This window comes from Myxocyprinus asiaticus, chromosome 44, assembly GCF_019703515.2.
Source record: "Myxocyprinus asiaticus isolate MX2 ecotype Aquarium Trade chromosome 44, UBuf_Myxa_2, whole genome shotgun sequence".
NCBI classification, from domain to species: Eukaryota; Metazoa; Chordata; class Actinopteri; order Cypriniformes; family Catostomidae; genus Myxocyprinus; species Myxocyprinus asiaticus.
The window spans coordinates 11,350,928-11,473,973 of record NC_059387.1 but is presented as its reverse complement, the minus strand read 5'-3'; the positions used below and the strand labels follow the sequence as shown (position 1 = coordinate 11,473,973).

At 39.2% G+C, this 123,046-nt stretch overlaps 1 protein-coding gene across 4 annotated transcripts; it reads right to left on the bottom strand.

Annotated features, from left to right (window-relative positions):
* Positions 1–1,960: 1,960 nt before the first annotated feature.
* On the bottom strand, positions 1,961–92,591 carry nrp1a (neuropilin 1a). Of its 4 annotated transcripts, XM_051687662.1 has the most exons (18): positions 92,117–92,591; positions 90,722–90,805; positions 88,681–88,855; positions 65,141–65,322; positions 49,393–49,620; positions 46,237–46,392; positions 38,197–38,363; positions 24,927–25,082; positions 19,844–19,988; positions 16,205–16,536; positions 14,909–15,053; positions 9,905–10,015; positions 8,558–8,614; positions 5,975–6,118; positions 5,609–5,886; positions 4,954–5,050; positions 4,731–4,784; positions 1,961–4,551 (listed from the first exon to the last, which is right to left on the bottom strand). In XM_051687662.1, the coding sequence occupies exons 2-18, from the start codon at positions 90,786–90,788 to the stop codon at positions 4,265–4,267; spliced, it is 2,781 nt and encodes a 926-aa protein (XP_051543622.1). In that variant the 5' UTR covers positions 90,789–90,805; positions 92,117–92,591; the 3' UTR covers positions 1,961–4,264. The 4 variants fall into 4 exon arrangements, with proteins under 4 accessions (XP_051543622.1, XP_051543623.1, XP_051543624.1 ...); XM_051687663.1 differs by having other exon boundaries at positions 8,567–8,614; positions 90,722–92,590; XM_051687664.1 differs by having other exon boundaries at positions 9,926–10,015; positions 90,722–92,590.
* Between the last annotated feature and the right edge of the window lie 30,455 nt (positions 92,592–123,046).

Sequence of the window (123,046 nt, the reverse complement as noted above, 5' to 3'; positions counted from 1 at the left end):
ATTTGAGAACTTGTCCAGTTGATGCCTTGTAGGAGAAGTTGTCAGCAAAGGACCAGATGGGCCGGACACCTCCGGGGGCGAACGACTGGATGAAGATCCCCACAAAGGCCATTGGCCTGTATTTGTCTACTACAGAGAGAGTGAGCTACCAGTACTGATGCCCTCAGGGGAGACAACCCTGGTCCAGCTGAATCCATGGAAGAGACAGGGCCCGTCAGACACCAGGAGGCCACCACTCCTGCTGGTCATGTAAAATGGCCCAACATCCCAGAGTTGCATAGATTGCAAAGGTTACCAGGGGAATGCAACCTGTAATGTACAGGACAGAGTCCTAGTTAGTTGGGATGACAAAGTTTAAAGCCAGTCTCCTCGCCAAAAATGTCCTGCGATCTATTGGACATAAACTAATTCCCCCCAGCTGGGACTAATGACTCTGACTGTGATTTATCAGAGCAGACTGGATAAAAGGGGCACCAGCATTCTCTGTGGAAGCCTATTCGAGGTGGCATGAGGGAATGACGTCTCTGTTGTATGAATGACATTCGCTCCATATGTAATGGTAGCCAGCTGGTAAGTAGCTGTGCACTGTGTAAACTTCACTCCCTTTAGCCTGTAGCCTTTAGCCTCCTCGTTAGCGCACTTGCCTCCCATGCTGAAGACACTGGTTTAAATCCGGCTTGGAGTGGGTCGGGCAGGACTGGTTACACATACAAAGCAACGCAAGTATTAATTGAAGGGAAGCTGGCTTTCTGGAGAAAGGGTTTTTGTTTGTGCTCCTTTTTAAAGCACATTCCATAATTGGATTGCTTTCTTCTTGAGGTGCAGTGTCGGAACAGGCGGCGAGAATGCAGGGAAGACTGAACAGAGGATGGTTCAGAGTTATTCAGCACACTCTAATCGCGCCTTTTTGGAGTGAGTGAAGTTGTAACTGTTCCACGGACGCTAATTATTTTCTCTTTTCTGACACTGATGGAGATTGCTGTTCGACCAGGGAGATGCTGAGCTTTTACTCTAAGGAGATGAATTATTTTTAGACTGAAATGGATTGGTTTTATTTATTTTGGGTTCCAGACATGGAATGTTGAATGTGTGTTGATTTACAACTGTTTTCCTTTTTATTTATTTATTTATTTATTTTTATATTGGGTATATTGTATGAATTTTAAAGATTGTACTTAAAAGTTATGTTTTAAACTGTATCCCCTGGATACTGTATTTCAATGTTGGCTACCTTTGGGCCACTTCTATTTAAATGAATGGGAGAAAGTGGAACACCCAATGCTCAACGAATGTAGAAAGGAAGTCCCGCCTTAAAGGTAGAAGAGCCAATCACCTTTTAGATACAGACATCACCTGTCAATCATCTCGCTAATGCGCATGCTCATTAGTTTTAAAAGACGAGAAAATTGCGTGTTTTAGCGTAATATGAGGTAAAGAAGCATAATTTATGATTCCAATGTTATCACATTTTATTGCTGATTTAAAATATGTTCTTTGAACGCAATCTTGACCAACTGCTTTTGAGATTTTGGTGTTCCCTCATTCAAGTAGATAGGAGCTGCACTGGCATGACTGAAAATGACCTCCTGAGAGCATACCAAAGATGGCCGACAGTGGACTGACATGCTAGAAAGACTTTGATTGCACACTGCTTATGCCAATGCATTCCTTCTAACTCAATAGTGCCCTCTGCTGTTTCCACAAGTCTTTACACATGTATGCTGACATTGCACTCTTGATTAAAGCTCATTGCTGCTCATAGATGGTTTCTGCTTAAAGTCTAAAATGATTGAAAAATTATAAAATAAAAATTATAAAAGGAGAAAATTTGTTTCAGAAAACATTTATTGGAGCTGAATCTTTGGAATGTCAGTTGATCTGATTTGACCAGAGACAGAGTAGATGCAGAGGATTGGTTTTCTCTTTGTGATGCATGATGTTAAAATACAAAACATTGATATCCATTTTTAAGGCCTTGCTGTTTTCTCTTTTTATTAATTTATTCCTTCCTACAACAGCAAATTACAGAGGCAGTATTGAAAATAAAAGATTTTCTTCCTCATCTTCTCGTAAAAAAAATCAGCACAAAATTTGAACGACAGTACAAAAACGAAAAGATAATTGGTCAGATAAATGGGAACTTTACTATAGGAAATCTGTATACCTTTTTCGATAATGAAAACATCTCGATAATTGACCATTTCAGAATCATATTACATATTCTGAAACTATATTAAAAAAATCAACACTGTCTTTTTTATTTCAATTATCTTTTTTACAAATGAATGCTATAAACACAAACTTCATCAAATATATTGATCAGTGCAACATTGTTTCTTTTTAGTTAACGCTACAGTATGCTTTCTCACAGGACCCGACTGAAGTCAGTCACCTTTACAGCTTCAGCTGACACATGTAGCATCGACACGTGGATTCATGTATTCAGAAACTACCGGAAAGAAACAGAAAATGTGTTTGCCACAGTATACAACACAGTACATGAACATACCAAGAAACTAGAAGAAAACATTAGTATTGTCAGCAACGAAGCCCTGTTGTTGGTTAAACTACATGTAAGTCATTGCTAAAGTACAGATTTATCAGTCCTCTAACTTCTGAATCAAAACAGTGATAGAATGATAATGAGTGATAAAACCAGTATAAGTATTTAATGTCTTTCTTTAATCTGATCCCTTTCCAAAAGCCAATGCCCCATCTTGCGATGCCCGATGATGACAAAAGGTTGTGATTGGACCCTGCGGTTTGAGGCAACACTCCTTTGGTACAGACACAAGGCCAATGACAGAACTCCACTATGACATCACTCAGCCAGCAACCATGATGTGATGTCCAAAGCTTGTGAATAGGCAGTGCATGATGTGCTAAAACATTTTCAGCACATCTGAATTAAATAGCACCACTCTTAAAATGACAGTTCCCTCTGATAAGAGAGTTTTAGTCAAGGCGGTTGACGGACGGCATGCATTCAAGCTCAACGGATGGTAAAATAAGCAGTTTGAAAAGGCAGATGAAATATTTGTGGGGTGATAAACATGTATTTTCTTCTTTTTTGGTATGTTGGATTGACAGACATTCTGAAATGTGATTATCATTATATCTTTGTGCATGAGAGGCTTGCATGTCAGGATATGATGCTAAAATGATATCCAGCCTTATGTCTGAATTACAGGTTAATAAAACATAAAAAAGCAACCGAGCCATTGCAGAGTTCTATTAAACGCGCTCTGTTTGAGTATAGGATGCCATTCCCATTTTGAAATGGGATGTGAATGTGCATTGCATTTGTATTAACACCTGTTTTGAACAAAGGCTGCATCTTTTGGGAGGGTAGCAAAATAACCAAACAGGACGGAAATAAAGCACACGTTTTTCACTTTCACAAAACAGTCGATTGTATTTACAACATACAACCCAGGAAAAAAGGGATACTGCAGCTTTCTTTTTTGACCTTTTACTCGTTTCTTTGAAAAGGGCATTAAAATATATTAAACTTATGTACAATATGTAGGATTTTAACATTAAAGCGCTGACTTTACTGGATTTTGTTTTGCAGATTCGACCAACAGCCTATTTTGAGAACGAAAGGGTTGAAAACATTAAATATCAACAGAGGAGGCCAAAAAAGATGTACCAAAGGCACTGACTGAACCATAGCCAGAATGCGACAGGATTGGATGATATTTCACCCGTTTGATCCACGTTTTACCATGGGGTAATTACCTTCCCTTAGCATTTATGGTTCTATTTTTTTTTATTTTTTTTTTACACATCTCCTTAAAGCACAAAACAATCTTTTAAAATAAAAAATAAATGATTTTTTTTTCCTCCTAGAAAAAAAGATAAATATTTTATAACATTATTATATATTGGTCTCAACACCAGCATCCGATTGTAAAAATGATCAACTAAAAATAATACAAATCAATAAAATAAAAAATTAAAATAATAATTTCAATCAGCTGTACATATTTCTCATGTGTCATTTTTGTGTTTTTTCTTCTTTTAAATCCTTGTATTCAATGTTTTTGTACACAGTGTCCCCTACAGGTAGGTTCCATTCACTGTGTCCCCTACAGGTAGGTTCCATTCACTGCAGGTCCTGAGAAAAGCATGGCTCAGTCCCAGACCTCCTCCCACTGGTTCACTGAACCACAGAGCCTTATCCTCCTCCAATCGGATGGCATCGGCAGTCCATTTTAGCCCGCCCTCCCTGAGGAGAGATTCCCTCTCATTGGCTGGCGCTTCACGCTTCTGAATACGAGTTCTGTGAGTTGAGCTTGTCCTTCTTTAACTTGACACCATCCACCAGCTCAAAGTTATAGTTCTCCAGGGCGGATAAGTTCCTATCGGACATGCTGCTGTGGGAGCAGGCGCAGTAGAGAACCACGCCGCATATGGCACCGAGGAAGACTCCCAGGGCACTCATAGCGATGATGGTGATGAGGATGGGGTCCAGTGTCTTCAACATGTTCCCCGCTCCACTGATATCATTGTTCTCTACAATCTCAGGAAAGTCTGTGATGTCCACAACTAAAGAGAGAACAGGAGAGATATGAATTTCATGACCCTTCTCATCTTATTCAGTGTGATTCACACTCCCTCCCATACTGTAACATAAGCCGTTTTTAGGGCTCATTTTGATACTGAGTCAACATTTATTCAATGTTTGTAATCAATTTGTGTGCAGCACATTTGAGAATGTGACTTACTGATTTCATTGAAGTTGTCCTCAGGTAGAATTGGCTCAGCAGGGACATCTGGGTCTATAGAAGGATAATATAAAACAGTCAGGAAACGTGCACAGTCCAACTAGTCATGTTCATGGTATGCTCTTAAACTAAAGAACACCAATGGATCTGAAATCTAGCAAATATAAGACTTACGACAGCACAGTCCTGTTTGTCTCAGTGCAGTTTGAGCTGGTTGACTTACCCTTGCAGTCGGCCATGTTTAGATTGTCTAAGATTTTGATGTCGTCCACAGCGATGTCTCCCCAGCTTTTTCTCTCCACTACACTTTCAATTACAACCTGAAACAAAGGCAAATATTGAGGCATTTTCAATTTGAAATGGTAATCTATTGGGCCAAAAGCAAGGTCAGGTATCTGAACCCTAAACAAAGTACACAGTATATACTGAGTACATGTTAATATTTATTTAGTGACCCTCTCTTGAACTTTAATGAACTCTAACCTAAGACCTAACCAGACACTACATAACAAGTTTATATCATCACGTAATTTTTTCTGTCTACTCTAAAAGTGAAAATGCTATGACTTTATATTTTGCATAAAGAAAATGAAGCCTACATTTAGGACCATTATTATTATTATTATTATTATTATTGCATTGTGACATTATTTTCAGGACACTTAAGCACATTTTACACCAAAATTTTCATTACCAGAACATCTACAGATAATATTGTACTTTTACTATTCCCATTGTTTTTAATGATGATTCTCATTACCGTAACAGTAAAAATGCTGTTTTGTAATGATTTTTTGAATTAAAATCAGCGAAAATGCCAAGTACTTCTATGATGTATAGATACTTTACAACTTTCGTGAGAATCTGTTGTGTCATACCTGGTAGGGTTTATTGGAGTGTGGTATTAGCACACGCCCCTCCCTCCATCTGTTGCCTTGGTGACCGCTGACCGTCCAGAGCAGTACATCAGCTGTGACCTGACCGCTTTCTCTCCGCTGCTTGATGTGCAGTGTGCCAATGTGGGAGCCAAACATATGGTACCAGAAGGAGAGGCAGAGGTCTGAGTCCTGCCCTGACACTGACGGACTCACTAACCGTGCCACCTCTGTCTCCTGTGCACCTGTTGCAAGCGTGTAGATGAAGTTGCCTGATCCACCTTGGAGGAAAACAGAGAGTGTGAAGTTTAGAAGTTTCACAAGTTTTCAAAGCATTCACACTTGGAGTTGGTGTTGTTTTTCTCTTACCTGTGTGATCCATATTGGGGCCGGTGTTTAGAGTAGGGGTGCCACTGGACTGGATCTGCCATCTGAAACCACTGTCCTCTGATATCCAGCCACAGAACGAAGGATCATTCGCCCAGCCGAAGTCACAGGCGAACCACAGGAATGCTACAGAGAGAGATCACACAGGTCAGGACATGAGAATGGCTTATTTTATATATATATATATATTAGTAAACCATCAACATATAAGTAGTTCTTGTACATTTAAATAAATGCGATTTATTTAATGCATTTTTTGCGCAATCTGTTCAGCTTTATTTCACGTAACCCAACTGTCTTTTGGTGCCCCATATTAAAGACTTCATAATTACAACACTAATGTTTTTTGTCAGCTATCTTAGAGACTTCAAAAACACACAAGACTAGTCTTTTGCCAACTATCTTAAAGTTTAAATAATTTGGGGGGTTAATAATGGGGGGCTAATAATTTGGGGGGGGTCAAATTATTAAGCCCCCATGATTTGCACATCATTCAACTCCATGGAAGGCCAGAGCGACACTGTTTTACACACACTTCCCACTGGATGGCAGTAGAGTTATTTGTAAATTGTAAATAAAACCCCAGCATGAACGTTTTAAAGACATTCCAAATTGAGAAGTATTCACCATATACAGTATATCTAAGATCTTGAAAGAGAATGCAAAAAATAAGAAACAGTGCAGCTTTGAAATTGAGACCGACAAAAAAAAAAAAAAAAATGGGAGGAATTTAACGATGATAGATTGAGTGAGAGACAGAAAGCCATAGAAAGAGAGAATGAGAAGCAGAGAGAATTGAGACAGACAGAAAAGCAGAGGCACGTCTAGGATGTCAGGTATGCCAGTGCTTGCACAGCCCCAACACTGCTTTTCCAGACAGTTTAATAAAGCAGAGCACTGTGCTCCTTTAATAATGCTAGGATTCTCCTGGAGTTTCGGATGGTATTTGCTCACTGAATGCGAAGGAAAGAATTTCCCATTAAAAACCGCAGCACAGGCACTCTGCCACTGCCGCTAGAAAAAAAAAAATGCCAGCTTCCAATTAAAAGTTATTTCTTCTTTTCCATCTTTAAATGAATTGGGGCTGTAGAACTGGAAGAGGGCAAGTGCAAGGGTAATGTTTACCACAGTTCAGAATGTTCTACCAGTTTTGAATTCTTGTCATAGCAAATAAACCACATCCAATAATAAAAAGAGCACACATCTACTCATGGTCATTGGTTGGTTACCCAAGCACGACCACACACACATACAAGGACATTTGCTTATTAGAACCTCCATTCTATTCAGTTGTTCTGTTATTTTGTGCACAGACAGGGCCAAACGCACACACATACACACAGGCTAATTACGCAAGGTCAGTTAAGGGGCATCTCTCATTTGCCAATTAGTAAGCACTCTTGAATGGCTAATTAGTCATTATGCTGAATGAGCAAATCAGAACTCCTCTTCATAGACGTTTACAAGAACACTTCAAGATGAGATTGCAGGCTCATATTTGAATTGACACACAATCAGATGTCTGCTACAACCCAAAACATCCAAATAGAAGACAAAACAAAACATAAATAAGAAATTTGTTTCTTAAAGGTAAAGCTTGTAATTTTGGAACTAGTGGCACCAAATGGACTTGCAACTAGGCTAAGTGATTGGCTATGCAAAACTCACTGCCTTTATGCTAGTTGTGGATGGCTGCCATGGCATTGCTAGGTGTTTCAAAGATGTTTTGAGTGTTTTTCAGTGTGTTGAAATGCCATTGATGTTTTACGGCCCCTTCGGTTCAATCCCCTGCTTTGACAAACAGGTAGCCCTGCCCCAAACTTACTCCATTGGTTAAGCCTGTGCTATGCTCAAACAAAGTAATGTTTTGAAAGTGCCGCATTGTTTATGGGAAGTCAGCCTATGAATCACTTACTAATAGTTATCACGTTAAACTGGGATAGGAGAAAGTATTTTAACATCTCAAACGTGGCATCCGAATATCCATACTTCCCTACTATGTAGTATGCCAATGGAGTAGTATGTCCAAATCCTCAATATAAATGAAGCAGTAAGTGAGAAATACCCGGATGACCTATTCTTTCCGGCAAAATTCTTGAAGTGCAGATTGACTGGACACTTTACGATCCCATAACCCATCTGGAAGCTGAGGAGACGTCAAGTACAAAATGCTGGATTTAAAAGAGCAGTGGTGAACCGCACTGTAAGTGATATATATACCAAGAAAGATGTTCCTTGTGCTTAAATGGTGTTTGTCGAGCAAAACCAGAGCCTATTATTTCTGCAGTTGTTGTTCTTACTTCATATATTCGGGTCACGTGACAATGCCCACGTCCCTGAATTAAGCATGTCCGAATTCTATTCATACTACTCGCATGCATACCTAAAAGACCGTGCTGTTTTACCGGCCGAGAAGTGCGTCCCTCATCAAATACATTGCATTATGTGACAGTATGCAGTTTCGGGTACAGGGAAAAATTACACACTTCACTTTTCAGGGAGTTTTCAGGGGCTAATATTGCAGATTATGAGTGCAAAGAGAAGGTAAATAGTGCAAGGAAATACCTTTCTCACCTGGAACAGTGCTCAGCTCTGTGGTCATCTCTGGCACAGTGGTCCCACCTGTGAAGGCCATTAGACGAGAAGTTGAAATTCGATGCTGGGTAATGTTTTATTTGGGTAATTATCAAGAGGCACAGATCTAACTGAGCTAATTCCCCTCCTCGTATTTGCTTAGCATTTTTAAAATGAGCACTGCGGAATGAGGCATGCAGATACAATTTTCTTCATGTGGAACATTTACTTTTAGAATTAGCAGAGGGGAGTGTAATTCTGTGTAACACACTCTGTGAGACTGCACTGGAGTGAACACAGATGATTTTAGGCAGAATTTTTAATGTAGTGTTAGTAGCAGCTGGAGAACAGAAGAGAATTTAGTAGTCAAATAGTTGCAAGATGAAGACAAAAGGTAAGTGTAGATGCTATGAAAACGTTTGGAATAGAATACTACAGTAGCATACTGTTTACTGCATACTGTGCAGTTTTTACTGTTTACTGCCTACTATTTAAGAAAAAAGAGTGAAGCAGTATGCAAAAATACAATAGTATGCTACATAGTTGTCACATGGCCCCATGCAAATTTAATTTGGTGAGTAAAATTTAATTTCAAGAAAAGTTCAGAAAATTTGCATACTGTATACTGCAGAAATATAGTATCGTTGTATACTATTGTAAACATGGCCTATGCTTTGTAAATATAACATACTGTGTACTGCATACTACACAGTGAATACTGCAAACATAAAAAAAGCTGTATGGAAAAAACAATGATAAACATTTTAAACTATAGTATACTACACTATTGTCAAAAGACCTCGCGATGTTGGATATTTACTTGAGAGGTCCAATTATCATCTCAGAAACTAATATGGTAATTTAGCATTTTTAAATGCAATTTAGTATAAAACTGTCCTAACTTTTGAAGGTCGTATCGAATAATGAGTTACACAGTAGATGTTAAGATTGCATTTGATATAAGTTCATTAGTTACTTTTTAATAAAATAGGTAGCAGGTTAAGTCAGGTGCACTTGGCAAATGTACTAGGTTATGCAGGTATTGGTTGCATGCAGAAAATTGGCACTATATTCATTTTGCATTCAAGTAGTAGTACTGGATGTTAGTATGCCATTCCAAACATAGCCAAAGGTTTAGGTGAGTGTGGTTATGGGGGAATAGATGACCAAGGTTTCAGATGCGAAGCATGATCAGCTTTGCGAGGGTAGCATAGCAAGAATAGACTAGAAGAGCTGTTATTTAAAGAAGCAAGGGGACAATTGGTCTGGTGGGGATTAAGATTGTGATTAGCATAGCAGAAGGTGCAGGGTGCAGTCTCTGCAGGCGAGTGTTAGCACCTGTCTGGTCGTAGTCATCACCTGTTCCACTGTGGCAGTTGGCCTGGTCATCATCACACTCGTCTGACGGAGTAGTGGAGGGAGCGGGTGTGGTAGGGGGCACAGTGGGTGCTAAAGAGAGCGAGAGTGAGAGAGAGAAGTAATTATTCACATTAAATATAAAACTGCACTTTTTAAAAGCGGGCTTCATTTAAGCACCTCTTTACAAAAGAAAAGTACTGTGGTTGTACCATGGTACAGGGATGAATGAATGAATGTTACATTTATATAGCGCTTTTCTGACGCTACACTCAAAGGGCTTTACACAGTGAACAGAGGACTCTCCTCAACCACCACCAGTGTGCAGCATCCACCTGGATAATGTGACAGCAGCCACAGTGCACCCGTACTCTCACCATACTCCAGCTATTGGTGGAGAGGAGAGAGTGGAGTGATACAGCCAATTAATGGATGGTATCGGATGGTAGTACTTTGATATATACCATGGCACTGAATGATCTCAATATTCATATGCCATGCTATTTACATGGTACTTCAAGGTACTTCAAAGAATACCATGATATTGAGATGGTTCATGTAAAAAACATGGTAATACCATAGTACGTGTCCAAATAACCATAGCATTTACATGGTGCTCAAAGTTATTTAAAAAACAAACCACTCTGTTTCTACCATGGTACTGTTAGATTTAGTCTCCTATTAGATCTCTCTCTTTGCCAGAAGATATTCAAATATCAGAGTCTGTCCATAACCAGTCAACACAAACAGCTTTCTTTGTTAACTCTTGTACCAGCCCAAGTGGCAGACAGAGGCAGCAGGGGAAGAGCAGGAGGCAGAGAAAAAGTGATGGTAAAAATTAGCAGTTTACTGAATAATCTTAGTTGAGTCTGACTCTATGTCTCAGTGCTCAGACTTCTGACTTTGTCTGACCAGCAAAAAATTAAACAAATGTTATTATACAAAGCAAAGACAATGGAAAATTACAGCTTCACAACATCATCCCATAGCAGACTTTGAATTGGAGATAATTCCTTATCTCTTGTGAAGCCAATACAGCACACAGCCTAAGATTAAACGGAAATAGCAAAGCATAGTAAAAGAAAAAAAAAAAAAAGAATATAAAAAAGAATGTAATAAGTAAAAATGAATATATAAATTGAATACAAAGAAATTAGAAAATACAGTAGAAAATATGACAGAATGAAAGAAACAACATAAAGTACAACACAAATATATGTTTACTCTCTTTAAGCCATACAAACATACTTACATCATTAGATACTTCAGTACATGTGCAGAAACATGGTATATACATGGTATTCCACTGTTCTTCATTGAAAACCATGGAATTATCAGTGCATTTCCAAAAAAAAAAAAAAAAAAAAAAATCCCATAGAATTTACACTACATTCCAAGGTACTTCAAATAATACTATGTTATTGCCGTGGCACATGTCCAAGAATCACGGTATTTACAATGCATGGCATTCCAAGTTATCCGAAAGAATGTCATGGTATTATCATGGTATCTAAAAACATAATACTACTGTGGTACATGTCCAAATAACCATAATGTTTACATAGTACTCAAAGGTACCTTTAGTTTTACCATACTACATGTCCAAAACAAGGTTTAGTATGGTACAAGTAAAAAAAAAAAAAAATAGTATCTGCATTGCATTCCAAGGTACTTTAAAGCTGCACTATGGAAGATTTTTTTGGTAAAAAAACAACAAAATGCCATAACTGATTGAGTACAAAAAAAACAAAAATTATTTGTATTTTGAGCTGTTTGATCGGATTTAGCACAAAATCACAGGCTTATGTCATCCATCTTTGCGTCATTACGTCATGTTTGTAAACACAGAAAAGAAGTACTGGCTGTCATGTGATCTAGCTGGGGAAACTACACTGTTCAGATCAGTCACTGTCACAAAGTTCAGGACGTCATCGCTGCAGTCTGGATGGATGTTTATCTGTTAACTGTTTGGCGAAGTTCTTTACTTGCTAAAATGCTTGGATATGTTATCTGGTAGGGTTGTTGAAGCTTATATTGCTTGTCATGCTTTAATGATTCGAACAATACTCGCATTTTAGCTGATCATGATGTTTCTACTTTGTTCGGTGAAGTTACTGAAACATGTTTAATAATATTCATGACTTCTGAGTATTTTATACCCTTGATGTAGTTTCCAGGTTCCCTAAGAGTGTGTGTGCCGCTGTTTTCTCATTTCTTTTACCCCAGTCGCAGAAATGCACAAGCTATCGCTGTTGTCCTTTTAGTAGATTGTCTGTTTACAAGTCTATTTAAAAGTCACTATAGGTACAAGTTACTACAAGGTTGTTCCCCATGAAATGTATAATTATCTCAAGTTGTTTAAAATGTACCGATTTCATAGCACAGCAATGTACATATTCATTTGTTTAGTGTGTAACCATCTGTCTATTATAACTTTACTGCTAAAGAAATTATTCATTAAACGTATTATTATCATTTTTAAATAGCATATTTCTGCATATTATTTTCATGTTTTATAAAGGATATTTCATCCTTATCATTTTTAAATCATTTTATGTATTTAGTTTACAGTGTTATTGTGTGCAATGCATAGACATACTATTGTAGTATTACGGTTTTACTTGCATTAACAACTGAGGTTGTACAATATAATATAAAATAATTCCATTGAACTCATATCAGCCATATCAGAAGTTTCACCTCTTAAATTAATTAGGGTAGTACAATACCAACATTAATAGTAGATAAAACACTTGAATATTCATAATTATATACAGTATACTGGTAACTGGTGGTGGCTGAGGAGTTTTCCCTGTTCTCAATGTAAAAGCGCTTTGAGTGTAGTGTCAAAAAAGCATTATAAGTGTAAAATTCATTCATTCAAAATATGTAAATAAGAGTGTTGTTGATCTGTATCAAATCAAGTAATATTTCTGTTTTAAATATTTAATAGAATTACATAATATCAACATGAAAATAGAACAAATGACTGTCCAGGTAAGCTCGAACCATGAGTTCATCCACGCAGAAGAGCAGTGCCAAAACACAACTCGCATAAAGTGTTCTCCCGTAAATTGCTTGTAATTTTAAGCTTCAACCACAGATGTCGCTAGAGAGCACAAAGTTCTGTAGTGCAGCTTTAAAGAATACCATGGTGTTATCAAAACATGGTATTACCATGGTACTATCTTTTTCTGCCACATATCATCTTAATGATTGTACTCTATCTAAACTCATTCCAAAGGCGTAGCTCTTTGATATGGGTCTATGCGTGACTCTGGGCGCTGAGGTTTTGGCTGCAGGGTTCTGGATGTTATGATCCACCCTGGGCCTGCACAGCTTGCTGAAACTGTGGTGGCCTCTCATTATGGCTGCCCGTGCCCCTTTGGATGTGGCCTTTGCCTGCATCTGCCTAAAGCCCTGTGTTTACTCTCAGCTTGTAATGAGCTGCCCCTAAGCCTGGAGGGCTTTCCCGGGATAGAGGAAGCAAAAAAATGAGCGGTGGACAGGGAAAGGGTGGGGAAGGGGGAAACAGGAGCTGTTGTGGAAATTATGCGGGTGCACTGAGGGCAGTTTAAAGAGAGTCTCTAAAGCCGAGGGGTTGTAGAAAGGTCACTGTGCGGACTTTGGCCGGGTGTGTTCACTGGACAGCATTGTGTGTGCTTGTGTATGTTGGATCACTTGCTTGATTGTGAGTGGCTATGTTTGGAATAGCATTTGGACTGCTAAATGTTAAGACCTTTTTATACAAAATTGGAATTAAAATGCAAAATAACCACTTTTGTTTAAAAGAGATTATAACTGGACAACGCTCACTGAAATGCACACACAATGTGTTGAGGTCATGTGGCATCAATGTATTGTACAGTTTTAAACATTATGGAATAATGCCCACTGTTTCGCTGACTGATTTTCAAAAAAGTGTATGCATAATGTAGAATATGCTGTGCAGTATTTATATTGAATGTTTTAGCTGAAACAGAGAAAGAAACTGGGTGCATTTGTATATACAATGCTGGAATGTGTTCACATATGTTGCCATTAAAAGTGAAAACAAGCATTATCATCTAACTAAAGCTCCCGGTGGGATGCTGTGGCTTACACATTCAAGTCTCGCAGTCTCTCAGAAATCCAATATGTAAATCCACTTAACGCTGTCTCTACAAAGCACACACACACACACACACACACACACACCCCATCAGAGCTAAACTAATTCCGAAATAAAGAGAGAGAGAAGGAAAGATAGAGAGGGGAAGACATCAAGGACCTTTCTGTAATCCTTCAAGGCAGGTGGACCTAAGATTATTTCCAGCTGTAAGGGGTACTGTTATATAGGAGTGTCACAGGCCCCTGCTTCTCTGGGTTGGAGACATCCTTTGATGCTACATCTGCAGGACAACTAATTATGAAGAAAGCTAAGCCATGCCCTATGCCGTTCTCTTGAGTGGATAAGTCCAAATTCAATCAAATAGCATCTGTACCCTAAGACCACACACTTGAAAAACCTCAAGTGCTGCCTTTTAGATCGAAGGACTATAATTTTGTTTGTCTTTTGTTTACTTGGCAAGGGCAATACAGTAGCCCAAATATATTACACACTTAAGCTCCATTTAATAATGTATGAATGTCATTGCATGAAATTCATACCAAGTGGCATTTAATTTAAATAAGGATAGCACAAGAACAACTTCTAATCAAAACATTTCACAAAAATTATTTTTTTAAGTTTTAAATGATGAAACAAAGATATAGCTTACTCTTCAAAATGACAAAGTATTTAGACATTTTCTAGTTGTCAAACGTTGTGGATCGTGTTCTTAGCTAATCTGATGAACTCCACCTGTGATTATTCTGCTAGGACACTTGTGTGCTTGATGGCAACTCACTTCATATATCCACTAAAAGTCACCTTGAGACCAGATGCTTCTAATGATTCAGAAGAAAAGTGAAATTGAAAAATGTGTGTATGAATTTTCATCTTACCTTCCATTTCACAGCCCAGGAGTTCCAGTCTAAGTCCCATTCCAGCAGGAGTTGCTCTTTCTGGGTACACCCTAACAAAGCGTGTTAATTCGGGCTCCACCGTCCTCAATGCTGGTGTGTCATAATTCAAATTCCCTTCAAAAATCTGCCAAGAACAACGACAGTAGAGAGGCAGTAGTTAGCAGTCAAGCAGAGAGAGAGAGAGAGAGAGAGAGAACTGAGAGAGAATGGTAAAATATAAAGGGGAAAACTTTATTAAGAGTATTCCAAAGTTACTTTGACAGAGAAAGAAAAGAATCAAGCTTTAATGAAAGAGAGCGAGCGAGAATGTGAAGAGCATATACCTCTCTTAACTAGGATGCTACTCTATTTCTAATTCAACAAAGCACTAGAGACAAGAAAAGACAATTTTATTTCTGACAGCATACAGCTGAACTAGTGCAAAAAGAAAGGCTGCAGGCATACACCGCAGTCTACAATGGCAGGATACCCAGCCCTTCAAAAGCATCTGGCTTTAACTTCACACTTCTAAAATATTCCTACTCAGACACAAGGTACCACAGGAGACAGAGACCCAAAAAAGATGAAAAGACACTTGCCAGAGGTAACAAAGGTACAGAACAAGACAAGACAGGGCAGTCATGAAAGAACGTTTATGACCATCAGCGCTAATGTCTCTTCTTGTCCTTTAAGTTCAGGATGTTAAGAAGAGAATATAAGGGTTTTGAAATCAGGCATTGGGCCATCTGGAATTGATATCTAGTTTTTGATAAGAGACAAGGTACATATGCTCTGTGCTCCAGTAAAAGATTAGTAATTTTATGTGGTGTCTCTAATTTCTCGAGAGATGTGCCTGATTTTATGTAGGATGGATTTGGGTAAATCGGTCAAATTTTTTTTTTTTTTTAAAAAGCCACATTTACCTTAATTAATCCTTCATCATATTCACCATCAATAATCAAACATCAAATTAAAAAGTTAGTAAGTGGGATAATACATAGTCAGGTGGTAATTATTGCAAAATAAACCCCCAAGACGATCCCTCCGCTTTGCAGCACAGGCTGACTGAGGTTAGTGGCAGTATTGTTTAATGTATTTGGGATGTTTCACTAATGTGACGCACACAGCATTAGCGTAATTACTATTGTTCTCTAAAAGCTTGGGGAAGAATACATTATGTCCATTTTTAGCTTCCTTAAACTCATGTTTTAAGCATCAGGCTAAAGAAACCAGAGCTGATCTGGTCATACATACCAGGTTAATGTCCAACCGATTTTCAGCTTCCCTATATCCTACCTTGGGCTTGTTGCCTGTGGCGTCCATCTCCATTTTCCACTCGACTCCATTGCTGCTGTAACCCAGCCGAAACTTTTTCATGAAGACTTTATTATCACGATGTTTGCCTCCCTGGATGATCAAGCCTTTAACCAGCTTCTCCTCACCCAGATCGACCTGCAACCACTCGTCCACGTAGGGTTGCGGCTGTGGCAACAATGTCCATCCTGAGCGGCTGGTCAGAAGACGGGCATTTTCCGACACCCAGGTACGCTCAGTATGGGAGGAAACTGTGATCTGGGCATCTGTGATGAGGCCTGAGACCATTCCCAACATTCCTAAACATGGGTATTCTGATGAGAGACAACGAGAGAGGGTAAAGATTAGACTGTTGTCTAACAGATTTACCATTATTTGTCACACAAATTTAACAGTATCAGCTTAATATGGTGTGGCCACATTATGTTCGATGCATAAACAATGAGTGCTTTAGAGTATTAAATAATTTTTGAGTATTGTTTGAGGCACTTAAGGCTTAGTCACATTCACCCTTAAACTGTGAAATTCCGTGGACGAAATACAGTCATCTCAAATCATTTGCAGTACTGTCCAATAGCAAGTTGCTTGGTTTGGCAGTGACCTCTGTATGGGCGGTCCTTCATACATAGCACATGTGGGTTTTACACATGCTTCTCATACGCTCAACCCTGCAAAATTTCGCCATGCAATTGTGAATGTGATGAGCATTTAGTAGCAAGTTTACGAGACATCAATGAGCAGAACTCTTGGAGATTTCCTGTCTAAGTGGACGGTTCTGAACAAAAATAAGCTATATTGTGAACCAGAACTATGCTGTTTAGACAAGGGTCTAGCTATGCAATACTAGTCACATGGAAACAAAGAATGAGGAAGACTTGAACAATAATTGTTGAGGGAATTGTCTGTGAGAGATTAGATCAGATGTGCAAGGATAAGACTGAGGGTGAAAAGAGAAGATAAAAATTATGTTAAAAGGTAACCGTGGTAAAAACAGTCACGTCTCAGTAAGCTGGGAAGCCTTCTTACCAACAACCTTAAAGAGGCCACAGGCCATAAAGAAGCTGAACAAAGAGAAAGGGAAAGACATTCATTGCACAGGAAAAACAGATGAAGTGGACAGAAAAGATAAGAACCCTCTTGTTCTCTTTCTTTCTTTTTTTTTCTCTCTCTCTCCATCTTCATTTCACCATTGACCTTAACTTTTCTACCTGTTTTTTCCTCAAGCTTGTGCATCTAATTAAAACCCCTCTCAAGTGCACTTCCTTTCATTTCTGAACAGTGTCTCATTTTTATTCTTCATCCTTTTCCTCTCCTACCTTTCTTTTCTTTTGTTTTGTTTCTGACTGCTTTTTTATTCATCTCTTTCAGACCTACCATTCCCACCCTTTCATTCACCTTGTAATCTGTCTTCCTCACTCCAAGCCCCCTTTCTTTTTCCAGCATTGATAACATGATTTTCCACGCTTTGCTTCTTTTCTGCAAATGCAGGTTGAGTTTGAGGGAAATGATCAGATGTGTAGCACCAATCGAATGACTGCCTATGTGTTGCCTGTCATGACACTCGTACCTTCTTCAGCTTTGGAACTTTGGAATTCGTGACCTGCCAGTGGTACCGTAATCTACGATCAGCACCCGTGGAGCAGGAAAGCGTCAGAGACAATCTTGGACCTGTCACAGATGGACCTAATGTCCCTTGAAATACCAACAAAACAAAGTTTTCATTGACATCACTTCTTTTGTACTGATGGAGGGAACTTCCTCTGCAGTTTTGGAACGGAAAGTGTACTTGTCTGTGACCCCTTAAATGGTCAAAATGTGAGTTCCAGGCTCCTAAAACAACAAACTTGTGTGTCTTTGATTTTTCCATTGTTTGTTTGTGGGTGTACGGACTCGGTTGTGTTTCTCTTACCCTGCCCAATTTGGAAGATTGTGCATCATTTCTGATAAAAACCTGAAGTTGTTTCAGGAATGGCCTTGATGAAAAAGATCTGCACCAAGGTGGTTGGATTTCAAAGTGTGGAAGTAAATCAAGTTTTATTTTTAATCCATTGGCAGCCACTGTCATCAGGGCCTGTTAATGGATATCAGATGGCATTTGGGGATGCTTGGCAGAAGCTCCGGGTGTGGTAGACCCTAGAGACAAACCCTTAGGGTGGACCGGATTGCTTGCATTGCATGTTTTGTCTGTTGAGTTGGTCTGCACACAGAGGCTGGATGGCCACACACACAGATGTTTTTATTTACAAACATCGAAAGGAAGTTTATTAATGGCTGTGTGGTTGTGGAAAGCCTATCAGACCTGAACTGTGTTGAAGACCACCTCCTAACTGCCAGCTGGCATCCTCTACTGTAGGCAGTGTCACTGTCTGGTACAGTGCTAAAAACTTTGTACCCAGGAATAGTATTATATGGGGTACTTTGATATATATCATGGTACATTGATTATTCATATACTGTGGTATTTATGGGTGTTTCTTCAGCTGGGCACTTTTAGTACACTTTTTTAATTTGTCTACTAACAGTGTCTGACAGTATATATACAGTACAGATATATACAGTATATAATAATAATTATTATTATTATACTTTTTATTGTTTTTATCTATTAGCTTTAATAAAAATCAATGCTTGGGACATGCTTGGCCACATCATCATAAGAGAGCCCGATACACACTGATGATGTCACTACAAGGCCTCTGCTCTTGTGATGTGTTTAGAATGCGGTCTGTTCACCCATTCAAAACATGACTGCAACAGCTGCGCTCTAGAGCTGTGGTGAACCGCGCGCACACACTCGCACACAGATATACAACCAGTGCTAAATCTGTGTATACACTGACACTAAAAATAAGCCTCTTATGCATGTTGAACATAAAGCTGATAGACGACGCATGATGGCAAACAGGCATGCCCTCATCCTACACATACAAGGAAATGTACTCTGGTGATATGAAAGCCTGTGCAATCAAAGCTCAGTGGAGGGTGGAGCATGCCAGAACATGCAGATGAGTATGCAAATTAGGCCTTGGCCAGCTGGGGCTGACTGCGGCTGGAGGGTGTACATCTCGGCATGTGCAATAGTGGGTGCAATATGTGCATCTGTGTGTGTGTGTGAGAGGTGGAGAGGTTAATGCTCAAGGGAGGAGGGTATAGAGGCAGAATTGGAGTGGAAGTAGAGGTCGAAGAACAGCCTCGCCTGCTGTGCATGGCATTCATTTTGAATTAAGTACATCCAAACATGGTGTAACATGAATACACAGTCTTATTCGTTAACGTGAACACTTGTCTATAATGCGATAGCTCCTCGACTCTCGAAAAGAAAAAGAAAATGAACACACACAGCTCGCACAAGGCTTTCAGCAGCATGAATAAACACTTCTCTGTATGCCTGCCTCCAAAGTACGCGAAACGTAAACCATCTAATTGAGAGATCATGATGAAGTGGTGTGTTGACAAAACAAGGCTTCCGCGTGGAACGTTTTAACAAATCTGAATTAAATCTCCACTTCTAAACAACATTTTTGACAAATCCCAGTTGTGCCAGAAAACACCAAGCCAAAAAAGTTTGTATGATTTAAGGCCTAGAATGACAGAAAAGAAACAGATTTCTTAGGAACCAACCTGAGATTTTACATCCATACACCTCAAAGCGGAGAGCAATGCCGGTCTCCCAGGTGTATGGTCTGATCCGGAGGTATCGTGTCAACGTGGGCTTGGGGAGCATGGCTTTTGCCATGTCTGTAGGGTTGGTGTTCCCTTGGAAAATCTGGCGAGTGAAGAACAAACACATAAATTATTCACACTGTTTGTTTAGAGGAACCAGAGGACAGACCTTTGAAGCCTGAGACTCACCTAATGCTCTGCCCCAGAAACAAAGGTAAATGACAGGAATGCATTAGATCAGCATCTTTTAAAGTGACAACATCATTTTTAATTTAATTATCTTTGGAGTCAGCTGTGCAGCAACACAAAAGCCACTTTGTGATGTTAGTGTCTGGGTTAAAACTAGCACTGAATGTTTTGGACGCTTCTATTACACAATGGTCCTTGTTGTTGCTGTATGAAAACATGGCAGGCATAGCCATGAATGACATAGTGTTATGTTCATGGGTGCAGATTATTGATGACATCTAGCACATGTTTTCTCTGAAGGGAGGATACAGTTGTGTCAAAGTAACAAGAACTAGAAACAAGATTGACCTCAAAACTCCCTCTTGTTTTTCGTAGCAAATCTAGTTTCACAGGCCACTATATAAAGGTCAACTCTGGCATTTTAAGATCACATTGAAGGTTCTCTCTTTCAGCTCTCTCTTCTTCATCTCCCTTTTTTTCTCTCACTGGGGTAAATTCACCTAGAACAAATTGCACCTGCTGGCACCATCATTTATTTGAATGCATTGTCTGCATTGCTTTAAAATGGTCAAATGCAAATCCATCAGATTCCCAACCGTCAGTTAGAGTGCATCCATCAATTTCCAAAACTTTTGACCTGGTAATAGACACTCATATGTCTTGTTCTTATTTGACAATAAACTGATTTTTATAAAATTGACAGTTCCGGCTGAAAATTTGGATTGGATTAGCTGCTTTAGCTGCAGTACATTTAGCATGATTCCACACTAGACGAAGTCAGACTGTAAGCTGTACAGGAAATCAAAGTGTTACTAAGCTCCAGACAGGGCATACAGCCATCCGTCTATCCCGAATCCATACAGCTAACCGTGTCCTTGGGCACTTCTTGTCAAACATGAGTGTCTGGGAGGGAGACACACCATGAGCCATCCACTATCTTTAAATGTCACGCCAGTGCTTTGCTCTACTGCTCTAAGTAGTAAAAAGGCTTTCCTTTGTGCAACAACCACGCAGCCGAACTGCTGTTTCAGCAGTCTGCAAATGGGCCCTTACCTCACAAAAGCACTTTAGAGCCGAACAGACAGAAACAAGGCACCGCACCTTTAAAATGCAAGCTCTAAAAAGAGAACAGTGTACTTTAGTCGAGGGTCGGCAGAGAAATTGGGCCTCTGGGTATATTTAAGCTCACATTCCCTCTCAGGCATGAATATGTGTATGGTCATACATGCCCACACACACATAAGAGTCTAATTGGCTTGCTTAGCTTGACAGATCTATTTCAAAACTTGCATTGTTAGAGTGTGCGCAGCAGACATAGTGTACATCTAAACACACATATGAATGTCTTTGCTTGCACTCACAAAATAGTAAAATCATAAACTTCACACACTGGTTGTGTATTGAAACCTAGTGAGCTGCCTACCTAAACAGCATTGTATGACATCATTGGAACGTTCAGCATCATTAGAAGATGAATCTCACAAAAAAGAAAATGCCATTTTAGGGTCATTATAACAATTAAGAACATTTTCCTCCCAAAATTCTCATGTGTCTGGATATTTTACTTATTATTTAGCTTTTTTTTCTTTTCTTTTTTTTTTCTTTTTTATTCTCAATGATTTTCATTACTCTATTGCAGTAGTTTAATGTATATAATGTATAATGCACTACAATTACTTTTTTGCTATATATAGTTACTGTACGTGTATACAGTATATACAGTGGCGATTTCTCAGGGCCAGCAAAGCCTTCTCTGCTGGCATAACATGCCTTATAAATAAATATTTTTTCATCCTTTCAGTCTCATTGACCTTTTTGCCTATGTATTTTCAATTGCTTTCCACTCCTAATTCATCTACAAACGAATAGCAAAAAAAAAAAAGTTTATCCAGTCAGAATTTATTCCTCGATGCTTACAAGCAAAGTGTGACAACTGTTTCACAAATTGCCTGCCCGAAGCAGTGCGTAAGTCTGAGCTCCACCCCATCAGGCCTTCAGAATTTCCATAGAATCCCTAAAGAATAGGCATTTAAAGTCAGACTGTCCGATTCATCAGCCAATCAGATTGATTTATTTGTTCTTGGTGGGTGTGGTCTTTAGGATATGTCCCAGTCCAGGCCTTCTAGTTGACACTGAGTGATACAAACATGCTTTAAGTGATGTACGTAATCTGAAAGCTAAGAGCGCGAGATCTTGCTGACGAGTCAGCTGTCACTGCCACATCACCATTGAGAAACATCCTTATGGATTTAAAAACTTGAGATGTTCTGCATGATCGTGCAATTGATTAATTAAACAGGAAAGGAGGACTGATTTTCACTTCAAGTAAATTGTTAAGTGCTTTTTGCATTGTTATAGCAACATCAGGAGTTTTCTAAGTGTAAATTAAGCTGCTTGAGCATTCAGTGTCGGTTCAAGTTTTGAAAAGTAACCGTGTATATATATATATATATATATATATATATATATATATATATATATATATATATATATATATATGCTTTATATATATATATGCTTTATATAGACTGATGGCCAAAAGTTTGGAATAATGTACAGGTTTTGCTGTTTCAGAAGGAAATTGGTACTTTAATTCGCCAAAGTGGCATTCTGATGTAAAAAAACAGCACCATCACTATTTGAAATAAGTCATTTTTGATCAAATCTAGACAGGCCCCATTTCCAGCAGCCATCACTCCAACACCTTATCCTTGAGTAATCATGCTAAATTGCTAATTTGGTACTAGAAAATCACTTGCCATTATATCAAACACAGTTGAAAGCTATTTGGCTCGTTAAATGAAGCTTAACATTGTGTTTGTTTTTGAGTTGCCACAGTATGCAATAGACTGGCATGTCTTAAGGTCAATATTAGGTCAAAAATGGCAAAAAAGAAACAGCTTTCTCTAGAAACTCGCCAGTCAATCATTGTTTTGAGGAATGAAGGCTATACAATGCTTGAAATTGCCAAAAAAACAGAAGATTTCATACAAAGGTGTATACTACAGTCTTCAAAGACAAAGGACAACTGGTTCTAACAAGGACAGAAAGAGATGTGGAAGGCCAGATGTACAACCAAACAAGAGGATAAGTACATCACAGTCTCTAGTTTGAGAAATAGACACCTCACATGTCCTCAGCTGACAGTTTCATTGAATTCTACCTGCTAAACACCAGTTTCATGTAAAACAATAAAGAGAAGACTCAGGGGTGCAGGCCTTTTGGGAAGAATTGCAAAGAAAAAGCCACTTTTGAAACAGAAAAACAAAAAGAAAAGGTTAGAGTGGGCAAAGAAACACAGACATTGGACAACAGATAATTGGAAAAGAGTGTTATGGATCTTAACCCCATTAAGCTTTTGTGGGATCAGCTAGACTGTAAGGTGTGTGAGAAGTGCCCGAAAAGACAGCCACATCTATGGCAAGTGCTACAGGAAGTGTGGGGTGAAATGTCACCTGAGTATCTGGACAAACTGACAGCTAGAATGGCAAGGATCTGCAAAGCTGTCATCTATCTATACTGTATATTTTCCACATTATATGATTACGATTTTTTTTATTTTTTTTTTTTTGCTTTATGGTAATGAGAATTAGGATCTTTTGGGTAGAAAATCTGCTTAATAAAATCATAAAATCCCTCAAACCTGCTGTTGAACATTTGAATGGGCCTGATGCCCAAGAATGTAGTTAACTGTTCCATGTTGTGGGAGACATTACAGATAGCACACCTGATGGCAAATCGATCACTGTCTCCTTGCCCTTCATTCAATCTGTCTTGGGCTCAAGTGTAACCAACCAGCTGTTAAAACCCCCTAAATCTCCCAGAAATCCTCCCCATCTCACCCTCTCCCTTTGCCACTCTCTGTTTATTCATTCCATTGTTCTTTCCTTTCATCCCTTAAGAAAAAAAGCCCTACCACAAATGTTGACATCATTCCTTAAAGGAAAAAAGAAAAAGAATATCAGTCTGACTACTGTGGTTGCTTTGGATTTGTGCAGTTGGTCTCTTTTTACAGAGTTTGCAAATTCACTCTTATAAGAAAGCAGATTCGCATACCACACTAGGCTCATAATGGAGTCGGAGAAACACAGCCCCTGCAAAACACATGAGCATGGCATTCCCGACTGAAGTTGGAGCATGGATTGGTGTAATGCAGGTATTGTACAGCTCTACAATACAAGGAGATGTTTACAAGGCTTCCTGCCAGGGAGCTCTGGAAACGTTCGGATCATTTCCATGTTGGGCTGGGGAAATAAAAGGCTTCTTTAGCATAAACACATACAGCAGCTGCGTGTGGCTCTCTCTCTCCCGAACTGCTGCATCCGGCTTGGCCTTATCCCTCTCCTCAGCTGATTAGCCTGATTGGGGGCCTGCTGTGCACACTCACGGCCCCACCCCGCCCTCCTCCTCGTCACACACCTCCCTCCTTTGCCTCAGGCTATACTTTTGAAACTGTGTGTATTTTGCCTTACTCCATAAACTTCCATTGTAAGTACATTACTGTGAACACAATTTTTGGTTGTTTTTACAAACTAAGGAACGAGTTGAAATTATTTTAAATGGTGATCAACAACATGCTATGAAGTTTAATTATTATTAAACCTGGAACATTCCTTTAAATGTTCAGAAACTTCAACCTTTGAGTGTAAATTATTTGTAATTGTCCACTGTTTCCCATTAAAACACATTGCATTGAGTTTTCACTGTTTGAGACTCAGAAATAATATCGGCTGACTTAATTAACACATAAGACAAATTTTGGATGTACTGTAGTTGTACTGTATATTGAGGTGAACTAAAATAGAAACATTTGCGCTTTCAGAAAAACCATGAACAGAAGCAAATAATTCACCTTCTGTTTAGGGCCATCCTTAATAGTGATCCAGTCTTCCCCGTTTGAACTCACATCCACCTTGTAGGACTTCACATAGTACTTCTTCCTGGTCTCTTGAGAGATCGCTCCCTGTGTGCCGATTCCTGAGACGAAGCGCAGGAACCCGAGATCAACCTGCAGAGAAAGAGAACCATATTACTTATATTACTTAGCCTATATTTTACTCATAACCATGGGAGTATCACTTTAAAAGTGGCTTATCGGGTGTCATATATTGAGCTCATAAGACCCTAGGTGTGTATTAGAATGAAAGATTAATTTTAATGAATCCCAATTTAATAAAGTATAGTTGATGTGGCGATTTAATTTCCTGAATGGGACACAAGAGCTTATTGGATGAGGGTGGATATCTAACTTCATAGCCCTGGTGTCTGTAAAAAATCATATGAAAAGGAAACGGGATTTCAGATGTGTGCTGCATTGAAAAATGAATGCTTCATAAAGAAATCATGAGCTCTGATGTCATTCCCGTGAGCCTGCAGTGAGTGGACAGTATGTGAGAAGCAGTCAGGAGAGAGCAATGGAGAGAATGGACAGGGTTTACTGGAAGAGAACACATTTTGTGTACATATGTGGACAGAATTTGGAATTGCCTGTTTCATTTCAAATCCATGACTGGCAGGGAAAAGAAAATTACGTGAGGTCTTTTTAATAGCTCAATTGTTTCTCCTAGACAATATTGAGATTAAATGGAGAAGAAAGAGACTTTTGCTCAAGTCTCCTGGTTCTCTGATTTGAATCCAGAGAAAAAGACACTAATAATCTCATATGCATCATCAAGAGCTTCAGAGGTGATCTCACCAACTCTGCTTAGATTTCGCAAGATACCAAATTCTGCAATCAAGTCAGAGATTTCAATGTGAGCTCAAATATTTCTCATCAAATTCTTCCAAGTCTAATGATTTTTTTCTATGCAATGCACATTAATTTGATAGTTCTATACTTTAAACATACTGTATGTCAACAATAGTATCAATTGTTTCTATTTTTATATCTCCTAAAGAAACCTTCTGAGAAAAGAAACAACTCAGAACTCCATTAAGTCTTCTGAGCAAAAAAAAAAATCAACCTTTCAGCAATACAATTTTTCTGTAGGTGTGTAGTTTGTAGAAAGCCTTTTGCTTTATCCGTCTCAAAGTTTACTTTCACAGACTATTTCTAAACTTGGAGTGACACCTAATTTTACAGATTGCTAATTTGGAACAGATAATTTTCTGTTCCAACTTATTTCTAGTGCCCGACCGACATATCGGTCGGCCGATACTATCGGCCGACATTAGACTTTCACCGATATATTGATATCGGCGTATATTTTACCGTTATGCGCCGATATGAAAACTATTTTTCAGAACATATAATGCAGAAAACAATGCTTTAGAATTGGTGTCATAGCGTAGTTTGTCCAGCAGAGCGCATTCCATCTCCATTGTTTACAAAGCTGACTCTGAGCTGACGGTGGCTCTGCAGACAGGGCGGAGTTAAACGGTGCAGATTTGAGCAGTCTCTTCTCGTTAAATTGCTAAGTAGTTTGTGAAATACATACTGGAAAGTTAATAAAAAATGACCCCATCATTTTATATAACTAATATAACGTTAACCCTGTCCCTGACAATCATGTCACTCTTGTTTATCACATCTGTTTGCTGTTAGCCAGCTCTATTTTGTCAGTGCAGTCAGTAATGTAGCAGATTGAACGGTAAACATCAGAGCATCTTTTTGCAGCTCAGTAGACAACAGTGCGGTGGTGGATTGTGTGTGGTGAGTGTTGATTTCACGCTTCGCTGTTACCTAGTTGGTGAGACACAATGCTGGAAAGAAAAATAAAGTCCATCTTTTACTCTCTGTGGCATGTAAACATGTATTCACCAAACTGTTTTGTTAAGGATTCACAGTTTGGTACCCCCTTCGACCAAACAATTCCAGTCGTTGCATTTATAAAATTTTATATTTAAAAGTCTGGTTTTCCATACATTAAAATAGGATACGTAATAAAAGTAGATTTAATAAATAGTATATTTGCCTGTATAAATAATAATATATAGGAACTGTATCTAAAATAAATGAGGGGTGATAAATACTAATACAACAGGCTGGAAAAATAGACATTTATTCATTTTAATATCCTATATATATATTTTGAATATGTTGAAACTTGACACCAGACGACAGATCGGTTTCATGCTGAAGAGCCGCTTAAAAGTAAGTTTTTTTCTTTCTCTCTCGTAAATGTAAATGAGTGTAAATGCCAACATCATCATATATGTTGAAAAGACTGAAGCCTGTCAATCGAAACATGAGCTCATTGATGTCATTAAATGAGTCTGCTTTTTCATTCCATCGGTTACTCCTGGTCGGAGGCTGCCATATATATTTAGTTTATACGTATGTTTATGTCCAACATAAATGTAATGGTGCAACGCTCAAATATTTAGTAGAGCATAAATTGTGACTTAGTGCCCATTTACGCCACAACTAGGCTAAGTTGTAACGTATGTATAGCTGGTGCAACCGGCCCCTGATGTTTATTTAGCTATTTATTTTATTTTTATTTATTCTTTATTTAAATGGTCAGCCATTGACTGATACTAAACAGTACTGATGTTTATTTAGCCATTTATTGTATTTGAATTTATTCTTTATTTTAATGGTCAGCATTTGACTGATACTAAACATACAGTACTGATTTTTATTTAATTTTATTTATTCTTTATTTAAATGGTCAGCAGTTGAATTATACTAACAGTACTGATGTTTATTAAGCTATTTATTGTATTTTTATTTATTATTTATTTTCTCAGTGTTCATTTCTAGAATTTGTTGACAATGTATAATAATAATGTAAAATGTTCTTTGATAAAAATATTTGTTTAAGAAAGCAACCTTCTGAGTACCTATGCATAGTCATATCGGTACAAAATCGGTGCACAATCCACATAGAAAAGGTCTGTTTTCATTCCAGCTCAAAAATCAGCTATATCGGTCACCATTTCGGTAATCAGTGAATTTTCCCTCTCTAAAATCGGTATCGATCTCAAAAATCCCATATCGCTCAGGATCTACTTAATTCCAAGAGTGGAAAACATGGAATAATTCTGGATATCAGCACAGGGTAAAGACTGACCTAAAGAAAGCCATTGTTATTTTAATATAACATATATACTATATATACTGTATAAAATTAAGCCATCTTGAGGCCCCATTGGAAATTCATTGGTTGAGAACCACTGCTCTAAATCTCTTTAAAATGTCAGATTGTAAAATTGTAGAATATACTGTAGCTGTAATGATCTGGAATTAAGGTCAACCTACACATCAGTCGTGCAACAGGAGAAGGTAAACACACTTGCACCGATGCAAAAATGTCTGATTGGAGATTGTCCGCTAATCAGTAACTTAGAATGGGGCAGATTTCAGGCTATTGGAAAGTTCGGAAACAACATGCCTACTTTCCGCATTATTATGTTGCAACAAAAATGGACATACTGATTTATCTATTCACAAGCTTAATTATTGAGGTGGCAAGAGCTAATTGCAAACTGTCACTCTGTTTCTTATTGTGTGCCATATGTAAATAAAAAAATACACACACAGTCCACTAATCTTGAAAAATATGCTTTTTGTTTCTTAAGTCTCTTGGACAAGTGCTAGCTCTGATTTTCTGGACATGCTGAAATATAGATGGCAGCAAGATAAGAGAGTTTTAGAGAGATTGGAAAGCTTGGCTGGAGAAGAGACAGTTTGGATCAGTTTCACTCACACCAGCTGATCACAGATCAGCACTGAGGGCCTCATGATTTATTAATGATTTTCAGTTTCAGACACACACAGAGCGAGAAAATAGGTTAAGAGAAACCAGAGCAATAAGAGACTGAAGGAGAAAGTGAACATTTCATTCGACACGTAAAGTATTTCACTGTTGTAATGCTTTGTTTTTGGGTAGAAAGTTTGCATTTCCTGTGAAGTGTCATGCTACTACATATAAAATAATTTTAAACAGTATTTGCTAATTACTGTATCATTATTATGTATACATCTTTATGACCATATTAATTGAGAGACTAATGTTTATACATGGAATATTTATACTCCCTCAGGGGATCCGTGGTTGTACCGCAGGGAGTCCGCAAATTATTTGATCCACCATTGGCACTTGTAATAATCAATCACACGCGATAAATAGAGATAAGTGTGTGTATTTTAATACATCGACATGTTGAAGTTCCTCGCACCTGCATGCCAAATCTTCCTCTTTCTTTTTAATCCTTGCTCATATTTGCGCATCTTATGTATTTAGTTATGAACTGATTGGAACGCTAAACACTATTAACGTGTGATGAAACTGAGCTAGCAAGCAGAACTGCGCAGTGCGAACAAACCATTCACGCGCCCATACTCATCATGAGCCACTCAAAGTGTGACACACATCAGGTTCAGCAGCGCTGCAGTAGGTCGTGTGAGTAAACATATCTGCTTTGCGGTGGTCGCGCTGTGCAGTTGAGCAGATGTCAGCCTACAGTTTCTTTTATTATTAGTTGCTTTTTGCTTTCAGAACAATAGCCTAATTGCCTGTTGTAAATAAATAGTTAAATAAATAGATTATCAAGCTGGCATACATGGTCCTTAATGTTCTGCACACACAAGATGGTGACTCTCAAAACAACAATTACAGGTGCACTCTGAGTTTTACTCCTAATGAAATGTAATTTTAAAATAGATGTATAAAACTGATCACACACATGAGATGAAGACTCCATATTAGTAACCTTATAAAAAAAAAAAATATTCTGATGGATAGGGTCTGTCTGTCTGTGTCTAACTCTCTGTCTGCCTACCTATCTGTCTTTTTGTTAAGGACGGGGTATGGAAAAGTGATTAACAAGGAAAATGAAAAATGTCACTTCATGTCAGAAAAGTTACAGACCCCTGCTGTACATTATTTAATTATTATTTTAATAGATCTGTAATATAAACATCATAATGAATGCATATGCAATAATATGGTAGCCTATCTTACACATTTTTATAGGCCTAAAACGCAACACTCAATTTAATACAATATGTAACAGGGGTCCCGGATCCGTCTCTCTCTACCCACCAAGGGGTCCTTGGTCCAAAAATTGTTGAAGACCTCTGTACTAAAGGCAAAAAGGTAAATAATCTTAAATCTTGATATGATGAAAAAAATTATCCAGTCTGCTCAAAAGTACTAAAATATATGAAAGGTGCTCTTTGGTAGGGAAAAAAGGTTCCAAGGCACACTTCAGTTGTTAGATAAAACCACCTTAAATCTTGATGTTGATAAAAACAAAGTTAATGGACACATTATGCATCAACTTCCATTTACAGGACAATATAGCCTAAGTACAATAAATATACAAGGTGCTGATCCTTCTGACTTCACAAGCAATCCAGGATGATTTCGGTTTAAAGGAATTCAGTAGAAACAGGAGACTATGGGAAAGCCCCGCTGCCTCATGGGAATTTCCTAGTTGACAGACTCCATTTTCTTGCTCCAGAAGAAAAAAAAAGCTTTCCAAAAGAGTTTCATTCTTCCCTATAAGGAAACAAGAAATGTTTTCCTGGCTGTGGGCATCTGATCTGAAATATCTTGACCACACAAACAAAAACAATGACGGATTCTATAATTCAGCGCTACCCAACATGTGGCCCACGGGCTGCATGCGGCCCTCGAGCGATCTTTTGCGGCCTGCATTATGATATTATCAACAGAAATATATTTATCAGCAGCCTATCAAATCTGTATGAATTGTGAGGTGTCCATTTTCATGAGGATTTACGTTAGTTTTCAACATTGCTGAATCACATTAGATAGGGAATTCAACTGCAAGAGGATACAAATAAATAAATAAATAAAAACAACAATTAATATCTGAGCATGGCTGATGTTATGAGAGTGGCGGGCGGTCTGCGTGCACACACGGTCTGTCAATCAAACATGCACGCTCGCAATCTCACTTACTCAACACGGCACAAATCTGTCCAATCTCTTAAATAGCTCATCAGATATACAGTATGTACTCGTCATGACAACACTATTTACAGGAAAAAATAACAGTTTTTCCTGCAGTGAAAGTGTTTAGACGCCTTCACGCAAATGCTTTTTAGTGATCTGCTTCGGCACAAAATGATAAGGGGTGTGAACAAATCTTTTGGTGCTAATTTTGGATATATTGCTCGTTTATGAACACATCTCTGGTGTATGTGATGTTGAACACTCATGGTGTTTGTTAGTTGGCAATCACAGTGACAACAGAACTGATCTATTTAAGAAAATCAAACTGTTACAACCCTTATATTTAAAATAATTACTAAAAGGGATAGTTCACCCAAAAATAAAAGTACTCTCATTATTTACTCACCCTCATGCCATCCCAGATGTCTATGACTTTCTTTCTTCTGCAGAACGCAAATTAAGATTTTTAGAAAAATAATTCAGCTCTGTTGGTCCAAACAATGCAAGCGAATAGTGTCCAGAAATTTGAAGTTCCAAAAAGCACATAAAGGCAGCAAAAAAGTAATCCATATGGCTCCAGTGGTTAAATCTATGTCTTTAGAAGTGATATGATAGGTGTGGGTAAGAAACAGATCAATATGTAAGCCCTTTTTCTACTATAAATCTCCACTTTCACATCTGTAGGCACATGTGGTCACATCTGAAAGTGAAAGCGGAGATTTATAGTAAAAAAGCCAATGACTTAAATATTGATCTGTCTCTCATCCACAGAGCTGAGATATTTTCTTCGAAATAATCATGATTTGTCTTCAGCAGAAGAAAGAAAGTTATACGCACCTGGGACGCATGAAGGTGAGTAAATAAAGAGAGAATTTTTATTTTTAGGTGATCTATACCATTAACTAACATTCCATCATTCTTACTATAAACTGTATTTACTTTGTATGATTATATTATATATATATAATCATACAAATTAAGAGTGCAGCCCTCGAGGGTACAGGGATCCAACTTTGCGGCCCCTGACCTTTCCGAAGTTTAGTAGCCCTGCTATAATTTATGATGAAAATAAATTATAACCGTTGAAACAGCATTGGACACATGAGGAGAAACCAGGCCATCTGAAGTTGCATAGCAGCTGTATTAGTCACTGTTGGAATATGCAGGTTTATATCAGTCCAGTTTGAAGGCTGCTATGACCGCTGTGAGAAAGAGTCTAAACTGTAATCTGTGTCCCTTGAGGACAGTGTGTTTTCAAGCCATGCTGACTCTGCAAAACAAGTGCCCATTTTCTATTCTTCTACATGTAAGATAACATGAAAAATAGAAAAATGCCACTCAATAGACAGAAACAACAATGGCCTTCACATGATTTCACATTTGTCCAATGTAGAACGATGCAATCTAAATGAAATTTAATAAAAATCATGATATTGCTATTTTACTTTGCTGGCACAACTCAAGTCTTGCTTGTGGTTTTAAAGTTTTCATATTTATGTCACGGGAAATGTCCATTTGAGAAATATGGACCTCAGCTTAGATTTTGTAGAGCTAATTAAATTTAAAAAGAGTGTGTTTTATTACATCAGAGCTCATGAGTGTGTGTGTGTTTGTGTGTGTGTGTGTGTGTTGGAAGGGACAATTCTTGCCTTGCTTCGGTCTGCATGGAAAGGAATGGCTGAAAAGTAATCCTCCTAAACCCCACTGAACACTCACCGAAGCTTCTAATGCTAATTGTGTTGAAATACATAAGCGTCAAACATGTCTGGTGGTTTCGTAAAGCAATGACAGTTTTGTTCAATGCAGCATGCATGCACTTATAATATGGTTTCGTGGCTGTTTGCCTGACCAATGAAAGATCTGATAGTCTTCAACCTGTTTGAAAAGACATTATTTTTGCAATCCCATTTAGTGATGCTAGTGGCGGAGAAATTACATAATGAGTATGTTTACATGCACACCAATACACTGATTGTTCCCAAAAATCAGCTTATTTAAAAAATCAGATGAAGCAAAAAATCCACGTTTACTTGACATTTGAAATAATCACATTATTCTCTGTTTTTACGTCAAACCGTGAAGAGACATTCACCTAACACATGCGTGCATTGCATAAGCTGGTAAATGATAAAGCCAGTAAAGGTGTTTACATACAACACGAAATTGGGGTAATGGGCAAAAATGTTCCTGTGTGGATTGGTTTATTCTTAAGCTGTTGATGGCCTTACACCGATAAAGGAAAGCCATTTAATGCATTTACATGACCACACAAGTTTTCGACTTATTAAGCATAATTGGTGTAAGAACGTGCATGTAAATGTGCTCAATGTAACAAGATTTTTTCTTTACAACTTTCAGCTTTTTCAAAAAGCTTTTGTCAGTTTTAGTTCTTAATTGCTAAATTTTCTAGTCTTTACAAAAAGAAGAGACCATTGAGTAGAATTTTTTTTTCATTCTGTTTTCTCTTTCACCCTTGTCTTTTATATTAGCAGACTACAAAAATACACACATTGGTCACTCATTAAAACCACAACTGCTCTTGTGTATCTAAGGCTCAAACACCATCTGGTGCAGGTTAGGAGAGGAACTAAGACGTTGAGCAGACAGATGCGCGACGGCCGAGTCAAAGCAAACACAAATGTGGGACGGCAGGTTTTCGAAGGGCAAAGTTCTACTTCATCCATCAAACCGCGGCTTCCTCCCACCATCCCATCCCACGACACCTGGTTGCTCCGAAAGCTCCTCTAAAATTCCATTAACCACAGGTATAATTAATTCACATTTTCATGAAAATTGTATTACTGCCAGCTGAGAGATCTATAGGCTCCTCGAAGACCTCCCATTCATCACCCAATTTACCTGGTGGAATTAGCTAGCGTTATTTTTAGCACTTCTCGTGTCCCCCCCACCATTTTTCAAAATTATGCACGTGCCTGAGTGGTGATCATCTACTTCATTGTCAGAGAGAGATGACCCCAGCAAATCTAATGGGAGTAGGGTATGTAAGTGGGACTAATATGGAAAAAATACCACTCTTTAATATCATTTTGCCATATTCAGGTAAGATGGACTCAACTTACTTTTAAAAAAACAAGTTTTAAATAAGGGATTACGTTCCTAAATTTAACATGAAACCAAACTTGATGTTTATTTACATTCTTAATAAAATTTTTCTGGTCTCATTGTGAACGATTCATTGTGCATGTTATTCCCAGATAAAAAAAAAAAAAAAATGTGTTTGTCTTTGTAACTTGTTCTGCTTCTGAAATTGCTTTTGGAAAAAAGCCCTGCTATTTTTAAGCCCTCACCACCAACCACCTGTCATGTAGAGACCATTTTTTTGTTACGATCCAATCAATTCTCATTTGAAAAATTATTGTGGAAATATGTAAAATGGATTTTTAATGCAGTTTCATGTTGTCTTTAAAGCTATATTATGCAGTCCACTGGTCATTTAATAATATGTCTAGGATGAGTCAGGCTCAGAGGTCAACTGTCATGTTTTGCTGGTATTACAGGCCAAATACCATAAAAAATAGAAAGCTGAGAAATGGACTTCCTCTGACATGAATCTTGTAGAAATCTTAGATTTCTGGCCTCATCGGACTGCTTTTGCAAATGAAATAGCTTAAAGTTGAAGTGCATAACATCACCAAATGGAATAGCAAAAATAATAATTCAATAATAATTGAAGCAAAAGTTTCAATTCCCCTTTTTTCAGTTTGTCCATCAAACAGATCCCGTCCCAAACTTATGTCTTTGGTTGAGCCAATGTTGTTGGGTCGGACTGGTTGGGAAGCTCAAACAAAGAGTGCAATGAACTTAGAACACTACAGAGTCACAGTGTTTACAGTTTTTAGGGGAATCAACCAACAAATGGCTTACTTATAGTTGTCTCTGCATATTAAGCTGGGATAGGAGAAAGTAGTTTAACATTACATATGATTGTAAAGGACACCTGGATTCATACTTTGATTACTTGAAACTTGTATGCAAGATTCTTCTAAATGCCTAAATTAATTACATGTAGGCACTGAAGATGGCTTAAAACATTCTAACGCTGAAGAATGTACCTAGCGCAGGTGTGTTGCTAGCAGGGTGGCCTAGCTTGACACCAGCTCTGCAGGCTTCGTCAGTAGAGACTCTCATGTTAATTACAGTCCCACTGTCTAATTACTCACCAGCTGGCAGGAGAACAGCGCCCGTCTCAAAATAGCACCAGCTAATCCTTTAATTGATAGAGAAAATCTAAGCAAAACAATGGTGAACAGACATAACTGCATTTAGATGACCATTGCTAATAGACAACATATGTAGATTACATGCAAAGGAAAACAGGATATGACCAAGTGCGAGTGACATTTTGCCCCTAACTCTCCCTCTCTTTCGCTATTTTCCTTTCTCTGTTCAACCTTCCCAGATAAAACAACGCTCAAAAGCCAGAGAGGAATGTTTTTCTCAGAGGAAGTCTGTAATTAGCGCCTGCTTGAAGGCCCTGGAATTCCGACCTGTTTTGTAGCAAAATGGGTCGGCGACTCAAGGCATTGGCACAGCGGGCAAGAATACGAGGGAGGAGTGGTGTCATAATCATTGTTTCCATCTATGACCCTGGCACATTCCCTCCTCACCTCCATCAGTCAAGATGACGGCTTCCTGTTGAACCGGGTGACACCAAACCTAGTTGGCACTCTACAGTTCCAGACTTGCAAACATCGCCCTTATTGTTTTGAACGCTCTGGCCTCTTGTCAGAAGCGCTTTAATGAACAAGATGAAGGTAAACATCTTCTGTGATGCTAAGGAGAAAAGCCCTCACGTCTCTGTGAATCAAGCCCTGATCAAACCATTTAGCTGAACAGCAGGACAGTCGTATGCAGCAGAAGCATAAATTAATCGCTGTGTATTCAAAGCACCATTGCACAAATGCAAATGTTTGACGTTGTTTGGTAGGTGTGTGGATCATAATGATTCTGATGCTGATTTTAATGGAACATTTGTCTGATAAAGGCTTTACCGGACAGCTGTCTGTTTGTCAGCATGGTAAAAAGCACTTTAAATGGACAAAGAGGAGGATACAAGTTTCAGTAGCTTCCAAGCTCAGCTCAAAATCAGGAGTGGTAAGCTGGGAGCATTAGATCCTGAACCTAATTTTAGGCTGCATTATGATGCATAACAAGTGCTTTTTCTACATGTTCGGGGTGAAAAAATCATCAAGAAATAGGGCATTTTAAAAAGGAAGAACCAGGCTTCCATGAATAATATACGTAAGTGTCTGCTGTAAATTACATTCAAGAGTGTAAATGTAATAAATAATGAACTGATAATATGCGTTGAAGGAAACTGGAGTGAGTGAGATGTGTGTGCCAAGTGGACTGCGCCATTAGATGAAGAACGACTGTTGTGGTGGCTTGAGTTGCTTAATGAAAGCGAAATGAAGAATTCCACTCTTTTAATAACGCTTGTTATAATTAAACTCCTCCACAAGTGCTGGGCATGCGAGAGAGAAAGAGCACAGGACGTCTCCAAATTATAAATCATTCATCCCCAGCAGGATTCCGCCTTTGTTCCCTTGGAAACAGATGTGTGGGGTTCAACTTTGACATGTGATTGGCGGAAAGAGATTTACAGGGGCATTGCACATGAGGGCTGAAACAGAATACGGTTTGATTTGCTGAAATTTCTCCAACTGAAAAAAGTACCCTTCCTTCAATCAATACTCTTTTCGAGAATTCCGAGCGGCTGCAAAAATGTGCTCTCTTCTGCTCAATACTGCACTGTGGGAAGCAAGTCATTTAGAGTTTCATTAATATCAGAAATGACTAAACAAGTTCAGTGAACCAAGAGGCTGAACATTTGCAAAGACTACTTAATTATCCTGAATAAAATATGAAGTGGCAACTGTGAAACGATGTGGAACCGATTGGTTTGGGTGCTAGAGGAGATATTTTTCTTTCTCGCTCTTCGGGCCATCAGTTAAAGAAACTCATTTGATCTAAGCAGAATGTTTTACTTTTGAAGACACCTCTTGTGTTGGATACAAGCTAAATGCATTTGCAAAACAGTCTGTATGCCAAACAATGAAAAATTTAATGTCATCTGACTAACATGAGAATCCTTCAGTTGAAGTGATGGTCTGTAAAACGAGTGGAGGCCAATTATCGGCTGCCTTTCAAAGAACATCGCAGTGGTGCATTATTATAGTTCATTGTGCTGAGCAACAGTCCCAATCAATACCATACTGACAGACACCAGTAATCTATAAGCATACTGAGTGCTTAAAGAGTGCATACATGTCTTTTCCACTATGAAACTAAGAATTAATCATGATTCTTCTCTCCTGAGCTGAGGCACCTTCTACTAATTCAATTAGGCTCTGATTTAGAACTCTGGCTCTCCGAGACAAAATTTTGATAGCAATTAAAAAAAAAAAAATCTGCTTAACAGACCTCCCCTAACAAATATTTGGCCACGGGTCATGTCTGTTATTATCCTCTTGAGGGGGCTGTTTGGCCAAACTTTCTAATAAGGCAAAGATTATAAAACAAGTCTGGGTTATGAGGGTGCCCCAGGGGTTTGGGTCACAGAAAAGCCCCTAACATGCAGAAAAGGCTTGTTGAGGTGCTGCAATGTTTGTTTAATCAACACTAAGACTTCTGCCAACGGTTTTTCACAGATTTGTGCAACTGAAATAGACTTGGACATATACAGTAATCTGTGGAGCCCTGCATTGCCTAGAACGTGTCATTGTTTCTGTGTGTGGACACATTCTTGTTGTACAACAATTTTCAGGTTTCTTAATGTCTTTGGAACATTAGAACCATGTTAGATACTTGTAGATGCATCTCATAGACTTGAGTCTTTGTTAAGAATGCAATCACTGAGGCCTGAGTGAACCAATATACAGGTACTTGGTTTTAAACAACATCCCATGGCTGTCCACAATATAGGCAAAATTCAGAAGATGCTGCTGGTTTTTGAAAAAGAATAACAAGCCAGTGGCAAAAGCATCTGCAAGGCAGCCCGCTCAAGTTTTAACCAGGGTTCTAGTTGGAGAAAATTTCAAACTCAAAAATCATCAATGTGCATTTGAGTTTCAGAATTTCAAACTTTTCTTCTGTATACTTGGCTTCTCTATTCTTCAAAAAACTACCACAGCAAGGTCTTTTCTCTTCCAAGGACAAATCTCTCCTCCATCACTAATTCATGATAGATCGCTATCTATATTCATGAGAATGTGTGTGAGATTCATGCAGTACCTGAATCCATTCTTTGTTTGAGTCCTCCGCAGGGGTCCAGCCATTCTCATGGTTGTTGAGTCTAGAACGTTCCGGAGACCAGTTGGGGTTGTACTGGGATGAAGCCACAATTTGGTCCGAATGGATCTCACCAGTCTCCATACCCAGGGGCTCAGTGCAGTCAAAGTCTATTTTAGAGAAAGAGAGAGAGGGGAGTTGCTAAAATTTCATTTCATGATATAAATAAAGAACATATCAGATCACGACCCAAACTAAGGCTTTCCTCTTGGGAATGGGCCACTCAGCAACAAAGTACTGCAAGTTTCCCTCTCTTGGCACCAGAATAAAACATACCCACTCCTTTTTCCCTTTCCCTCCTTCGATCTCTCACTCCTTACAAGAAAAGAACAATTTAATGGAAGCACTGTGGGAAGTGTACCACATTCAGATGTAAAGCTTTGTTCATAAAACATTCAGTTTAAGCTCTTAAGTCCAGCAACAAGAAGTCATGAAGTGCATAGAGGAAGTGCCTTCGGAAGGTTTCCAGATGGGTGCTGAAATGGCACATGGGAAGGCAAACGTCAGCATTTGGAGGAATGGTGTGACAGAGACGCCCCAAGCATGTCTGTGTTTTCAGAGGCAAAGAAAGAGGGGCGTATATCACTCCTCATGTCATGCCACCCAGGATAGGAGCATTGCTGATTGTTTTGTGATGTTTTGGGGCAGTCGTCCAGAGGCATGCTGGCCTTGTGTCTGAGACAAGCAGAGTTTATGCTCTGACCCCTGAGGGGCTTCATCCAGACGCTACGGCACAGTGAAGGATGGGGAATTGTTCAGGCTTTGGAGACACGCTAATTTATTTATGAGAGGTCAAACACACACACATACACAAACACATATTGTCCATTTAAAAGTAAGGAAATGCATGGAGTGACAGGATGAGCTCATGATCACTAATATTTACAGCGAAAGGTGCAGACCATGCAGGTCAGTGACACATACGCAAATAGCATGGCCCAAATATGCAGGTCTAAACACATGAAGCAGATGGAGAAAGCATTTGTATTAGATAAACATAGTTTGAGCTGTTCAGATTGATTGATTTAACTTACAATGAGCCACTGTTAGCTTTGTTCCTAGTCCTAGTGAGCTGCCTATCTAGACAGCATTTCTAAGCATCATAGGCATTCCAAAACAGTAGGCAACAAAATTTGACCAAAATCTAAAGCAACATCGCATATGTCCTGTGCAGATTAGGCAATCCAAGAATGCATTGTGATGAGCTAACTGGAAAAAAATCGATGGAAGACACTGGGGCCGTTTACACGACAATGTTTTTAACTAAAAACGGCAAACTTTTTATGCGTTTTGGCTGTTCGTTTACATGACAACGCCGTTTTGAAAACGGGTTTCGAAGTGCAAGTTTTTGAAAATGATGCCGTTATCGTCTCCGTGTAAACATACAAAAACGCGAATTTGTGAAAATGATGACGTCATGCGCACGCGTATTACGTGTTATATAAAGAATGATGGATTGATGGGCATCAATTTGAGATATATAATTATCAATATGAATATGTCTGTGCAAATAACAATAATCAACAATTTATTCATTTGGAGTGTTTTATATGGAGTGTGAACATTGTACAGTAAGGCAGAACCTGCAATTTGAAAATCTTGAAATTAATGTATGGGAAAAATATATTTGTATTTTAAATGTTATTTATTTACTTAATTTTATTTGATGTACTTTTACCCTGCAATTCATTCACCCACCGCTTATGTATATAGCCTATAGACAGAGATGTGATGCCATGTACAGTATTCAATGATATGCTTAGAATATGAAAACATGAGGCAGTGAAAATGCATGTTACATCCAGTGTACACAAGACCTCTCTCTCCATCAGAAGATTTCCATATATCAGAGTTCTGTCTGATATCCAAAACCAGTCAACATCAACAGCTTATGTTAACTTACTCTCCTACCAGCCCAAGAGTCAGCAGGGGGAATACAGAAGGCAGGAGACGAAGGGATGGTAAAAATGAGCAGAGTTTATTGAATAATCTTGAGAGTTCAGTCTATAGGCATGTGCTTGAGTACTTCAAAACAATGCGCGAGACATTCAAAACTACAATGGCGGACTACTAAACAGTGTTTGTGCTGCTCAAGATTTTGAGTTTATTGACGCTTCTCCTGCAAAGTAATTGTAGTAATAAAGCAACCTCATCGTCCGTCCAGACAAAATTGCTCGATGCTTTCGCCATCTTCATTGTTTGTATTCACCTCTCTGTAGAAGAATGCTTATGTGCACAGGCGCGTAGTGTTTCTTTACAAAGTGACATCGCTAACTACTGGCCTGGCATGCATAATACAGCCTTTTTAGTCGTTTTCGCGGATCCGTGTGAACGGGGATCGTTTTGACAACGTTGTCGTCTGTACGCGAAACTTTTCAAAAACGCAAAGGAAAACTTTCCGTTTTTAGTACATCGTTGTCGTGTAAACATACGTCAAGATACATTTTGACATATACTTATCTTTCATTCAACACAAAAAGTATTGTAAACTACTAAAAATTGACAATTTTACCCTTAATTTAACATGGTAAACATAGTTTCTGCAAAAATACAATAGTTATTACAGTTATTATTACTACAGTGAAATTCTAACTTGGTATGTGCCACCACTGTCATAAAAAATAGAGTGAACAAAATGACAGACAGATTTTAAAAGCTTGCAATGTTTAAATGTCATACCATTTTAATTTATTATGGTTTTACATGAGAAGACTTACCAATAAATGTAGTAACTATGGTATTTTTCCAGAAACTATAATTAAATTAGTGTATTTTGAAAGGTGTTTGTGTATGCTATGTATTTTTATGTTTTGTTTTGCTTTTTTTGTTAGAGTATTACATTGTTAGTGTAGGAACATGCTAACAGCAAACTATACTGGAATCAGTTGACTGTTCATTCTCTCATGCTGCTCTCATTCTTTTGTATCTCTTTTACCCTTCAAACTTGCAGCTCAACTAAATCTTAACATGATGCACCCTGATTACTCATTCTCTCCTGCTCTGTTTTATCTCTCTATCTCTTCAAGTCATCTATCCACTTTCCATCCATTCATTCTTCAAAACAATGACTGAAAACAACCAGAACAAGTCTCTTTGAAGTCTGATTACATCTGGCATCCGTCACTGTTTGGTCCCACTTGGCTGAGACCATAAATCTGTGATGGTTCTCAGACTCACACTAGAAAAAATCATGAGAATAAAGACTTATAGCCAATATCCAATCTCCTTCCTTTCCTACAAAGCACAATATACTGGTAAACACGTTGAATGGCAAAGGAAGCAGTCTACAAAATGTAAATTTATGGAGGCAATAAATAATTGATAGACTGCGAATTGATAGGGGCTCTGCTGAGAACAAGCTGAAAGTATTCTTGAGCATGAGCCGGGACAGTGAATATGTAGTACACACCTTTTTGTAGTACACATCTGTTATTTTCTGGTCCCGAAAAAGATGGGGGCTTGCGTCCCATTCTGGATTTGAGACGTTTGAATTTCACTCTAATGAAATGTCAATTCAGAATGCTGATGCAGAAACAAATAATGTCACAAGTACAGCCGGGGGACCGGTTTGTGACTACATTTGAAGGACGCTTATTTCCATATTCAGGTTGTGACAAAACAAAACAGGTGTTTTCTCAGATTCACTTTTGGGGGCAAAGCATACCAATTTTGCGTCCTTCCGTTCGGACGGGCACTGGCACCACCCACTTTCACAAAATTCATGGATGTAGCTCTGACACCCTTGAGGCTTCAAGGCATCTGCATTTTAATTATCTTGACGATTGGTTGGTGTTAGCTCACTCAGAGACTTTGGCTGCCCAACATCAAAATTTCATTCGCCATTTGAGCAATATAGGGCTGCGTGTAAACCTAGACAAGAGCGCCCTGTTGCCATGGCTACATACTCTTTTTCTAGGTGTGAAGCTGGACTCACAGGTGATGCAGGCACACCTGTCTCCAGCTGGCATTCTGTCATTTTGCCAGTGTCTAGCGATGTTCAGAATGGGACATGTTCTTCCAGAGAGAACATTTCACAGGCTTTTGGGGTTCATGATCGCAGCGTCCACTGTCATTCCCCTGGACATGTTGCATGCGAGACATTTTCAGTGCTGGATGAACTCCACAAAGGGACTTCAACCACTGATGCATGCGCTACATCCCATCAGAGTGACGCGTGGGTGCTACCAAATTTTGCTGCCATGGAAACGGACCTGCCTTCTGATGTTGGGCATTCCGTTGGGACAGGTGATAACAACAGATGCCTCCTCCATGGGTTGGGGCGTTGTACACGAAGTTCGTCCAGCTATGGAGTCTGGAAGGGCCAGCGGCAATATTGGCACATAAACTGGCTGGAGATGCTCATGGTGCTGCTGACATTAAGGTTTTTCCTTCCAGAGATTCAGGATAGTCATGTCCTCATCCAGTTGGACAACAGGACAGTGGTGTCCTACATCATTCACCAGCGAGGGGTGCACTCTTGTGCCATGCTAAGGCTGGCATCTCACATTCTTCTGTGGACATGGGACAGTGTACTATCTCTATGTGACCTACATGTTCTGAGCCGGTTGAACTTGGGGGTGGATCTCCTGTCCAGACAGGGTCTGACACCCGGAGAATGGACATTACATCCTCAGATTATAGAACAAATCTGGAGGAGGTTCGGTAGAGCAGAAGTGCACCTGTTAGCTTCGAGCGAGATGTCGCACTGTCCCCTCTGGTTTTCTCTCTTGCCTCCGGCACCACTGGGCATCAGTGCACTGGTGCATCAGTGGCCGAGAGCGTGTCTTTACGTGTTTCCACTGATCAGTCTGCTGCACGCAGTTCTGAAGAGGGTTCGGGAGGATCGGGTTCGGCTTCTGTTAGTGGCGCCGTATTTGCCATTTCAAGCATGGTTTTCGACTCTGGTCTCTTTCTTGGAATAGGCGTCTTTGGAGATTCCAGTCAGAGCAAACATGTTGTCTCAGGTGTGGGGCAGCATTTGGCACCCCTGGCCGGACTTGTGGAAGTTATGGGTGTGGCCCCTCAACGGGGTGCTCTTTTGAATGATGGGTTATCCCCGCTGTGGTTGGTACCATTCTAAATGTTAGAGCTCCATCACCGAGGAAGCTATATACATTTAAGGGGCATATTTTAGCATCTTGGTGTACAGCACGAAGTGAAAATCCAGTTCGCTGCCCTGTCGGTACAGTGCTGGAATTTTTGCAGGAGCGTTTCGGGGCTGGGGTTGCTCCGGCAATGCTTAAAGTCTATGTTGCCGCTATAGCGGCTGAACATGGACTTATTAGTGGAGTCTCTGTCTGCAGACAATCTCTTGCCTCTCACTTTATGCATGGGGTACGCAGGCTTAGACCTTTTCGTCCCATCCGTGTTCCTTTATGGGATTTATCTGTTGTTTTAGAGGCACTCTCAGGTGCTCCATTCGAGCCCTTGACAACAATTACTGATACGTTATTTTTTACTCTTAAGGCAGCACTGCTAATGGCATTGGCATAGTTTAAAAGAGTGAGCGATTTGCATGCCCTGTCGGTCAATTCTTTGTCTATGGATTTTGCATCAGGGTATTCAAAAGTTGTGTTAAGACCTTGTCTGGGATATTTGCTCAAGGTTAATTCTATGACGTTTCGCTCGCAGACCATTAATTTTCAGGCTTTCTCTCCTCCCCCATTTGAGTCGGAGGAGCATGAAAGGTTACATATTCTTTGCCCAGTTTGGGCGCTGTGAGTTTATGTTGAACGTACTAGACAATGGCGTAAGTCAGAACAGTTATTTGTGTGCTTTGGTGGCTGCAATATGGGTGTTTCAAGCAAAGACTGTCTCATTGGTTTATTGATGCAATTTCGAGTGCTTACGAAACGCGCAATTTACCTTCACCTTCGGGTATTCGAGCCCATTCTACGAGGAGCATGGCATCTTCGTGGGCTTTGGCTAGAGGTGCGTCCTTGGAGGACATTTTTATGGTGGCAGGGTGGTCCTCTCTGCATACGTATGTTAGATTTTATAATCTGGATGGGATTGACTCCTGCTTCCCAAGTTCTCTCTGTTGGAAAAGGAGTAAATTCATAATTCCTTTTTTATTCAGATGCTTTAGCTCGCTTGTGCACCGCTATATGCTTGCCACACGGGCTTAGACAGTTGGCAGCTACTATTCTTATCGTGTGAATGTATTCGTTCCCATAGCGATCATACGCTGCTCGAGTTCTCCCAAAGGGAACCTCTCGGTTACGTATGTAAGCTTGGTTCACTGAGGGGAACGAGACACTGCGCAGCTGGCCCTACTCTCTAGCAGCTGCATAGGCTCATGCCTTTTGCAGACAATCTGACTCAATGGCACGAAAGCGAGCACCTTTATGGAGCCTGTGACGAAGCTCCCTAGGGGTGTCGCTTAAGCAGCATCAGCCAATAAATTGCCACGATTGTATAAGGGCTTCAGACCACATGACAGACGGTGTCCCATAACGATCATATGCAGCATCTCCTTCACCTCAGGGAACCAAGGTTACGTACATAACTGAGACTGTATAACTGCATATGCAGTTTGGAGATTCCACCACCAGGTGGTTATAAAGTTCATGTATAAACTCTGATTGTTAGAGACATAATGTGATGTTCCACTATATTTTCAGAGTTTTATATGAGTCTTATATGAATTTTTTTTTTATGAGATTTGTGTTAAACTATCTATAGGTCATGGTTTATTTTTCAGTTATTATTATGTTTAAATTTACAATTGTACTGTATTTATGGTCTAATTTGTAAGTCTAAAGGTATTTTTCCACCTGTTGTCGTAGAATGATTTTTAAGTAATTTCAAAATGGGTAGGTGGAAGAAGTTGGAGAGAGTAAAATGTTTGGAAATGGTAAGCTATGATTTTTTTACCACTTTTCGTTTCGTTTCGTTTGAAGTGTAATTTCAATTTAGAAATATTTTTGGTTTATTTTTATCGTGTTTTAATAAATTTAATTTAATTGATCAAAATCAACTGGTAGAAGTGAAATGTGTGCCGTTACAATCACTGTTAACACTAGCCATGATTTATGTGTCAGAAGATGAAAATTAATAATAATACTTACATTCTCTGTAATTTAACGGAGTCTACATCCAAATTCTGAGGAGAATCACATTTTCTATGCATATAAAAGGAGTGTGTCACTGTCATAGAAATATACCCAACAATCATCAAGGATGCATTTTAATGCACAAAAGAACATAATTTTGAACTCTTCTAATTCATTGCATACAGTCCATTTACACTACCAACTTCTTAAGAATGTGCTATCTTGGTTTATATCGCTGGTGCTTGAGGGAATGAACTATATTATAGGAGGCCGACGGTGGAATAATAACCAGAGAAATCTTCAGAATTAAATTGCACTTGATCCAGCCCATTTGCTTGTTGTGCATGCAATTTCGCCAAACCTACATGCACCTAGACTTAGCACATGCTTGCACGAAAATACCAACATTTCATGGCCATGCCCACTGAATTTGCACTTATGACATATGGCATAGCACTGCGCTTAACACTAACGCTCTTAAAATAGGGCCCGAGTGTGTGTGTGTGTGTGTGTGTGTGTGTGTCTGTGTGTGTAAAATTACCTCCATAAAGCAGGGCAGATGAGTTATGGATTACCAGTGGATTACCAGTGTTTTATTAACCCTACTGCCCTTCACACAGATAAAACTTCTGTCAACTTTCATTAAATTTCTGCACAAACAAATCAATATATTTAAAGCTGCCTACCGTTAGGCTAATGAACTGTATTTCTTGGCACACTAACTGTTTATTCCAATTAATAATATTAATACATTTAGCTATTTATTAAACAGCACTGGTCATGTGATCTCAACATAATGGCCATCATGAGCAGGTGACAAACCATATACACCTAAAACTGGAGTCTTCATCTTTACAGTACATTAAATACACAATTCATTTATTTAATTACTTAGTACACTTTAAACATTTAAAAAACACTGACTTACCATCCGGGACTGTCCTTTCCAGTACAGTAAAATTAGCTGAGAATCCTTCTTTAGCAATAGCACTATCTGTGTTGATTGTCAAGGCCAAGATTCCAGTGTAGGATATGATCCGTCCTGGAGTAATCTGCCCACAGTATCTGCCAATGTATGGACCAACTGTGAAAAACAACAAAAAATAGAACATGAATACATAAGTCATATTATTCCTGTCAAATCAATAACAAGCGACAAGAGTGTATGTGAAAGCAATGTGAACCTCAACTTTTAAAGGACATTGACATTAACCAACCTTGCATAATTCTTTTGAATGAACAAAAGACGTTTTCTCAACATCTCACTGTTGATGGAAATGAAAAGGGCAGTGTCTGTTTTGTATGTATCTATGACCTTGGGCTTCTGTTTTCTGTGGCGCCCATAAATTCCAGCACTTATTGTTCATTCCAGGGCCACTCTGATGTGACTTCCCAGAAGCCACTTTAAAAGAAAAAATAAAGTGTAGGAGGTGGAAAGAAGAAGGAAGGAACCGAACATAAAATGCAGTAAATGTGAGGTATGCTATACATTCAGCTGAGAAAGTAAATGTGTGGAAGCTTTTCACACTACACTTAACACTGGAATAATGTGTTTTTTCAACCCTGGGTTAAGTCCACTTTCAAACTTGTTAAGCATCATTTCACACTAGTAACGAAAATGGTTAGCACCACTTTTAACCCTGGTTTATGAAGCCATGTTCCAAAGCAGGATTAGCACCACTTTCAGTGTTTAGCTTGAATTGCACAGCCAAAGGTATATAATTTAAAACAATGTAGTGCTAGGATAAAATGGTGACTTGTTTAGCAACAGAAAACCAACCATAAGCTTTCCCCATTAAATATCCAGGAGCTTTGTACAGTTAAAAATGTTAAAGTGATGCCTCCTCTTTTGTGTTTGCAGTATGTTTCAGAAGACTTCGATCAACCAAAGCAAAATTCATGGTGATATTAATAACAGGTTTATATATTAATTATTAACCCAGGGTAAAGAACTATGAAACATGGAACAAAGTTAGCCAGAATTAGGTTTACATAGGGTTAAAATTACCTTAGGTGAACAATTTTAAGTGTGAAAAGTCCAAAGATTGGCTTTATGAGTGAGACAGGAGGGATGGTAAAGAAAGACATTGAAAAGAGAAATAAATAAATAAATAAATAAATAAGTGAAATTGAGTGGGAGAGCGACACAAATAAAATGATTAAGAGAAAGTGAGATCCTCTTTCAAGGTCTGCTGTTTCTCTGAAGAGAGGTTCTGTGAAGCAGACCTGCCTTCTTTGTGTGTTTAATTACATTAAACAGATCTACTGGCCTACATTAATCTTAATCTTCATCAGAATTTATTGTGGAACCAGGTGCATTCAAGTGTGTATAAATGTGTGTGTGTGTGCTTGTGCATTGAGAAGACTCTGTGTGTTGTGAACCATCCATTTTATCTGCATGACTCAACAGGGCTATGGAATTTTAAAGAGCCTCTCCATGAACCCATCCTACATGTCTGCTCTGGTGGAGAAGGATGAGGGGGGCCGTGACTGCCTCAGAGTGGGCTGCCAGTATGGATGGAGGGGGTGAACTGGGGGCGCAGTGGATTGAAGCCATAGAAGCCTCTGGCTCATGCCTTACAGCCTTTCCACACTAATGAACTATTGATTGGTGTGGCTCCACAGGTACTGTAATGCAGCTTGTGTCTGAACCGTAGAGAAGTAACACTAAGGCCCTTGAGCACTGGTGCCTTTCCTTTAAAGCCTTGTTTTTCCATCTTGGCTCTTTCTCTGTGACTGTGCACTCATGGGAAACTACCGTGAGCACCTTTTTATTGAAGAATTCAAAACTGATGGCTTGGAAATCTCTGACAAAGCATGCAACTTCTGTCCTGATATCTGCACTTCCCCTAGCCGATTCTGTGCCCGCAGAATTCAAACGCCCGATTCACAAAGAATAAATGTATGTTCTTAAAACGTTTTTCAAACATAACAGTGTGGTTGTGGGAATGTTAAAACTGAGTGTAACCCTTTAAATATACTTAGTTTCGCAGACTGTCTTTGTCTATAACTGGTGAACTGCATGTTCACAACCATGCTTCAGAAGAGATGCTGAAAATAATAAAAAAAAAATATTATAACTGATGAGGAAGCTGAACAGGCTGCATCTCACATCAAAGGTGACATTTTTTCTCAGCTTCTCTCCTCCGATGAGACGGGAAAAAAAGTCGATAATGAAGTGGAAATAGAATGAGACCCCTGGTCCTCACAGACTTACTTCCCATTTTGAGCTGGAATCTGCTGCCTGTTGCTGATGGAATTGTTTATGCAGCTCAGAAACACACGTGCAAACAAAAAATTTAATTATCTTGAAGAAAATAATATTTTTGGAGTACTTATGACAACAGTCTGCATTCCAGAGTCCCCCACCCGAACCGGGGGTCTCATGTCCAGAGAGAGACAGACATAAAAAAAGAAAAAGTCTTAATTGGAGAGCTCTTGGTGACATGGTATCATATGATTTTCCTTTCCTATACAGCAAAGATGTGTATGTATGTTTCTTTATGCATAAAAGAGTATGTGTACAGTCCATATCCAAATAAGACCCTTGTCCATACTTAGGCAAGTCTTGTTTTGCTTATGCAACAAAGATGTGGTTCGGAGCCAGGCGTCTATTCCTCCTTAGAGATCAATCATACTGCATTGCTATTTAGTAACAGCATCTGGCTTCTCGGTTAAAAGGCATTTTCACAAGGCCAAGGATGAGATCCACCCACTGATTTCTGCTCTCAAGACTTTCTGAGGTAAAATAAACTCCAAATTAAAAATCTACGTATTAAAGCCTACGTATTAAACTTCAATAATTAACTCCTAAATAACAACCTTGAAACAACCCTGAACACACTAGCAACACCCTAGTAACATCCCTGAATACCCTAGTAACTGCATAGCAATGCCTTGGCAACAACCCAGAGCACCTTCTTAGGAAAATGTATAGATAAATATATCCTATTATTTGTTGCCAATGACTGCATGTATTTCATGCTGGTCCTTTGTACTGTGATTGTGCAGACATCATCTGTAAAATGATCTTTTGTTACATTCTCATTTTCCTGTTTGGATTAACAGTTCTCCGATGACTCACCTCCAGGGAACCCATCCCAAATCTCCAGGCGGTCATAGCGGCAGAACACTCCGGTGGGCGGCTGTGTGTCCGGCTCCAACTCAAAGCTCTCGAACTCTAAAACGATCTCTGACATCTTGGGTGCAAAGATCATGAAGGTGCAGTCCAGGTTGTTGGGGTACTTCTCTGGAAAGCCAGGTGACTTGATGACTCCACTGCTAGAGGTGAAGTTCCTGGAACATTCTGGACCTGAGAAAGAGGGTGATGCAAAGAAAAAGTGTTTTTTTTTTCTTTGAAAATAGAAGGGAGCAGGGCAAAAACAAAAAACAAACAGAGAAGGCACGGTGGTCCATGTTGTTTTGCTCGATGATTGCATGGTTTATGGGCCGTGGTGGAAGCCCACTCTGTTCGGAATGAGGTTGCTGCCTCTCTTCATGGGTGTGTGGGCTAATGATGAAGATGTAACGATACCAAAAAGTACGTTTAAGCACGGCCGCCGTACTAAAGCTGTTGTGTGATGAATAGGCTCTGAGCGCTCAGAGTAAATACACTCCTGTAACAGAGTAATGCATATCTCCTAAGGATCATCAACAATGAAAGGTCAACATTACGTTAGCACAGTACCTAATGTAGGGTGGGACATCCCAAATGGTTATTACTGAGTGCAAACGTTTAAAGATCATGAACCAGACTGGAGATTAGGGATGATAAGTAATGAAGTCACTGTTGCTAAAACATAAAAAATAAAAGCAATGGATGACCTTTAAAGCAAATCTCAAAGAGATATGAGGGTTGCTTGGGAAAGTAAGGCACAGATAAAATAGATAAAACAGCAGTAAAGAGCTAAGTACACCATTTTTGGTGGCTTTAAGTGGATGTTTATGGGTATTTTTAATTCATTTTTTGTTAGTTAATCATTTTGCTGGGTGTATACGTGAATACATTCCCCAATACTCTTTAAAGCTGAAGTGCGTAATTTCTGTGCCATTAGCATCACCCAATAAAATTACAAAAACAAAAGATTGTTGACAATCTATTTTTCTGAACACTCCAAAAACACGTCCATTGGTCAAATAGAAAGCCATTGGTTGAGCCAATGTTGTTGTGTCAGGCTGGTCAAAAAACAGAGCAATGTAATGATAGCACCATAAACCACACTTTTAGGGGGGAATCAACCTATAAATGGTTACTTATAGCTGTTTTTGAATATTGTGTTGGGATAGGGAAAAGTATTTAAGCAAAAATTGAAAAAATTACACACTTCAGTGTTACAAATTAACCTCCAAAGGGCATGAATATTGGTTAAGAGAGGACTAAATTGTGGTGGCATTAAGTGGATGTTGCAAGTATTTATTTATTTTTTCTGTCAGCTTTTTGGGCATCTTGTAGGATGCATAATTCCATAAAAAACCCATCAAATACTCCACGTACACACATGCCACAATAACTGCTTCTTTTGTCTATCCTTTAAAAAAATTATTATTATTATAATTTTTTCATTTTTCTTGAGCTCTCAAGCAAATGACCAGCATGGAAATTTTAGTCTAAAGTGAGTTGTCATTTAGTGCAATTCATGGTTGGATTTTAAACAGCAGGACATAAATTCCATACTTTTAGTCCCTTCAATACACAGAGGTCTAAAATTCCAGAGCTTTAAAAAAAATTCTGTCACGCAAAAGAAAAGTCTTCAAGTATCACACTCAGTGGATGTAGCCTTCCCAAACACTACAGGCCTCTACTTATATCTCCACAAATCCATTGAAATTTGTGACGTCAGCAGTTGCACTTTGGGAGAAGGTGTCACACGGGTAGGACAAGGTAATTGCAGAAACACTTTAGTGGGATAAAAGCTGTAGTTTTCTGTGGCCTGGAACCAATTCTTCTACTTGCTCAAGCTTGATTGCATGTGTCATTGCATTCTAAAATGTGTCAGAACACAAGCCTTTGTGTCTGTATTTGCATACTTGGATAGCTTGTGCTTGTGCATCTATATGGATGATTAGATATAGAACATGAAATATAATAGATAATTGGGGTCCTGAGCAGGGCTGCGAGGATCACCTTGACAACTGTCCTGCACTGAACTTCCTGTTGCTGACAGCACGCTGCATGAGTGTTTGTAGCCTGCTAGCCTGCTTAGCATTGCTTATTCTTATTCTTATGCTCATACGTTCATCATTTTATCCTTGTCATTTTACCATGTGTTTCGGGTTTTTCCGCTTTTCTACTGTTTCATATGTGTGTATTTTACCTGTTGCTGCTGGCGCCTAGCTCGAGTCTGTGTTTGTAACCTGCTAGCTTTTTTTTTAGCATTGCTTATTTATCGGTTTTATGCTTTTAATCCTTAACATCTGCCATTTTTCAGCATGCATTGTGTTTCCCCCGCATTATTCTCTTATCGCGATTCAACTGCGTGCATTTTCCGCATGCATCCGCTTTTTATTTTTATCGCGATTAAACTGCGCCCATTTTACAGCGCGCACCGTTTTCTCCTCTGTGTTACACACATTATTGCATCGATCTCAAAGCACCGCTAATCAAGAACAACCATAACAACAAACAACTGCTTGAGGGATTCACATTGATCTCAAACCCTCACCACTTAGGAACAACCAACAACAACAACAATCAATTGCGGTAAGTCATGGCATCCGCTCATGTTATTTCTTCCTGCATTGCATGTCACATGTTTACAATAGCTTTTCCATCAGCAGTGAGGGATTCACATGTGATAAATGTAAGGAATTAGTCAGGCTGACGGAGAAGTTTAATGAGTTAGAGACACACATCCGAACGCTAGTGGAGGTCAATAAGAAAGAGAAGCCGGTAGATACTGTTTCGGATGCGGGTAGAACAGTGAGCAACACACACACTTTGGTTCCGGCTGTAGAGCCCCCGCAGCAGGGCGTATGGGTAATATCTCGGTGGCATACTCGCTCAGCAAAGCGACACCACTCTCCTGTTCCTGTTAGGGTTTCCAATCGATTCTCCCCACTCAGTGATGCATCCACTGAGAATCATGTTGAAAGAGCCCTAATAATTGGTAATTCTATTTTAAGGAATGTGGAAATAGAGACTCCAGCCACTATTGTTAAATGCCTTTCGGCTGCCAGAGCATCTGACATCAGATCAAATTTACAAGTGCTGGCTAATGCTAAACGTAGATTTTCTAAAATTGTAATTCATGTCGGCACTAATGATGTCCGGCTTCGCCAGTCAGAGATCAATAGAGATAATGTTAAAGAGGTGTGTGAACTTTCAAAAATTATGTCAGACACTGTAATATGCTCTGGCCCCCTCCCTGCTCATTGTGGTGACGAGATTTATAGTAGATTAGTGTCACTGAATGGCTGGATGTCTTAGTGGTGTCTGGAGAATAGCATAGGATTTATAGACAAATGGAAGAGTTTTTGGGGTAGACCTGACCTGCTAAAGAGAGACGGACTCCATCCATCCATCCAGGGAAGGTGCCACTCTCCTCTCTAGTAATTTGGCTCATAGTCTTAATAATGATAGTATTTGACTAACTGGGGCCCAGGTCAGGAAGCAGACAAACTTGTTAATCCGAACGTCTGCTAGCTGCCTTGAGATGTCACACAGGTCACATAAACTACAACATATAGAGACTGTATCACCAAGATATCACATAGAGTCTGTGTCTGTTCCCTGAACTACCAAACACAAAACTCTCACTAAATCATTTAGAAATTTGATTAAGGTCAAACTTGAACAAAACAAAAAATTTAAGACAAACATCATATGAAGGTAGGGCTACTAAACATTAGATCTCTTTCCACCAAAGCACTAATTGTAAATTAAATTATTACAAATCATAGTTTGGATGTGCTCTGTTTGACTAAAACCTGGCTTAAACCAGATGAATATATTTGTTTAAATGAATCTATTCCCCCACGTTATTGTTATAAACATGAGCCTCGTCTGAAGGGTCGAGGAGGAGGTGTTGCTACAATTTACAGTGAAGTTTTTGGTGTTACTCAGAGGACAGGATATAAGTTTAAGTCTTTTGAACTAATAATGCTTAATGTGACACCATCAGATATAAATAAAAAAACTCTGTTGTCTTTTGCCCTTGCTACAGTATATAGATCACCTGGGCCTTATTCTGATTTCCTTGGTGAATTTGCTCATTTTTTATCAGATCTTGTAGTTACTGTAGATAGAGCATTAATTATTGGTGACTTCAACATTCACATAGATAATGAAAATGACACATTGTGATTAGCATTTATTGATATTCTCAACTCTCTTGGAGTCAGACAAAATGTGACAGGACCAACTCATCGCCATAATCATACGCTAGATTTAATCCTGTCAGATGGAGTTGATGTTGATACTATAGAAATTCTACCGCAGAGCAATGACATCTCAGATCATTACCTCGTCTCTTGTATGCTGCGATCAGCTAATGTTACTCAATCTACACCACGCTATCGTTCAGGTAGAACTATTCTTTCGACCACTAAAGATAGCTTCACTAATAATCTTCCGGATCTATCTCATACACTCAGTAAGCCCCAAAGCCTAGAAGAACTTGATGAAATAACAGAAAATATAAATACAGTCTTCTCTAGCACTCTTGATAGTGTCGCCCCCCTTCGATTAAAGAAAATTAAAAAAAAAATCCCTGCACCATGGTACAATGATCATACTTGTGCTCTCAAGAGAGCAGCTCGGAAAATGGAGCGCAAGTGGAAGAATACAAAATTAGAGGTATTTCACGGGGCATGGAAGGATAGTGTCTGTAGCTACAGACAGGCACTAAAAGCTGCCAGGTCAGCATATTTTAGCAAACTCATAGAAAATAACCACAACAATCTTAGGTGTTTATTCAGTACTGTGGCTAAATTGGTTAGGCATAAATCCTCAACTGAACCAGATATTCTGTCGCAGCACAAGAGTAATGACTTCATGAATTTCATTATTGATAAAATTGAAATAATCAGAAATAAAATTGGAATTATGCAATGACAGACCTTCTCTGTCACAGGTCATAAAGAGCTAACAAAACTTATTGAAACATCAAAAGCCACAACATGTATGTTAGATCCATACCAACTAAGCTCCTAAAAGAGGTATTCCCTGTAATCTCAGAACCTCTTCTTAATATTATTAACTCCTCGCAATCCTTAGGACATGTCCCGAGAAACTTTAAAATGCCAGTTATCAAAACTTATTAAGAAGCCACAACTTGATCCTGGAGAACTGGCTAATTACAGACCAATTTCAAATCTCCCGTTTATGTCGAAAAAACTAGAAAAGGTAGTATCCTCCCAACTATGTCCATTTCTACAGAGAAATAGTATATATGAACAATTTCAGTCAGGATTTCAGCCCCATCACAGTACAGAGACTGCACTTATCAAAGTTACAAATGACTTGCTCTTATCATCTGATCGCGGCTGCATTTCACTTCTAGTGCTTTTAGGTCTTAGTGCAGCATTCGACATGATAGATCACGACATTCTCTTGAATAGGCTAGAGCAGTGGTTCCTAACCCTGTTCCTGGAGGCCCCCCAACACTACACATTTTGGATATCTCCCTAATCAAACACACCTGATTCGACTCATCAGATCGTTAGTGGAGACTCCAAGACCTGAACTAGGTGTGTCAGAAAAGGGAGATATACAAAATATGCAGTGTTGGGGGTCCTCCAGGAACAGGGTTGGGACCCACTGGGTTAGAGAATTATGTTGGCATTTGTGGACTTGCATTAGCATGGTTTAGGTCCTATTTAGCAGACCGCTACCACTTTGTCTATGTAAATGAGGAATTGTCAAACCAAAGAAAAGTATGGAGTGCCACAGGGATCAGTTTTAGGGCCTCTGCTTTTCTCCTTGTTTATGCTTCCTCTGGGAGATATTATCAGGAATCGTGGAATAAGTTTCCAGTGTTATGCGGACGATACCCAACTTTATATTTCTTTAAAACCTGATGAAATTTCACAATTCTCCAAATTAGCAGAGTGTATCAATAAAATAAATGATTGGATGGCCAGAATTTTCCTTCTACTCAATTCCGTCAAAACAGAGGTACTTATTATTGGACCAAAAACCTCTAAAAACAAGCCACTAAAATATAATTTGGCTCTAGATGAATGTTCTGTTACATCGTCTTCAACAGCGAAGAACTTAGGTGTTATATTTGATACCAATCTGTCCTTACCAATGTTTGTAGAACAGCTTTCTTCCACCTAAGACATATTGCAAAATTACGACACATGCTCTCTGTTGCTGATGCCGAAAAACGAATTCATGCATTCATGACCTCAAGACTAGATTATTGTAATGCATTACCGGGAGGATGCCCAGCAAGTTCAATAAATAAACTTCAATTGGTTCAAAATGCAGCAGCCAGAGTGCTGACTAGAACCAAGAAATATGATCATATTAGACCCATTTTATCGTTGTTACATTGGCTACCTGTTAAATTTCGTATTCATTTTAAAATTCTGTTAACTACATACAAAACTTTGAATGGTCTAGCTCCGCATCATTTAAGTGACCATCTACCACGCTATATTCCATCATGTTCATTACAATCGCAAAATTCTGGCCTGTTAATAGTTCCTAGAATATCAAAATCCACAAACGGAGGAAGGTCCTTTTCATATTTGGCTCCTAAACTATGGAATAGTCTCCCTAACACTGTTCGAGATGCATACACACTCACTCAGTTTAAGTCTAGATTAAAGACTCATCTATTTAGCCAGGCATACACCTACAGGTGCATCTCAAAAAATTTGAATATTGTGGAAAAGTTCCGTAATTTAATTAAAAAAGTGGAACTTTCATATATTCTAGATTCATTACACATAAAGTGAATTATTTCAAACCTTTTTTTGTTTTAATCTTGATGATTACAGCTTACAGCTAATGGAAATCAAAAATCCAGTATCTCAAAATATTAGAATAAAGAATTTATAATACAGAAATTTCGACCTTCTGAAAAGTATGTTAATTTATGCTCTAAATACTTGGTCAGGGCTCATTTTGCACGAATGACTGCATCAGTGCGGCGTGGCATGGAGGCAATCAGCCTGTGGCACTGTTGAGATGTTATGGAAGCCTAGGTTGCTTTGATAGCGGCCTTCAGCTCATCTGTATTGTTGGGTCTGCTGTCTCTCATTTTCAGATTCTCAATGGGGTTCAAGTCAGGTGAGTTGGCTAGCCAATCAAACACAGTAATACCATGGTCAGCAAACCAGTTACTAGTGGTTTTGGCACTGTGGGCAGGTACCAAGTCCTGCTGGAAAAGGAAATCTGACTGTGGAAACTTCACACTGGACTTCAAGCAACTTGGATTCTGTGCCTCTACACTCTTCCTCCAGACTCTGGGACCTTGATTTCCAAATGAAATGCAAAATTTACTTTCATCTGAAAAGAGGACTTTGGACCACTGAGCAATAATTATTTGCAGTAATTTGTGCAAAAGGAGCCCCGACAAAGTATTGAGTGCATAAATTAACATATTTTTCAGAAGGTCGACATTTCTGTATTATACATTTTTCATTCTAATATTTTGAGATACTGGATTTTTGATTTCCATGAGTTATAAGCCGTAATCATCAAGATTAAAACAAAAAAATCTTGAAATATTTCACGTGATGTGTAATGAATCTAGAATATATGAAAGTTCCACTTTTTTAATTAAATTATGGGGAAAAAAAATAACTTTTCCATGATATTCTAATTTTTTGAGATGCACCTGTAATTTATCCATCAACTCACAATTAGGCTTCTTTAGTGAGGTCTGCCGGAACCAGAAACCAGAAACATTGATCGTGATCTATAAATTTGCAATAAATTGAATGGCATCTGTGCTAATATTATTCTGTTTGTTTCCCTGTCTCAACCTGGGGACTCCAATCCTGAGGTCACCAGAACCGGCTGGATCCAGCTCCATTCCTTCTTCGTGTTGGAATCCACTGCTACGTGTCGCTGAGTGATGATGACTAATAGCAGCTGGTGCCAGCCAAACATCACTTCAGTCTATTACGATTGACTTCAGAGGATGAACTGATGCCAACTCCAACCATAAGACATGGGATACATCATATGCCACTGCCTGAACCTTGGACCTAGGATAGACCTCACTGAAATTACTGGCAGGTTGAACTGCGATGCATCTCACTGATCTCTCCCTGCATCACCTCGGTCTAATAATGGACTACACTCTTATGATTGAATACATAGTTAATCCAGGATGGACTTCAAAGACATTAGTCATTAATCTTACAGTTCATACAAAATCTTTGTTTAAACACTGACCCTTAACACTTAGTTTAATAATTTTAAACCATTTAATAAACCAAGTAATATTGGCATTATATTCATGATGTTAGCCAGAGGGGAACTGGCCCCCACAGTGAGCCTGGTTTCTCCCAAGGTTATTTTTCTCCATTAACCAACATCTTATGGAATTTTGTGCTCCTTGCCACAGTTGCCTTCGTCTTGCTCGCTGGGGTTTAAATACAATTATTTTTTAATTACTTATTTTTAAACACAATTCACAATCGTATTTTATCAAACTACACAATGATGGCTCTAAGACATTATAGATATTATGGTTTAATTTTCTGTTAATGCATAATTTTATGTAAAGCTGCTTTGAAACGATGTGTGTTGTGAAAGGCGCTATACAAATAAAAATGACTTGACTTAACTTGATTTGACTGTCCTTCTTCAGTGGTGAAGTACCACTGGTGGTGATGACAATTAAATGTAACAACTTATGTAAGACCTTACGAAAACCTGAAATAAAGTCCTGAAATAATAGCATTTAATGACTTTAGTGAAGCATAATTTCCTTTGTTACTGTGTTGTGGATTCTTCATGCTAAATCTTTTGGTTTTTAGAGACTTTAGGATTTTGCACTACATAGCATATTGTTACACCAATGGCCAATTCACAATGCAAGTTACGGATTTTGCACACAACTTAGTTCAAGTTCAGCTGTGCATTCGCTTCATTGTTTATGGAGATGTACTGAAAGTTGTAATATTACATGTACTGTATGTTGTTGATATAGCTGACGATATAGAATGCATTTGAGTTAGGTGAGCTAACCACAGGTAAAGCGCTTTAGTTTATCAGTGTTCAGCTCTTTAAGCTCACACAGCTGAGACAGAGCAATACCCAAAATACTAAGACTGAATCATATTTTTTCAACAAGGATTTTCTTATTCTAAATCATTGTTAGTACATTGGTAATATCTTGCAGTGTTACTTATTTCTTGTGTTTTAATTAGAAATAAATAGAATGATATACATTTTTGATCTTGTCTTCATGAATTAAATAATAATAAAAAATAAAAAAAACACCTTGAACAGTTTTTTCAGTAATTTCATTGACGACATTACCACTGCTTCTGAAAGTGTATTCAGTGCGACTGGAGACATCATAACCCAATGAGGTTCTTTTTAAAACCAGACAATGTTGGTAAAAAAAACCAAAAAAACATCTGACAATTGAAATGCTTCCGCCAAGGTAAGACCATTTAATTATAGTCCACCTGTTTACTGATATTTGGTCATGTTGAATGTTACAGTATATTAATAGTTTTTTAGCCATTGAAGTTTATATGACCCACAATAAATGGCCCTTAACCACCGTGGTGATAAAAAATTGCCATTGCAATAGCCTTAGTCTTGGGTCCACTTCATTTAACCATATAGCTAGTACTGTGTAGCTTCACTGCTCTTCACTGTAACTCAAGACTAGATTTGAAATGCTCTATTGCTGTTTACACATTGTGATGGGGTTGTAGGATTTTTGTGTGTGCGTTTCTGATCATGTGAGTCTAATAAGGCTACAGAGACATGCTGCTATTGTCACTAACCACAAATGTTCAAAACCTCAACACATTCCTATGTCCTTTGGTTTGTTTCTGTAGTTATTTGCAAGTAGTTGGGAAAAAAAAAAAACTTTACAAGGGAAAGACTGAGGAAACTTGAGGTGAGAAACGAGAGGGCTTTGAGCCTGTAAACCCAAGCCAAACAAATAAAGCTTTGTGAGAGCCATCCAGCTACACTCTTTCTTTCTTTCTTTCTTTCTTTCCCTCTTACAGTTACAAATACTTTCAAGTCCTTTTGAACTAACTTCATACTTTAACACCACAATTTATGGGAGAGTAGTGAAGTGATATTGAAAAAAAAAAACACACACACAGTTAATTCATAGAAGCTAAGCGCTAATTCTGACGTTAATGGTTAGCTAGTACGATTTATTTGACAGGCTTCTCTGTACAAATGTATATACACAGGGCTTATCTTTTCAGTGTGTTGAAGTGGCTGAAGCCTTCAGCCTCTATGGAATTTGCACAGTTTATTTATTAGGCCAGAGGCAATGGTTGTTTAAAAGATCACTTGCAGGCCCCCTCTTAATGAAAACAAACCCCCCTAAGTGTCATAGACTTATGCTTTCTAATATGAAATTTGAGTACATTGCTTTTTAACAGCACACCCTGCACAATATAAACAGCTTAAACCAGCCTAAGGTGGTTTGATGGTTTTTATTGGTCAGGCTGGCCTGGTTTGCTGGTTTAAGAGCAGTGTTGGGTACTGCTTAGGTAACTAAACTAGCTCAAACTAGACCAGCAATCCACCTCGTGTTTTAAGCAGGGTAGCAGGGTTTTGCTTAGCTCTAAAGTTGTCTGTAAATGGTAAAGATTGGTCATATTAAGCTACATTGCTGTGTTGCACATAATGTTTAATATATGCGCTAACATGGCTCAGCTACTGTAAAGGGATTTGTGTTACGTTACAGTGAATGCCATTAAAACCGCACCTAGATTCCTCAGCATACCACAGTTTGCATAATGCTGAAGTTAAAATGAAGTGGCTTAAGGTGTTGTGGGTCTAGTGAGCTAATCACTGTTTTTATATTCCATATATCTGCAAGGAAAGTAATTAATTTGCACACACACACACTTACAACACACACTTTTCCTTACCGTTTACGCCCCTGGATACACTGGGACAGGTTAATGGGCGCAATGAGAGTTTGAGAAGCAAAATTTGGCCACACTTTCCTACAAACATAAATTTAAGCTCACAGCTGTGGGTTTACCTAGAACACACACACACACACACACACACACACACACACACACACACACTCCACAGTTGCTGACACATCATTTAGCCAGCCAGCCATGCTGATGGTTCCCCTTGAGAATGAGAGTGGGCAAGTAACACACAGAAAGACAGTTTGTGTCTTGGATTTCATTTGCCCTGAGTGTTAATGAAGGGGTAAAGTAGGGAGGTGTATTTAGAAGACAGGCTTGTAGAATGATATGCATGCTTTGCCAGATGTGACCTATGCCACTGGCCTGTAAAAAAAACAACTAAACTAGTAAAAAACAACCAAACTGTGTACAATGAACAAACTGCCCTTCACACACAATCCTTATCCTGCCTTGTTTACACAGGTGCCATCATAAAGACATTCAGATAACATCTCAGTGATAAATGGCTTAGCTAGACATGAGCTAGCACTGATGACGCAGACTTTCGGCATAGTGGAGCGAGTCTTAAGGACAAAGTATGCTTTAGTTTTCTACATGGCGGAACATCTTTGAGCATCTCCGCCACAAGCGGCTGCCATTGACTGAGCTAAAAGAGTATAACAAAACAATCGTAGTACGCATGTGAAAAACATATACCATAACCTTTAGAGTGCCTACAAAAAATAGTGCAAGGGTTTGCAAAAGTGACGCTCCGTTATTGCAACCAAAGGTTGACGAATGTACAGTACTCTGACGTATGTATCCACTGACCAATAAGCACTTTAAAGATGCTGCATAGTTGTGCTTTCAGAAATTCAATTCACTCTATTCCCTCTTGATTTCAAACTTTACAATCGAGCTACATAATCAACAGTTATAATGGAGCTCCAGAGGGTTTTTGCGTTGTCGAGTGAAATTCTTCTGCTGTCCAAGTATACATGACACACTGCGTGATCGAGTATTTTAAGGAAAGTCATCAGCTGAAAAAGTGGCAGTATTACACTTCACACTTTACCTTTCGGAGCATGCGCACAACACTGAGGCCAGTTGTGGGTCGATGAATATGTATAGATGCTGGACAAAGCTGAGCTACATTCTCATGATCTTGGTCTGTTAGTCCGACTTTGCAAAAATCCAGTTTGCAATTCCAGTAGCAGATTTAAAAAAACCTTTACGTGACATTTTAAAAACACAAATTACAGTTTTAGTCCAAATGAACTCAAACTTTTAAAGTGCATGTAAACATACTGACTAACCGTGTCTTTCCACACCCTCACAATCGGATCTTACACATACAGTACCCAACAGTCAAAAGCTCTGTTAGAGCTTTCTAATATGTAGGTGCCTTAACTCTCCATCTTTCATTCCCACACCCATGTTATTCACCCACCCATCCATCCACCCACACTGTATATCCATTTCCTCACTCCGCCCCTCAGAGTTGGATAACACTTGCAAAACACCCGCCATCCTTCACCATTCTACTTGATGTGGCTCTGAAAATTGCAGAGCTGTTAACTAAAAACGTACGTCACCCCACGAAAGGCCATTTAGGGGATGCTACAGGAAGACAGGATGACATGATAACTACAGACTCTTCTTTTCATGGATGGGATACACAAGTTTCTAAAACTCATCTAAAAACCCCTTGTTAGGGATGGTGTAAGGGAACTCTGAGGGAAAGAACATGATGTATGTGAAACCATAGAGGTATGAAGCCTCCTGAGGATTGCTCTTCGTTAGATAGCCATTCTGCCCAGTGTTCGGGTCAGGCTTGATTGCATTCAGAGATAGCTGCGCTGGAGAGATTCTCATCTCTTATCTTTTCCTGTGTGTGTGTGTAGCTTTCAGGCTTTCTCGCCCTCTATTCACCTCATCTTCTGCCTCTCTTCACTTTCTTGTCACTTTCACACTTTTTCTGAATAGACTCTTCTCTCCTTTTGTGTAGCATGTTTATTCTGTCTTTCACTCTTGCAATGTTCACACTAGCTCCCTCCTCTCACTCTCCCTCGTTCCTTCAGGTCTTTCTCTTTTTTATTTTACCTAATGTCCATATCCTTCATAAAATGTATCTGTGACGAGGCAGGCAAGGAATGAGGATCTAAACACAGCTTTATTAACAAAAGGATAAACAAAGAAACTCAGAATATAAAAACCAAGCACAGAACATGACAACACATGTAAAGACCGACAAAGAAACCGGGGAAACGAGGGCTTAAATACAAATGGGCAAACAATGAAATGAGGAACACCTGGGGAAAACAATCAGGGGAAAACCAATCATAAAAAGAAATGACAAAGGACTACAAAATTAACAGGAAACAGGAACGGGGAACTAAACAAGAATTTCAAAATAAAAGTCTAAGCAAAAACACAGGGAATACATGACAGTATATTTTTGTCTCTGACATCCTATTGGCTGAGCCATGTTCGAAGCTACAAACCCCCCTAAAACCCTTAGGTGAAACTTAAGTCTAGGTGATGTCAGCTAAAAAAGAAAGTTGTTTTTTAGAGCAAGTCATTACATTTTGATGAAAGATTACACAGACCGTAAGATTAAGACCAGGATTAATACCTATTAAGAAAGTATATAGTCCATTTTGATTTTACATTGACTTTAAATGGTGTTTTTGGCTCTTGTGGCTTTAGTAACATATAGAAACATATAAAGATGAAGATGCCTGTTTTTGAGATCAGCTTACCCATCTAAGAGCTTTAAAAAACAGTGTACCCTCAATTAGATGTTACTGTACTGCTGCTTCTAGTAATGTAGCCCACACTGTGTGTGATTGTGCATGTGTGTATGGGTGTGAAATCTCAACTCTAATCCACATCTTAACTCTTGAAGTGCAGTAGCAGCTTTAAATGAATTTTATCTCAGTTTAAATGGTGTTGCATTGTTCCACCATCTCTCATTTGAATACATGCACACCTGCCTCAACACCTGTGCATAATCATTATGTTTACTTGTATGTCATCCACACCAATACACACACATCTGATGGTGTTGACAAGGCTATCTAATCAATTTCCCTTTCTTTTGTTATTCACTTCCCCCACTCCACTGTCCTCTCACTTTCTTTCCTTTGCTTTTTCACTGTCTCTGTGTTTTTATTTGAATATGTAGCTGTGTGCTTGGCACTTAGTGGAATTTGCATAGTCTCAACAATTTCCCATGTTTTGGACTCCAAAAATACACTGTTTGTCATTTACACAGGATCTAGTGGTCCACCTATGCTGAGAAACGAGAAAAGTTATCTGAAGGAACACATCCAGCATTAGGAAGCAAACCCTGGCTGAGAGTATCTGGTAGACCCCTGGACTGCACAGAGCAAGTTGATTTGTTTCAGATGTATATGTTCTCTCCAGAGGAACCTTGTTTCCAATCAGACACATCAAGAAGATGAGTTCAAGAAAACCAGCACTAAGATAATGGAATACTGTGGGAAACTTATTGATGATATTGATGAGAGCTAAAGTGTGTAGGGGGATGGGGGCTATGAACCCAGAGGAAAATGTACTGCTCAAAGGCTGCTCTTTCGTAGCTCTGATTTTGTAGAGATTTAATTAACAGGTTAAATGTCAATTTTATCATTGAGGTTTCTCCTATAATTTTAGGAAAAATAAAAATAGACACAAATAAGACAATTGTTGTAATACAGTATGAGTATACAGCCATAAAATTAATGTGGATAGCAAAGCCCAGATAATTAGCCTAGATCTTGAAGAAGAATTTGATGAGAAATATTTGAGTTCTTATAGAAATTTTTGTTTTTTTGTTTTTTTTACAGAAAGACTTTGCAAAGAATGTTTACTATTGCAATGCTGTTTCATGCTAGTGTCACAGAAATGACACACTACAGCTTTAAAGATGTAAAATGTATTTAAAATTTTTTTTTTACTATGGAACCTCCACACACACAAGCACACGCACATGAACACAAACAGACAATAAAGATTAAAATAAATCCCCACAGAACATTCATCTCATCCTGAGGTCAAACTCTGTGTTGACCAGGGTCAGTATTTGGCCATGATGTCTACTGCACCTGTCCTGGGTTACACACACATTCTTTCTCCCTCTCGCTTTCTCTGCGTCTCTATCCCTACCTCAAACACAGGAAACAGATCTGAACAACAGGAAATTTCTGCTTATTGCCGTGACATCACCAGATAAGACCGACAGTCCTTGAGTGTGTATCTGTGTGTCTCTGTAGGCCAGACGGTGCCAGAGAGAGAGACCCTGAAGGTCTCAGAGTCTATGTTATCATGTGATCTCATCTCCTCAGGCAACTCTCCCACTGGGCCTGACTAAGAATCACTAGGAAGTGGTCAAAGTGTCTCTGTCCTCATATGGTCGATGTTCTCCCCTGCAGTAAATTCCTACCTTGTCTGTATCTTGCCTAATTATTTTATTTTAAGACAGACAGTTCCATTTTTAAAATCAAACTGCACGAGCCATGTTAAAATTCATTGTAAAATAAAAGATATGTGCACACTTGTGACAGCAATTGAATTCTGTATTAATGCACTTCATCTACAATATCACCAATTAGGCTAATGAACAGAGGCAGAAGTGTTGTTTATTGTGAATACATTTATTGAATATTGGTGTCTTTTATCATATGTGTTTTATAAAAGCAATAAGCCTCTTCATACCGTGTGTTACAGTGATTTCACCCTTGAGAATGAATCAATTCTTTCTTTCTGTCATTCTTTTCTGGAGGTCTTCAGGTGCTCACCTGTTTTGAAGATCTCGTAGCGGATGGAGAAGCCAGCGCCATGTGTTTCGTAGTCCGACACAAACTTAATGAAGAGCTGGTTCCCAGAGGAGACCACAGGAGAGGGGGCGATCTTTCCGCAGTATTTCCCCACCAGCTGCCCGCTCTCATCCACCCCATCCCTCACTTCCACATAGTCATATCTGCACAGACAGAAAGACAGAGAATTGTTCATTTAAACTGTTAACTACCTAAACTATTAACATAAACACAGCTGGAAGCAGTAGCATTGGGAAGACTGATTCATTCTAGTTATTCGGTTCAAACTGGTTAAAAAACGAATCACAAATAGTGTTTCTAGAAGTCCCTCGTGTTACTAGAAAACAATGGTACATCAAATCGGCAGCCTCTTTTAATTGTGTGAGCTTCCCTTTACATTACATTGATTTACATCGCTTTATGAATCAGTTGGACCGATTCAATAAAATAATAAATAGTCTAAGATAAAAATTTCACAATTTGCATGTGATTTGCATACTGTAGTATGGAGCTCTACTGTATATAAACAATGATAAAGTCCTTAGGACAGTGCAAATATCCTATCTAAGAATAAAGGCTTCCTAAATATGTGCTATACTTGCTGCAAGTAAAACGTACAGTAATGTAAATGAGTGTGTATGTGGTAGAGGGAAAGCAATTGAGACAGACACAAATCACTGTGATAATGACAGCAGATGGTTATACTGTGAGTTGACTTAACATGTCAGATTGTCAAGTTGTGTAAGTGTCTTTGCTTGTTTGTGAACGGCAGCTCTAGTATGATAAGACACATGTGTTGACTCCACACACACACATGCAAGCTCCATTTCTCCTCAAAATAGAATTGCAACCCTAAAGCTATTGGCTTGTGCTGCCACATAATTGAGTCAGCGACAGTTCAGGAGACCGTTGCACACGATGCAGCACGTGCACACAGAAATATGCGCATGCACATATGCTCGCCACTGTTGTGTCTGTAATACAAGTCGAAAGTGGGTGGGTGGTCCTGCCACAGTTAGTGAGCAAGATGGAATGAAAACCAAAGCTGATGTGGATGCTCCTCACGCAGATCTGTGTGTTTTTAGTCTGTACAATACACTGTGCATACTGATATTATACTGGTGAATTTCAATCGTGGATAGGCTCAGCGTGCAATATGATTGACAGCGGAGTCTTGTTTCCATGGCATTTAATCACCCCTGACACTCGTAACCCACAAGAGCAGCGGGAAGAGAGGAGAGCGAAGCATCATGGGGTGCTGGAACGGTCTCTTCCTTTTCATACTGAAGAATCATGGTGTTGATTCTCAAAGCTTATTAGGAAAGCACACTGCAAAATTTATTTTCTTAATCGGTATTTTGGTCTAATGATATAAGATATCAAGTCTTGTTTTCAGAGAAATATTACAAAATTTTGTGAGGTTTATTCTTAAAAACAAGAAACAAACTGTTTGCTAATTGAATTAAGTTTATTTTATCTTGTGCATGATACAATTCGTATTTCCTCAACTCAGGGCCATTTAATGTCCTAGAGATTTTCATCAAAACAAATAGATTTTTTTCTTTTTGTTAATGAAGGTGTCGTTAAACTTTTTGCCATGCCTTCATAATTTATTTTTGGTACTTTTCAAATGCCTTTTTTTTTTTTTTTGGATAGATTTTACTCTTTTGGCCTTGTCCCAGACCTAAACGTTCAATATTAAACTATGAAAATCCATAATAAAAATGTTTATTATTACATGTTTAAAACTATGATAATTTAAACAAATCGTGAAATAAACAAACCATTTCAATATTTATTGAGTGAAAATGAGTGTGCCCCTAATTTTTTTTTTCTTTCTTCAAAAATTTGTGTACTTGTTTACAGAGTCAACAAAAGTGTCAGTGAAGAGCATGAAAGGAGGCAATTTTATTTCAGAAATTTTTAAAATGTAATTTCCAAAACTGTCATTTCCACCTCAGAAATTATATTGTGGGGGAATTTTCATGACTCATAAAAAATGACACAAATTATATTAATCTCCTGTGATGCATTTACATATACATCCATGTTGGACATTGTTAGTAGACAAATTTAAAAAAATTATTAAGAAACTTTACTTTCTAGAAATTCACAGTGCTAAACATTCCCGAAGTTTAAGAAAACACCTATATATACATTGGTGGCCAAAAGTTTGGAATAATGTACAGATTTTGCTGTTTCGGAAGGAAACTGGTACTTTAATTCACCAAAGTGGCATTCAACTGATCACAAAGTATAGTCAGGACATTACTGATGTAAAAAAACAGCACAATCACTATTTGAAAAAAGTCATTTTTGATCAAATCTAGACAGGCCCCATTTCTAGCAGCCATCACTCCAACACCTTATCCTTGAGTAATCATGCTAAATTGCTAATTTGGTACTAGAAAATCACTTGCCATTATATCAAACACAGTTGAAAGCTATTTGGTTCGCTAAATGAAGATTAACTTTGTCTTTGTGTTTGTTTTTGAGTTGCCAGAGTATGCAATAGACTGGCATGTCTTAAGGTCAATATTAGGTCAAAAATGGCAAAAAAGAAACAGCTTTCTCTAGAAACTCGTCAGTCAGTCATTATTTTGAGGAATGAAGGCTATACAATGCTTGAAATTGCCAAAAAACTGAAGATTTCATACAAAGGTGTACACAACAGTCTTCAAAGACAAAGGACAACTGTCTTTAACAAGGACAGAAAGAGTTGTGGAAGGCCAGATGTACAACTAAACAAGAGGATAAGTACATCACAGTCTCTAGTTTGAGAAATAGACACCTCACATGTCCTCAGCTGACAGCTTCACTGAATTCTACCCGCTCAACACCAGTTTCATGTACAACAGTAAAGAGAAGACTCAGGGGTGCAGGCCATTATGGGAAGAATTGCAAAGAAAAGCCACTTTTGAAACAGAAAAACAAAAAGAAAAGGTTAGAGTGGGTAAAGAAACAGACATTGGACAACAGATAATTGGAATAGAGTTTTATGAATCTTAACCCCATTGGGCTTTTGTGGGATCAGCTAGACTGTAAGGTGTGTGAGAAGTGCCTGACAAGACAGCCACATCTATGGCAAGTGCTGCATGAGTATCTGGACAAACTGACAGCTAGAATGCCAAGGATCTGCAAAGCTGTCATTGCTGCACTTGGATGATTTTTTATTTTTTTTATATGAGAATTCTTTGAATTAGTTTAAGAAGTTCTGATTTTTCTTTTCAAATTGTAATAGTAATTTATCACATTATTAATGTCCTGACTATACATTGTGATCAGTTGAATGCCACTTTGGTGAATAAAAGTACCAATTTATTTCCATAAGAGCAAAATCTGTACATTATTCCAAACTTTTGGTGCCAGTGTACATATATATATATACAATGAATGTGTATAAAAGCCTAGATATGCAATGGAAGACCCAAGTAAAAATGGTTTCTTCCACCTGCCTCACATTATGGGGGAAATGTGTGAAAATTTAACGAGGGTGCCACAGACAACCGTAGTGTGTCGATGTGCTAGTATGTGTCCAGGGGGCTTTAGGGAGATGTTAAAATGGGGGTGCATCCCATATTGTGTGCTCAGTGACATAAAGGTTGGTTTGTTTTGCACCATTGGGGGTGGCATGATACCGAATGTGTGCGAATGGAGGGGACGAAATATGAGAACCGTGCCACTCACTGAAATTGGGTCCCCTGAGGGGCCGGTAATGTAGAGATGACTTCACCCGTGTCTGTTTGCTTGGCTGGCCTGATGGAAGAGTCCTAGATCTCCATCAGTCACAGCAGAAAAGAGTGCCACCGCTGTAATACCATATACACACACTGAAAACGACTTAAACTGTCAGGTAATGCAAGACCACCCCCTCTTTAAACATGCTAGAGAATGTACTGGCATGTAAAAATCTATGTAACACAAACACACATGTGCAAACATACACATAGAGACCCATTGCTCTTTTCAGGCAGCTTTATCCAAGCAGTCTCTGCTCACATGACGTTTGCCGAACGATGACCTCACTCTATTTGGCTTGGGTCTGCTATTTGTGCATGGTGGCATTTTTTGCACGCTGTTCTATTTTTCATTCCCTGCCCTCTTCCTCTCAAGGCCAGCTGTGGAAACAGCACTCCTGCACTTGCACAAACACGCTCTGTTCTTCTCTTCTCTTTTATCAGTCTGCGCAGGAGAACTACCTTCTACCTTCAGCCCCATCATGGTACATTTACACAGGAATCCAGCCAGTGCACTTAAACTTTTACACACTGGCTTTATGGCACGGTGGCCATAAAAAGCAGCCATTAACTCTCCAAAGACTTCTATTGTTTTCTGTCATCATTCTGGCTCAAGTTCGACTCATTTAAGTAGGGTCAGTGATGTAGGGCACTAGGAGAATGTTTTTTCAAGATTAGAGGAGATGACAAACAGATGAAAAGCTTCATGGTGATGAAGGGCTTTACTGGTTGTTTAGATCAGTGTTACTATCAGAAATAATTAATAATTATTTATTTAGTTATTAATTAAAATGTAAATTAATTAATTGAATCGAACTCATTAAAACCTCATATGGGGCTCCAGTAAATGTAGTGCACTATGTTTAGGAGCGGGTTTGGTTATTAGCAATAATTAATTATTATCAAATATAATTATTAATTATTAAAATCAATAGAACATTGATGAGAATCAATGCTAGCTTTTTCTAATCCTTTAAATCAACAATTATCAAAGATAATCGTTAATTGTTAACATCGATGAAACATTAATTAAAATTAACACTAGCTTATTGATCATTTAAATTCAACAATCATCAAAGATAATTATCAATTATCAAAAATCAATAGAATATTAATAAGGATTAACATTGATGGGGCACCACCCTGGAATCAGGGACTAATAAACAGATAGTATAACAGTCTCAATATTAGATTGTTTTCTTAGGAAAATCGACATCCGAAGAATATCGATTTTCGGGAAAAAAAACAATGAATGAAGGCTTGAATCCAAGCATTGACATCCCGTCAGCATGACACAGGTGTATGCAAAACAAACCAAAACACTTCTCTTTGTAATATAACAACGTTTATTTATGCAGTAATATCAATTAATAATTAATACAATGCAGTCAATAAACTTCCGACTTACAACTACAAACTAAACAGTGATATGATTAGATATGGAAATCAAAATAATCTTATAACACATGAGAGTGTGTGTGTGTGTGTGTGTGTGTGTGAGAGAAAGCGAGTGGGTGTGTGTGTGTGTGTGTGTGTGTAAGGAGGGACGCGCACAAAATGGCAGACGTGACTCTCGTGGAGAGTATGTCACGTGAGACTTCCGGCCAGAGAATATGGCCGCGAATGTGGGCGGAGAGAAACCAGTCAATGGCTTCTCCAGTTACCGCGTGTATCCGCATATATGATAGCTTAGGGACAAAGCTGAGCTTTATCATGAAGCTATCTACTAGCCAAAAATGTGTCCGTGAATGTTTGTGAGGGATCGCGCGTGTGCGTGTGTGTGTGTGTGGTTAGTACGAGAGAGAGAGAGAGAATAAAGTGACGGCCCCAAAGCCGGTTTCGCGATCGTGGGAGAGGAAGCAGCTGTTAGTTTATCACTCAGAGACGTGGTGGACGGCTCGTAAACTGTCCCGGTCTTTGATTCTTTAATGGATAAACTCAGTTTGCCGGTCTCACCCACGATGGCGGAAATGCACAACAGTCCAATGTGGTTGGACCACAATACAGCAAATCAAATTTGTGATAATTAATACCCTGAGTATAAATAATGAGCGGACATGACGGTCCGTAAACTGTACAAGCAATAACCTTTGGTACACAAGAATAACACACTATAATATTCTATCTCTGCCCAGACGTAAACCTCTTACTTGAATTGCATGAGGATGCAGAATGAGTGTTCGGTGGAACACAGAGTAATCTCAACTCGTCCAGCGAGATGGAGATTGTATGGCCACAGTTTCAAGTCAGACGTTACTTCCTTGTGCCACGAGGCTGCACCTGAGAGCAGCGATGAGCTGTGTCTACACACGGCGAGCAAAGTTGCTGGAAGCAAATCCCAGAAGCATTTCAGAGGTATTTCTACTCCTGATGATGTCATGGTTGAGATGCGTTCTGTCGTGTGCCTCATCCAATAGGAGTTGAGAGTTTGATTCTTTAGTGAGCAAGGCTTCATGGGATTTGTAGTCTGTTTTGGACTCCCTTTGTTTGATTTTGGTGCGATTTTTATCAGTAAAATTTATGACTTGGTATGTGGGGGCTGAGTTAGGTTTTACAACTGTGTTAGGCCTGCCTTTGTCTTCTATCTGAATACATGAGGCCCAACAGTGATGATCTTTAACATCATTATTTTGGTGTAATTCGGATGTAGGCCTCCACACACAAATCTAGACATGTTCCCGGATCAAAACCCACTGTTTGTCTGGGAACAACACTCTCATAAGGCAATCACAGCCATACCCAATCCCAAACCATACACTATCTTTAAGATCAGAGGGAAATGAGGGGATTGTTGTTATAGGACCAACAAATATGTTGCTAACATGCACTGCCAAACATTTTTGCATTTAGACAAAAATTCCAATCAGTATTTAGGGTTAGGTTCAGGGTTTGGAATAGGTTAGGTTAGGGGCTTCAAAATAATTTTTATAAACCAATCCTTTCCCTTTGCTTTTAGGGGCAAGTTTAGGGTTCAGAATAGGGTTTGACTAATGATTATTTGATGGAAATGTTGTTCCAATTCAGTTCGATTCAGGAATATTCTACTTAGGTAAATCATGTTATGTTAGCTGACACATGCAAGGCAGCATGCAAGTTGCTAATACACACTTTTAAGTGAGAGTATTGCAGTGTGCAAATTATCAAAAAATGGACTCAAAGCAGCTTGAAAAGACTTTTGGCGCAGCAATGTATGAAGATCTTTGACAGTAGCATCCCAGTGCATTGGTGGAAAGCATCAGAGAGCACCCTGCTCTCATGGCATGCTGCAGTATACTGTACCTCTACCTGAACACACACACAAACACAGATATTCTCTCTACTTTAAATCCCACCCAGGTAAGCCCAAGCAAACCCAAATCTTTGAAAATTTGATGCAGGCCTTCTGCTGCTGTAGATTTCGATGGGTTTACGAAACCGTTTTCTCCTCAGTAGTGCTGTGAGAATCAAAGGTGTGTTATCAGATTGCAGCAGTCTGTCACAGAATTACAGTCACTGTTGCACAACCATAGTCACAGCGGAGGTAACATTATAGTATACTACAAGCTTTCCTCGAGAGATCCTTTTCACTGAGGATTAGAAAAACAGCATACTGACTTCTCCTGTCTGCATAGAATATCTTAACACCTTCAGAAACCTTGTTTATGGCATTTTTCTTAGTCAGGCACGGCACTTGCTCCCTAACACAGATCGACCTTGTAAAGTTGAAGTGGGAGGTATAAGAATAAGATGCAGATGGGAATGCAATAGTAGCCTTAAGGCTAGTGCTGCTCATATAGAAAAAGTGTCTTCAGCCATTCTAGCCACATTCCCATTCCTTTCTTTTTTATAAAGACTAATCAGTACAGGCGAGGAAAGCCAGATCATTCTGCAGAGTTTGATCCCAGCTGTTCCACAAGCTCTGTGGATTCTGAGCACCAGTTTGGCCTTGCTAATCATCTGCAGAGCATTATATGATTGCCTGCAGAAGCCATTTTATATTCTGAGAATGACTTTCTCCCAGCAAGCAGAACTGTCTGTGGGGAACAAGATTCGCTAATCTATTTCTTTGGAAACTTGCAGGGGTCTGAGACTGGGAGATGAGGTTTGCCGTTAACAGAGCGAGAGCAAACAGCAGGGACCGATTTGAAAATGCCGTTTGGCCCCCGAAGCCAAGAAGGGAGGTTTAAAGCACTCCCATCAAGTACCGAGTCCCAATTTCTCAAACCAGACACCTCTCCACCTGCCCCAGGTCTTAAACCTTCTTCTCGTGCCACCCGACCTCCGCCCGCTTCATTTTACAGCCCCAGAAGAGACAGCAGACAGATTGTTTTTAATTCATTCCCTCCTTTCTCTTTGGCACTCCTCTACCTGTGGCCCTCTTCAACTTTGCTGGGCTGTTCTTGTGAACCACCACAAAGTCTTCACGCACACACATACACAATAATAATGGTGAAAATAGCCCGCCTATCCAAAGGGGAAATTAAAACAAAAAGAATTAATCTAATTCTCTGAGACTTTCGCTTCACTGCCTTGCAAAGTGGTAGGAAAAAGCCGGTATGCAGGGAGAGTACAGGCCATGCGATTCAAAAGGGTCAGATGGAAATAGTACTGTAGCTCTTATTCGCATGCCTGGGGTTAAAACAATCAACCACAAGCTAACAATTTATCTCATACTCACACCTTTATAGTGTCTGTCCCAATCCAAAGAACCCTGTCACCTAAACCCCTGTAAGCTTTCACAGAAACAAAATATGATCATGGTGATGCCAGTCTCAGGCCTGATCTACAATAGAACAGATCACTTTATCCATCACCATAGGGAAAGATTAGGTTCAGCATGCCCTTTACGAAACATTTGCGCTTTTAACAACTCTTCCTTTTACATGAAGATGGCTTAGGGATGACAAGCCTTCATTGTTCACAAGAAAGTGTAAACATGTAAAGCTGTAAACGGTTGTGGGATTCTGACCCAAACATCAAGTGCTAGCAAAAAAACACCAACAAACTCGCTACATGCTGAACAAGGTTAACATTTCCATGAAGCAAGAATTGTTTGCTGTTTTAACAGCTCAAGCCTTTAGGGGACAAGATTGCCTTTTGCTCACCAAAACTGTCAACTGCTCTTCATGGCATGTGACAAGCATTAACCAAGCCTTCTGTCCTAAAGTAATGGGCTCCTGAAGTTGCTAGCTGCGTTTCTCATGATAATAACCTCACCACTGTCACTCACACTGTTAATGAGACAGACGAGGAAAGAACGAGTTGGGGTTGAGACCGGAGTCCAGAGAATGAGAATAGTCCCCGATGGAGTTACTAACTTACACATGACTGTTGCAGCATGTAGAGGGAGGGGCATTATCTCAGGCTCTGGCTACAAAGTTAGCCATGAGTTTTCAGATAACAGTGCAGTGGCTTAGCTGCACTTATGTAAAATTGTTACAGTACTAGAAACTTCACTATTTAACTATAATTTTTGTCTCTTTAATATTTCCCAAGTTCTTCAGAATTCTTAAACTAACAGCTTCAAATCATGTTTCTTGTTCCCCATCAATTTTTCATGAAATCATTTGACGTGTCTATCCAAACAATGGCAGCCACCCAATAGTTTGTCTTCTTTCCTAAACCCAAGTGAATATGGGAGCCCCTTTAGACAAAGGTAGCACAAAGTGCATGTGTTATGGGGATGGCAAAGGGTGTGGACATGTCAAGTAGTTTAATACTTTTCCATTCCTTTAAAGTAAATTACACCAACCCTGTAGCCATAGTCACAGAGATCCTAAGCATCCTTGTTAATGTGTGAGACATATTTTTAGATACTAATCAATTTTAAATGGGCGCGTGCAGGAGACCACGCTGCATGCTTTCGTAAACGGCAATTATGATTAACATTGATGGATTTAGTGTGTCCGCGTTCATTAGCGCTTCTAATTAGGCTGCTTGAGAGTCACAGATTCCCAACAATCACATTAATGAATTCCAGTATTTGAAGCAAATTATTGCATACTGCACCGCTGGCACTTTCACTACAGTCTTTAATAGCTAAATACACCAATGAAAGAGGTAGCAGTAAAAGCTGAGAAAGAAAATAAAAAAGAAAGGAGATAACTGCTCCAGCAATTTAAACTCTGACCAGTTTTGGAGATGTGCACATGTGAAACATGTCACAATAGCATGTCCTTCATAATAAAAGTTAAACTTGTTGTTCCTTCTTTTTTATTTGAAAGGAAAAATGTAGCGGACCACAAAACAAAATAGCACACTGTGGTACTACTACATTGTTAATTTTCCTCTACAATGTTCAACACACTCTCACGGCAAAATCGTCAGGATTTGTACGACTTTTCTAAATTTGGCTAATCCGTATAATATCGTGCAACTGCATTTTTTTGAATTCCTACGACTTTCACTACAGCCAATGACGTCGCTGGACATCGTTTCAGTCTATTACGCGACAATTACTTGTGTGACAAGGCAGACGAGGAATGAGGATCTAACTGCGGCTTTAATGAAAATCAAAAGGTGAACAAAGTAACTCAGAATTAAACGAAACATAAAAACATGGGAAACCAGGCACAGAACATGAAAACACATGTAAAGACTGACAAACTAAACAGGGGAAACAAGGGCTTAAATACACAAGGGAAGACAAGGAGCACCTGTGGAAACAATCAGGGAATGAAGAACACCTGGGGAAACAATCAGGGAGAACCAATCATGAAAAAACTACAAAACTGACACAGGAAACAGGAACTGAACAAGAATTTCAAAATAAGAGTCAGTGCAAACACGGGGATTACGTGACAACTTGCTTCTGTCACACACAACAGCTTGCTATCAGGTTTACACACTCTACTGATCGGTTAGTTTTAGATAAGGGGTTTAGGTAAGGGCATAATATTAATAAGTATGTCCTTAACACCTCGTGCGCGGAACTCACGCTTACATCTGCATTAGATATCTAGGAATTTGCACGTGATGAAGTCGTACGAGTTTATGCGAACAACATTATGCGACAACATATGAAATAGATAACTTGTAAATTATGTACGAATTTTCATGAGATCGGGTTGACAATGGTGCACATCAGCAAACCATTCTGTCTCTCCCTCCTCAATCATGTGCCAGGAGGCTATCCATTAAAGCAATTTTGCTGGAACACAAAAAGCTTCAGTTTTGAATTCGAAGAAACAAAGAAGGCATATTAGACCATAAAATGCCCCCATTTAGACTCTAACATCCTGTTCTCATTCGAGGAAGGAGCAAGTGCATTTAATTAGTGTTCTACCCAGAGGGCAAAATGGCTACTATGCATTTACTGATTAAGTGAAACGTGCTATACTAAACGAGGCACAGCATAGAGCACATTTAGGCTACATCAGAGCGCCACGCTTCTTTGCTAATGTACAATCCCCGGATTATCCTTTATAAACACAGCTGAATGAGCTTGAGGAAGTTCTGTCATTAACCAGCAGGGCAGGATGGATATCTGTGTATCATCCACTGACAGGATATGACGAGGAACTGCACTATGTTGGCTAACCTTCACCTCAGAGATTTACCCCCATTGCAACAAAGAACTGGGGAAGAAAGTTGCTGTAAATTGTGCTGTAAGTTATGTACTGGGCCAGAGCTAAGTAATGTTTTTTTTTCATATAGCAATCTTGAAGTTTATCCGTTTGAATGCCCAAAGAAAGAAAAATCATAACTGAGACCTCTTTAATATCTCATTCGTTTCAACTTAAAAGCAACATCATTACTATATATGAGGAGCAAATGGAGATTTTGCTCAAGTCTCCTGCCAATCAGATTTTCCTCTAGAGTTAAAAAAAAAAAAGATCTCAACAATGTCAGACACTGTGCTTAGATTTACCAAGATACCAGATTCTGCAATCCAAAGTCACATATTTCAATATGAACTTAAAAGCTTTATCATCACACTCTTCCAAGATCAAATTACCTGAGCTATGCTATCCACATTAATGGTATAGCTCTGTATTCTTACTGTATGTCAATGATTGTCACATTTGTGTCTATTTTTATGTCCTAAAAGGAAATTTCTAATAAACTCTAACCAATAACATTGTTGTCTTTGGTTGGACTTGAACAAATAGGAGAAGAAATGTAAAAAAAAAATATTTTTGGATTTTATATTTGACCAGTGCAAATATTTTTGCATTAATACATTAACATACAGCTATTTTAAATGTTATAATAGGTTATGTTAGCAATATACTGTATATTCACTGTTATTCTACTAAGAAGAGAAAGACAGAAAAAACAAACAAAAAAAAAAACTATAGTCCAAGAAAAGGACAATTGAAAAATAAATTGCACTTTAAGGTGTACAAGGGACACAGGTCTTCATTCGGTCTCTGTCAGGAGCCCATTTTACTGGCCATTACTAAGAGAATAGCCACCATGTGTCCTGTCTTGACACCTGATAGCAGGTATTATTACTGGGCCAGAGTATCCTTGGCCCCACTAAAGATTGGTCTATGGTTAAGAAGATGAGAATTCAAGGTATAGAATAGGATGTGGATTGAGTTTGACAAAGGGAGGAAGTTGGGTATGGGCAGGGTCAGGCGTGCACCATCTTTAATTAAAAACACTATGCCACAATTATTTGGAGATATACTACAAGATCCTGCAGGCTAGAATGTCAGACCCATGTCACTAGTCTCTGAGCGAAAAAGAGAATAAACGGGCAATTAGTAAAGATGTATATCTACAGTAGTTGCATTATTAAAATGATCCACAAATCCAAATTGGCACAGCCAGCATGAGCTGAAGGATAGGAAATGACCTACTGACTCTGTGAGCAGGGATAAATTCAGATCCAGATAATGACTGCACACGTACAGTACATGAGACAAAGAGTGACTAGCTTGCACACAATAAACAAGACTATTACTAAACTGTCTGCCCCATATATTTACAGCAGTCTAATGCATGCTCTCTAGTATGCTGAGGGAGGTCAAGTGGAGGTAAACCTGGGGGTGACTTCATAGGAAGTAAGAGAGATGGAAACTCTCTGTAGCAGAGAGAATGCTACAGGCTAATGGATGAGCATGGGGTCCCTCTAGGCTACGTCTTGGATCCATTTAGATTTCTTCTGTCTCATGTCAAGCTCATCCTTTCTTTCAGTGCTTATAACTGCACTGGGAGTGATTCAATTAGCTTACTTTCCTTGTCTGTCTAGTCCCCTTCATCCCCTTTGTCTACCTCCTTATTCAGGCTCATTCACTGATGGTGAATGAGGACAGGGAATGGCTACATAGTACTGCACTTGGCCAGGTCAGCATCATAGCTCACTGGAACAATGCCATGGTTAACAATGACACAACAAATTAGGATTAACACAGTCACACACATCCTTCAGATGCCAAATTCAAATTTCAATGAAGAAGAATGAAAACAAATGAGGAATCTTTGCTATATAAAATCTCCCACGTTTGTTTCAGTGTCTAGACATTTGACAAATTGCCCTTTTCTTTGTGTCCTATTCGTTATCAGTGATTTTGACTCTTTATCTCTTCTCTTTCCCAACAGTGTGTCCGTTTTCTCTAAAAGGGAAATGAAGCTCATAGAATCACACACTCTAGAGTTCACACGCTGAGAGAACCAGGTGGTGTGTTGCTTTCCTTCCATCGCAACTCCGTTGCATTCCGTTGTAGAGCGGGCAAAGTGTGAGCATGTATATGTGTGGTGCTTGTTGTGCGACAGTTTGATCAAAGCGCCAATGCCAAAGTTTGGAGGGCAAACTGACCTCTCCATTCACAAACCTACATTGCCTCTGCCAACTTGGAGACATCGTCAAAGGTAATCAGCTCAGTATGCATGCTATGACTGGCAGACTTGTTGAAAATTGGCAAAGAGGAGAGGATAGAAAGGATTCACAGACTTAAGCTGGCATCAAGGCTGAAACATTACAAGAGCACTAAATCCCACCAAGGGGTTAATTTAAAAACAGGTCAGTTTGCAACCTGTGTGATTACTGTATGTAATAGCAAATTACAGTGTGTGAAAACTGCTACCTTCGCACACAGACAAACCCCCTAAAAGGAACACCAACCCACTGAAAGACAAGACCAAGAGAAAAGCAAACAAAAGGGGCGGCGAGCGACATGTGAACTGCCTCAACTCAGTCAGACAGCCCTTTTTCCCATTCATTACTGTCTCTTTCTAACAATCAAACTCACTTCTGATGCTGTCGAGAAAAAAACGAAGATTGACGACCCTCGGCTACACTCAAATGAGAATTAGATTTCACCACCTGATTTACCACAAAAGACAACATCTTCAAAAATACACATTGAAAATCTCACTTTGCAGTCTTAGCGTGGTGCCCAAGTGGAGCTGAACCATGTCAAACCCAAATCCCTGCTCAACCAGTCCCTTATGCTCAGAGCGGTGTGGGCTGAACTATAGCTGGGCAGAAGCCCCATCAATCAAAAATAAAGGGTCATTTGTGGCTCTGGCAGCAAACTAAACAAGGCCAGCATGTGCAGACATGGTGCATTAGCTTTCCAACAGGACCGTATCAATTAAAGCTTTCTGATGTTCTCCAGGGGGGCTTTAAAACCAAGTTGTCTTGAAACAGATCTTAACCAATCTTGCTGAGTCCCTCAACCATTGGTTCCTCAGCAGTGAACTTTCCACTGATTTGCTCTTTCCCTGTGAAGAGTTCCACATTTGAGCCTTTGCATGGAAACTTAACCTGGTACTAATGAGGTTATATTTCATCAAAACAAACTCTGAGGTATATATTATTCTTTTTTACATGCATATTGCATTATTATGGTTCCTGTAGCTCAAGTGGTACAGTATGCTGCTAGAAGTGACAAGGTTATGAATTCAAATTGCAAGGAACATGAATATTGATAAAATGTGTACCTTTCAAGCACTGCAAGTCGCTTTGGATAAATGATTAAATTAGGCCTGTTGATTTCACATGTTAATTTAGTGCGATTAATTACAAAAAAAAAAAAAAAAACCTGTTAAAAGAAAAATAACACAATTAATCATGCCCCTGACCTGTATGTAAATTCCGGAATAAAATTATGTATTTTCCTACCATTGGAGCAATACAAGTTTGAAGTACATATAACTTCATGTTTTTCCAAGGCGCATCAGCAGGTGGCAGTCAGCACGCATCAACAAACCTCACAAGCAGCGCAGCCACAAAATGAGAGCTTGTCACACAGGACGTGTTCTTGACAGCTGGATGAAACACAACAAAATGCAGGGATCTCGAGAAGCGATTTTCAAAGTTTCAGCTTTTTTTTTAACTTGCCGCAGCATCCTAAAAATGCAGCTTTATGATGTTAAATACCAAATACTCCAAAGTCCATCTTTTGCACATGTATATAGTTAAAAATAGTGCAGATGGAATGCAAGAACACATCCTGTGAGAACAGGACAGATTGACAAACTCAGTTACAAAAAGGATTACTGTGGACTGTAGGTTTATGTTCAATGATATAGGAATAAAACAAACATAATATTCTATAAGACACATTTGTATAGTCTAATCAATGCTTTACTTGTGTTAATCTCAATTATTATATTTATTATGCATATTACAGTAAATTTATTATTATTTGAATTATTATGTATTAGTTTTTTATGAATTATCTTTATTTGGATACCTTTCTCAGCAAATATAGAAATATGGGATTCATTGCGATTAAATTTTTAATCAATTCACAGCCCTGGATTGATTGCAAATGCATATGTAAAGGGATAGTTCACCCAAAAATAAACATTATGTCAATTTACTTCCCTCATTTTGTTCCAAACCCATATTACGTTCTTGTGGAACACAATGCATCCTTTTTTTCCATACAATGAAAGTGAGTCAGTTCCTAACATTCTGCCAAACATCTCTTTTTGTGTTCCCTTGGAAGAAAGAGTCATCTGGCTTTGTAACAATATGAGGGTGAGTGAATGATGACCAACATTTAAATTTTGGGTGAACTTAGCCCATGAGAAAAATATATAATTAAAATGGTGGAGCTCACATTTCAAAATGTTGATCCAGAGGTGAGATTAACAAGTTGTTCTGACTGTGTAACTTGTGCAAATCTGAAGAACATCTTGAGCTGGAACAAAATCGAAATTAGCAACATGATTTTCTCAGCTGTGACGGCTCACAGTGGAGACAGGAAAATTCCATATTGGGAAGGTTGTTTTGCCTGGAAAGCTGGGGAGGCCTTTGCCAAATTCCCTTTAGAAGCTTCATCATTCTTTTGTCAGTGTAGGGGAATTTGGGGATTTGTTAATGTCTACTGTGCTTCACTGTGAGAAAGGAGGTTTGTTATTCCTTCATTAATGCCTAATAGATTTTTCTCACTCCTTTGAGCCTCTCTTTCTTTAAAGCTGCATTCATCCACCTCTAACTTGCACATCCTGTGGTGTTTTTATTTGAATCTTTTGCTTTTTCACATCCTGTCCTCCCTTCTGCCTCCACCTCTTTATCCACTCACTTTCTAACACTCTCTTCCTCCTCTTCCCCACTTCTCTGCTTCATCACTCTCTCCACCGTTCATAGATAAGCTCACGCTGAGCAGCGAAGTGCCTGGCCTTTCTGAAAGAGAGACGGAGGGAGAGTGAACGAGGAGGACATGAATCAAACCAGTGACAGAACAGCAGGGAGGACAGCAGATGTCACAGAGAGAGAGTTTTCAATCAGCCTGTCCTTCCAACACACAGGCCAAGGTGAAGCGCTTTACCAGCGGAAAACCCCTTGCCCTGACACACACACAGAAACACACATGTAGAGGATACATACCACTTTAATCTCCCTCATTAGGCAGACCGCTTTACAGCCTCCAGTCCTTAGTGTCATACGAGAGGGTTAGAGGGCCAAGGAGAAAATTAGGTAATAAAATGAATGCCAAAGAGTGAGACAGGAGTGACCATGGTGAGAGAGAAAAAGAAAGAAAGCAAATAATGACTTACATAATAATAATGATGCACAAAGAAATTGTATGGCTTCTGAAGACTTGGAATATAGTGCACAATTTAGCCTCAGGTCACTGTTTCTAATGGAAAAGAGCAACATCAACGTCAAAACTTCTCATTTCAACTCCCCATTCTCAAGAAAGAATGTCTCACAGGTTTGGAACAACATTTACATTTTTGAGTGAACTATTCCTTTAACTACATCTCAAGTTTTAGGGTCTCCCCAGACTGTATGCTTTCTTGTGTGTTTTCCAATGTTTATGTCTCATTCTCCATCTGGACTGGCTTTAGCAACACCACCTCACTCTTTCTCCATATGACAGCTGCTGCCTGCTTTACAGAATCCAATCCAATACCAGAACAAATGAGATTTAGAGGCAGTCAAGTGACAAGAAACAACCTACAACACTGCAAAATGGCTCAGAGCAGTAGCCAAGTCTTCACTTTCTTTCTCCTCAGCGGCACAAAGCACATCAACCATTACAGAAACAGAAAAAGGCATCTTTGCGAGACGGAACAGAAGCGCTACACCAGTTTTACAGCCACAGAACGAGTCAAGCACGGCCCTCTGCCTCTGATCAACTGTTCAGGAAAGGCCAGGGTCATCTCGGCGTTGCTTTTGATATGGTTAGCGCTTCCCTGACCCTTCGTGAGAATAGATCGTCAAGCTTACGTTTGTTAACAGTGGCCATAAGTATTTGAAACAATCTCTGTCAGCCCAGACCCTTCTACAGTGCAGAGGTCACAGCATTCCCTGCCTTAAAAAAACCCTCGTCAGGCGAGGATGAAAGCAGCCCTGGTGCATTCCAAACTTCTATATGTTTGCCCTTCCATGACAACTGCTGATGAATGATCATGCCGTCCGGCTCTCTCTGTGTTTACTTGTGCTTGGGAGGAGTGGAGATGGCCAGTGTTGGGTGTCTGGATGAGGCAGGGAGAGTTACGCTTGTTCCCAGCCTTGCTTTGGTACCTCTCAGCGGGGGAGAGGAGACTCACAGGGCCACTGCTCCACTGGAGCCCACACAAACAAAGGACCAAGACCCACATGAGTTAAAGAACTGTGTTGATATTTAAACACTAGGGCGATATACTGTTTTACCCCTTCTTTTCATCGCTCAGTATCTGTTACGCTTTCTTTAACATACAGTGGGGTCAAAAAGTCTGAGACCACATTGGAAATCTAGGATTTGTTTTTATTATTTAAACCTGGAAATAAACAAAGTTTTAGGATTATGACAAATTTTAAACAAAGAAATGTTATGTCACAAACTGAATACAAATTATTTTAAATGTCTTGGTCGCTAATCAAATGTAAGCATATTTGTGACATCAACCATGTTAATTCTATTACACAAAAGATTTCCTTGCTTCCATTGAAGCACACAAGATATTCTTTGGAACATTTTCAAATCATGCTGGATAACATGGATCAACAGGTTTCCATCATGAGTGCAAGCTGACATTAAAGAAATTGGTTGATTACCAAAAATAGTAATCAACCAATTTCAAACTTTCAACCAACCAATCTTTTTTCCCGGACATGTCCTCTTTTTTTGGACCTTAAAAAAGCGTTCGGCCAGGATTTATAAATTTGTGAAAATGTCCGGGATTCAGCTTTAGTTGCATTATGATGTGCATCTGGTCTAATACTTCATTGTGTGTGCACGCATATTTGCATTGCTTTGTAAGTCCCGCCTTCTCACACACCAATTGGTCAATTATAAGAGGCTTGCAGCAACTATTGGCCAAATTCCTGTCTGTCAATCTCTCCGCGAATGCACGAAGCGCTCTTGTGTTCGGCATCAAACAGTTGCTTGACAGTAGCAGCAAATGACAGCTGAGTGGAAACAATGCCGAAACGAAAGTGCAAATTTACAGAAGATTTGCACAAAAAATGTCCATGCTTTTGTCCAGGTTGAGATCCGTGGGAAGCAGAATGTATGACAAAGTTGGCACTTATGTGTCAGTTGCTAATAAAGGTGCAAGTGATTTAGAAGTACACATGTGTGTAATTTATTTATAAATATTTATGTTATGCTAATAGAGTGTCTTTTTCACTGTATTAAAGATTGCATTCATAGTAACACTGTTTTGAACCCTTATTATTATAAAATTATAAGCTTCACATTTCTGCCTTTAAACCCTCCAAAAATTGGCCCCATTCACTTCCATTGTAAGTGCCTCACTGTAACCTTGATTTTTTCTTTTTCTTTTTTTTTTTTAAGAAAAGGAGGGACTAGTCGAAATTACTTTTTGTAGTAATCAACATTATGCCACAAATGCTGTTGATTGAGCTTAACTTCGAACCCGGAATATTCCTTTAAGGCACTTACAATGGAAGTGAATGGGGCCAGTCCATAAACATTAAGATACGTACTGTTTCAAAAGTATAGCAACAAGACGTAAACATTATATGTATTAAAATAATTTTGGTGTGATGAAATCGCTTACTAACCTTATCTGTGTAAAGTTATAACTAACAATATAACTTTGATGTCAAGATGACGTAATGCCTTTAAATCCTATAATCTGGAACAACGCTGTAAAGCCGCTAAATCTCTGATTTTGTCACACTAAAAACATGTTAACGTATAATGTGTACGTTTTGTGGCTATACTTTTGAATCCATGTTTACGGACTGGACAAATTCCATTCAATTTTATCTTCAATCCTGATAGTATAATTTGTAATGAAAGTTTGGGAGGACAGCAGATCTGATATTAGAAAACTGCAAAATAGAAGCACTTTCACTTGCAATCTCAGACTTTTGAAACACACTGTAAGTAAACACACTCCAAATCATTGAGCAGCCACTGCACGAGTCCATATATGAATTAAATCTAAAACTTTCTTTATGAAACAACCCATAACTGAATCAAAGGCTTTTACTATTAGTGTCTCCATGACTAATCAGCTTTGTCCTTGTCTCTGAGCAACACAGATCCAGGATGTGTGGTTTGTGTGGTGAGTCAAGAGTGTACTTGCTCAATCTGCAGGACATGTGGTGCTTTGTGGGCTGACCCAGTAGGGCGTTACTGAAGGTGGGTCACTATTAGGAGTAGCTGAGCTTTCAGGCTTAGGGTCACCATGATGACACAGGCCTACAATGGACCATTCTCAAGCATGTGTTCTCTGAATATTTTCCTTCAAATCCAAACCAGCCAGCCTAGTTGAGGATTCTCTGACAAGGTAAAAATATAAACAGCTATAAATGGAAAAGCTTTTTTTTTTTTTTTGATCAATGAAGCTACGCTACAGTATGTCTTTGCCTTGTTTCAGCAATTCCTCTGTCTAATGGCTTACCTCACCACATCTAACAATCTGGAGGAAATGTTTCCAGTTTTTGTATGGTCAGCGAATTGGGGCGTATCAATGATTCATAGCACTGTCAGGGGGATGTGTTATCTGCGGAGGTCGGCCTCTGACACAACTTGACACACATACACACATTGCGATCTCACTGAAGTCCATCGGCTTAAGTAACACTATGACATAACCTGCAGTGCTGTCGCCCCTTCCATTAAAATCTTTTTGTGGTCAAATCATGAAACAAATTAGTCGCCGCCCTCTCTCCAAAACCTTGTCCTCCAAAGAAATGTCCGCTAACCCAATGTCTGCAAACCCAGAAAGAGGTTCAAATAGCGTTCTCTGATTAGCTAAATTCACATCTACATAATCCATTTTCATTTGAAAAATTCAAAATGTTTCCTAATGTCATTGATTTCCGAAGTATGTGGTAATGGAGAGCGTTTTCGAAACGCTTTGTTTTCTGTGGAGGAAATCGCTGTTCTAGTGTGGATGAGAAGCGTAAATGTAGCGAATTCAATATGTTTTTAAACAAAAACGTATTATGTGGACTTGGCCAAAAAAAGTCACTGACACAGGTGTGATTTCTCAGGACACCTGATATCTTTCAAGTAGTAGGGACATTTTATGTGTTTGTGTGTGTGTGTGTGTGTGTGTGTGTGTGTGTTTTAAAGGTATACCTTACAGCACCTTTAAGTAAAGAGACTTCAATCCAAACATTTGTTTAGTGAAGGTCAGTTTTCCGCTCACACCTCAAGGTAACATCTCAATGTTACAGAACCTTGATATTCTCCAATGTGTGTGAAAGACAAACAGGCTTTGTCCATAAAATTTACTTAAGGTCTTATTTTTCTCTTGTATTCCTCTCTCGATCCATCCATTTCTCAGCACAAACAAAACATATGTGACATCACCATACATGTGCAATACCAAAGGCTGATCGGGCAGTTGTTGTTTTTTCACCAGTGGACATGAGCATTTCTTGTTTTCTTTGTTTATAAAGGACATGATATGCTGAGCATGTGCGTTCCATTTGCTGCTAATTAGATTGCAAGCGGTGCACTGAAGCGTATGTTGTAGCTTCCCTCCCTCGGCAGTCCATCTGATAAAGAAGCCATTTCAGCCATCAACAGTTTCCATTATGCAAGAGAACCTTAATGTGTGTCCAGCTGAATCTGGGAGTCAAAAAAAACACCCCCTAATCTGCAGAAACCAGATCCACCAAACAAATGTCTATCTGGTCTTCAAATTGAATTAGCGATTGGGGGGAATGTCCATTTCAGCCTCTCATAACTTTCGGCGAACAATCATGAAAGTTTGACTGGCCATTCTCCACAAATAATGGATGGAAGTGGGGAGATTACAGAGTGGAACTAAAACCCAGTGAAAGGCATGTGTTGCCTTGAGGAGAAAATACAACCACAGCACATGGTAGGATAGGGAAGAAAGGCCTGGAGCAGAGTCACCCGCAGAAAACTCAGCACTGAGGGCATGACTGTGTCTTCAAGTTAGCTGTTAGTGTAACTTGTACTGCAGTTTTATTAACCGTGACCACATTCCCAGGCATAATCACAAAACCAAGAATAACGATGACATTTGGCAAACGGTACAAAGAGTATTAAAATACAATAATACCAGATAAAGCCATTTAGATAATTGGCGAAAATATTTTAGGCAATGCAAAAAGAGATGCAAAACAATTTAAAGGAATATGCATCAAGATGTTCACAGAAAAATGACTTCAGCATGTTCGTATGCCTTCTGAAGAATTGGAATAAGATGCACAAATCACATGGACAACTTTTACGATACTTTTGGGTTCTTTTTAAGCTTTAAAGTGAGGCGCTATGTGCTGCCAATGTATTGAAAAGATGGACCTCTATATCTAGTAAAACATCTGCTTTTCCGCATAAGAACGAAAGTCATACCAGTCTATTACGACATGAGGGTGAGTAAATTATGGCAGAATTTTCATTTTTGGGTAAACTATCCCTATAAAGTCAACATGAAACGCAATCACAAAACATTTTACTTCATTAATTTGATGTATGTCTAAGTGAAACATGATATTCAATGAGAGAGAAAAAAATGTGGGGCTGGACTTCATCCATATGGAAATTGATTGGATCATGAAAAATGGGTGTTGCATTCAAAAAGTCAGGCAGTTGGAGGGGTTAAGAAATAAGAAGGATAGATAACATTAGCCAAAACCAAAAGTTTTTGCATTTGATGAAAGATAAAGAAGACACGCATTTTTCATTTATTTAGGAATAACATGCAAGATGAATTGTGCTCCGTAAGACCAAGAACATGCATTAAAAAAAGTAAATACAGTTTATTTTTATTTCATTTTTACTTAAACTGGAAGTAGTTTAGTAAAAAGTCAGAGTTAGTGTGCAATGTGCATAGTAAAAAGACTTTGTAATCCTAAAATGTATTCTATAAAATGACCTGCACACCTCAAAGAGCTCACGTTAAACTCTGATGGAGTCGCTTATTTCCACTGACCGCTTTAAGGGCTAAACGTGCAATTCTTTAACTCGGCTTGTTCGAACACAGGAAAACCATTGCTGGGTAATTTCATTAGGAGGGCTCATTATGTCCTCACCATGTGTCTATCCACACTCCATTCACTCTGAGTATCCCCTAGTCGAAGACTGTGTGTGTGTGTGTGTGTGTGTGTGTGTGTGTGTGTGTGTGTGTGTGTATGTTGTGATAGGAGGGGGGTCTGCTCATTTCTGGGCAGTGAAACCTGAACTCTCAGAAGAAACAGACCCCCTATGAGCAGACAGTGCTGGGTCATCTTGGGCTGTAAATCTCTGTAGGTTTACAGGGCCATAAAAAGGTAAAGATCTTGATAAACGGTCCCATTTATACGAGGCATTCAATGTACACAAAAGACTCCAGGCGGAAGACTATATGGGTGGAGGGGATACAGTAACAGAGCCGGCCACACTCTCTGACAGTACAATGATGTCCCTCAGACCCGCCAGCACAAACAAAGGAAACAGACGGAAAGAGAAGGAGAAAGAGAGAAAGAGAGAGAGAGAGAGAGAGAGAGAGAGAGAGAGAGAGAGAGAGAGAGAGAGAGAGAGAGAGAGAGAGAACAGTACATACTGGAAACAACCTAGACCATCCAAACCACAAGTCAACAGTTGAATAATGATGATTATAATACTACAAATCAGCTTTCAATCCCTTCTGGAAAAATGTAAAAGTTATCGTTTAACCTATTGGCATCACAAAATTGCCAACACAATATGTTGAAAGAAACTCCAACATATAGGCCTAAGTGTAAAGGTGCTTTCTTAGAATGTGTTTATAACACATTTACAAAAGTATCAGGAGATACAACATTTTTATTTTCTTTTTTTTTTTTCTTTTTTTTTTTAGGTTGGAATGTCAATGAAATCAACACTACTACAGAAAGCCAAGCGCTTTTGAGACACTCTCTCAATGAGGGATGTCTTGAACATACTGAAGCACAGCCAGCAGGTGGCGCACCTCCACACAGAATCGTGAATCCAGAACACTCACTTGCACTCTCGGTCCTCCAGGTCAAAGTGCGGGTTGAAGTTGATCAAAATCCTCTGGTTCGGTCCAGGAGCTGTAATCACCCATATGCATTTCTGGGACGGGTAGTAAGACACCGGATAACCGGGTGAGGTGAGGTAATTTGCGCTTGAGATTCTGATATTATCCCCACATTTATCTGAAAGTAAAGGAGAACTTTATTAATTATATATTAATTATATCTTAATAGCCTATATTATACCTCGAGCCGTTTAATGTTATTTAATAACATTAAATCCTTAAGACTAAATAAATAAAATGTAAGTTTGTTTTTTTCTTTTTCGGTGGGCTGCTCTCCACAATGCAGACTCACTTCATGTGACATTATGTTAGCTAAGCAACTGGTTTATTTTTGAACACTAAATACAATACCGCTACTGTGGTTTTGAGGTTAATAAGGCTATGCCGTATCTCTCCAAACAAATTCACCCAAACAGAACAAAATCGCTAGTCATTTCTGCCCTGTTTCTCAGCTGTAAATAAAGGCTTGATAGTTTCACCTACATTTAATGTCATGATGTGGTAGGAAAGTATAACCTTTGTCCGTGCCATATTATATTTATTTGCACTTTCATAACCTCTCCATCTAATCAACATTGAATTTCATAATAATTCCATAAGTTCTTAACCAAACATGAGGAGTAACGCATTGCGCAGAATTTATCAGAGATGTTTACATAAATAAACGCAATGAATCTGATAAATGATGAATGACAAAGGGCTTCAATTTAATAATAATAATAATAATAATAATAATAATAATAATAATAATATATATGCAAAAGACATTTGAATATCTTTCTGGCGAAAGTTTTTCAGGCTTAATGTTCAGTCCATAAAAATATAATTGCAGCTGGCCTACAGTTTTATAACTGTATGGATTACATTATGGATTACTGTGGTGAGGTTAAAATTGGTGAAATGCTCAAACAACTGGAGTGAGAAGAATCACATCATTAAACTTTACTATTATATGCTATACTTTCAAGTGCTTTGATTAGGGTACATTTAATTGTTTAAATATGATTTTAATTCAAGAACTTGGAGAATGACTTATCGGCCCATGTGCTCTTTGGTGACTTGGAGACCCTCTTTGGTGTCCAAACATACATGAAAGTTAAAATAATGCAAAGACATCTAGTTTGAATCCTTTTTGACTTTATGAGAAACATTTAAGGGACTTTTATTTTATTTTATTTATTTTTTTCATAGACGCGCAACTGAGTTTATGGATCGAGCAATAGAAAACAACTCAATAACATTCATTGAATAATAAAAGGCTACAATAAAAACACTTGACACTATAAAATGACATGGTTAATAATACTAGCCTAACTTTTCTTAAGCATTTAAAACTTGGATATTATTATGTGGGATATCTGCCACTTAACCTATTTATATTTTTGATCGATGGGGCAAGTATAATTATTTTTAATTGCCATGCGTAATATCAGATCAACCCTTATAGACATGGGTTTCATTTTCCCTAGTTTTCCCCATTCTGATTGAAATAATCTTACATTATTATAATTTCGTGAAGACTATATACGTATGTAACGTAACTTCAAAACGTAGTAAAAAGTAAGCTGACGAACAATAAACTTTTGGGTAACACTTTATAATAACTTATTATTATTATCATCATTATCAAACATTATGTAATGCTTCAACAATCAGATGGTAATCTGCATTCAACTCTGAATATCGGCCTATATTAAAATATATGAGTCATTTCTGAACCTACATTAGCTACTAATCTAATAAGCATTATAATGGTTCAAATGAAAGTTCTCTTAAATTGCAACCACCATTACAGACCTTGATCCGGTGGTGCTTTCATTATGTAGTTGAAAGAATATCAAATTAATATCACTGTAGGTAAAATGGGTTTGACTGGCAGGTGAGAGCAGGTGAACGGTCTAGAATCTCAGACCCACATAGATAGTTTTTTCTCAACAAATACTCTGTAAAGCAGCACAGTATATTAGATTGTATTGACACTCACCATTTTTGAAAGCACCGGCAATGAGAAAGATTTCCGTAAATACGATAAACACTAATCCACAATGCATCCTCGATTCCTTGAGTTCTGGATGTGAAAAATAAAAATGTGAAAATTAAATCAAAAAGAAAATCCTTGAGTGATAGAATAGGGATAATTCCTCTCTCGTCTGGTAGAAAGGAAACCAAAAGAAGCAGAAAAGGCGTTTGAGCGCTGTAGAAATGTGCGGGTTTTGTGCGTCTTCAGGTCGCTTGCATCCTTCCATTCAGCTCTGGTTTCGTCTGCGCTCTCCCAGACGCGGTCCTCTCTCCTTTGCCATTTCCTTCAGCCTGTTAAAGAATGACACAGAGAGAGAGAGAGAAAAAAAACCCCCGTTGCAGCTCCTCAAAACAGACGACCAAGCGGGCGTAGTACAATCCTGTGCGCACAGTGAACGAGTGAGATGGAGCGCAGATCGTTTGTACACTTTGGCTAAAAGTGGCTTGGATACGCGAATCAGCCTCCGCGTAGTAACCCGGCGTTCTGCTTAGTCTCAAAATCTGATTTGGGAACACAAACATCTGGCGATTGGCTTTGCCATAACAGAGTCTTAAACTAGAGATACACCCCCTAAATTACAATCGCTTCTCTTCTTCCCAGAGTTTGGTGCGCTGCCTCACTGCTCGCGGGGGATTCTCATTGGTTTGATTACACATATGCAAAGCCCGACCTATATGGAGCCCAACCTCTCCTATAAAAGAGACCAGAGACCCTGAGCTCGCTCTGAGAGACACCGTCCAGCCCTCACACAGCTCAAACCTCCGAGAAGAGTGCAAGTGTGGCACGGGTGCTGTCCATTATTTGGATAGAGAGGGATTCCTTAACGACTAATAGCAAAACATTGTGTTACTTACACATATGAGTCTCTCTACAAGAGTATGTGCAGATGTATGTATCTATGTATTGTTGTTGTTATTGTTATTATTATTATTATTATATTTAAATCCCGCACTGCGTTCAGTTTGGCACAGATCTGTTTACCAATATGAGGGAAAACATAAAGGTTTCATAACATTTCTTAACGATGAAAATGTCACAGATTTAAAAAAAAATTATGGAAATTTGACCACTCACTCTAATCTGTTGCAACCTAGCCTCTGTCCTTTCATTGCATTATGCCTTCAAATGTGTGTTTTATCCATGTATACAAATAAGCTATATGGGAGAACTGAGCGAAGGGACTTCTCGGCTTGCGCGTTACGCAGAAGTACTGGGGGAAAAAAATATCTAAATGGACGGATAAGTTGGTCGCAAAAGAACGCATCGATTTCGCTTTCGTACCGGTGTCTTCATTCTAAACGGAATAAGCATGTCGCTTCAAACGAATCCTCTCTGTTAAGACAAACAATCAACACTTGCCTACAAGCTGTCAAACAAGTTTCAAATCCAGCAGCTACAGTGCGATCCGGTAAGCGCGGTGGTTGCCAAGCCCGTGTTATCTTCTCCTGCCCCTCCAAACAAAACAGTGTCTCCCCCAAATCCGTAAACATCAGGCTCTGCGCTGATCACGTCTCCGTCTCCAAAGAAGAGCCAGTCCTTCGCAACTCCTTTTGTAGCATATCCTTCATTGGCTCGACCCTTCAGCTTTGCGCAACACCAACCAGCCACCGCTGAACTCAAAGCGAGGAAAGGCAGGGTGCTATCTTATCACAATAGAGTCTGACTGGAAGCTTCCAGTGAACGTGGGTCCGCTGATGTAGTCATTCAAAGAGGTCGATAGCGAGGGACGGGACCGGAGAGAATGCGCAGCGCCGTTTCATTCTTGAGGAATCTCAGAGAAGTTTTGCGCTCCGCTGCGCGGCACGGGCTCCGCTAGAGCGCTGCTGTGAACTGGAGTCCATCCAGAGTGTCTCACGCCCCTGTTCACTGAGGCTGCCCCGGCAAACTGCCTACACCATCGTGTACTCTATACAAGCACATAGTATAGGTTATATTGTAACCTTTCATGCAAAATAATCAGATTTAAAAGGGCGTAAATACGGTTTATTATTATTATTATTATTATTTATTATAATTTTATTTAGGTCATTAGGCTATTACAACTCATTCTCAAAATAAACATATACCGTATAATATCCTATCGGCCCTGGTGCTGTTTTGAAGGCAAAGCTTATTGGTTTAGCTTTTTGATGTTTACTGGAATTTGTATGACGTTAATGTATTTTTGAAGACATCCTCACCATGCCTAATATATATATATATATATACACCGATGAGCCACAACATTAAAACCACCTGCCTAATATTGTGTAGGTCCCCCTCGTGCCACCAAAACAGCGCCAACCTGTATTGTCAATAGTATTGTTCACGCTCCAGTGTTCAGTGTACATTGAGTTTATCTCTACACTGTCAACATTAGACAGAGTATGCAGAGTTAAACATTGGCAGATTACGATATGTTCTCGCATATAAAAGGGATAGTTCACCCCAAAATGAACATTTTCTAATCATTTACTCACCCTCAGGCCATCCCAAATGTGTTTGACTTTCGGTCTTCTGCAGAGCACAAAGATTTTTAGAAGAACATCTCAGTTCTGTACAATGTAAGTGAATGGTGACCAAAAGTTTGAAGCTCCAAAAAGCATATAAAGGTGGCATAAAAATAATCCATATGACTCCAGTGGTACACTCCATGTCTTCTGAAGTGATCCAATCGGTTTTGGGTGAGAACAGACCAAAATATACAGTAGCTCATTTTTCACTGTACATCTTGCCATTGCAGTCTCTAAGCACGATCGTGATTTCAAACTCAATTACACTTCCTAGTGCTTTACGCATAGGCAGAGCGCGAGTATGTGTAATAGAGCTATTCATGATGGCCAGGGAGACATAATATTTATAGTAAAAAAGAGTTACAGTTTGGTCTGTTGTTCTCACCCAAAACCGATTGGATCGCCTCAGAAGACATGGATTCAACCACTGGAGTCAAATGGGTTACTTTTGTGCTGCCTTTATGTGCTTTTCAGAGCTTCAAAATTTAGGTCACCATTCACTTCCATTGTATGGACCAACAGAGCTGAAATATTCTTCTACAAATCTTAATTTGTGTTTAGCAATAAATAGAAAGTCATAGGCTACTCATCTAGGATGCATGAAGGGTGAGCAAATGGTAAGATCAATTTTATTTTTGTGTGAACTATTACTTTAAATCAGGGAAAAGAAGGTAACTTGGGATTGGTCAGTCAGCTCCAGACTTTTCTTTGCCAATGGTCGACCAGATAATAGTGAACTTAAAACTTTCAGTGACTGGCAAGTCAATTTAAACTATCTCTGACTCTGCCGAGTCAATTAAATGGCACACCATGAAAATTAATCCCATGTTAATTCACTGAAGTACACTAGGTACGCCTATAAACTAACTGAAAACAAACTTTCCAAACGCTGGAAAACAGCTCGTGAAATATGTGGTGCTTTGTCGCGCTCCGGGGTTAGTGTTTTCACATTTGAGAAGTCTGTGAGACACATGCCTTCCTGACGGCCCCCAACCGCCGGACTATATCACATAAGCGGGATTCACTGAATCTAATACCTCTCTGAGGTTAACCGCACTGCTGGACAGCGGCTCAACTATGTGCTTTGTCTCCGCACCGCACCGCGCTGCTAGCAGACCGCCAGAGAGCCGACAAGGGCAGCGCTCCGTCTTTCTGAGGAGAATTCTACTACGGGGTAGGGCTTAGCTTATGAATATTACTTAGGCTATGCCTACGTTGCTTGGTTACCGCGCAGGAGTAATTCATATTCATGAGCAAAGACAGTCACCAGTTAGGTGATGTTCGGAATAGAATACCAGAGTGTTGCACACTGCGCAGTGCTCGCTACCCTGCCGACTGATTTATGTCTTAAATATATTTATGGATTAACTAGTATGTGTACACATTATGCAACCCTGAAAACAGTATGCTGTTGTCACATGACCTTATGACGTTGCATTTTTAATTCAGTAAATGCCGCCCAGTTATAATCTCAGAAATAAAAATGGTTATTTTGCACTTTTAATTCAATTTTGTGTATGTCTTAATTTTATTCAAATAATGAGTCAGGAAGGAGAATAAATATGAAGTGCTGTGTCCCCAAAAAGCACACTTCAGCACTATTCTAAGTCATTTTGTGGTGTAAGTAGTACGAGTAGTATGTTAACACTGAAAATGCAACAAAAGGTAGAGGAGGAAAATAAAAAATAAAAAAACGTCACAATCACATTGCATCTGCCTTGCACTTTCTTTTGTCCAGTTTGTGAAAGGGTCAGCTCATTTTTCATCATTATATTTTGAAACCCAGACAACTTGAATATTTTATTATTGCAAGTTAGGGTAGAGCGGGGCACAAATTAACAGTTTTAGTTTTCTTAAGATTGTGTAAATGCACTTGGGGTTCAAAGTATTTTTCTTTTTTCACATTAATTTTACACGTGTCTGGTACAAATATGTGGACTTGTTTCATGAATAGAGCTTATACTTTTTTCAACATTTACCTGGTAAAAAGGAAAGTGAAAGTGAAGGGTACATTGTAGCATGACCATTTTGATGGCTTAAAATTCCCCTCTAACAACTATATCTGATCTAATTAAAATAAATAGAAGATAAACTAAAATATTATGTCAATATAAGCCATTTATTAACTTTGGCATATATAATATAGCAATAATTTTGACACTTGACAATAAATACACAACAAAGATACAACATTGACCGAATCTGACTGCATGGAATTTAACATACAACCCCAATTCCGAAAAAGTTGGGACAGTATGAAAAATGCTAATAAAAACAAAAAGGAGTGATTTGTAAATTATATTCACCCTTTGCTATATTGAAAGCACCACAACTACACATAATATGATGTTTTACCTTGTGAATTTTTTTGTTTTTTGAAAATGTTCAGTCATTTCAAATCAGAGGATTGCAATACGCTACAAAAAAGTTGAGACGGGGCAATTTAAGACTAATAACAATTTGACAAGTTGAAATAACAAGGTGATGTGAAACAGATGTTAAACAGGTCAGGCAATCGTGTCATAATACTGTATACTGTATAAGGAGCCTCCAAAAACAGCCTAGTCCTTCAAGAGCAAGGATCATTCGAGATTTGTCAATTTGCCAACAGATGCTTCAGCAAATAATCCAGCACTTTGAGAACAATATTCCCCAAAGACTAATTAGAAGGATTTTGGGCATTTCACCCTCTACAGTGTGCAATATAGTTAAAAGATTCAAGGAATCTGGACAAATCTCAGTGAGTAAAGGGCAAAACAAAAACCACTTCTGAATGCACACAATCTCTGATCCCTCAGACGTCACTGTTTTAAAAAACATCATTCGTCTGTAATGGATACCATGAACATGGGCTTGGGATGAATTTAGCAAACCTTTGTTAGACAACACCACTCGCTGCTGCATCCACAGATGCAAGTTAAGACTTTACTATGCAAAGCAGAAGCCATACATCAACACTGTCCAGAAGCGCTGCCGACTTCTCTGGACTCGGTCTCATCTTTGATGGAAATAGAACAGCGGAACTGTGTTTTTTCGGCCCGAAGAGTTCACATTTCAAAAAGTTTTTTGAAAAACACAGCCATTGTGTTCTCTGGGCCAATGCCCATGGCATGGGTAACTCGCACATCTGTGAGAACACCATGAATGCAGACAGATATGTAAAAATTTTGGAGCAACATATACTGCCATCCAGCACCGTCTTTTCCAGGGACGTCTTTGCATTTTCCAGCAGGACAACTTCAAACCACATACTGCCTGGATTTTAAGTGCATGAGTGTGTAAGCAGAGAGTGTGGGTGCTATATTGGCCTGCCCACAGTCCTGACCTGTCTCCAGTTGAGAATGTGTGGCGCATTATCAAGCACATTAGTTGGCAACGAAGACCCCGTATAATTGTGCGGCTAAAGGGGGAATAGGGGAAAATTCAACTTTCTAAACTTAACAAACTTGCACCTTACATTAGTGCCCAAATGCTTAATAAGTATTATTAGAAGAAATGATGTTTCACAGTAGTAAACACTCGACTGTCCCAACTTTTTTGGTTTTGAGTGTGTTGCAATCATCTGATTTGAAATTACTGTACATTTTTTTTTTTAAATAATGAAATTCACATGGTAAAACATCATATAATGTGCAGTTGAAGAGCCTTCAGTATAGCAAAGGGTGAATATAATTTACAAATTTTTGTTTTTATTAGCATTTTTCATACTGTCCCAACTTTTTTGGAATTGTGGTTGTAGTTTGCTCTAATTGGAACACCTTGTAATGCAATGTTACAACATGCCCCATCAGCACAACTGGAATTTAAACCTGTCTAGTCACTTCTGCTGGCCAGCAAAAAATTAAAAGGTTATGTAAGATGCTATCTAACAGATTGGAGATTAAAATGATACCAAGTTTGCCTTGTTTTAAATAAACACTAAAATTAGAGAAACAGTGTGGAAATGTTTAAACCATGTGTGTTACAACTAGCACCGCATTAGTTTGTGCCCCGCTCTCCCCTAATAATAAGGTTAAGTTAATAAATTATTATAGAAATATATTATTTTATAATAATAATAATAATAATAATAATAATAATAACTTGCTTGTGGCATTGCTATGCAGTTTGGTTAAACCCTCAAGCCTTTATTTTGGTGGAAGCTTTTATTTTGAAAACTAAAGGAACAGAAGTTTCTGTTGTTCGTAGTTGAGTTGACAACAGCCTTTTAATCCAGGGTAATGCTCATATATTAAATTGTAGTGGCCAAACATAGAGGTATGTGATATTATGCAAATGTGCAATTAAAGTGAATCTGGAGTGCTTTAAATATAATGCGCTCAGTGCATGTTAGTACAACGAACCAAACACAGAGCACATCTGGCAGCCAGGGCACCAGATAGATAGAATTTGTGTGTATCAAGCACAGAACTGCTCTGAAACCACATGTGTAATACACTGAGCCTGTTTACATGTATTTAAGAAAGCACTACACACTACTGACAAAACAGCTGCGCCCACAAGTGTTTCATAGTGAGCTATTTCTTTATTTAATTAAATCGCAGCTCTAGCAGTTTGATGATTGCACTAGGTCATATCGCGATTTCGATTTTATTTCAATTAATCGTTTAGCTCTAGGGCGGAGTTACAGGGCTGTGATGTTGGCCTGACAAAACAATTGTAAATAATGGAGAATGTACAGTAGCAACTATCGGTACTTCAATGAAGACAGCACCTTACAATTGTAAGTTGAGTGCTTTACCATCACCACACGCTATGTGAATACGTATGTTGTTTCAAGTGCTAAACTCAGGTTAGCTAATGTGCTAAAGCAGCGGCAACACATTGCATGTGTTTGAAACGTCACTTCCGTAAGCTGTTAAACGACAAATGCTTCTGTGTATTAAAAAACATTTAGTGTTCCATTTGGGACCACACTACACTTTTAAAATTCACACTCTGCATGGCTGAGTGCATAGTGTATATTTTAAGTGTATAGTGTATAGTGCGTCATTTGGGACACAGCTAAGGGGTTATTTCTGTTCATTCATCATGCTAGAAATGGAGGCTGAATTTGAGCATTGCAGGATACAGTATTTTTTCACAGTGCGCTTTGTTGCATACTACTGCAGCACATTGGCAAATATTGTCTTTACAGTTATTCCATAAAAACAGACAATATGCATACTTCAGAAATAGTAAAATGGTACTATGTAATTCTAAACAGTTCATTTTCATATCATTAATGCAACCACAAATTCAAATTATCAGGATATATTTAAAACTTGAAAGAGAATCAAGGCACATGTGTTGCACTTAAGGAACCGTGAGATTTTATTGATCACATGTAAATGTAGGCTATTGTATGTAAAGAACGGAAAAGTGCTTATCTTCTTTTTCCTTGCTGAAAGAATTTTGTTGTTGGTCGATGTTTGTCAGGAGTGTTGACCTAACTGGTTACCCATTACAAAGATCACATGTGGCCACATTTGTCCAGTTCACTGACCTGTTGTTTTTTATACAGAAAGGAAGTGTAAATGCATTGCTCAGCAAATGCTAATCTGCTGCCACTGAGGGGAACTCAGATGTTATAAACAAATCAACTTCCATTGTGATTGTGTCAGGGTCATATTTACTATTTTCTGAGGGTATTTCTTCCAGAAACCTAGCAGCCATTTGAGTGTGAACATACACAATGTAACATGCCAATAAATATAAAATTCAGATTTTACTGAAATTAAAATCTGACAATGTTAATTTTTTTAATATAAGATTTGGGGGAACATTCAAATTAAAGGAATAGCCAAGTTTACCCCAAAATTAAAGTTCAGTCATTGTTTATTCATTTTCATGTTCCAAACATGTGTGCTGTTATAAACAACATCAGGGTGAGAAAATAATGACAGAATTATCTTTTAAGGGTGCACCATTCCACTCTCAGCACTCAGTAAAGATATGTTTCTAAAATAAAAGTAACTCAGTTTATTACCAATCACTATTTAGTCATTCCCGCCACTTTGAAGATAGAACAGAAGGATGGAGAGAGTAAAAGAAAGAGGGAGCCTTTTCATCAAATTGTATTTGATTAGACTCTATTCTCTGGGGGGCAATAAGGCTTTGTAACAATGAGATTGAGTAATTTCAGAGAGTCTTCTGCTGCCATATCTAAAACGCTGGTAGTTCTGCAGGGACAATGGAAAGTCCATTTAACAAATTTGTTCCTTCCTGTCCTAAGTTATCTTTCATACATTCCTGAGGAATAATTAGCACTGAACAAAAGCACATGTTCCGTTTGTCTAAGTGCATTTGTATTCCGTTAATGTGCCCTTTCTTTAAATTCAAAAGTAACCACTCAAAAGGCAAAAATAGGTTTTCATTTGATTACTATGAACCTACTATTAATATGGCATTATGTGTATTAATTAAAAAGCGGTAATATGTTTTTAAAAAGTTGGCATTACAATAAAATGGCCACCCATTCTGGCTTGTCAAGTTTTTGATTTCACTCACTTAATAAACGTCATGATAATTTTAACTTTACCTCTAAATGAGAGGGTGTGCTGATTCTCATATCACGTCTGCCAATGTTGAAGCCACATGAAAGATTTAGTTTGTTTATTTTTGAGGTTTTGGACTGCTAGTGCTAATAAAATAGCATATACCGCATTGAGTCTCTAATGTTCACTTGCATCTAGGATGAAACAGCACTATAAAAAGCTAATATAAGGGACTGGCAGACACTATTGGCCAGAACCGAAAATGCTCAAGTGTTACTGTCTTCTATGTATTCATAACTTTGAAAAAAATTGTCAAGCTTCTCCTGATCTTTTACAAAATCTCAGTATTTATAAAATAATAATAATAAAATAAATAAAAAAAAAAATGTAAAGAAAAAAATAAAAGCTATGGAATACAGCTGTGGCAAATTGCTCCATATGACACAACATGGTTATGTTTGACTTTGTGATTTCAAATTTGCACCAAAGATCAATTTGTGTATGCACAACATTTATCTAAATGTGTGAGAGTTATTTTGCATCCAGAAAATGTTATTACATTAGTTCACACCACTGGCAGCTGTAGGTGATTATTCTACATATGCACAAACCTACCCACTTTTGCACACATACCCACAACACAGGCATGCACCACTCGTATTTTCCTCAGAAAATGTAAAAATCTAGTTTCTTTTCCTCATTTTATGGAACAGTTGTGCAAACCTTGGATGCATATGAATAATACATTTTTATTAGAGGTTTGCTTATATTTGTGTGTCTGTGTGATATTTCATATGAGGCAAACACCCCTGAAACACATAATTCATTTAGTAGAATCCACACAGTGGCTGGTGTTTCCTTTCATCCTTACAGTTTTTTGCTCTTAGCATAGATGCAAAGTCTGCTGAGAGTCCCTTGATTAGAAAAAAAGAAAGAAACTTCCACCCTCTATTGATCCACTGGGACTCCAGCAGATCAAGATGGAGCAGTGCCTCCAAAATCAAGGCTTCCTGATACAAAATTAACAGAAATGAAGGGAAATGGAAGCAAAGTGTATGGAAAAAAAGAGCAGTGTCAAGATTCTTCAAAATTTCTGCTCTTGTGGTCCACAGAACAAAGAAACTCATATGGATTTGGAATTACATGAGGGTGTAGAAATTACAACAGATTTTTAATGTGTGGGTGAACTATCCCTTTAAATTCTGACTCACTTGCCCCAAATTTGTCATCATCTTGTGTTCATCAAGCAATTGTTGATGCCTAACCAAATGATTTATCCTGAAAGGAATGATCTGTCATCAAAGGACCCATCCAAGGATTACTTTACACAAGCTTTACCCCTTACTTAATTGGATTTCAGACACACCAAGTCAAAACCCCACATGAAATGTGGATTGCCTTGAATGCTTTCATTGCAACAGATTTCAACATTCTTTTTGACATTTTCTGCATATGAAAAGAGGCAGACGGGATAAAATATTCCAGTCGGACATCCATATGCAAGAGAGAAACTCAAAAGGAACTTTTTAAATATCAGAACGAGAGAGGAGCACCTGATAGAAGAGTCTGAAAGAAATGTTATCTTGGTGGATTTGTGCTGAGATGAAGCAGTATCTGCTCAGACTGAGGATTTTTGTTGCAAATTCATCCGACTCCGAACGTGAAGCATCACTTTTCGAACATCAGCCTTTGAAGGTTTCCCTCGTGGCGGAGACAGAGTCAGGCTGCAAATGGAACAGACCTCCTTTTGATCTTCTTTCAAATGAGAAAGAGAGAAAATGAAAAGGGTGATATTCTGAGACAGATATGCCCAACTAAACTTCTTCAATACAGTATGCAAAGGAAGCCTGCATGACTTCAGATCAAAAGAGCTGGAGTCAAAGTCAGAGCCTCCAAGGCCCAGACAAACACCAGACACCTAGACCCAGACTAAGACAAGACTCTTGAAGACCCAGACTCAGACCAAGCCTAGACACCTCTAGGTTCACATACTGTCCAATACCAGACTCCTAAGACCCAGACCCAGACTAGGACCAGACCCCCTAAGACCCAGACCAAAGCTGGACACCTCAATGGTCCGATACTGAATAATACTAGAGGCCTAAATACAGACCAATTCCAGACCCTTAAGACCCAGACTCAGAACAAGACTCTAGAGAGCTAAAGGCACAGATACAGAACAATACAAGAAATTTAAGACCCAGAATAAGACTAGACCCCTAAGACCTAGACTCAGACCAAGACTGACACTAAAGGCCCAGATACAGAACAATACAAGAACCTTAAGACCCAGACTCAGACCAAGGCTAGACACCTCAAGGCTCAGATACAGTCCAATACCAACCCCTCAAACAGAGACTGAGACTAGACCACCTAAGACCCATAACCAGACCTAGACTAGACACCTTAAAACCCAGATTCAGAACAATAACAGACCCTCTAACACCCAAACAAATAATAGAACCCCTAAGAGCCAGATCTACCAAGCCCAGATTCCCTAGCAGTCAGATCCAGATCAATACTAGACTAGGGATGGGCATTTTGATCATTTAGTCTACTTGAGTACTCAGACAAATTACTCAAGTACTTGTCGAGTAATCGAGGGGCAATGACATGCACATAACTGTATATATATATATATATATATATATATATATATATATATATATATATATATATATATATATATATATATATATATAATAACATGTCTGACAAACGTCTTTGGCTGCTGCATTGCACCTTGTTGTTCCAGTGTATCGTGTATTCATTATTATAGGCTGTTATATAATAATCTGTTACAAAATTTACAAAAGATTGCATAATCAAAATATTATGCATCATATTTTGTCATTATATGAAGATTTGCTGCCCAACTCAATGAAAGAATGTGCACAACGTGCGTCTGTCTGTTCTCCCTTCAGGTTACCATAGTAATCTTAGTAAGAGCGCAACAGTTTTTTTAGTGACTGAACCATCTATTATCAAATCGCGGTTCCCTTAACAGGAGATGCCATAACCATCGCTTTTTAATATGCATATTAAGTTAAAGTTCAGTTTTGAAGATGCTGCATTCTGTTCCATTTAGCTGTGCTCTGTCTAGCTGTTTCAAACACTTGCAGCGCATTGAGTCCACTGCCAAACGCCTGGTGTGTGTGTGTCTCCCCAAGTGTTCGCTCCTGTGCGAAAAGCCATGATGCTCGGTATTGTTGTTGCTGTGATGATTCATGAAGCATTCCATTCAACTCGGAGAGTCAGAATTTCCACCTTTCAACTGGGGAAAGTGCAACGGAATGACACTTTATGTTGGACTTCTAACTTGGAAACTGGTGTGGAAATCTTTAACTCCCATTTCGTCGAGATGCAGGTATGTGCTATGTCACCCAGGGTAGGGAGGTATACAGTCAGTGACAAACATTCACTTTTATCAAATAATATCCATTAACGAGTCAAAGTTCTTACATTAAATGATAATAAAACATGTTTAGCAAACATTTGGCAGAGACAGGTATTCAAAACATGGTTAATTACACTCTCTTTTGATTATCGTAACGATAGCATTGCAGCGTCGTATCAGTTTGGTTGCTATGAGACATCTCTGATGATCAATTTACCCCTCAAAACAACAATGTAATCAATCTCAAAATTAAAAATAAGCTCCCTCTTTGAAATGTGTGTTTTCAGTTGTCAGGTAATTGTCATTGAATTTCGAATTAAGTGAAAATTCACATCATGCGTGATCACCATCGGTTATTGTTTTCATGATCGATCATTGCTGTCATGTCCGAGTATCCGAGTACTTGAGTACTCGTGCCCATTCTTATACCAGACCCCATAGGACCCAGACCAAGACCTGACCCCCTAACATCCAGACTATTACCAGACCAAGACCTGATCCCATAACACCCAAACCCAGAGTAATACCAGTCCCCCAAAGACCCAGACAAGCCTAAGACCAAACACTATCAATCAGACCCAGACCAATACCAGACCCACTAACACCCAAACCCAGACAAATATCAGACCTATTAAGACCTAGATAGACCTAGACCAGATGCCCTATCAGTCAGACCCAGATCAAAACCAGACCCCCTTAGACCCAGACCAAGACCTGACCCCATAACACCCAGACTATTAGACCACCTAAAATTCAGACTATTACCAGACCCCCTAACATCCAAACTATTACCACATCTGCTAAGTCCAAGGCCAAAACCAGACCCCCTGTGGCCAAGATCAGACCAACTGATCCAAACCCATACCAAAACCAGACCTTCTAAGAGCCAGATAAACACCAGACCCCTAAATCCCATACCAAGACTAGACTTCTCAAGGCCCAGATATAGACCAAGACCTAACTTCAAGGTCAAGACCTGTTGATCCAAGGACAAGGCTATCCATTTTTAATGAACTGAAATAGAGAAAATGCAAAATTTATTGCAACATTTATTTACACTGTCATTTTGTACAGTAGCTATTCAGAGCCATGGAATTGACCAAAATGAAAAGTGACCAGTGAAAACATTGTCTCAGTGTCTCTTTTGTTTAGTCAATAATTGTAATTATAACAACATGTGGTAACGCTAGTTCCCACCCTCCTGACCACATCTTACAGAAGGGTGGGGGGTTGTGGCTGACACGGGGGGTTGCTGGAGACCCTAGCTCAAAGCTGGTACAAAGCCTGCAGTCTCCGGCATCAAGCACAGGAACGTCCCTACAATGGAGCTAGAGTTAAGATAATAAAGATGAACAGATAGAGAGATAGGTTAGACCATGAAATGTGAGCCCACAGCAACCCAGTGTAAAGGGGAGCTAGGGAACAAACTGTTATGTTACTCTTGTGTGTGTGTAATTGTGTAAGAGCAGGGATGTTAAGGTCGAAGGTATTAGGATAAGGTTTGATCTCTTCCTGTTGGGTTTAAGTCAAAGCGTCATGTGATAGGACCACTGTTTTAGTATGGGATCATTTACACAAGATTGAAAAGATAGCTTGATTAAATCATGTGCTCCTGTTGGGGTGTAACTCTGTGAGTCAGGAAACATGAATGGGCCTCAGGAATAAAATAAATTAATTAATTAATTAATAAAAAAATAAAAAATAATATATATATATATATATATATATATATATATATATATATATATATATATATATATATGTGTGTGTGTGTGTGTGTGTGTGTGTGTGTGTGTGTGTGTGTTGTATATGAGAATGGGAGGGTTGTTTTTTCTTGCTCTGCTGTATCAATAATGAGTCAGTGGCCCATAGCTTACAGAGTATCTGGTATGGTCAAGTCTTCCTACACAACTTGGTCTGATTACACTCACTTGGGATGTTTAGGTCAATAAGGAGGTAGAGTCAAATCTCTAAAGTATAGTTCAATTCAGATGTGGAATTGTGATGACACATGAAAGCATTTCATCAAACAAAAATGCTAAAACATTCTCTGCCAATACAATAAATGTTGTTGTCACAGTGGGACAGCACATAAAAAATAGGACCTCAAGCCCCTCTCTCTGAGCGTTGACAAATAAGACACCCACACAGACAAATAAAGACAGGCAGACCATCATGTCACTTTGGCCTAGCTGAGGCAAAGCAATCTCACACTCACACACAAACATAGGTTATCAGGGAACCCAGTACCACAGACAGTCTGTAGAGAGCCATTGCTCTTTGTTCAGACGAACACTATCTCCCTCTGTCCATAAACTCAGTGTTTGTTGTTTTAAGGCTGGTGCAGACTGGATGTCACAGCGTAATGTCAGAGCAGTTGAGTTTTAAATATGTGTAACGAATGAGGCTGATATCCATTCAGCCGACCGCCAGAGGGAGCCCTCTCCCAAATACTAGCCATGAACTGTTTCTTCTATGTTTACTGCCTGTTTGCACTGTATAAATATCCATGCAAGGTATCTATGAAAAACACAGATACCTTGCGAAGTATTGCCAGTTATTTCACTGCCATACCGAGCGTTTTTCCATTCCCTGTTTCATTGCCTTCTTGTTATGACCATTGTGCCTGTGTTATTGGATTACCGATTGTTGGATTACTGTTTTTTTTTCTTTTTCTGGTTGGACTGGTTACTTGTCACTACTACTTTGCCTGCTTCATCGACTACATCTCTGCCTTGTGTTTTGTATTTGTCTGCTGAGTTTATTAAACTTCCTGCATTTGGATTCTACCTTCACCTCCATGTCGAGTCCCTCACAGAATACTTCGCCACCAATGAATCCAGCGGAAGTTTCTCAGCTCCAGGCTGCCTTCGCTTACCAGAGCAAACTTCTCAAAGGTTACCAAGAGTAACTGAACAACCCAAGAGCTGCAAATGAGAGCCTCACCCTCTACATCCGCTCTCTTCCATCCACTCAAGCTACACCGGTAAGATTCGCTCTCCCTGATAATTTTGATGGCTCACCAGAGAAATGTAAGGGATTTCTGCATCAATGTAGAATATATTTCTCCAATCAATCAGAGTCATTCAGCCAGGATTTAAAGAAATGTACATTTATGATGACATTGCTTACCGGAAAAGCTCTGCTGTTTAGGAGAATGATAGGCAACTCCAAACTTCATTCGATTACTTCGCTTCGCAGATCCATGAAGTGTTTGAATACCCAGAGGGAGGTAAAGATGTTTCTGTTCAGCTGCTTCATTTACGACAGGGTTCACGTTCTGCAGCTGACTTTGCTATACACTTCAGGACATTAGTGGATGGAACGGCTCAAAGTGGATGGAACGATATCGCTCTCAAGACTGTTTTCAGAGAGGGAGTGAACCACAATCTGCAGGCCGAACTCGCATGCAAGGGTGAGGATTCAACTCTCACAGAATTCATTTCATTGGCTGTAAAGATTGGTAATTTACTGCATAATTCACCATGTTCAAAGATTAGCCACAAGTCACAACCATCAGTCCATAGTCAAGTCCAGGCATGCCCTGAAGCCCCTGAACCTATGCAGGTTGCCTATGCTAGAGTTTCTATTGAAGAACGCGATCGTCGTCATCATGAGGGACCATGTTACTACTGTGGGGAAAGAAGACACCAAAATTCTGCATTCCCTAACAAAGGCAAGAAATATCACAGCTCAAGAGCAAAAGTGAGTACCAAGAATATTTCATCTCCCATACACCACAGTTTTTCTCTTCCCATTGAATTCTCCTTTGACGATAAACTCAAATGTGTTTCTGCATTAGTCAACTCAGGGGCTGCTGTAAATATGATTCATCAAGATCTTGTGCATGGACACTATATCCCAATAGTACCTTGCATACCCGCCATTAACATCACTGCTGTGGATAATGCACCCATTGGCACAGGCACCACTCACCAAACCATTACAGTGACACTACGAATTGGATTATTTCACACAGAAACAATATCTCTTCATTATCAACTCACCCAAGCATATTCTCATCCTGGGTCATCCATGGCTGGCTGTCCACAATCCCATCATCTCCTGGAACCGGGGTGAGCTAAAACAATGGTCAGATTACTGCCGTTCAAATTGTCTTCATGTCACAGTAACCATGCCACATTTAACCACTAGCATCGAAAGTCCAGAGATTCAAGCTCAAATCAAAATTCCCAAGGAATACTCCAGGTTTTCTGAAGTTTTTAGTAAAAATCAAGGCAACTCAATGACCCCCTCATCGTCCATGGGACTGCGCTATTGAGTTACTGCCCAACATGGCACCTCCCAGGAGCAAAGCCTATCCATTTTCAAGACCTGAAACCATGGCCATGGAAACATACGTCGAGGAGGCTCTAGCTTCAGGTTTCATTCGTCCTTCCACCTCACCAGCTGCAGCAGGCTTTTTCTTCATTGAGAAAAAAGATGGAGGACTCCGTCCATGTATTGATTACCAAGGTTTGAACACAGTAACAATCAAATACAGGTACCCACTCCCTCTTGTTCCATCTGCGCTAGAACAGCTACGTGAAGCACGCATCTACACTAAGCTTGATTTGAGAAATGCTTACAATCTCATTCGTATTAGAGGAGACAAGTGAAAAACCGCATTCATCACCACTAGGGGGCACTATCAGTACCAGGTGATGCCTTATGGCCTGGCCAATGCACCAGCTATGTTCCAATCATTCATCAACGAAATCTTCAGAGACCTCCTCAACAAGTGTGTCATAGCCTACATCGACTACATACTCATTTACTCCCAAGATAAAGCAAAAGATATCAAAGATGTCAAGATGGTCCTCTCACGCCTTCAGAAGCACCAACTCTACGTGAAAGTAGAGAAATGTGAGTTCCACACTACACATACAACATTCTTGGGGTATATCATCAGTCATAAAGGTGTTGAGATGGATAATTCCAAGATCCAGGCAGTTACAGAATGGCCAAGACCCAATACCTTTAAGGAGTTACAATGTTTTCTGGGCTTTGCGAACTTTTACAGAAGGTTTATCCGCAACTACAGTCTCATCTCTGCCCCTTTAACGTCACTGCTCAAAGGCAAATCATCCAAATTAACATGGAGTGACTCTGCTCAAAAGGCCTTCGAAGCCCTCAAGACAAGTTTCACGACCGCCCCCATTCTCAAGCACCCCGATCCTAACCAACCGTTTATAGTGGAAGTTGATGCATCAGACTGTGGCATCAGGCGGTCCTCTCTCAATGCCATGGTAACCCTGGAAAACTTTATCCTTGTACCTTCTCATGGAAACTGAACTCAGCTGAAAGGAACTATGATGTTGGAAACAAAGAGTTACTCTCTATGAAGGCTGCGTTAGAAGAGTGGTGCCACTGGCTTGAAGGTTCTGTCCATCCGTTTCAAGTAATCACCGACCATAAAAACCTCGAATACATCAAGGGAGCAAAATGACTCAACCCATGACAAGCCCGATGGTCACTCTTCTTTACAAGGTTCCAATTCACAGTCACCTACCGCCCTGGCAGTAAGAACAGCAAAGCTGAAGCTCTTTCCCATCGTCACGATCCTCCTCACAACATACCTCAGAATGAGTTCATATTACCACCTTCTGTCATCATCGCACCCATAAGCTGGGACATCATGGAAGAAATTCAAAGAGCCCAACAAACAGACCCTGCATCACCAGAATGTTTCAGTAACTGTTGATCTTGTGGAATTTTCACGCACAACAGTCTCTAGAATTTACTCAGAATGGTGCCAAAAACAAAAAACATTCAGTGAGCGCAGTTCTGTGGATGGAAATACCTTGTTGATGAGAGAGGTCAACAGAGAATGGCCAGACTGGTTCGAACTGATAAAGTCTATAGTAACTCAGATAACCACTCTGTACAATTGTGGTGAGAAGAACATCATCTCAGAATGCTATTCTGAGATGCGGGTTGGCGCTGTTTTGGCGGCACGAGGGGGACCTACACAATATTCGGCAGATGGTTTTATGTTGTGGCTGATCGGATCGGTATATATATATATATATATACAGTATATATTGACGGGTTTCACTTTCACTTTCAATCTTTATTGTCCTTTATTGGCCATTGAACAATATAAAAATTATCTTATTAGCTATTTATAAAAGTAGTCTTAACTGAATAAAATCTATAAAATTGGCTATCATGCAAATCTCACACCAGGACCATCAGTGCAGATGATAAAATTAACCGTTGTTTGTGGTAAGTTACGAAAAAACTTGGGTTATCAGTAAATTTAAGATGCTGTACATTAGACGTCACATCATGATGTCACTTTTGTCTTGGGATTATTTTCGTGATGTGTGTAAATGCGAGCACAAATTCCAGGAACGCTCGGGCAGTGTGAATGATCTTGCATTCCCAGGACAGATTCAGGGATGACTTTTCCGGGATTCATCCCGGATCTCTGTGTGAAAGGGGCTAAAGTAAAAGCCATATGGAGAATAGACATTCTCTATTATTTCTGTCCATGTTTTGTTTAAATGACTCTTATGGTTCATTCCATTACAGCAGCTTTGTCATGTCTGCTTATAAGCACTATAAGCACACAGTCCTTGTCTTTTTTTGTTTTGAAATAGGTTGTTTTTTCTTTCTTCCCATATTTCTTTCCATCCATCCATCCATGCTTCCTAATTTTTAAGATAGTTTTGTATTGTCATATCAGCAGGGTTGGGAGGGTTACTTTTGAGATGTACTCCACTACAGATTACAGAATACATGCTGTAAAATGTAATTTGTAACTTATTCCGTTAGATTACTCAAGGTCAGTATCGTATTCTAAATACTTTGGATTACTTCTTCAACACTGGTAGATCTTATTCGATGTTGTTTCTAAAACCAGATAAATCAAATTGATCTTGTTTTAAGGATTTTTAGTTATTTTTACAGGAAAACAATACAAAAATTATTATCAAGAATACGATTTTTGTCCTAATATTAAAGGTCTTACTAGAAAAAATGAAATTATGATCTAACATGAATTTTCTTGTTAAAAAAATATGATCGGGCCTGGTAACGTGCATGTAAAATGGCTAGAAAGCTGACAATTTACATTGTCAATTTAAAGGTTTATTTCTCTTTCTTCTGCTCCAAACTTACTTCAAACTTACTTCTCTGTCTGCTCATATGAATGTAACACATCATAAGAAAGTGTTTCACCGCTGTTCAAATGCACTTTTGATCGCATCAGTTATATGTATAAATGTTTTCCATCTGAAAGGACTAAATATTAAATGAAACAAATGACAATAAAATGCAAAGTAATCTCTTCAGTAATCAAAATACTTTTTTTAAATGTAACTGTATTCTAATTACCAATTATTTTAATTGTAACTGTAGTGGAATACATACATATTTTGTATTTTAAATACGTAATCCCGTTACATGTATTCCGTTACTCCCCAAGCCTACATATCACGTTATGCTTTTTTCTCTAGCACGATCTGGCAACACTGCCTAACTGAGAGTCAAGGCTATACAGACTGCTCCTTCTGTTGTCCTCTCATCATATTTTATGCCTAATTATGAGACTTCTATCAAGTGAGGGTGTTTTACAAAAAGCTAAGTGGATTAGGAGGAGCCACGTCGCTGTCTTCAAAGGTAAGCCATATGGTTTGAAAAAAATTGGTACAAAGTCTTGGCGAGCTTCTGTCAATGTGCTTCTTGGCACAGAAATCATCCACCTGACAGAGAAAGTCCCTCTTGTATGTCCCCTAACACCCAAGGCTTACATTATAAGATCCGAAGTCTTACAGCAAGGATACAGCAGTCAAGTAGTAACACCTACTAGCAACCAACAGTGGTAACCTGCAGCAATTTTGGTTGAACTATCCCCTTAAGAGTTAGAATACCTTAAAAGATGAATAAGCTTACAGAGGCATTTGGTTATTATGGTCACCTTATGTTATGAATTGAATCATGTCTGTTGTGTCACTGAGGGTTGAACAGTCATAAACTGTCTCATAAGCAGCATTAGCCAAAGTAGGTTAATGAACAAATATTGCTTTGTACCCTATTATTGGGGATGAGGAAATTACTTTAACCCTAACCTCTTCAAGTCACACAATATTGAATGCAATATGCTGCTTTAAATATGGAATAAAACACAGGGCATACTGTACTTTTGTAACATTGTTGAATATAGACACAAACAACAAAAGACTGTCTAACTGAGACTTTAATAGATACATAAAGAGGAGGAACCCATACACAAGATCCTGCAGTTGAACCAATTCAGTGTTCCAGTAGTATCATCATCAATGGCTTAAAAGACAGCATTTCATTTTGTAGAAAAAATTAAAAAAAAATTGAGCAGCGGTTTGTATGAACTGAAAATAATGACAAGCACATAGCCAGTCTCTCTCCACGGAAGCAGATTTAAATCTTTTTAGTTTGATTGCATCAACATTCAAACTGTGTAAGGGGACAGTTTTTGACTAATAATTATGCAGATAAATAACTAATCACTGTGGTTTTGACAGTTTTGGAAGCTGTTGTGATGCACCCCCCCCCCATTTTTTGTGCTTGAAGAACATTATTATGACTTTTAACACAGTTCAAACAAGTTGTAGAATCATAAGATGGAAACAAGCACCTAACCAGTGTACTTTCTTAAAGTACACTATATTTCAACTTAATGTATACTACCTCTAATTGCATTTGTAAAAGCTATACTACTTTTCCACTTCATTTGTAGTGATCAAAGTTTTTCTGTGTGGATTTGAAGAAGCATGAAATAAGTGCAATTACATGGTACTTTTAATTAAAGTACTTTCTTAAAGTACACTATATTTCAACTTAATGTATACTTCCTCTAATTGCATTTGTAAAAGCTATACTATTTTTCCACTTCATTTGTAGTGATCAAAGTTTCTCTGTGTGCATTTGAAGAAAGCATGAAATCAGTGCAATTACATGGTACTTTTAATTAGTACATAGCTATGTTAATGTATTTGTAGTATACTTATCATGAAATAAATATGTTTTAAATACAATTTGGTATATTACTTTTTCACTAGGGTTTGTTTCCTTAACTTACTATCACGACCTGCAGCTGAACTGTGATGCAGAATTAGGGGTTTCCCTCTTACATAAAACTCTGGGATTCTCCCAATGTGCATACAGTATATGTGGGCATTAGGTACAGTCAAAATTTTACATCTGTGTGTATAAATGGGTATAGTTTATGTGTATGAGATTTTCCCACTGTACTCCCAGAAATATTGAATTCTTTCCGCTATATTGACATGTTGTTGGGCTTCATCCAATGATGTTTTTTGTCCCGCACTCTTCAAACACCCGTCAGAACACTGCTTATGCATTTACATGACCACAATAAGCTGCGTTCTCCGGGAGAAACCTAGGTGTGTTAAACAGCTTTCTCTTAATCCCTTAAAAGGCGTAAGGAAATCAGCACTCTTGTTTACATGATGTTTTAGAATGCCGCTTTCTGCTAAAACCCTGGAATAAACAATTTTCTTAAGTGTATGTAAATCACAAATTATGTTGTTGACCCCTTTTGACCTCATTTGTTTTTCCCATTGTTCTCTGATTCAGTGATACATCTCTGTCTGCTTTATCTGTCTGGACTTTTGTTTCACTGAAAGTGTGTTTGTGTAGTGTTGGGTTTGAGGGGTCTCTTAGACCGTGGCCTTGTTAACCGATACATTATCTATGCCATAGGATAAACTCTGAATCGATGTCACACTGAATCAAGACACTAAATAATGATAAACACAATCCTTTGTTTTGCAAATCACCTGATGTCATGGTCATCTTGGAGAAAGCGCAGCTCTTAATTTGTCTTTCTCATTGCCATTTGTACTTCGGCCACGGAATGACCCATCAAACATAGTTTTTATCGATTACTCATCGCACGGCCCCTGACATTGACACATGGCACCAGCACTATCATTGTGGCAAAGAGGAAAAACACATCGCACAGTAAAATATGTCGTACATATGTCTGATGAACTGCAGACAAACATGATGGATGTGGTGACCTCCATTATGTATAAACTGAAGGCTGCTCAGAGTGATGCATGCTTGTTGCGTTTCTTGAGGACAAACGAGAAGATATTATGTTCATTTTTCATCTTTGAACTCTAATATGTTTGAACCTGATTTTTACATTCCTGGAATAATGAAACATTTATTTGTATTTATGTGTCATAAAAGAAAATACTTGCAGTACAAGCTTGCTTGTGAATATACTTACTATTTTAAAGAGTTTCTTGCTAAGGCAAGCTTCACTATTACTATTGCTAAGGAATTTAAACAACGTGCTATTACTTTTCTAAACTACAGACAGTAAAACAGGAGAAAAAAATGTCCCATAGACTTACACTGAAGGAGGGATATATCTATGGAAAATAACAAAAGACTTGGGGGTGGGTTCTATTGACATGGGCCAGTAAGCAACCACCCAGACCACCATAGCAGCTATATAACAGTGCACTAAAAACCAGTAAGAATACATTAGATACCACATACTGTAGCAACGGCTGGTCATCTATTACATCCTAGCATCCTCGTGGCATGAACTTTGTTCAGGCAAGCACCACTTCTAAAATATATACTGTATATATATATATATATATTTACTTTGTTAGAAGCTGTTACCTGGACTTCAGGTTAAACAATAACTTGTTGGCAAACATCATTTTCAAAGCAAAGGATACAAAATATTATTTCTATAACACAAAATTAGGGGAATCTTTCATCTTAAGAAAACAAACTTGCAGGGTTATGCTCTCCTAAGTAATGTGCTTGAGTTTCATTTACTGTATGTTCCATTAACATAAAAAAGAGGAAACTGAGACCTTTTGTATCCTTTGTTTTCTCTCTTTTATAATATAAACTGCCAACATATCTAATTATTTGGACAGGACTTTAAAAATCCTCTCACAAAGACCATTTTAGTAGAATAACATTCAAGATTTTAATTAAATTAAGATAAATCTGTAATATAATCCATATTCTTATTTTAACTTCCTTTGGCATTGAAAAATTATGAATGCTGTGTGTTGACAGAGTGATTTTTTTAGGTTTTTGAAACTGTGGATGTCATCTGGACGCATCTCCCGAACAATTCACTCGGCAGTTACTTGGCACCGAGCAATTCTAGGAATGGCTAAGAGAGGAGTTAGCTGGAAGATCCAAGAGCTACATTTATTCAGTCACCTTATCTGTTAGACATTTCACTCTGCCACTGCCACTGGCCAGTCTGGCCTGAGTGACAGAGGGCTTTTGTTATTGTCAGCCTTCCAGGGACTAGGGCCTGCTTATCTCTTGGCCAACGGTGCCGAAATAAACTTGCTGTCAGAAATTTGTGCCAGTGGAGAACCAGTGGGAGAGGTGAGACCTTCAAGACAGTGTCTTCTCCGGAATTGAAGTCAAAAGGTCATGAGATTTTTGACCAAGCTATAAATGCATAATTTGATTGTGATGTAACCTTAGTGGCCTATAACAGCCTTCAGCGATTAAGCCTTTAGTATGAAATGAATTTAAATGGTGTGTTTAGGGTGTTTAGGGTTTCTTTAGAATAAAATGTATAGGAGAGACCGGGACTAGTTATAACACTTTTTTCTCCAGTTAATATTTGTCACTGTTGGTTTTGTAAGTCAATTTCTGTATAATCACACACTGTGCCTAAAAGTCTTGACTTCAAAAAAAGCTGTTGAATTTCAATATTTTATTCCCCCTTATGTCATACCAAACCCATATGACTTTTTCTGTTTTGTGGAACACAAAAGGAGATGTTAGGCAGTATGTTAGGGAAAGACATACTTAGGCCATGTCCATACTAATATGTTTTAGTTTGAAAACACATCTTGTTCTCTACGTTTCGCCTTTCGTCCACACTGAGACAGCGTTTTTGTCAGCGAAAAACAAAGCTTTTCGAAAATGCTCTCCCAAGTGGACAGATTTGAAAATGCTGTCTTCACATTGTAATGTGGACTGGGAAAACTGATATTTCTGAAAACGATGACATATTTGTTGTCATGTGAAGCAGTCATGTGATCCATTAAACCAAAACAATCAAGATGGCAGCCTGTGTTTTTATTTTGATAGCGTTGTTAAAGATAAATGTTACTTTGTACACCATTCACATTGCATTCCTTCAAAGGCGATGGGAAGTTTACTTGGAATTGGTGTCTGGTGACAGAACACGAGGACAATTGCATTTTAGACATGAGAAACGAGAGGGTATAAACAGACAGGGTTAACAAGCTGCAGGTGGCAATAATCAGCTCGTGAGCGGCGCAAATGAGCATTCCCATAAAAACGTCAATCACGCCGCTCACATGGAAAAGGAAAACACATGAGGGAAACAACTCACGCAGACACACAAGAAAGAGACAGGTACCCCTGTTTTAAGGATGCCTCCTGGCGTCCTCTGAAGGTCCACCATGAAGCAGATGGAAGGGTGAGATCCAGAATATCGTAAACCGGAATCCAGCTTCTCTTCTCTGGACCATAGCCCTCCCAGTCTACCAGGTATTGAAAGCCCCTGCCCCTCTGCCTCAAGTCAAGGAGATGTCTAACAGAGAAGGCCGGAGCCCCCTCAATCAGATGGGGAGGTGGAGGAAAAGGAGTATCGGGGTGAAGAGGGGAACGAACAATAGGCTTGATTTTAGAGATATGGAAAATCGGATGGATTCTTTACAAAAGGGGGGGGGGGTGCAGACCCTCTGACCACACACATAAACTGGGGAACTGCAATGCTCTGCCGACGCTTGGTTCCGATCACCAGTCTGCAGAAGGGCTTCACTGGTGATCCTCCAGGTGCGACGGAACCTCTGGAGAAAGGTGTGCACAGACGGAACAATAGCAATGGGTTCTTGGGAGGGGAACAGAGGGGGCTTGTAGCCTAAACAGCACTGGAAGGGCGACATACCTGTAGATACCACCGGCAAGGAATTATGTGCATACTCAACCCAGGTAAGTTTGGAACTCCAAGTCGATGGCTCCCAGGAGGCCACACAGCGCAGGACCCTCTCCAAATTCTGGTTCGCTTGCTCGGCTTGCCTGTTGGTCTGGGGATGAAACCAAGAGGATAAACTTACAGTCACACCCAGTTGCCGACAGAATTCTGTCCAAAACTTAGAGACAAACTGGGGTACCCTGTCAGAAACCACGTCCGTCGGGAGGCCATGAATGCAAAAGACATGATCAATGACAGTAGCCGCTGTCTCCTCAGAGGGTAATTTGGGGAGAGGAATAAAATGAGCCGCCTTCGAGAACCGGTCCACAACAGTCAAAATGACTGTGTTGCCATTGGACGGGGGTAAACCAGTAACAAAATCCAAGGCAATGTGGGACCAGGGTCTCGAATGGACCGGCAGTGGCCAAAGGAAGTTTTACCACAAGCCACACCGGACAAGCAGCAACAAACTGATGAACATCCTGTGCTAGTGTGGGCCACCAGAACAGCTGCTTAACTAATGCCTGAGTGTGAGCAGCCCTTGGGTGAAAGGCAAGATTAGCCGAATTACCCCACTGGAGGACATTGGTTTGGACTGATTCAGGAACAAATAACAGATTCGCTGGATACTCCATGGGAATAAGAATGTTATGTAAGGCTGAGCTGACTTTAGACTCAATTTCCCAAGACACCACTGCTACCACCACATTAGGTGAGAGAATGGTATCTGGAGAAGCTGAGGTGCTCTCGGTTTCAAAAGAGTAGGACAACACCTGTCGGGCTTGCTGTTCTTCGAACCAGGTTGATACCAAATGGAAAAATCTAATCTGCCAAAAAAGAGTGCCCAATGTGCCTGTCGAGAATTTAGGTGCTTGAGGTACTAATGTATTCTAAGTTCTTTGATTGGTCCAAACCAAAAATGGAACCCCGACCCTTCCAACCAGTGATGCCACTCACCCAAGGCCAACCTGACAGCCAGTAATTCTCTGTTGCCGATATCATAAATTTGTTCTGCTGCAGACAAGTGCTGAGAAAAGAATGTGCAGGGATGCAGCCTCTCGTCAGATGGAGACATCTGAGACAGAATAGCCCCAACTCCGACCTCTGACGCATCAACCTCCACCACAAACTGGAGAGACGGATCAGGATTGATCAGAATATGAGCTGAAACAAAGAAGCTGTTGAGTTTTTGAAACGCAGACTGAGCCTGCAGAGACCAAACAAAATGCGTCTTGGTGGAGGTTAAACTCGAGGTGCAGAGCCTTTACTGAAGTTCCGAATGAACTGCTGGTAGAAATCAGCAAACCCCAGAAACTGCTGGACCACCTTGCGAAAATCTGGAGTTGGCCAATCAACAACAGTTTTAACCTTGGCAGGGTCCATTCGGATTCCATCAGGCGAGAGGATGAACCCCAAGAATGAAACTGACCGAGTGTGAAACTCACACTTCTCTGCCTTGACAAACAAATGATTCTCCAGCAGATGCTGAAGCACTTGCCTGACGTGCTGGACATGGTTATTGAGATTACGGGAAAAAATCTAAATTTTGTCAAGGTAAAAAAAACTACTGATTGACCATATCCCGGAGCACATCACTGACGATTTCTTGGAAGAAGGCCGGGGCGTTGGAAAGGCCGAAAGGCATAACGAGATATTCAAAATGGCCAGTGATCATGTTAAAGGCCTTCTTCCATTCGTCCCCCTCTCTTATGCGTACCAAGTGGTAAGTCCAACTTCGTGTAGACGGTGGCCCCGTGCAAGAGTAAGAAGGCAGACAACATCAACGGTAAACGATAATGATTCTTCACCGTAATGCCGTTCAGCCCCCGAAAATCTATGCAGGGTCTTAAGGAGCCATCAAAGAAGAACTCTGCCCCAGCCAGAGAGGAAGAGATACGAATTATACCTGCTGCCACAGAATCGCTGATGTAATTCTCCATGTCCTCCCTGTCCGGAGCAGAGAGTGAATAGAGACAACTTTGAGGGGGAGAAGTGCCAGGCAGCAGATCAATCGCACAGTCATAAGGATAGTGCGGAGGTAGAGAAGCAGCTCGGGACTTGCTGAACACTGCCCTCAAATCGTGGTAGACCCTGGGCACCCCAGTGAGATCCGCCGACTCCTCCTGAGACACAGAACAAGACGAAACCGGGAAAAGAGCAGAGACAAGACATTGAGACAAACAAAACGGCCTCCAAGACAACACAGAACTATCAGACCAGTTTAAATGAGGGTAATGAGTTACCAGCCACGGATGTCCAAAAACCACTGGAGCTGAGGGTGAATGGATGACCAGAAAACAGATTTCCTCAACATGGTTCCCGGAGATGGTAAGAGTGAGTGGTGCTGTAGCGTGAGTGACCATGGTGAGCAGTGTACCACAGAGAGTTCTGGCAGGTATGGGATCTTTGAGCAGTGATAGTGGAATTGACCATTTAGTGACCAGTTCAGAGTCCAGGAAATTTCCCTCTGCTCCAGAGTCGACTAGTGCAAAGATGGAATGGACGGAATCCTTGAACTGCAACCTGGCCGGAAGGAGTGTCTTGCTTTTTGTGCAGGATTTGTGCAGAGGAGTAACGCTCACCAGTAACCCCTTGTCTACTGGTGAGCTTTTTCTTTTACCGGACAGAAGGCTGCAGTATGGCCCAGTTGTCAGCAGTACAGGCACAAACCATTGACGAGGTGTCTGTAGCTCTCCCAACCTGCATGGGTTCCTCCTCTGACATGGATTCTGATGAAAAACAGGCAGACGAGACAGGGACCTCCCTAGATGGAGCTGCTATATGATATCTCCGTCAATCGGTGAGGCAATTATCCACCCTGAGGGCCAAATCAACTAGATCATTGATGCATTTAGGGAGGTCCAGAGTGCAAATCTCATCTTTAACATGGTCGGAGAGTCCATTCAGGAACCGCTCCCACTGTGCCTGCTCATTCATTCCGTATGATGCAGCGAGAGTGCGAAATTCAATAGAGTAGTTCGACATTGACCTGTCGCCAGTACGTTCCAAAAGTACTCTCGCTGCCTCCATGCCCCGTGGCAGCATGATCGAACACCTTACACAATTCATCCGAAAAAGTGCAGAAGGACGAGCAGTACTGATTATCCTTACCGTTATCCCACACTGCCGTTCCCCACTCACGAGCCCAGCCGGAGAGAAATGTGATGACATAAGCAACCTTGGCATTCTCAGTGGGAAAAGACAATAGTTGGAGAGCAAAAACCAGAGAGCATTGTGACAGAAATGATAAACAAATTTCAGGCTCACCAACGTATCGTGCTGGCGTGTTAAGCCGGTGCTTGGAGGATCTGATGGAAGAGGCAGCAGTGGGAGGAGCAGCGATGGTGGAGATGTGACCTACACTGGGAGAGATCTGTGGATGTTGAAGCATAGATGTTAGTTCGGCTATCCTCCCTGCCATCTTTTCAATGGCATGACTAGCAGTGTTGAGCTGGTCCTTCTGACAACCAAGGAGCACTCCCCTGCTGGACGATGGTTGTGTGGAGAGATGAGTCCCCTGCTGGGTCCATTCTTGGCCAGATTGTTCTGTCACGGAAGAATGGAGGACTCAGGGATGCAGAGAAACAAATAATTTATTGAAAGCACAGGGGAATGAAAACAGTGAAGATATCCGGCTTGGGTTGCAGGTGACTGGAGGCAATGTGACAGAGGTGAGGATGAAGACGGTGAAGATCAACTTGGGACACCCGGGCTGAGAGCAGATGAATGTGATGGCAGAGTAAGTAATCCAAGGTATGTAAATCCAACTGAAAGTCCACAGAGTAATGGTCCAACTGGTAACAGCAAACTGGAACAAACTGGCAGAAAACAAACAAAGAGCAAACAGGACAAGACCGACTGACTGGCGAGACTGATACACTACACAAACGAACAATCTGGCACTAGACACGAGAAATGAGAGGGTATAAATAGACAGGGTAACAAGCTGCAGGTGGCAATAATCAGCTCGTGAGTGGCGCGAATGAGTGTTCCCATGGAAACATCAATCACGCTGCTCACATGGGAAAAGGAAAACACATGAGGGAAACAACTCACGCAGACACACGAGAAAGAGACAGGCATCCTCACCAGATCATGACATGTAGCCTAAGTCTCCATTCACCTTATTGTATGGAAAAAAATGCAATGAAAGTGAACTGTGACTTTATTTGCCATTCAATCCAACATCTCTTTTTGTGTTTAACGAAAGAGTCATAAGGGTTTAAAACAATATGACGCAAGAATAAAGAATTGCTAGAAAGCACTAGAAAGGTTTGGAAAATTGAAATAATAGTCAATTTCACACACAATAATCTCAAATTAAACATGATATTTCTACTTTGCTTGCTGTGGCGGATTGCTAAATGAGAGTGCTGGGAGGTTATTTATTGAGATGAACACTTAACGTAGAAAAAAGTAGGGAAACAAATAATTTATGATTAACCAAATATGCATTTTAGGTGACTGTTATATCAACATAATATAAAGTACAAACTGTTGAAAGATAATAGTATTGTATTACTGCATATCAAGTGGAATGATAAGAAAGCATGAGTTATTTAATGATGAGTCAAAAGTTCGAAAAGATGAGATCCATATATGTCATTCTATATGCATAGCCAGAAGTATCTGCATGCCATCTAGTTTTTTATTAAATGTGAATCTAAGCAAGCAGGGTTTTGCCTTTTTTCTCTGCATGCTTATGTTCCTTATACAAGCTAATGTTGGCCAGAAAGTCCCTTTGCATAACTTGATCAAACAAAATTGTGTCATAACAAAGTCCATTCAACTTCGTTTACTTACACAGCATCAATGTGTTTTGTAACCACAAACATTAGATTTTCTGTAAAACTGTAAACAAGTTTTCAAAGATAGATATAATTTGTTAATTGAGTGTGAAAGTCTTTCACCCGACAGTTTACAGTGAAGTTTTTCTCTTTTCAAGTCCTGTTCACGGAATGGCATGCTACATTTTTACAGCTTACAGTGAATTACCATGTGCTGCCATAATTACTGTACATGATAGAAAATCACCCAGAGCTGTTGGAAACACTTCTTAGTAAGACTGACAGATTCCATATACAAAGTTAAGTGAAAAATAGTGGACTGGAATTTGAAATAATTTATCAAAGAACCCAACAGGAAAATTCAGCTAAATCAGATTCTGTTAGCTGGTTTTAAATGATTTACAACCTGCTGAAAAGATCATCTGAAACATATCTAAGCTGTTTTTCTGATATTAGCTGGTTTATGCTGGTCTCCTAGACTAGCGAAGCTGGTTTGGCTGGTCTCTCGGCTTGGCCAAGTTGGTATTCAGCTGGTTTTGCTGGTCAGCCAGCTGGTCTCATTTATGGTCTTAAGCTGGTCCAAGCTGGTTCAGATGGTTGAATGGCTGAGCTACTGACTTGGTTTTGTCCTGCTAGACCACTTTGTTCAACAAAAATAGCTACTGTGTTTTAAAATCGCCTTTAGTTAATATGACCTGGATTTCCAGCAATGTAGAGCCATTCTGTCCTACAAAGGCAAGACACAATAACTACTTATTTAGACAAAATTGAGTTATGATTGGCATTCTTAAGGTGCTGTCACATTTACCGTCACATGGTGACCTTTGATAGGCGAATTTACGGTGTTCACCAATAGGAAGTTGCTTGGTTAGGCAGTGACGTCTGTGTGGGCAGTGCTTCATGAACAGCTACACTGAATATTCACAAAGCACAAGGATATCAGTTTAGCCATGAGTTTATTTTAACTTCACTCTTATAGTGTATAAAGTACAGCATTAAAAAAGGCTGGTTGACAATTTGTTTTTTGCTGGTTTCACACACGCTCAACATCCGCCCACGGCCCCTTCACGCATGAAATTTTGCTGTGCAATGGTACTGTTAATGTGACCGCGCCATTAGACTATGATCTGTCCTGTGACAGTTGGGTTTGACTCAACTATGCTCATTGTTATAGAAAACTGAGTGTGAAATTTTGATAATCCACATTTGGGTGGACAATCAAACATTTTTAAGCCATTTTTCTATTTTCAAATTATTGGAATTACTGTGTTTTCCCTCTGCATGGCAACATTCAGTGATACTTTGACAAGGCTTGCATTCACCATTGTAAGAGCAATGCCAAAATTAATGTATGGAACATCTGCTTTGATAGGAGAGGAATGTGTATGTATGAGTGTGTTTAACATGGGTTGCGTGTAGACTGACTGTCTCAGTCATCCTCCCTGGCTAATGAGTCAGACCACATTACTCTGTGGTGAATGATTCCTGGAGCATTTCGGCTGATGCATTCAGTGTCTGGGATAGAGGCACTGTCAGAAGTCCCTGATAACGTGTGATGTTCTGGTGGGCGCAACCACACTGCTGAAAGAAGCAGATAAAGAGGTGAGATGAAGGGAGAAACAGATGAAAGGTTGGGGTGATGGTCAAGGGATGGTGGGTGTGATGCCAAGGGACTCCTCAGGGTTGTGGGCAATTCAATACTGAATTGAGAATGCCTTATATTTTCCAATTAAATTCCTTAATTTGAATTGAAAATGAACTGAGGTAGCAAACAGGATTTAGATTCGTAATTTGGTTGGAGTGATGGCCTTATTGTCAGTGCAAGTGCTCTATCACTGAGCTGTGGTGCTCGTGGGAGACCCAGGTTTGAGTCTGGACCAGGTTATGTTCCTGTTTCATTCCCCTGTTTCTCTATTACTGTCTTTATCAATATACTGTAATATGTCAAAAATCCCCCCAAAATATATTAATAATAATAAATAATCATTTTTATAGAATAGTTCTGAATGTAAATTCAAACAATAATCATATAACTGCTATAAGTTTAGTTTTATAAAGACATTTCATTTTTCAGTATGAATATTCCATACGTTATCATACACATAACATATGGTGTATTTCAAGAAATATTTGATGATATCAATAATCAATGTTTGAAATGACACCTAAAGACATTTTTATTTAA

Excerpts from the sequence above, each read along its gene's own strand:
- nrp1a (XM_051687662.1), bottom strand. The coding sequence starts at position 90,788 with ATGCATTGTGGATTAGTGTTTATCGTATTTACGGAAATCTTTCTCATT. Across the intron at positions 16,537-19,843 it reads GTATGGATGTAAAATCTCAG|AATACCCATGTTTAGGAATG; the intron begins GTTGGTTCCTAA and ends GTCTCTCATCAG. Across the intron at positions 5,887-5,974 it reads CCCCAATATGGATCACACAG|GTGGATCAGGCAACTTCATC; the intron begins GTAAGAGAAAAA and ends TTTTCCTCCAAG.